At 39.9% G+C, this 113,170-nt stretch overlaps 2 protein-coding genes and 1 long non-coding RNA gene across 4 annotated transcripts; 2 read left to right on the forward strand and 1 right to left on the reverse strand.

The window, feature by feature from the left end:
- The first annotated feature begins 1,781 nt into the window (after positions 1-1,781).
- LOC149089016 (general transcription factor II-I repeat domain-containing protein 2-like) lies at positions 1,782-6,537 on the forward strand. The gene is made up of 2 exons (XM_089252545.1): positions 1,782-2,731; positions 6,459-6,537. Exons 1-2 carry the CDS (start codon positions 1,782-1,784, stop codon positions 6,535-6,537), a joined length of 1,029 nt encoding a protein of 342 aa, XP_089108671.1.
- A 3,359-nt stretch (positions 6,538-9,896) lies between these two features.
- LOC149089017 (LRP2-binding protein-like) lies at positions 9,897-52,445 on the reverse strand. The gene is made up of 8 exons (XM_089253274.1): positions 52,389-52,445; positions 22,130-22,238; positions 20,862-20,975; positions 17,377-17,525; positions 16,682-16,860; positions 14,713-14,884; positions 10,764-10,929; positions 9,897-10,108 (listed from the first exon to the last, which is right to left on the reverse strand). The coding sequence occupies exons 2-8, from the start codon at positions 22,226-22,228 to the stop codon at positions 10,043-10,045; spliced, it is 945 nt and encodes a 314-aa protein (XP_089109400.1). The 5' UTR covers positions 22,229-22,238; positions 52,389-52,445; the 3' UTR covers positions 9,897-10,042.
- Positions 52,446-52,597: 152 nt separating this feature from the next.
- On the forward strand, positions 52,598-88,510 carry LOC149089018 (uncharacterized). Of its 2 annotated transcripts, XR_016195158.1 has the most exons (5): positions 52,598-53,003; positions 69,274-69,452; positions 76,806-76,889; positions 78,332-78,437; positions 86,279-88,510. It is a non-coding gene; the product is annotated as an uncharacterized LOC149089018 (long non-coding RNA). The 2 variants fall into 2 exon arrangements; XR_016195157.1 differs by lacking the exon at positions 52,598-53,003 and having other exon boundaries at positions 68,869-69,452.
- Positions 88,511-113,170: the final 24,660 nt, after the last annotated feature.

The following is a 113,170-nucleotide window of genomic DNA, read 5'->3' on the forward strand; positions in this document are numbered from 1 at the left end:
GTACAGATCCAGACACCATGAGAAACAGTTCGACATTGAATAACTAGGGGATGCCCTCAAGGTTCTTGTTCCAGACCACTACTTTCGAACTTATTCCTTAATGGTCTTCTTCTTAAGAGGTGACCGCAGAATGTCGGAGTCCAGACGTCTTGATTCTATCGAACGTGGTTGCTACAATAAGCAACCACGAACCTCAAAGCTTACTCGACGTCATCAACAAACGCCCTTTCTTTTCTTTCAAACCGAGCACAACTCGGGCCCATCGCCATCTATGGGCGATTTACTACCTAGTGAGTTGTGCCGGAAGTGTAACTGTGTGTGTGTACTTAGTCTGAGTTCGTATGTATTGTGTTTGATTTTTCAGTGCTGCTATCTATATTTCAGAAGTGAAGTGAGTGATGTATTATGATTGAATTACATTTGTAGTGTTTGTAGGTCTGTTGCTCTCTGTGGCCACTTTTCAAGAAGATATCGGCTCACATTCGCGCCTTGAAGTTGGGAACCACAGAAAACCAACTCTTCAGCCGACCACCACAGTCAGTCGACGGTGGGGTTCGAGCCCGAGACCTCGCAACGCGAGTTCATCACTATATGACCACTCGACCACCACAGTGGCCTTAAGACTCTTCCCTAAGTCATGGGTAAAGAACATCTTATCTGAGGAAATGATGCATAAGTGGCAAAATCGATGGCAGACAGAACGCGAAGTTTACAAGAAAATATATGCCCTCCTCTTCACAGCTAGATACAAATATAGAAAATGGACCAGGGAAATGATTATATTCTTTTCCGAACATGGTCCTTTCCCAGCATATCTGGCGAGAATTCATCGACAGACTGAGAAATGCAAATGTGGCGGTGAGGGCACGGTCATTCACTACGCTACAGCCTGCTTGTTGACCAAAGACTTCCACATACCCTGTTGTGGAAGCGCAGTCTTGGAAGTTGAAGGCCCTTCAAAATCCTGGTAGTTATAATAAGATAAAACTTAAATTATACATCTCCCCGAGACCAATGCCATATCAAGACAGAGAATATCCCTTGGACTCTGATTCAGACTCAGACTCTGTACCTTAATTGCGACGTCTTTCCTAACCCCATGTGCTATAAAATATATAGTGATATTTTGATGGAATTCCCCTACCATTCGTCACTGTTAGTGATGACAATATTGTATTCTTCCATGTTCATATATGATATATATTAGGGGTCTTCAACCCGTGGCCCGCCGTCACTATTTTGGTGGCCCGCAAAAACATTTCGATCGATTGACGAAATATCGTAAAAAATAGGGTAAAACGAAGATTTCGACAAAAAAAAAGTCACTCAGCTTCATATAGACTTATAACAAGGACAGGCTGATCAGTGTACAATATTTAGCTTCTTAAGTGTAAAAGTAGTAAAGTAGTTCCATAATAGTACCATAAATAACTTCGAGTACATCCCATCCTCCTTGAGTGGGGAGAAAGCAGAAATGAACGGAATTTCCATGGTATCGTATTTCTCGGTGCATGGTTCCGAAAGGAGCAGATGGATGTATGCATCTTGATTGGTTGGAAGATGGGGATTTGTACAATATTGGTACAGTTAGTTTACTTCTGTTTTTTGTCTTTGAAGCCTTTTAGTCTTTAAATGAGTGCATGATGGCAAACCGTGACAGCAAAAAAAGGAAAGTTGAAGAAAAAGTGAGATTTTTTCAAGAAAAGTGGTCATCCCTTTATTTTTTCGTCGAACACAAGGCTAAAGCAGTTTGTCTAATTTGCAATGAGAGCGTAGCCACGATGAAAGAATATAATATTAAGAGACATTACGATACTAAGCATAGTGCGAAGTATTCTGGATTGGAGGGATATTTTCGAAGTGAAAAAGTCAATGAACTGAAATCGAAGCGGAACTGTCAGCAATCATTATTCTTTGGAAGAAATGAACAGTCTGAAAATTGTGTTCGCGTTAGTTATATAATATCAGAAAAAATTGCGAAACGTGGGAAGCCCTTCGTTGATGGAGAATTCGTTAAAGAATGTCTTCAGTCTGCAGTTGATGTGCTTTGCCCATCACAGTCTCAAGCTGTTTCGAACGTCAGTTTGTCTGGTGTGACAGTAGTAAGACGCGTTGAGGATCTGTCAGCAGATGTATTCAAGACCATGAAATCCAAATGCAAGGAATTTTTGTTTTATTCAGTAGCTATGGATGAATCGACGGATGCAACAGATACCGCACAAGCAGCTATTTTCATTCGTGGTATTGACAAAAACTTCAAAATTGTTGAGGAGTTAGCTAGTATCGTTGCACTTAAGGATACCACACGAAGTTTCGACTTATATTCAAGTTTGACAGAAACATTGGCCAAATGTGAGTTGGACTTAAGCAACATATCTGCCATAACTACAGATGGTGCTCCCTCTATGACCGGTCAGAAGACAGGGGTAATCACATTGATAAAATCAGATGCCGAAAAATGTGGGAATACGAAGATGATACGAGACTTTGAGCACGTAATGTCTGTTGTAGTGAAAGCGGTTAACTTCATTCGATCCAAAGGACTTAACCATAGACAGTTTCAAAAATTCTTAGAGGATTTGGAAGCTGAGCATGGCGACGTTATTTATTATACAGAAGTACGCTGGTTGAGCCGGGGAAAGATGCTTCAGCGCATGTTTTCCTTGAAGGAGGAAGTTGATGAATTCATGAAATCCAAAGGAAAACTTATTGGGGAGTTTCAAGATAAAAAGTGGGTGAGAGATTTCGCATTTCTTGTCGATATCACTAGCCATCTGAATGATCTAAACTACCGCTTATTGGGAAAAGATCTACTTGTCCATAATCTTTATGATAATGTGAAAGCGTTCGAAACTAAATTAGTCCTTTGGGAATGTCAATTGCAAAACAAAAATTGCATACATTTTCCAAAATTGTTGGAGCTGGTAAATAAATCTAAAACTTGGAAACCGGACGATTATGTACAGTGCATTTCAAATCTGAGAATGGAATTCAGAAGCAGATTTTCCGACTTCCGCGAGAACGAAATTTCTATGAAAATGTTTTCCTCACCATTCTCGGTCGATATCGAAAGTGTTTGTCCAGAGCTACAATTTGAATTTGCAGATTTGCAACGTGACTCTGCAGTTAAATGCAAGTTTTTTGAAATTCCTTCATTAATTGATTTTTATTCTAAGTATGTGTCCGAAGAAAAGTATCCAGGAATACGCAAACATGCATTGTTCATGTCTTCTATATTTGGCAGCACTTACATATGTGAACAGTTGTTTAGTCGAATGAAGAATACAAAATCAAAAACTAGAACACGTCTCACTGATCGGCATTTGGAGGATACTTTACGAATAGCAACAACACAAATTTTACCTAACATTGAAGCTTTAGTCAAGCAAAAACAATGTCAAGTTTCGCATTAATTTAGGAATTATATCCACTCGCATTCGTAATGTAAGTAACACAAACGACATTTTTTCTCATTTGATATGTAATTAATTCAACATATACATGTATAAACAAAAATCATCAATTTTCATTCTGTTTCATAAAATATAAAAAATACCTAAAATAATTGTCTTACCCCAATTCAATTTAATTTTTTAAAACAAAAATGCTACACAATGGAATCATAAAATACGTAGTACGCGTCGCATTTTAATTTGTCGTATCTGAGCGTAAGTAGGATCAACCTTTGGAAAGGGGGGGGGGAGAGTACACTGAGATTGATTGGAGGCACAAGAAATCTCTGAGAAAAATTTAGATTTACCAACTACCAAAAGCATTTTCAAGTAACACAAATGTATTAATATAGCAAAAAAGGCATTTTTGACACTATAATTTGAAATGTTTTTTTAAATCATTCAAAATTAATATTTGTTTAAATAAATTAAATTGAATGTTACAATTTGTGGGGGGGGGCACCCCCCCTCCCCCAAGCCGTTAATGAGTGGCCCGCGGAACGCAACAAATACTTTATGTGGCCCTCAAGTGTAAAACGTTGAAGACCCCTAATATATATGATATATTATTTATCCAAAGCATATACTTTAGATTCAATGTTTAATAATATCTTGTTTTAATTTCGCTTCTCTGCTTTGATGGGCTGAGCACAACTATTGATTGAATTTTTATTATTGATTGAATTGTTGATTTAATTTTTATTATTGATTGAATTGTTGATTTAATTTTTATTATTGATTGAATTGTTGATTTAATTTTTATTATTGATTGAATTGTTGATTTAATTTTTATTATTGATTGAATTGTTGATTGAATTTTTATTATTGATTGAATTGTTGATTGAATTTTTATTATTGATTGAATTGTTGATTGAATTTTTATTATTGATTGAATTGTTGATTGAATTTTTATTATTGAATCATGCATAGTTTGTGGATGTTGTCCTATACGCATAATTATATTTTATCTCATTTCATGTATACTACCATATGTTATATACACTCATGTCCATAAATTAAAGATAATTCAGAATCACACGGAAATCGAAATCTAAAGTAAAAATTTCACCTGTAGAATTATCACACACATCTGCAAGAATGATATGCAAATTTCAGGAAGCCACCAGATGATGGCGATAGTACGTCACAATGACGAGAGTGTAAGAGGGGGTATATAAGGAATGGTGGCAAAGAAGTAAAATTGTTCACAAGGGTTCTGAAAGGCACTCAGTGGCATAAGCGAATAGTTATGACACAGAGGACACATGTGGATGATTTTTTACGTGGTAGAATTATCGGCCGCCTGTGGGCGTACTCAGATGGAAGTATCCGAGGAACTTGGAATCGCCCAAAGTGTCATCTCCAGGCTTTGGCAACGATTCCAAGATAACGGATATGTCAGTAGACGTTACAGTACAGGTCGCCCCCGCGTTACAACGCCGAATAAAGACCGGTATTTGGCAGTAACTGGCAAAAGAAGCAGACGGAGCACAGCATACGACCTGTCTCGTCAGCTATCTGCAGCCACGGGTACCACAGTTTCAAGGCATACCGTGTACAGACGTTTGGGAGATATTGGTCTATATGCTCGCAGGCCTGTCAGATGTGTTCCGCTCACGGCAACTCACTGTCGGCAGCGATTAGCCTGGAGTAGAGAACATGCAATGTGGACATCGTCACAGTGGGCTTGTGTGATGTTTTCCGACGAGTCCAGTTTAAGTTTGCAGTCTGATTCACGTCGGACTTTCACATGGAAAACGCCAGGTACCCGTTACCACCAAGACAGCATCATTGAACGACACCGTTACGGTGGTGCAGCATTGCACGTTTGGGGTGGAATTATACTGGGTTCCAGAACAGATCTGCATGTTCAAACCGGAACCATGAAAGCCCAAATTTATCGGAACATCATTCTGAAACAACATGTACGTTTGTTTAGGGGTGCCATGGGAGCAGAATTTGTGTTTATGGATGACAACGCCCGTCCTCACCGAGCAAACATCGTAAACGAATGCCTTGAATCTGAGGATATAACCCGTATGGAATGGAAAGCATTCTCACCGGACTTGAATCCGATAGATCATGTGTGAAACATGCTTGGCCGACGAGTTGCAGCCCGTCAACCACTTCCTACATGTGTTCCGGAACTTCGGAGAGCATTCCTTGCTGAGTGGAGTGATCTTCCCCAAGATCAGATCGATAATTTGATACTCAGCATGCCTAGGCGTTGTACGGACTGTATTTCATCGCATGGGAGACATACAATGTATTAACCATCATACCAACCATGTAATAGTAAGTTTTTGTAAAGGAGATATTTTTTACAATTGCTCCAGGGAGCAAAAATCGTAGTTTTTATGAATGGTATCATACATACACCATTGTTTTTGTTCTTTATCTTTTGTTTAATAAATGGACTTCATCAATAAGTAACATTTGTTTTGTTTCTGAACCTTTATTTGCCGGAGCTGGCATTATCCTCAATTTATGGTCATGAGTGTACTTTAAAATGTTTACATCGTATTATCATGTATGTACTCCTTATATCTTAGGTCTCGTGGCATCGCTTTATATCTAGATCATTCCATAGCCCGTTTGTTACAAAAACTCTGACGTTGTACCCGGACATCTGCTTTTAATCAATTTATATATCATACTTCCTCAACTGCTATACGAAACGCCATGATTGTTGTTATTCATCGATATATTCATGTGTTTGAATGTATACCGCCGGTGAATACACTATTGTACAACTGAACTTTATATATTCAAGTGAACGTTGAAATTTCTCCGGACTTGAGCATCATTAGGACTATAATATCCAAATCTAAATATGTCTCTAACTGGCAATGAAAAGTACCCCCCCCCCTCCCAGCTACTTCAGTCTTGTGATATTATTGATACCATTAATTGGTCAGTATCGATAATTCGAAGTTACACCTCTATAGTTCGTTGGACCTGAATTTATACACGTATCCTGTTTTTCTTTTCATGTTATATTTTCAGATTCGGGTCTATGAAAAAAACCCTTCCAACAAAGGACAAGATGAGAGGAGTTGGTGTTGCAGATCAGTCATCCAGCTGATTGTTGGGGACAGAGCTCCTTGGCGGCCGGCGGGGGGTTCCGAGGGCTTTGGGGGTGTGATAACAACGAGTCGGAGGCGATGGGGGCCTCGGCGGGGTTGGGTCCTGTGGCGTACGGGCTGGGCATGCCTGCCGGCCCCGGACATCACGAGAATTTTTTCAGCATGTTTCAACCACTAGGTGATCTGCTTCAGAGCGAGGGTCACGTTTGGTGTTAGTGTTTGCAGTCCTTTCCGTGGGTCGGAGGCCCGTGGTCTTGGTGGAGGGGCTTTTTATTTTTTTCTAGCATGGCCCAGCCACAAGGTAGCCTGCTTATATCCCACAAGGGACACAGTGGGGGCCATGTTTGGTGTTTGCATAACTCAAGACCCATGTGCCAATAAGGGCACGCGTAGCTCTTCTCTGCACCCCCTTCAACCAAGTCTATGTACCTCCGTTGGTATGGTCTTCGAAACCTTACAGCGTATTGCAGTCCGGGACGAACTAAGCCTCGGAAAAGCCGAAGAATGACTTAAGCAGAACGCAAAGAGACCTTTTAAGAATGAAACCGAGCATTCAGTTCGCTTTTTTGACCACCGCTGATCAATGTTCGGAAAATCCACGCTGCTCGTCGTTGAAAATCCCCAAATCAGTGACCCCAGTTGCATTAGTGATAGTAATACCATTCAACTCGTAAGTTAAACGTGGGTTGTTTGAACCAAAATGAGTGACCATGCACTTATCAACACTAAAGGTCAAACTCCATTCGTTAGCCCATGCCGCAATCATATTCAAATTCTTCTATAGCCTCTCCTTATCTCTTGGATACCTGACTTCCCCCCGTTAGTTTCACGTCATCTGTGAGTTTGCTAACAATCCCGTCGATACCGCTGATTGAGTTCATCGGAGAAATTTAGAAAAGTGTTATCGACGTTATTATCGAAGAAATTTAAAAAGTTAGAATATCGAATTTTAGAAATGTGAAAATGGTATGGGCCACAAGGACACTTCCTTGAGGGACTCCACTCGTGTTCAATCGGAAAATTCCCCGTTGTGACCTATCTTTTAACTACGATTCTATGCAACGCCACAAGTTGCACCCAATCCCAATGTAAACGCTTCAAGAGTTCACCATGTTGGACGCGAACGAATGCCTTCTGGAAAGCAAGATCCACGTTTTTGCCATTTCCCTTGTCACGTGACCATAGAAGCGAAGAACTATGCTCCGAATTATTTTTGCGTTATGCCTCTCTGTTATATGAGAATTGAACATAGCTGAAACGATTCGGTGAACTGGTACATGGAAGAACGGGTTGTGGGTGTGTATGCGTGACCGTAACATATTCACAAATAGTTAGAGTTATGCGTGTTTCGTGTTATAGTGGTGCTGCCATTTGCCTTCAATATTTTCAAGCGAAAATGAAGAGGGTCCAAATTTTCATATTATGTAAGAATTATATTGCATTCAAAGTATGATAGCAAATATGCTTCGCTCCCTTTCTACACAGGCCATAGGCGAAACAGAGTGAAGACAATAACGGCGATCGTTCCTCCCTCTCCCGTTACCTAAAATGTTTGTTTTGTATTATTAACATAGGCGGAAGGGTAGAGGTGGAAAAAAATCCTCCTCCTTCATTATACACAACCTCGGCGATCCACACTACCCACCCCCCTCCGTCATGTTCGAAGAGCCTGCCTGTGTGTCCGTTTATACTACAACCATTACCCACTCCACCAATCATCATGCTCTCGCAAATATTTCTGGCCATAATATTGGTTGGTCATCTGCAAAATCACCAAATGTGTTCTGCGAGTTATTTTTTTTTCAATCTAGTATTTTTTATTTGAAATTTAAATGTATAGGGTGTGTCATAAATTTGTAAATAGTTTAAGAAATAAACATAAAAATTAAGGAATTGAGTTATATTTGAATGCGGTTTGCGAAAAAGTTATTTTCACGAAGGGGGATTTTTCGGACCGGAAAAAAAAAAGTTCAAATTTTGTCGATGGAAGGTGCTGCATGAATATTGGACCTGAACATTTTTTCAATCTCTTCTGTGTCCGAAACGTTCGTAAAGCTTCAGCCGGCGATTCGTAGCTGAGGTAAAACAATTTCACCAATAGTGCAATGTCAGCACAATGAAAACGTTATGTCAGCACCACAATGAAAACCTCACGCCAGCACAACAATGAAAACCTTATGTAAGCGCCAGTAACAGTAATATTCAGAAATAAGCTGTTAATCGTACACCCTGCATTTTATAGGACTCTGATTTGCATATTTCCAGTGATTTGCTTTCGTGCAGCAGCCTTTAACAAAAGCTTGAACTATTTTCTTTTTCTTCTACCAAAAAAATCCTCCTTCGTCAGAATAATATTGCCCCCAAACTGCATTAAATTAATCAATTGCTTCAATTTTTATGAAATTTTAAACTATTTACGAATTTATGGAACATCTTTCATAACAACACAAATACTATTCAATTCACGCAAAGAGAAGGAGGTCAGAAATTTTTTAAAGACTTCTTTACTTTTCAGAGGCTTTTAATTTTTATTTAATTTAATTAGTAAATGAACAGAAACTGATTGGAAAAAAGATGTAGAGAGAGAAGGGAACACTTCCTATACGTTAAAATATGCGAGTAAGTACGTTCTGAGAATCGGACGAAGAAAGGCCATTTGGTGAAATAAAAATCTTTTTGTTGGTTTTCGGTATCACTCATTTAAATTTCGGATAAGGTATTGAAAGGCATTTACATGTGTATGTGCACAAGATTGATGACTTTTTAATAACTGCTGGTTTCAAAGGTGCCGGTTGAATTATTCATACATACTCCACAAGTAGATACAGGCTGAAACGGGCGGTCGTTTTTGTCGCCTCTCACGTGACACCCATACAAAGTGAATTTTTTTTTGAAAAGCCGAATGTCGTTTAGTATACCTCCAAAGGGCGTGGAAATTTTCAGAACAGCACTACAAGGTAGTTTCTGGTTAATAAAAAGAAATACGCTCATATGTGCATATTTTCGAATAGATCAAAAAAAAGAAATAATGCTTTTTCGAGTTCACAAGGATTCGATCTACTGCAATGAATGGCAATAAAAAGTGCATTGAATAAAAAATTTAATTTCCCCCCCCCCTCCCCCGGTAGTTATTTGGTAGTAATTTGATATGAGTACTTGAAATCTGAGTATCTAATATATAACCAACTGAAAACTTGAAAAGTGAGAGTAACGGCACATCACAGAAATTGGTCGCACATTAAATGCCAATTTCTCGGGAGGTATACAGTGTAGGGTCTATGGCTTCATGGTTTCTATATTATTATTCATAAATAAATTATTCAGACTGCTATTGAAAATGATTCATTCGAGAGAAAGTGAGAAAATAGAGACATTTTGTTTTATTCTTCTCCGAACTAAATCAGACGTTATAATGACTTCAAATGTTAACATTCAAAAGAAGGAAGTATTCAATTCTTCGTATGTGTGTGTGAGAGAAAACACACCTCCGAGAAAAGTAAAATTTCAATCTAATCCATGGATGCTCTTTATGTGGAAAGTCACTGCCAACGAAGGACATAGTTTGAGAGCCTGTAAAAGTTATTACTTATGAGAGAAAAAAAACGTGTTTCACATACAGCCTGACACTACGCTCATGGTATTGCACCATCGCCTTCAATTGGAGGTAGTGTTCATTTCAATACATATTACGAAGTTACATGATTCATAATTTATGATAGCCTTTCAAGAAAAATTGCCAGAACAACAAAAAAGATGCCAAGATAACCTCATAGTGCAGTGGTTCTCAATGCTACGCGCGTCTCCCTTGCCTAGTTCATGGTTCATCTGTGGCTCCCCAAAATAGTCTAGCGGATATTTTCACTTATAAAAAAACATTTCAAAACATAAATAGGCATACAAATGACTATCTCTAACTTGCCACGACTTCCCTGACAAAAGTTGACGACGCCCCAAGGAGCAGCGACGCACACGTTGAGAAACACTCAAAATTATATCAATGCTGAACGCTGTCATAATCAAGAAAATGTTTGGCCGCATTATCGTTTCTCTTCAAGAGCTTGGGCTATTCGACATTCGCAACGGACATCGCATGATCAAAGGATCATCTTAGACCCAACAACATAAAAAAAATCGTTGATTCAAATTGAATACATTAAAACTATTTTTATAAAGTTAAAGGAAAAATAGTAGCAGGTGTGTATCTTTATAATTATGGCCAACTTACTTTTTGTATGAGGAGCTTTGCTCTGTGTATGTCTTTCCTCGTGAACTGTCCGTATTGGTGGCACAGAGCTAAGAAATAACATCCGACGGCAACTCCTTTCTCGACGTTTTCAATATCCGTGTGGGTACAACGAGCAATACCTTCTAGATCATCCAGGCTGTCCAACCTGAACGAAAAAAAATTCAATCTAAGCATCACAATCGAATCAGAGAACGGTATCGAAAGCCATCAATGATCTAGCACACATATTTTATCATTGCCAAATCAAGATTATAAGTTTTAAACGCATCACAGCATTACCATTTCGAAGACCCAACCCCTTTGTATAGACTTGATAAAAATGACAAAGTATCTTAGAAGAGACTTTATTTAAAAAAAACCGCAGAGAAATATTACAGGCCTCGCTCACACCAGAACGTCCTAATTATGAACTTAAAAAGCTATGAACAAAACGTTTATTTTAACGACCTTGAAGAATTTTTGATTTTGATTTTTTTTTTCCTTAGCGATATTTGGAAAAAAGGGTTCAAATTTGCTGATGGGATGTAGTGATGATGAAATTGCTGCTTTCGAATTTGTTAGCAATATGAAGATGAAATTATGATGAGAATCTTACAAAATAGTGTCAGAAAATGTATACTTATACCACACATCACCACTAACCCGTTACTTACAACGACCCCTAATTTGGGCCCGTTCAAGTATTACGTCATCATCGATGGGAGAGAGGGGGTTTCCGATTAGCTGATTTTTGATGGCAAGGGGGGAGGATTTGGGTAATGCTTACGTCATCAACCACCCTATATGAAAATATGAAATATTTTTAATAGATTTTACTCGGTGCGCCAAAAAAAAAAACCAGAAAAATCTTCGATAGCATGTGGGCACTTGAAGTAATATCCCCTCACTATTGGTAAATGTCCTATACAGAGCCACTTTAGTGATTTCTAAATTTTTCGAGGATCCAAGTGATCTAGAAATGTGTCCGGGCCGCTTAAGTGCTCTGGAACTGTGCCACGCATCACACAAGTGATCCGTAATTATAAGCCGCGGATCACTTAAATTATCTGAGAATGTGCCGCGGGTAACTTGAGTGATGTAGAACCGCACTGGGGCCCACTTAAGTGCTCTAAAACTACGTTACATGTCACTCAAGGGTTCTCTAAACGTGTCACGGATCGCTTAAGTGTTCTGGAACTGTGTCCCCGGTCATTTAAATGTTCTGGAATTGTTCTGGAACACTTGAACGATCTGTACATATATATAAATTAGAGATATTATGAGAAGACGAAAAATTAGAAGAAATTGAAAAATTGGAAAAATTATGGATCAATGAGGAGGTCGTTCTCAAGGGGGAACCCCGCACATTGCTCCAAACTGAAAAATGTTTCTAATGATGGCAAGCCTAATAGGCATAAAATTACCATCAGTTCTCCCGACATTTTTGCTATAAACAAGCTCTGGAAGTCAAGAGGCAAATATGAGAGAAAACATAATAATAACCAAAAACATGAAAATCGCATGAGTAACACAGTATAGAAAGATATTTACACAAAGTGTGTTTAAAAATTTAAAATTAAAAAAATGAAAATATAAAATTGAAGAATGAAGAAAATATACCAAGAACTTGACATTTTAAGACATGCCGCCTGAGCTAACAAATTGGAAAACGTGGGTGAAGTTTGAAACCCATAAAAGAAGACGGATAACCGTTGCCCCTCAAGATATTTAAAAATTCAGAATATTCTTCTAAAAAATCCTTATTTTTTAGGATTTTTTAGAAGCATATTCTGAACTTTTAGATATCTTGTCTTAATGTCAAATTCTTGGTATGTTTTCTTCATTCTTCAATTTTTTGATTTCATTTTTTTAATTTTCAATTTTTAAACACACTTTGTGTAAATATCTTTCTATACTGTGTTACTCATGCGATTTTCATGTGTTTGGTTATTATTATGTTTTCTCTCATATTTACCTCTTGACTTCCAAAGCTTTTTTATCGGAAAAATGTCGGGAGGACTGATGGTAATTTTATGCCTATTAGGCTTATCATCATTAGAAACATTTTTTCAGTTTGGAGGTTCCCCCTTGAGAACGACCTCCTCATTGATCCATAATTTTTCTAATTTTTCGTCTTCTCATAATATCTCTAATTTATAATTTTGAGTTATGTGTATAAAGCAGCCTTTTTTGGCACTATACTCTGACTTTTGAAATTTTTCATTGAAATCAGGTTTCTGTCAGTTACTCTTTTAATGCATACTATATATATATATATATATATATATATATATATATAGATATAGATATGCCGCTTAGTTCTTTTTTTTTACAGAATTAGGTATTTGAAGGGCAGGCTGCATCAGATAACCCCCCCGGAGCCATATTTGCTCCGCGGGCCAAGGGCCTTTATGCGATTTATCATTTTTGTCGCACCACGAGGGCTAATTAGACCGGGACCTACAATTTATTGCCGATTCCGAACGGCAGGCTTATTTCTTATACTCATCGAGAGGTTGGTGCGCTAACCCCTCGATGGGGGACTCCGTGCGGTAGCAATATTTTGCTAGTTTTGCGGTCCAGTCACCGTTTTTTGTTGTACCCCTGTTTCACAGGAAAGTTTTCTGACAATGACGAACCGGGTATCGAACTCGCGACACCTCTAAACATCCTTTGGTATTTAGGCGAGCATCTTATCGACAGAGCTACCGCGCCCCTGCGATTTACCATTGTATGGCTTAGAGGGTAGGTAGCAATGAATTTATTAAAGATAAATTTTGCATTCATAACCTTCAAATAACATTGAAATTAACAGAAATTGATTATAATAACATATAACGGTATTTTCTTCCGAAATTTCAATTAAATATTTTTTTTGCACTAAAAATTAAATTTTTGATCGTGGGAGGGGGAACGAGCCCCCTTCCCCCCCCCCCGTGTTCGTCTCTGATCCCACCAATATGCGTTAGGATTCAGAGGGGCAGAGCTGATGACGAAATTTTGCTGACGGGGGGGGGGGGGGGGGTGGAGATCAAAAATGGCTAAAAATTTGCTTACGTAAACTTTCACTGAGCAATGAAAATACTCCTTCAAATTTTAGGAAGTTTTCTTTTAATAGGTACATGTATTTTTCACTGATAAAAAAATACCTTTGAAATTTTGGTGAAGAATGAAATTACTCTTCAAAATTATGTTTTCGGATAACTACTCAGTAGATTTCACTTACTTCTAGACAAGTAATAATTATAAATGTCACGTTCAACCCTGGGAATAAGATTATAATTTTAAATACCTCAGGGAACCTCTATCCCATAGTCTCCCAAACTTTTTGTTCCATCGCCTCCCAACTCAAGTAAACCCATAGGATCCTATGTTAAATCAGTAGGTTCTATCGCCCCCTTGGACCATTCCATCGCCCACCAGGGGGTGATATTGCCCACTTTGGGAAACACTGCTCTATCCGATCTCAAGATAGTTCATGCAACTCGCTCTACACAGCCCTTCTCTTCTCACACTAACACACACAATTGCTACTTCCTATATAATTTTATCCTTAAAAAAACGCACAACAAACTACCCGATCTGTAGACACCCTAAAATGCCACCGTACGCCGTTTAACTGTGCCAGTTATTTGTTTGTAATAATCGCCTGGATTTCATCGGCTTTGTTTCAATCAAATTTGTCTATTGTAATTTTACATTTTCAGCTGGTGATAAATTTCACCTACTGACAGGAGATCAGATAGGAACGTGTTCGAAACTGGGATGGGCTGTGTGTATATATATATACGTTGCTTTGTTTTCAAACCAACTCCTGAACAATAATCATTATAGAAACAATTAATTTCATCATTGAAACTATGCATTACATCAATACTTTTTTTTTTGTCAAATAAAAATATTCGTTGAGTGAATTGTCTCTTTGTTTTGGCTCTTATTTGTTACTTACATCTCGCTGTTTTCAATTACCCGTTCATACATCATCCTGACGTAATAATACGCCGATAAGAAACCCATGGCATACACGATACCTCGTAGAGATGCGTCCAGCAGGTATCTATAGGCTAATGCTTGATCTTCTTTGGCTCCTACTCCATACATATGCATAACACCCAGCACTCCTTTTGAACCGAGAGTGGAGCAAAAAAAAATTAAACTTATTAGTACTAATCATAAATAACACTGTGGTATATCAGGGTTCCTACGTGTGATATAATTTATGCTGTTGTTGTCATCCTTTCTACATTGACACTGTTAATACCATCAGAAAATAGGCTTTTATGCGTTGATTTGCAGCACAAAATTGTATTTGATTAATTTGTTATAAAATTCACTAAGATGCATTGCCCTTGTAAACAAGTTTACCGCATCGCGCACTCGTGTCTTACACAGAAAGTATCAACAGCAATAACTTCCTTTAGCATTCAATGATTTTTTTAGTGCACGATGTTGATTAGATGCCTTTAGAAGAAGGAAAACAAGTGACGAGACGAAGATAAAATTAAATTTAAAACGATTTTGAGCAAAATATAAAAAAATATCGATTTCAAAAACCTCCTAAAAATACCGTTATAGAAGGATTTATCGTAGTAAAGGATATCGTTATATCGAGCATCGTTGTAGCGAGATTGCACAGTATTTAAAATAAAAATTGAGAAATTGCATACCTTTTTAAAACAAACAGTGGCAATGAGATCAACGACATTGAGAAAGATTCGACATTTCTGTAACATTTTTATGTTCAACTGCAATATACGCGTTTCTTGCTGCTGGTGGCCATCTCTACAATGAATGAAAATAAAACCAAAACACGGTATCGCCAAATTGTGAGCAGCAATTCAGTCTTCTGCACGTAGGCCTACTATTCTCCCGAAATTATCTAACTTTTTCCAAAAAGTAGGGGTGTTTTTTAGCAAAGCCAAGTCACAATAGCAAAAGTCACTATTTTCATCATAAATGAAATAAAGCTAAACAAGCCCTTACTAAATTTTGAATAGTAAATCTGCTTTCTCTCAAGCCCGACTCCTAGAACCAGTTCAGATAGAAGCATTCATCGTTTTTCCAAGAAATGAAAGAGTTCGCCTAACAAAAGGGGGATCAGAACGACTTAACTTTCCTTCCATCCAAAGGACAAAAACTTGCACTTGGGCAAAAATTCTTTCTCGTTTAGCAGGTTTTGTATCGGCGAATAAACCAAATATGCCTTCCGTTTCCGCGTTAGACAGTTTCCGTCTTGAAGAGGTTTCCTATTATTGAAAAAGCATTAATTATTCACTAGTCTATAAGTTCAATCGTATTATTCAGTCGTACTAGTCTATACATTTGATACGCTTAAGACAGGTTTCCGTCTCATACAATGTCCGTCTTGGACAAGTTTCGCTGTAATAATAATATTAATTTGTTTAAAACTCTCTTATTTTATGTTAATTGATATTAATATATTTAATGTATTCGGCTATTTCCGCAATAAACCTTTCTTTTTTTTTCAAAACAGGCTTCAACATTTAAAAATCTGGTGTCCAAATTTTATGAAAGAAAGTAAACAAGAATAAAGATGAAAAAACAGCTATATATAAAAATATATAACAGTAAGAATAGAGAAAGAAAAAGAAAGTGAGGATATCACTCAGTAATAAGGGACGTGACACTGTACTGTAATTATGGAAAGGAAACTATTGAGTTTAACTAAAGAAAAGGAAATCGTATAATTTTTTTTTCAATCATGGTTTTTACAATCGCTTTAAAGAAATATTCCAGTGTTTAGAAATTTCCCTGACTTTCAATGATTTTCTTGTCTGGTCCGACTTTCCCCGACTGCAAATTAATTTCCTAACATTCCAGGTTGTTCCAACCACGTATATATATACAGTGCAATAAAAAATTCATGCAGTTGGGAAAAATATCGCATAAAACCAAACCTTCGGATTCGGCGCTGCCGTTCTTGAACGCTCTCATGTGCCAATAATACGTTTTCTTGAGGTCATAATGATCCCGATGCGAGTAGAACATGCCGAGAGAAGTTTGCGATTCTACGCATGCAGAATGGTACATCCCGGTATTCGGGTTCGATCCCATTTCAGCGGCGATTTTCCATAGTCTGCAAATCAGAAAGGAAATAATCGAAATTCTGTGATTGTGTATTTCTTTCTTATCTCTTGATAAAAGGAATCCAAAGGACCCTTTACGTTACATTCTGGAGCTCGTTTCTGAGCCTAGAATTTTTGGGCAGCTTAACGGCTGGACATTCCACAGGCCTCTTTACAGGAATTTATAGCGTAAAAAACAGAAATTAAGACTCCGTTCAGACCTCCCAAATTGAAGTCCTGTCAGCCTTCAGTGTTGTTATTCATGGTTTAACCTCATAGTCCTTAAAGAGCGCTTGGTCCAAAGTTGAGACTGGCTCGTAAGGCAATAAATTCTATAACTTGAACATTTCCCTCCCCAGTTTTAGCTACCTGGTTTGGTAAATCACCTGTTGTGGCCTTTCGCTTTTTTTTTTCTTAGTTTAAAAAAGTATTTATGAAACGTTGATTAACATGAGTTTCATTGACTATTGTAACAATTGTCAGAAAGATATATTTTATATATTTGCTCAAAGAATCAACATACACACCTGACGGCTTCATCCTCCTCCTTGGGTAAGCCAACGGCTCGATAATAGAGGAGCGCGATGTTGTAATATGCCTGACACTTCAGTGCTTCCTCCTCAGGTTCCAAACCTTCCATTGCCATTATCTTTCGCATGCATTCGATTCCACGCGCCTATAAAAGTAAAACAAGACACATCTAAATGCATAGCTTATAAGTGGCAATGTTTGGCGATGATTTTTAAAATGTGAGGTCTGAAAAAGTGTTAGTATGAGCGGGTATTGATAACGGGGAAAAAATCGAACGGAAAAAAGAAAAATTTGTAACTAAAATATTTGAGCTTGATATTGACATCTAGATACTGCATTTCTCTATGAATAATTACACAAAGTTACTGCACTATTACCTGAAAGTAGGAATCCCCATAACTGAAGCCGGGTGACTGGCCCAGAATAATTCACAGGTTCTCTGTAGGGATTTTATAATAATGAACAAACAATTATTCTTGGCTTCAAGCTTGAACTGCATCGATTTCCCCCTTCCCAACAGAGAAGAACCCCATGCTTTAAAATAGCGATGGACGAACTACCACCCGCTTAGTTTTTTTTTTTTAGTTTTTTTGTCCCCACTTCAATTCTGAACAAAAAAAATTCCAATAATGAATCAATAGCCGGCCAGTCAAAACTTTTTCTATTTTTTCCCCACTTCTAAAGGGCCAGTATACACTATAAGTTTTTCAATCATTGATTATGTAATTTGTGTCTGGGGTGGAGCATATTATGGCAATATCTGGAAATTAGATAGCGTGTATAATAGAATAAGATCTCAAATAATGACAGACAGTATGAAAATACAGTGCCACACTATATTTCTAAGACAAAACTACTTATATAGAAGTGATAAAACTTTCACAAGTAAATGAAAAATATTTAACAAAAAATCAAAATAAAACCACAGGTAGATACAATAGAGTATACCAGGTACCAAAGCCTAATAAAACACTGTATAAAAAGAGCATTTCCTACATAGCCCCTTAAGTTTTAAACTTATTTTATACTGAAAATCAAATTGACAGTAGAAAAAACATAAATCATGAAGTATTTGAATTTGTTAAAAATATTGATTATGAAATCATATTAAAAAATAGGCCTACGTTGTAATCAGATATAAAAATAATTTTACACTATGTACAAAAGACAGAAAGAAATTGTAAAATGATGAATGGATATATATGGTTGTTGTGATTGTCCATATAAGAATAGATAGGTACATGTATATGTATGATGTGTAATGTACTAACTGAGATATTCACAATAAGTAATTTAATTATACAATCGTGATTAGGACTCTCAACATGAGTATATAATAAAATATATAAATAGAAATAATTTTTAACATGTCTAATCTTTATGAAAGCTGTTGTCTGAACCATGTGATTACAACTCCCTTTAGACCTACTGGAAGTCCCTTGGGGTCACAAAATGTTTGTATTTATGTGTTTTTTTGTTTAGGAAAGCACGTTAATTTCGAGTATATGTTACTAATAAGCAAATGATTAGCACGTCCTTTCGAAATAAGAAAGCTCATTAAAAAACACGCTACTTAGTCACACGACGCTTTATTTTTCCGTGCTTGTAAGCATGTGGTTAACCCTTTCAATGGCAATCCTCAGATATATCGTCAAACTCAATCTGCTTTATTTCTGTCACCTCGAGATATTTCGTCTTCTAAAAACGCAATGAAGCTGTTTTACAATAAAGCATGTTTTCCATCCCCTCCAACCAATCAACTGCAGCGGGAGAAGTCAACTCTTGTTCAACGTTAGATAAGAAGAATCAAGAAAAATAGAAAAAGAAATATACGCTCTCAATATAAATGATACAAAAAGTATTTTCTCTTCCTAGAAAGCCAAAACACATGCCAGGTGTTTTTGTATCATAGTCAGTGAAATAAAAGCGATGGGCGTAGTAAATTTTCTTGTTGGGAGCAAAAGCAGTTATTTGCTTGCAATCGCAAAAAATCCTTTAAATACGGGGCAATTTGGGAAGTCTTGCCAATTTCAAATGTGGCAGTTATAATGCGGATCAAGAAAATTTTAAAAACCGCTTAAAGAGTTAAAGGGAAAGAAGTTGATAAACAAGTCTGAACAAGCGCGTGGGTTGTATTACGAACTAGTTTTGTTATTGCTTTGTAGCAATGGGGGGGGGGGGGGGGTTCAATGGGGAATTAAAAACTTTTAAATTTATTATTTTTTATAGGAACACTAAGTGCTATGGAGTGTCGACTGTATAATAAAAACTTCTCAACGATTTTGTTCCTTTTTATGGAGGAATAATTGATAAGATCCAAAAATACCGTATACATATTTTTTGTGACCATTTTAAGACCCAAAGAATACCTCCCCCCCCCCCAAAGAAAAAAAAATTATTCCGTGTTAATCAACACAGAAACGTAAATTTCGTGAATAAAAAAAATCCAAATTTTACAAAAAATAAGATTTAATAATCGGAAATTTCTCATTTATTGGCAAAAAAAAAATTTTGTATCAAAAATTTCGCGATTGTTGACAAAAATATTTTCCAAATCAAATGTTATGGATTTATTCGCAAAAGCGAACTAAACTAACGACCTATTTTTTTTTTTTCAGGTTTAACGACGATGATAATTATTATAAAGTGATGTACTTACTAAAAAATCAAGACTTGAAGTGCTCAGCAAAATTATAACGTATTTTGGCTTCATCAAGTTTAAATTATCGAGATTCGCGGAAAAGTGATGAAAACCAAATTTTCGTATTCGTCTATAAAAACTGACATATGCCGCATTCATCACATCTATTTCTTATAAATACGAAAAATTACGTATCCTTTATTCATTAAGCATATTGAGTGTGGCGTACACACTAGACAAAGCATACATAAAACTATGCCTATAACAAGCAAGCCTCTGGGTGTGCTAGGTCCTAGAAATGTATATGCTCGGTGAGCATGTTATAAACGAGCACACTATCTGGTAGCGAATAAGCACGATTTTTTGACAGCATGTGTATCACAAAAAAAATCTCGAAAGAAATAAATCGCAATGACTAACCACAAAAATTGGGGGGGGGAGGGGGGAAACTGGAGGTGTAGGACCATTGGCGTACGCAAAGGGTGATTTTGGGGTTCTAACCCCCCCAAGCCGAAATTATAGTGTTATTTTGCAAGAAAAAATTTAACCCCCCCCCCCCCCCCGAGAACATTCTGCGTACGCCCGAGTAGGACTGATGACACTGCACAGGATCGAATGTCATCAAGAGTTTAGTAAATGGCACAATGCAAAAAATTCCAAGAACTTTCTTCACAGACGATGTACGTGTAGGCCTACATGATATGTATTCAAAATTGATGTCTTCACCGAATGTTGTCAAACAATTCTTGTTAATATGTCATACGCAAGAAATACAAAATGAAGTGCATGCGTATTGTGTTAAATAAGTTGAATGATTAATAACCAAAAATTTTTCGTTACCATATCTATTTCAACACCAAGTCCATCGAAGTATATGACTCCAATCAAAAAGATGGCTTCCAGATCAGTGTCTGCGATTTGTTCCAATAGCTCGAGAGCTTCCAAGAATTCCCTCTGGAAATGATATATGTACATAAAACGGATCACTACACAGTATTCATTCATTCACGTTTATATCAAATTGGTTCATATAAAATCAGGTCGTTTTTATATTTTAATCGATATTATTTCACACTAATGCTATACTATATGGAGTGGCGCTTTTTGTATCCATCAATGTGAATAACTAATCCTGTCAAAATGGGTCAGCGCATGCGTGGTATTCCTAAATAATTTGAGAATCGGGAGTCATACAATTAATGTAGCATACGTTGGCTGGTGCAGTACGTATTGTGAAAATTAAATTTCTCTACTTTTAACTACTACTTTTTCCTACTTAGGTAAGAAGCATCGGACAAGGATTTATTTTTTGAGGATGATTGAGAATAATGCTGAACGTACCGTTACTGCGAGTCCGTGTTTAGTATAGCCTACTATTGATGCTTTTCTGGCGCTATATTTGAAAAAAATATTAAACGATAATCCAAATGCACTCAAATTGTTCAACCTTTTCGCCTCGTAAGACTTTATTCATGTGAAAGTAGAGGATTTTCACAATATCCGCATCAGTAAACGATTTATGGTATACTGATAACTCAACTCATACCTCTGAAAGTATGTTGGTAAGTTGGATATCTGGCTCGCGATCACGCATTCTGACAGGGTCGCCTTTTCAAATTAATAGATACAATACGTGCCATCCATTAATTGAAAAAAAAAAATGTGCTCAAGTGGTAGGGAAGGTTCAGAGCTGTTGATACAACGACGTACAGATAGACAATCCACCCAAATCAAAGAATGGCAAGGCATAAACACCACTACTAGACACACGTAATAACAGGGATGCAACCTGTTCTTATGTGTCGCACTACGCATCTTGCTCTACAATGACCTATTTTAGACCAGGCCGTAGTAATTCGAAGTCTATTCTCGAAATAGCCGGACGACCTTCTCCGGTACGGAATCGAACCCAGACGTGCAGAGGCAGATACATGCTATCCACTCAACTGCTGAGCAGAAAGGCACAATAGTTCATGTCCAATTTGTGAAGCTCAGTTATGTTAACATTAATTGTTTCCTTATAGTAATTGGCACGAATTTTCCAGTTTACTGAATAATAAAATTTACACACACATAGTAAGGAACACTGTAATGGAGTAATTCGTTACCTTCTCCATTTTTTCTTTGGCCGCTTTTAAAACACCATCAACGAATTTGGCTCTTTGCCGCTTCTCCCTCCGGATCAACACCGATTCCGTTTCAGACATCAAAAAAACTCTGAATATTGATTGGAAATAAGAAAAAAAAAACCCCAGAAAATCACAATATATTTAAAGTATAATATTCAATTTACAGTTCAAATTATTCAGTCCAAAATATATTTTTAATTAGTGTAATAATAATAATAAATCCTTAGGAATTGAGTTTATACCTTAGCAAGCACCTATGTGGAGTTTCAAACGTTAATGCTTTTAGCTAGGTATCCGTACTTTGTGAAATGAAATCTAGTAAACCCCCTTGTGTGTGTGTGTGTGTGTGTGTGTGTTATTGTTGCTTACTACGTGAAATGCCCAATGAAATCTTGACTGAATAGAACTGTAGAGTGTGTTTGGAGATCACGTCCTCTTCCTTTGACCCGTCGAGAAAAGTTTTGTTGTCAGTTATCATCAATAATTTTAAAATAATAATAATTTCTGCTCCGTGATTTTCAAGCACAGGTGATTCATTGTAACATCGGGGGAGTGGGGAGTCACAACTCATAATCCTCAAGACCAAATTTGCCTGGATGCTTCTCGTGTTGCTGTAGGCCACTGAAGCAACCACTGGTAATTCCGTAACCGGGGTAAATTACCAAGTTGGTCATTGATTGTCATTGCCAAAATCCGATTCGATGCTGAATGTGGAAAAATGTTCTAAACTTTCAACGAATGAAGTTGTGTTCAGTGTCTCAACATGTTCTTCACCATAAATTTGAGTCATTTGAAGGCGATGACGAGTTTATTCAATCACTGACTGTGATAAAGAAGATCACCAATGATGTATCAGCACACTGCCATTCAGTTAGTTCTATGATGCACCACACCCTAGACCAGTGGTTCCTGAAAATGCTCTCCCGCACCACCGGTTGAGAACCACTGCCCAAAACCGAGAAGTAAATACGTCTGGTTCGCTCAAATGGTTCCGTAATCTATATCTAGCAGCGAGTTGTCAAAGGACAGCTTTGAGGACACAGCCTCTTCTCAGCTAGTCAATCGACTCTGGGCATTACAGTTCTTCTCAGCTTGCCCGTTACGTATGGACAGGGTTGCAGTGTTTAACAAAGTAAAAAAATCAACATGTGTGGTGCTGGATTTTCTGGTTTTCATTATGCCAAGCTGGAAAGGAGTTAATTTGAGTTAATCAAGTCATTATTACGACATCGTGTGTTTCATTAAAAGTTACAGTATTTTATTTGATTTAGGTGTGAATTCAGAGAAAATCGGGAGAATTTACCCCTTTACCATCACGGGTGAAATATTTCATCCAAATGCCAGTGTAATAAATTCAATTCAGTTCTCTCTGTGCTTTCTTCCCTCTCTCCTCACCATCGCGAAGTTTTATTGTAACCCTATGAATCGAAATTGCTTTTTCCTGCCCGTTTCTTTTTTCTTCCATTAATGACCCCCCCCCCCACACACACATAATGTATATTTCTACTGTATGCATGTGAGAGCGAAAATAACACGAAGGGTGAGTGTGAAAAAGAAATCTACTGTGTACTATTTTATCCATTCGACTGTTTTTCTTTATTTCTCCCTTCTATTCTACTATTTTTTCTTCTCCCTTTTTTTAAAGTGCGGTTAGGTTAGGACATTACTAGACTTAGGGCCGATTCGCCATTCAAATTTGTTGCCTAAAGCTTCTACGTGAAGGGGTTAACGATTACGCATAATGATATGCACATGACTTATTATATGCACATGATATCTGCATCATCAGCATGCTACGGTGGTCAATTAGAAGAAAAAAAATACAATTTAAAAACTATTAATACTACTACCTAGTTATAGTACTTATTACTTACTATACAGCTCGACTTACTGGTTTTCCCCACGTTCAGTGAAAGTATATAAAGTCGACGTATAAAAATATCTACAAGGTTCGAGTCGATCAAAATTATGAGTGAGAATTCGAATGACGATCCGAGAAAAAGTAAATAATCAATAATAAAATTTACTTTGTATCCGCTGATGTATGTATATCCCGCATCGACGATTTTTTTGCGTTATATTGATGAAAAAATGTGCGCATTATCCAAAATTAATTTGGCGATGATCTAAAACAGTGCTTCCCAGTTGGAGGTGTCTGGACCCCTTAGGGGTCCACGGTCCTATTGTAGAATTTAAAGTAAAAATCAATGTAAGTATAGCTGAAAACCGAAAACCGTAATTGGTGGAACTCAGACTTGTGGCATTCCATGCCAAAATACGCAGCGGTTTGCCGCTGGCAAGTCTTGGCGTGCTAATTGTTGGAGTGTGAGATTATAGTTATCAAAAATTGCAGTATGAATTCAATTTTGTCCCTGGATAGACCCAGTTCCCTCAAGAACGGTTCTAAAAGGTTCAAGAATTGTTCAATATTTTGAGCAGGGGAATGAGTTGCTGCTGTTGGATGGACTAAAACTTTATTTTGTGAGTTGTCATTATTTGGTAAGTCTCTGTCTATATTATCTTCTATACTTTCGACTATGATGTAGGTTTGATCACATTATAGTTCCGGAAAAGTGAAGGCCGTAGAAGCGAGAAGTTTGTTGAAGACACACCCTTATCCTGATTGGTCACTTCCAACTCCAGTTCAAGTTTGTCCTGTACAGCATGATGGGTCATGAAATCTTCTAAGACTTCTTTATACTCATTCCTGTTTCGCTGGCTTTGAATTTAATTAGTTTTTCACGCTCTGCCTCTAAAAATTTGTTTTGCAGCTCCGCTGATAATTCTTCTATGGAAAGCTGTGGCTTGCCTTGCCCCAAAATGTGTAATCCTTTCCTCGTTATTTCCACAGGGGGTTCTTGGTCTTGAATCAAAAGGCAATCTCTGGTGCTGTGTCCAAGACCACAAAAAGCACAGTTTGGTGAATTAAAACAGTAGTATGATGAATGTCCGAATAATAAACAATTTCTATATTGTAGAGGGAATTTATTACTTCTGTAACGGTCTATTTCAATTGGTACGTCTTGAATATCAACTAAGTTGGCAATTTCTTTGCTGCTGATAGGTACTTCTATCAAGAACAGTGGTAGAATACGTCCAGAGGAATAATTTCTCATATTGGAGATTTTTTTTATCTCAAAACCCTTGTTGATCAAGTCTGATTTAATGTCCTCAAAGCTGGTGTTCGCCGGATGGCCTGTGATGACGAATTTTAGAGATCTCTCACTGTCTAGTTGGTATGTGTGGTATTCCAGTCTGACTGACTGACTGAGGTAGATACGTTTTCTCAGGGCGTACCGAGTCTTTAAGACTCCCATAAGCTTTCCTGTTTGATGCTGCTCCGTCCGAGCTGGATGAAGAAGTTAAGAAACTATTTGTATGTGATAGTTGAGTGTGCGAGTGTAAGTGTATAAGAGGCGTGTCAATAAAAGATAATAAAATTTACAGCCCATGCTGTACTCAGAGAGTCAGTATACGTCAAATTAATTCAGATCATATTAGAAAAAATGAATTCGGTAAGTTGTGGCTTACTTATCACAGAAATTTGAAATTTGTAGAGCTATGTCCGAAGGAGTTGAAGTATCGAAATTCAAGAACGCATTTTATATACAATTACAAAATCAGTCAATTATCTCAGCAAATAACTGACAAAAAAAAAGTGGAATACTGCACCTAATGGTTACAAAAGAGTATATATATGTTCACTCTAATGAATTGCGTGAATTCATTAAAGTCATTCCGTCGTAAGCGGAAAATTTTTTTCCGCTTACGACGTTTCTGCATAACGATTTTTTGAAAAACGTTATAAGCGGGATCCACTGTATATACGCGATTGAGAGAAGGGCATACAAATAGGGAGGGAACACACACACAGGAGACTTCAAAGATTTCGATTTTTTAACATTTCATAAGAACAATTTTAAATCAATAGAGTAGAATGGAAGAAAACTTTTAAAGAACTGTTCTGACGGTTATATTGTCTTCAAAACAACAGCAAACAAAATTTATATCTATATATAAATACTATTTCTCTTTCTATCTCTCGCGGAGAATCAACTTTTATTTACGATAGATGGCGCCACGAATCACACAATTTTTCATTCATTTCCATGGAGGGGAAACCCGCATTCTTTTATTTCAGTAGCCACCGCTCATTAAAATCACGGATTATGTTATCATTCAGGTAATGTTATTACTTTTGCAAAGAATGGAACGGACAAATATCATAAGAAAACTTTTTTTTGCAGCTCTCTCTATCTATCAGGACTTCGGATATTATTTCTTTTTCCGTCGAAAGTTTTTTTTCCCGCATTGCGAAGCTTTGTTTCAGGAAACTTCCTTAAGTTATCGTTATCAGGCTGCAAGAAACAACAAGGCTACAAAACAACACCCCATATAGACAATTTTTTTATCTATACGAGGTGTTCTCGGTCTCCTTCCTTGCTGACAAACATTTCCGTACCTAACCCTTTAAGCGGCTTTGACGAGATAACTCGTGTCCTTGAGAGCCTCTTATTTTAGTATTGACAAGCTCAGACATTTTGCAAAAATTTATTTCTCAATGGAACAATTTTCCCTATAACACTTAGTTTTCACCCGTTGAAAATCGGAAGAAAGCCTATTTCAAAAACTTTCGCCCGCTTAATCGAATATTATGTGCTGGAATAGTCGATATCAATTTCAGCGGGGCCGACTGTTTTTACAGCGTGGCCCACTTGAAAAAATTAGGAAAGAGCAAACCCCTCTACATGCACTCATTCTCCCCATAAAAATGAAAGTGGTGGAGAAAAAAATGATTAACTGAGCATGTTTTTCGTTATCCAGAAGCTATGTGTATGACTAAGATGACCAAATGAAAAAAAAAAACAGAAAAAAACGGGCATTTTCATTAATACATAGCTCATATTAAAATAACGAATTTATGATTTAAAAATTTCAAAATGGGTTCTTTTAGCAAATTTGACAAAAACGTCTTTATTAAAACGCTGAAATAGCCGAGTATCATGAAAAAAAAATTTGTCCCATAAATTTTGGGTCATATGGTCACACTATGTGTAACTCACAAATATTTTTCGACACTTTTTATCTCCTATAAGTGGATTCTTTTCCGCCGAGTGAATGCAGACTTTTGGAACACCCTGTATTTTGAAGAAATTTTCAAAATTTGTTAAGGGTTCCGTGGAATAGCCTAAAATCATCAAGTGTTCCGCACGAGCTTTCACGTTAGAAAACCCTGATCTAGGGTAATACAAAATACCAAGATCACGCGATGACTTTTATACCTCGAAAGATCGCCAAAACTGAGTAAACACATTTAAAAAAATTGCATGTTTCGAGGTTTGTTAAAATTCAATTTCTTAAAAATCAGCAGATGGCGCTAAAAATATATGTAAGGCCGGTATAACGCTATAAAAGTTTTCTAAAAGTCCTTTTATAAAACTTAAGAAATGTAGCCAATAAGATTATCGGTCGCATTCGCTCGAATGTAGCCTATGCGTAGCCTATGAGCTTTATTGGTTGGATTTTTTAAGTTTTATAAAAGGGATTTTATCAACCTTTTATAATGTAATACCGGCCTAAAAAACAATCAGATTCATACAGTTTTGTTGAAATCGATGAATATCAAGAATTTCATATCGATTGTGTTGATTAATCATTTTCCCACTCCGCGAAATAGATGGCGGTAAAAAAGCCAGAACCATTTGAAATCTGATCACAACGTTAGATGGCGCTTTATAAGAAGTAACAAACTGCACTCTTGGGATGAAAAACCGCGCAGATGGTACTGTATGTTTGAAATAGCAAAATTTTGCGATTTGAGGACAAAAGTGAATAGATGGCGCTAAAAGCCTATGCCCGAGCATTAATATTATTTTTTTCCGCATGTAGAAGTCATTCGAAGCATTAGATGGTGCTCAAAACATTATCGCAAACAATAGATGGCAAAAAAACACTTTGAATTCCCCCACTCCGCGTCCCATTTAAACTCAGGCCGCTAGATGGCGGGCCTATCTGATTCGCTCAACTGCACTCGAATCAAGTTTTACCTCGTTTATAATTAATTATGAGTTATTAATTATGTGATAACCAAAATAGTATCATATTCTTGTAAAAAAGATGCAAAAAAATACATTTAATTTTCACAAAAAATGATAATTTACGAAGGTCCATGTATTATAGACAGCTTGCACCGGTCGCACTGCCCGGGGGGGGGGGGAAAGAAACGATTTATTTCTCTGTTGTTGTGCAGGAGGAATCGCCCTCGATTCCCCCCGATGTTCAGAAATTTAGTTTTTAAAAAGCCTTGACCCGCAGAACAAATGTGGCCCTGGAGGTTATCTGATGTGGTTTGTCCCTCAAACCTAATTTTATAAAAATGAATTAAGCGGCACATTTACAAATCGCTTAAATGACCCAGAGCCTTTAAGTGGCCCGTGGCACATTTTCAGATCACTGATGTAGGCCTCAAAGATCACTTTCACATTCAAAAATCACTTAAGTAACCCGCGACATAGTTACAGAACACTTAAACGAACCGTGGCACATTTAGAGATCTTTTGAGTGACATGTGGCACAGTTTTAGAGCACTTAAGGGACCCCCCCCCCCCAGTGTGGCTCTACATAACTCAAGTTGCCCGCGGAACATTCCCAGATTACTTAAGTGATCCGTGGCGTAATTACGGATCACTTGAGTGATACGTAGCACAGTTCCAGAGCACTTGAGCAGTCCGGACACATTTCCAGAGCACTTGAAGGATCCGTGAAACATTTAGAGATCACTAAAATGGCTCTGTAGGGGACTTATCAATAGGGAGAATGTTAGTCCAGGTGCCCAATAACTATCGAAAGGTTTTTCCGTTTTTGGCGCACCGAATAAGATGCCATTAAGAATATTTGATATTTTTATAAAGGGTGGTTGATGACGTAAGCATTATCCAAATCATTTTTAGAACTATTTAAGAATAGAAACTGATAATTAATAAAAGAAATCATTTCAGAATTAATAAAACCTTCAATTATTGTCTTTGTATAACTCGGGGTCCAGTTGTCCCCGTCTGTTATGATGTCACTAAATAGCGTGAGTTGGTGGCCCGCGGATTTCGTGAGAAGTTTTAATTTGGCATATCCGAAAGGTTGTAAATTCTGAAAGGTTGAATACCCCAGCTTTAACCACTCCTTCAACATTACATGGGAGTGCCAAAATAAGTGCTTCCTCCGGTCATGGTTCTCCACAACGGTGAAGCTGGCAGGGTGTTCTAGTCCAGGAGAACGGGACGATTTTTGTCTTTTTTTTTTCTACACTATAAATTCACAACAGTGAGGCAAGTAAAAACTTGGGGGGATGGGACCACCAAAGATCGCTGCTGAAGGGGATCTGCTGCCATACGCGGGAATAGAGGGGATTGATCGCTCTCCGCCCCCCTAAAATATTTGTTGATGCTGAATGTGGGGGTGGGGTGTCATGGATTCAGTATAAGCTAAGTATCTACTAGAGCTTACAGAAGCGGAGTAAATGCAATGTTTTTTTCCCCGTTATTTTGCGTTTATTCGAGCACTGTCTGTTTTGGCCAATATCAGGACTAATCAGCCACAAAAGACTTTCCATCGAGTGTGAGACAGTCCTAAATGGAAATTCATTCCAGTCTCACCCTAAAGCCTAAGAAAAATTACAGATTGTGTGCAGAGCCTTTCTAAGGGGTGTGTGACAGGTGCGGCAGCACCAAGCTTCGCGCTTGAAAAAAGCCCCGCTCTCTCGATATTAGAATTAAAAAAATTTAAATACTGTATACCCATCCCATATTGCTTACAATAATAAAACAAGATGGCTCTGCTTCAACAATAAAAATATTTACGGAAAGGTAATTGACATACTAAATTATAGTTTGAGTGATTTAGAGATCACTTAAGTGACCTGGGGCGCTGTATCAGGTCACTGAAGTGGTCGCGGAAGATTTCCTGATGACTTACGTGGCCCGCGAAACGTTTTCAAACCAATGAAGTGAAAGGAAACGCTAGTTGCTTGCTCCGGTGACAGAGTATATGGGGGGGCTGTCATATCGGGGAAGGAACGTTTCGCTGTGCAAAAAAAAAAAAACAGGTGTCAAAAACTGAAGCCTAAAGAAAAGCCACACAAGAGAATATAGAGATTTCTGGAATTCCACGCACGAAAGATGAAAATGTGAAGACTACCGCGTATCCACGATCGGACAGAAAGCTGGACTTGAGGTATCGGAGATGGACATTGATGTCGCGCACCGGATCAGAAACTACGGTGACCAACAACCTGACAAAATCGTTGCACAATTCCGTTCACGGGACATACGAGATGCCTACATTACCGCATCACGAAAAATGCGTTTGACGGCGAAAGACATCCATGGCGCCTTCTCAGAGCAACAGCGAGTGTTCATCAACGAGTACCTCACGCAGCAGAATAAACTACTTCTCAAGGAGGCCAAGGAAATTGCGAAACAGAAGGGTTATACTTTCGTGTGGGTCAAAGATGGTAAGATTCTAATGAGAAAGCAATCAGGTGATCGATCATTTCGCGTAGTGAATTCAGATGTATTGAAAAATTTGTAACTCAGGTATGTGATTGATTTTGCTTGTTTTTTTTTAAATGGATCACAATTTGACATTTTCTACGGTTGATGATTTCAACATATTTTCTTATGACAATATAAATAATCTTACCATGGCCCATTTAAATATACGTAGTTTACGTGCAAATTTTGACATCTTTGTAGCATATTTAGATCAGCTTGATATAAAACCCTCAATAATAATACTCAGTGAAATCTGGATCTCTGAATGCGAAACTTCGTTTTACAAGATACATGGGTACAGAAGTTTATTGAAATGTGGAAACATAAATCGCTCTAGTGGTATAGCACTATTTTTTTCTGAAAGTATAATTTTTAATAAGTTGCATTTAAAGGAGATGACGTGTTGATTCGCTGTTGGTTGATTGCACTTACGAAAAATACAAATTTATTTTATTAAGCATTTATAGGTATCACATGTATTCTATTGACACATTCATAAACGAAATTAATTATTTGCTTGATTATAAACGAGATAAAGATATGTATTTGATCGGTGACTTAAACATTGATATTTTAAGATCTGAAGACTTAAATATTTTTTCTTATGTGAATTTGATGTCAAGATCTCGATTTGAATCGTTAATTAATTCTCCAACTAGAGAAACCGATGAAACGCCAACTTGCATAGATCATATTTTTTGTAGATCCAGAAATTTAAATTCAAAAAAAGCTGTACTTCTCGATTTGTGCATAACTGATCATAAAATGGCTTTATTTTATTTAGAAGCAGATCATGACAGCAATGACTCAAATTGTGAAACAAGGTGCTTTACCTATCTTGATAAAAATCAATTGATTGATCTGGTAAAAATGGTTACGTGGGATACTGTTTACAGTTGTGAATCTGCAAACTCGGCAATGAATACTTTCTTGGATTTAATTAAGAATTGTGTTGATGCTTCTACTAGAGTAAAGTATAATAAAAGAATAAGAAAACCCTGGATTACGAAAAAAATTTATGAAAAAATTAAAATTAAACATAGATTATTGAAAGAAATTAAAAAGAAACCGTTTGATATTGAGCTGCGATATAATTTCAAGACATTTAGAAATATGTTAAACAATGAGATAAAACAAAATAAGAATGACTATTATACTGCAACATTTATTCAAGCAAACGGTGATTCAAAATCTCAATGGAATTTAATTAACAAATTAATTGGTGAGGATAAATATAGCAGCATTGACACGGGTTTTTACTGAAACAACTGGTGAAATAACGAATCCAATTGATATTGCTGAATGTTTTAGTGACTTTTTTCTAATTTTTGTAACAATAATCTACCTAATAATTGTAATTCATTAAATTGTTCAAATTTAAATTTTTTTGAGAAATCATTTTTTGATTACCCTACGGATAGTCATGAAGTATTGAGTATAATAAATTCTTTACACTCCAAAAAATCGTCATGATTTGACAAAATTAATTCCATAACATTGAAGTGCATTGCACCATGTGTAAGTGATGTCGTTTATTTTTAATTTAAGTTTTATCACTGGCGAATTTCCAGAGTGCCTGAAACTTGCAATCGTTTCTCCAATACACAAGAAAGGGGACAAATAAAATGTTAATAATTACAGACCGATTTCTTTACTATCTGTCTTCTCAAAGGTCATAGAAAAAATAATTAAATCAAGAATAATTAAATTTCTTGACAGCATTAATTTTTTTAGTGAGAACCAATTTGGATTCAGAAAGGCAAAAAGTACCGAGGACGCTCTTGTTAATTTTCTTTCTAATGTGTATATAGCAGATAACAATAATTGTAAAGTTGCGTCATTATTTTTAGACATCAGCAAAGCTTTTGATACCGTGAATCACAGTATTCTTCTAACCAAACTAGAATATGCAGGAATTCGGGGTTTGCCACTTAAATTTTTCAAAACACATCTTACTAACAGAGTTCAAAGTAAATTCAGTTTTGAATTCTAAAAGACAAATTACATCTGGTGTACCTCAAGGATCAGTACTGGACCTATTTTATTCCTAATATATATAAATGACCTGTGTAACTTTAATTTGAAAGGAAAAATCACTGCTTTTGCTGATGATTTAGCTCTTTGTTACTCTGAAAGCTCTTCAATCAATTTGAGGAATAACATGCAAAATGATCTTAACTCAATAAATATCTGGTTTAGAAATAATAATTTAAAATTAAATACAGATAAAACTAAATATATGTTATTTGGTTCTGGTACTTTCGATGATTTTGGTGTCCTAAAATATCATAGTGTGACAGATGGCTGTATCTAGGATTGTATGTGCACAGTTGTAAATAGAGTAGACACCTTTAAGTATTTAGGGATTTTTTTAGATTCAAAACTATCCTGGAAAACACATATTAATTATTTTAGTGTAGAATTAAATCGGAACATTAGGAAATTTTATTTTATCAGAAATAAATGTTTCCAATCCCTTTTAAAACTTCTTTATTTTTCGTTAGTAGAATCTAGATTGAGTCACGGTATTACATGTTGGGGTGGGGCATACTTCAGCAATCTTTCTTCACTTTTAGTCACACAGAAGTCCTTCATCCGTATCATTCTGAGTAAAAATAGACTCACGCATACATTTCCACTTTTCAATCAATTAAAGCTACTCCCTCTGCAACATCTGTACGTTTATAAAAGTTTAAAAATGTTTTATAAAAGAAGTGGCCATCTCAATCTGAAATTACATAAGTCTGGAATGCAATTTAGACGTCATACTATACAGGTGCCAAGGCCAAATAAAACTCGTTTCCAAAAATTTTTCCTTTATTTAGCTCCCAAAATATTTAATTTACTTCCTCAGTTAATAAAAGAACAATCTTCATGTACATCTTTTTTTATCAATTTAAAATCTCGTGGTTGTTAACTCAAGAAGATTTAAATTATCTGTTTGATATTGTAATGTAATCTTCTTTTATCTTGCATACGCTGCTAAATGCCAAAATTTTTTGTTTATCAATTCCATTCCTGTTGCCACTTATTTCTTGGTGTTATATGCATGTGTGTTTTTTTCTTTCTTTTTTTCTCTCGTTATTATTTATGCCGACAGATATGTATCAGATATTGTATTGTGGGCTCACAAGCTTGCTTAGTCCCTAAATGTTTTGTAACTGTGTTTAAAAATCTTAAATAAAGGAAATTTGAAATTTGAAGCTTGAGTGCATTGCACACCCCCCCCCCCCTTTTCTTAAGCTTCCCCTAGGTTCAGCAATCATTATGCCTATGAGCTCATCCAGACCAGATCGGGATGGTCAGTTAACTTTAACGACTAGTCTGGTAACACGATTTGCAGGTAAATTGCGCCACAACCTTCTGTTAGTCGTTTTAACAGATGAAGAAGACAGTGAAATAAGCTGTGAAGAACGTCTCTTTTCTTTTTTATTTATTTTTTTTTATTTCTATTTCCGCCGTACAATGCGACAAGTTTTGTGGTAACGTGGGGGTGGAGAGAAGGTGAGGGGGATAGCAGAAGTATGTTAGTATTTGTTAGAGGGCGGGAGAAGGTGACAGAGAAGAGGAGGGGAATGAGCTCATCATCTTCAGTCACTGGTGTCCACTTTTTGAAACACCGATACATCCACACGGGACCTTAGAGCCAATCACCATGTGACGAAAACGCGCATACGCACTACATCGTGGGACGAAGTTCGACTTCTCCCGCCGGAAGTCACGTTGCTTTCCTAGCTTCATGGCCTGCCTGCTATACATCCACTTCCCCCAACTGATGTTCGTACCATCGAGCTTATTATTACTTATAGCTTTATAGCTATTTATAGTAATATAAGCTCGATGGTTTGTACCCATGGAAAACAACAAAAAATTCCCTTGGAGGGCAAATACCCTTTCGGGGTTGCCATGTTCGGCTAGTAATCGCCCTTCAACAACTCTGCACTCAGATACACACACACACTCAGCAGGGGCCCCATATCACATAACAGCAGAGCCTCCAGGCGAAATTTCCACGGAACCTTTTCTAGAAAATTTATTAAATGAAAAATGCAGTCGAATCCTATTACAACGAACTGCAAGAGACCGGAGAAATCACCTCGTTACAAAGAAATTTCGTTATAAAGGAATTCCAGGTTTTTGCATTGGTCCTATATAAAGTTATCTAGGGGATTAAAAACGCGTTCACTAAAACAAGATTTTCGCTATAACGGTATTCGACTGTACATGGGGTAGAGTTCTGTTAACCTAAATTGCGTGGAGCCTATGACACAAACGTTTTTTTCAACACTGCATGGAAAACTAAAATAGGGATCCGCTCGGGGTCCTAAAAGAATTTAAGCAACATACGTTTGATGAAAAGCCTTCAATACTCATTATAGCGTGCACTATGTACGCACAAATACGATGCTTTGCCCAAAGCCTCCTCCTCAAATTTAGCTCTCGTGTACTGAGAGCGAGCTCTCAGTTTCATTGAGGTTAATGCTGGGTCCTGCACACATTCTTCACACTGGTGTGTACCGGCAGTGTGGATGCACCGGAGTCGCAGAGTCGCATTCGCTCCTCGAAGCTGGAGAACCACAGAAAACCAACTTCAGCTAACCACCATCGTACCGTCAACGGGGTTCGAAACTGAATCCTCACGATGCGAGTACAGTGCGATGCTCACGCGACCTCATAGCGGCAGCCGGTGCCACATGTGGGGATGGAACCGGAGAACTCACGATGGTTATTCATTAGGGATCGCGTGCTTGCTGCGACTAAAAAGACATAGTCAGTTAATACAAATACAAAATTAGAAACCACAACAGCCAAATTGCCCAAGGAGCTTGGAAAAATGAGAAAATAAAATATAAAAAATTAGAAAAACGCCCATAAAAATTGTGATTGTTATAGGCCTAAAAACAGCTACTAAACTAGAAAAAGCAACTAAACAACCTGCCCATAGAAATATGGTGCTCATTCTTCATACATGCTTAGCTTCTCGATTACTCCCACTCATTTTATCCTCTTTTTCTCTTGAAGGTTTCTTATCGTGTGGGGGGAGGGGGGATTCACGACATCAGAAGATAAGCTATTCCATGCATTTACTATAGGAAGAAAAACATCCTGCGACACAACACAACCTGGAATTATCCCTAACTAATTGAAACTAGTATCCCTGAGTCGAGACATTAGAAAGATGGCGTGACGATATTTCATGGCCAATCATACGATCCCCCTTGAAAATATAAAATACTTCAATCATATTTCCAAGACACTTACGTTGTTCCAAAGAAAACATATTCAAAAATCAAGTCTTTCTTTATACACTTCTCACAAGCATGCGTTTTGGTAAACCCCTATTCCGTAATGTTAAACGAGCAGTCAAAGGGTAATTTCAACAACACGCAAAATCTTTTATTACAGTTGTTTTCAAAGCAGGGCCGTAACTAGAGGGGATCCGGAAATTTTCGCCCCTGGAACGTTTCATCCCTGTCACATTTCATCCCCGGAAATTTCGCCCCTGACATTTTGCCCCGGTACATTTGGCCCCTGGGACATTTCGCCCCCGAAATTTTCGCACCTGATATTTTTTACCTGCTCTGAACGCATGAGTGACTGACTATGTGAGTGACCATATAAGTGGATGAGTGACCATGTGAGTGACCAAGCGTGTGTGAATGTGAAATCGGCCTTAGGAGTGAGTTAGTGACCGTACAAATGACTAGGTGAGTGACAGAATGACTGACAACGTGAGCGACAGTATCTATGTGCGTGGGATTGACTGTATGAGTGAGTGACAGTATGCGTGTCCAAGTGAGTGACCGAGTGATTGGCCATATGAACGATTGTATGAGTGACCAAGAGAATTACTAAGTGATTGATCGTATGAGTGACCAAGAGAATTACTAAGTGATTGATCGTATGAGTGACCAAGAGAATTACCAAGTGATTGATCGTATGAGTGGCCAAGTGATTGACCACATGAGTGACCGAGTGATTGCTTGTACGAGTTTGAAAGTGAGTGATTGAGTGATTGCTTGTATACGAGTTCCAAAGTGAGTGATTGAGTGATTGCTTGTATACGAGTTCCAAAGTGAGTGATTGAGTGATTGACCGTATCAGTGACAAAGTTATTAACCACATGAGTGACCAAGTGATTCACTGCATGATTGACCGTGTAAGTGTCAAAGTGAGTGAGCGAGTGATTCGCCAGATGAATAATTGTATGATTGACCAAGTGAGTGTTTGTAGGAGTGACCAAGTGATTGAGCATATGAATGATTGTATGAGTAACCAGGTGAGTGACGGTATGAGAGTCCAAGGAAATTACTGAGTGATTTACCATATGGGTGACCGAATGAGTGACCGAGTGAGTGTTTCTTTGAGTTTCCAAGTGCGTGACTGTGTGGTTCACTGTATGAGTGATATAGTGAGTGACAATATGAGTAACCGTAATAATGACCAAGTGAGTGACCAAGCAAGTGACCGTATGAGTCACCGTAATAATGAACAAGTGAGTGACCAAGCGAATGATCGTATGGGTGACCAAGCAAGTTCACGTATGAGTAACCGTAATAATGACCATATGATTTACCAAGTGAGTGACAGAATGTATTGACTGGGTGAGTCTGCAAAGATTATCGCCCCCCACCTTCATTATGGGTGGTTATGTAGTACTTTAATGGGGAAAATTTTTCAACATAAGCTGGAGTACATATAAACTAGCCCCCCCTCCCGTCACGCTTAATACGTACGCCAATGGCATTAGCCCAGTGCATTTGTGACAGCAATAGACATATTATGCTTTGTGCAAATTTCTGCCGCAAACTCACCTAACATTTACCAAAGGGGCGAAATGAAATATCCGGTCCAACTCACGTAGTCGCTCGCTTGGTCACTCATACTGTTACTCACTTTATCATTCATACGGTCACTCACTCGATGATTCATACGGTCACTCACTCGATGATTCATACGATCACTTACTTTGTTACTCCTGTGGTCATTTCTACGGTCACTCATACGGTCAGGACAGGTGAAATGCCAATTGGTAAATGTAAAATAACTTAATTGATCATTCATGCGGTCACTCATATAATCATTCATATGTTCAGTACACGGTCACTCATACCGTTGCTCATGCGGTAGGGCAGGTGAAATGTCAGGAAGTGCTTGTTCAACTTACTTGATCACTCACAGTGTCACTCACTCGGCCAGTCAGGGCAGGCAAAGTGTCATAAGTAGATGTCCAACTCACTTTATCACTCATACGGTCACTTATATGGTCATTCTCACCATCAACTTGTACCATCATTCACCTTTGACTCTGGGCTCCCCCCCCCCCTCAGAGTCAAAGGTGGAGTCGACTGATCTAATGTATATGTGCATATATGAATCGACATCATCATCATCGTGGCCCCCCTCCCAGACCTCCAAGTCTATCTCCGCCTGTGACTCAATTGGTCACCCACCTTGTCGCTCATATGGTCAGGGCAGGCGAAATGTCCTGGGGGAAATATACGGGGCTAAATTTCCGGAGGCCCAATGTAACGGGGACGAAACGTGCTAGGGGCGAGATGTCGGGGGCAAAGATTCCCTGAACCAACTAGAGAGGACAACTGCCCCGGGCAGTAATTTTAGGTGGGATCAAAGAACACCGTGTTATAAAATTATCGAATTTTAAAGTTGTGGGGGGAGGGAAAAATAATGTTTGCCCCGAGTGACAAAAATCATTGTTACGGCCCAAGGGACGATTTTCAGGGACGAAGGAGTCGAGGGTAAAAGATTTCTGCGGCGAAAGATTCATAGGTAAATTTTTTTCTTTGGTGAAGTAGTCACAAATGAGCGATTTCTGTGGCTGAGAAATCTTGGGTGAACGATTCCTGGGGAGCAGGAGTCAAGGGTAAATATTTTCTGTCGCGAAGGAATCACGGATAAATGATTTCTGTTGCGAAAGGAGGCACAAGTGTACAATTTCAGGGATGAAGGAGTCACAGATCTCTGTGCAAAGGAGTCTCACCGGTAAATCGTTTTGGGGGTGAAGGAGTCACGAGCGAACGATTTCTGGGGAGGAGTCACGGATAAATATATTTTGAGGTGAAGTTAAATGGGTAAATAATTTCTGGGCGAAGGTGTAACGGGCAAATAATTTCTGGAACGAGGATGTCACGGGTAAATATGATCTCCAGAATAAGGAAAGGCCCGCAATTAAATGATTTCTAGGAAGGCACAGGACCAGAGAGAGGTGATAGGCAAAAAATGTTCCTAATATTTTTGTTTTTAATGCGCAGCTCTGTTGTTAGACAACGCGTAAGATTTTCATTACTCATGCTTGATATGAGAAAATTAATTGCTACCATAGGAAATTTCTTGTAAGCAAATTTCTGGTAGTGCTCTCGAGCAGCCATGGTCACCGAACGACTTTGACTTCCACATCACCTCTATCTTGAGGGTTCAAACATAGTGGCGGCTGGTTTCAAATTCTGAAAGTCGGCGCCGTTACGGATTGTTCAGGTTTCCTTGCAGAATCGGAAACCTGAAGCCATTATTTTTGTACCTTAACACCTTTATTTGTGTTTGAACATAGCCCACTAAACAATTATGAATGTCTAATCTACTAAATTGTTTCAAATACCAGGACACCAAAAAAACTTCCACTTTATTGTATCGGGCCGATGCACGTGTGGACTGACACACGTTCTACATTCGAAATCAGACTTCACCCGCTGACCACATGAGATGGTCGTTTTCAATGTTGAAAGGGTGTTCAAAACTGTTTTGAAAAATATGTATTCAAATACCATAGCTGCCAACTTTTGAAAATGAAAATTCGGGAGATTTTCGCGCAAACCCGTATTTTATGCTAAAACCACTCCCTAATAAATATAATAGGGATTTTTCCAAATAAAATAGGGATTTTCCAAATATAAAAGTTCGAGCGTAGGGAATAAAATACCTACTCAAAAACTGAAGTCAAATTAAAATAGGGATTTTACACACATGGAAGTTAAACCCTTGGGAATAAAATTCCTACGCAAAAAAACAAGTGAAATTGGAGGCCAAAACTTCAATGATGTAAAAATAAATAGTGTTCAATCAGAAACGCTGTGAACAAACATTCTGAGCGAATGACCCCAAAATCATCGGAAGATGAAGGAAAACACCGTCAATTTTTGAAGAACACTGACTTTTTGTGACACTTGCTTGATGTTTTTTTTTCACTTCACGACTGATGATGGCAGTCTTTCCATGACCGATGTTTATGTCCGTAACACAACTTGTACAAAAAGGAAAAGTCGGCCCTCTTCTGGAACGTTTGATGAAAGGAAATTCATCGGAATAAGTATCTTTAAAATTGATTAAATATGTTTTTGCTTATCAGTATTCGTGTTTTGTTATATGGCACGTTATAACAAAAGAAATTTTGACCACATGCGCGTGACTATAATCTTCAATTATTATCCAGGACTATTGGCTGCTAAGCCATTTCCCTGCACGATAAGACAAACAACTTACAACTTTCTTGTTACCATCAGAGGGTTTGTAAAACTTCCTTAAAAAGGGAATTTCCCCATTTACGACGCGTAGCCGGTCAATTTGTCGCAATCAACTTGTCGCGCTCAACTCGTCGCGCATCAATTTGTCGCAGTGCCAATTCGTCGCGGTACAAATTCGTCGCAGAGCCAATTCGTCGCGATACAAATTCGTCGCGGTACAAATTCGTCGCGATACAAATTCGTCGCGGTACAAATTCGTCGCAGAGCCAATTCGTCGCGGTACAAATTCGTCGCAGAGCCAATTCGTCGCGGTACAAATTCGTCGCAGTGACAATTTGTCGTGTAACCAATTCGTCGGGACGTCAATTTATCGCAGAGTCAACTCGTCACGCGATCTGTATGTAGGTTTTTTTGTCTCATACGTGAAAAAATAAACATGAAGAAAAGTTTTTTTCCATCAAGAAATGCACACAGTTTACTAAATTTTTTTTTTTGTCATTTCGAAAAAAATCATCGAAATTACATCGAAATTAAAATTACAATTGATATTAATGTTTTATTATTTAATTATTGTAAATGTTAAAAAAATCATTTTTTCTATGATAAAATTTTAAAATTCTGTAAAAAAATGTCGGTGTTTATGATATTCCCCAAATTACAGTACAGCGGAGGCTGTCTTTAAGTGTAAACTTGTATCTGTCCCATGTGGAATCGAGACTCCCACCAACATTAACCACTACAGTATCTCCACAAGAACCTGAAATAATTAATAATTTAATTTAATTAATATTTCATTTTCACCGGATAAGCCACACTTGTCGCTTTCTCTCGAGATTTGCATTACTCGTAGCGAGGGGAGTTGGGGCGCACACCGAGATGATAAATTGCGATCACATACATTTTCAAAATTTAATTTGCACCGGATAAGTTGCTCAAGTTAAAAACTCAAAAAATCCAACCAATAAAGTTCATAGGTTACATTCGAGCAAATGCAACCGATAATCTTATTGGTTGAATTTTTTAAGTTTTATAAAAGGACTTTTAGAACACTTTCATAGTGTAATGCTAGCCTTAGATATATTGTCGGTAAAAAATTCCTCAAAGATGTATTCCCTACATGGCAGATACATATTCAATAGTGAATTAGGGCCATTCAAGTATTACGTGAGCAGATTTTCAGCCATTTTTGACCCCCTCCCCCTTGTCAGCAAAAATCAGCAAAACACTGACCCCCATCCCCTCCCCCGTCAGCAAAATTTCACCAGAAGCTTAGAATATTTCATATCTTCAAAAAGGGGTGGTTGATGACGTAAGCGACCTTCAACCCCCCCCCCCGCCATCAAAAGTCAACAAATCCGAAACTCCCTCCCCGATCCTGACGTAATACTTGAATGACCCCTTAGGCAAATTGTGCTTTGGGATGGGCATTGATCCTAATTTATCATCTTGGTGTGTTCCCGCAACACCCCTCGCTGCGAGAAATGGAGATCCCGCCAGAAAGCGGGAGTGCGGCTTATACGGTGAAAATTTAATTTTGAAAATTTATTTTATCGTAATTTATCATCTTGGTGTGTTCGCCCAACGCCACTCGCTGTGAGAAATGGAGATCCCGCCAGAAAGCGGGAGTGCGGCTTATACGGTGAAAATTTAATTTTGAAAATTTATTTTATCGTAATTTATCATCTTGGTGTGTTCGCCCAACGCCCCTCGCTGCGAGAAATGGAGATCCCGCCAGAAAGCGGGAGTGCGGCTTATACGGTGAAAATTTAATTTTGAAAATTTATTTGATCGGCGTACTGACTCTGCGACAAATTTGTACCGCGACGAACTGATTCTGCGACAAATTCGTACCGCGACGAACTGATTCTGCGACAAATTTGTACCGCGACGAACTGACTCTGCGACAAATTTGTACCGCGACGAAATGAGTCTGCGACAAATTTTCACCGCGACGAACTGACTCTGCGACAAATTTGTACCGCGACGAACTGACTCTGCGACAAATTTGTACCGCGACGAGTTTGTAGCACGACGAATTGACGCTGCGACAAATTGATTGCGACGAATTGTCGTGCGACAAGTTGATCGCGACGAATTGACCTAGACCCTTTACGACGTGTGACGTCATTTCGAAAGGGAAAAAAAGATGCCCCACAAGAAATTCCTTAGGGATTGTTTTCATAAGCGGGGATTTTTTTTAATGAAGTAGGGAATTTTAAGGGACAACTAGGGATTTTTGTGATTTTCGTAAAAATTCGGGAGATTTAAGAACTTTTCGGGATGTCGAGCGATGAAGCTAAAATTCGGGAGATTCCCGAAAAAATCGGGAGACTTGGCAGCTATGAAATACAAAGGCCACAACAGGCAAAATGTCCAAGGAGGTGACTCATAAAAAGATGCCCATATAACCCATAGTTTCCCAACCTTTTTTGTCCCGTCACTCCCTTCTTCAGAAATTTTTTCTCCCATCGCCCCCAACGCAATCTAACCCATAGGATCCTATGGATACCCGTAGCTTCTACCGCCCCCTGAAATTTTCCATCCTTCCCGGGGGGGGGGTGGGTTAACGCATACGTTGGGAATCACTGCCATAACCATAGGCGTTTGCAGAAATTTCTCAAGGGGGGTTTACGTTTTTTCCTGCAAAATAGCGCTATAATCTTGGCTTGAGGGGGATTAGAACCCCCTCCCCCTTTGCGTACGCCAATGCCCATAAAAAATATGGATGTCACAATATTTCTAAAATACAGCACCCAACTCCCAATTAAAAATACAATTATCAAAACTAAAAACTATGTGTACATTTAGCTGTTTTTTCAGCATTCAGTGCCGTTTTTTTAAAGGCTACTCTCAACGGGTCATAAAATCACAACGCCAGATGTGGATTTTTTTTTGTTTGTCAGAATATGTAAAGAACTAGCGCTCAAAGTTCATCGCCAACAACTTGCGGAACGTATTCTTGTAACCCTATGGAATGTCCTCAACGAAGATAAGAACGGCACGTGTAACGCCTCGCACATGCTTCATCACCTCTTCTCTATCAATACAGTATAGACGACCGTTAGAAACATCCAGCAAGATGCTGAAAATGGCCAAAACATCGACATTTTTTTTTTCTTTTTTTGTGTGGAATATTACAACACAGTTTAACGAATCCACCAAAGGCAATACCGAAGTTATCGGCAACCGTATATTTTTTTTCTTTTCGGGAGCCATGGGGGGTCATGGATCTCACCTTATTGCCATACTGTCATTTTCATTTTTTTATCGAGCAAAACCCATCTACTACATGATAACTCCCTCCTCTGTAACGATATTTTGTGAAAAGGCTGAAAGTGAAACGTCTACAACGTGGGGGGGGGGGGGGGTCTTCATCCTTTCTTGCATTGCAAACAAAAAAACATTTCCACGAAGCTGGAAGGCCAACATGTCATACTGCGTTATCTAGATTCACACAGTGGCGTCTTAACGGAGGGGCAAAGAGCTTCGAGTCAAACAGGAGGCTCCATATTATTTGAGAATCTCTTTCATTTTGAGATTATTTTTTTCGTACGGAATTTTCATTAATTTTGAATTTTTTTTTCATTTAATATCAATTTCAATTAACCCTGATACATTAATTTACCTGATGTATTATTAACCCTGATATTTTTATTAAATATGAATATAGAAAATATTTCAAATAAGGTAAAAAATAATTCTGGATTCTCACTAATTCTGAATTTTTAGTTTTATTTCTAAATTATTAGCAAAAAAAAAGTAATTTTGAAATTATTTCTATCACAAATTCTGGAATACATTTTATCATTGAGATATATGTTTATGGGGTTGCGATTGTCTTTTTCGCAACCCCATAAAGCCTCTTCGTGGACGGCCACTGTTAAAAGTTTTGAGGGCCAAATGTGGCTTGCGGAACATGCGTTAAAGACCTCTGCTGGTCTGCAATGATATTTTGTTATATCTCACACAAATGTGACCAGGCGTGGATCCACAGCGATGTGTCGGGACGGGAGTAACTAATTTATACCAGGCCGAGATCCATTTTCCCCATATTTTCAATTTAAATGGGGTCATCGCAATCCCCCCCCCCCCCCAAAACAATCTGCATCCGCGGCTGAATGTGACAGTACATGAAGTTTCGACTCGAAAACTGCCATGAAATATCATTATGAACGAAATCCAATAGCCAACTTTTGACCCAACGCCACATGACTCAGATGTTTGCTAATCATATCTTGTATATTATTATCTATAGTCTGTGGGCTAGGCAGTTTTCGATGTGATGCTTTTCCCTTGAAGATGCTCCGTAGCGAGCGGGCGGGGGTAGAACTTGGGTTCAGGTCCCCCCCCCCCCCGAAATTTGAGGAAAATGAGAAAAAGAGACATAACACACACATTATCACATAGTGTGCGGAAATGTTGAAAAATATTTATACAATAGTATGAACAAGATAAAAATAAATTAATAAAAATTCAGAATCCGTTAAATTTAAATTTTTGAATTTTTCTAGAACTTACAGAAATTCAGAATATTAATGAAAATAGTATTTTCGTAAATAGTCAATTTATCAAAATTAATTAAAGAACTCTATCTGATAAAATTCAGATTAATAAAAATTTAAAATTAATAAAAACTTCGAAATGAATAAAATCTTCGAAATTAATGAAAAATTTATCCTAGTAAAAATTCAGAATGAACAATAAAATTTACAAAAATTTAGAACTAACAAAAGAAAATATCCCATAACTAAGGAAATTTCAGAATTAATAAAAATTCAGAACTAATGAAAAAAAAAATTCAGAACTATTGAAAATTCAAAATGAATGGAAGAGAAAATTCCAGAATTAATAAAAGTTCAGAACTACTGGAGGAAAAAATTTCAGAAATAATAAAAAATCACAGCTAATGGAAGAAAACATTCCAGAATAAATAGATATTTTCATACAATGGAAAAAACTTCTAGAATAATGGAAGACAAAATTTCGGGTCCAATAAAATCTGAGAACTAATGGAAAAAAATCAGAACTAATAAAAATTCAAAACTAATAGAACAAAAATTCCAGAACTAATTTAAATTAAAAATTGGTAGTCAAAAAAAATCCAGAACTAATAAATGTTCACATATAATGGAAAACAGGGAAAAATTCCAATACCAATATAAATCTCAGAACTAATGAAAGAAAACATTTCAGAACTAATAAATATTCACATATATAATGGAATACTAAATAAAATTCCAGAATCTATATAAATCTGAGAACCAATGGAAGAAAACATCCCAGAACTAGTAGAAGAAAAATTTTCCAGAATACAAAATATAATGGAATAGAAAAATCTAATGGGGAAAAAATTCAAAACTTCTCTTATGAAAGAAAAAATTACAGAACAAATAAAAATTCACATATTATGGAAGGAAACATTCCAGAATTTCATAGCTGCCAAGTCTCCCGAATTTTCCAGGAGTCTCCCGATTTTTAGCTTCATCTCTCGACCGCCCGAAAAGTTCTTAAATCTCCTGAATTTTTACGAAAATAAAAAAAAAATCCCTAATTGCCCCTAAAAATTCCCTACTTCATTTAAAAAGAATCCCCGCTTCTGAAAACAATCCTTTAATTAATTAAGGAATTTCTTGTGGAGACTTACGACGTACGTACGAGCGATAACAAAACATGAATACTGATAAGCAAAAAAATATTTAATCAATTTTAAAGATACTTATTCCGATGAATTTCCTTTCATCAAACGTTCCGGAAAAAGACCCGACTTTTTCTTTTTGTACAAGTTGTGTTAAGGACATAAACATCGGTCATGGTGTGAAGACTGACATCATCTACAAAAAAAAGTTTGTAGGTGAGGGCGAAAAAAGCAAGGCACTGTACTATTATTCTATTATCCAATACAGTCGAATCCCGTTTTAACGAACACTTTCCAATCCCCTCCAGACGAGTTTTTATAGGAACAATGCAAAAACCTGGAATTCCTTTGTAACAAAATTTCGTTATAACGAAGTGTTTTCCCGGTATCTTGGAGTTCGTTATAACAGAATTCGACTGTATATCTCTATACTGTTCCTCTGCACCCTTATTTCTTTTCTTTCTTTCTCACCCTGTATTTCTTTTTTTAACGTGAAACAAGGATTCTATATTTATCGCCTATACGACTAAAGGCACGTATACATTAGCGCGCGAATCATACAAAAAAAGCATTCGCAATTGTCTGTTTAGTAATTTGAACGATTCTAGAGCTGTTTTGACTGGACCCACCTGGAATCGATTTTTTTCAACTAACACAAAGGAAAAAAAAGCACGTAAAGGAAGTTTGTGTGCCGACGTGCGAATTAGAATCGTTGCAGGGGGTCGTACGCTACAAATTCAGAGTGCTAATGTATACCTGCTTTAATGCAGATTATTCAAATTCATCGCCAACAGCTTGTACTCAAAGAGGTTAATATATTGAATGCATTCAGTGATCCCCAACAAACCTCCCTTTTCCCCAACAAGTTTCCACATATCTAGGGATTAAATTCAAGTTTATATTTACCCCAAAAAAGATTGTCTATACTTCTTTTAATCACGAACTTCACCACATATCAGCATGCATGCATACCATACCACTTTACTTTACTCCAATATCCTTGAAGTTACGTAAAGAAAAAACAAAATTTAAGTTTTGTGATTTAAAAATCAATGATTTTTAAAAAAAAAATCAATGATTTTTAAAAAAAAAATCAATGATTTTTAAAAAAAAAATCAAGTGATTTAAACCGCGACTTAAATCGGCGTATCCTGGTTGTTAAATGTGTATTAAATTTGCAATTTTAGAAGTAAATCGTAACGCTTTACTTAAATCGTAAAGCTTAATAAAGCTTTTTTATATCGTCGAATTCGTATTCACCACACTGAATAACATGAGAAGTGAAATAGAAAGACTATAAAAGCAGAAAAAAAAGAGTAACCGAAACTAAAACACTTGGGTGGCCTCTTCCTGGAATGTCGTCGTCGGAGAGAGGCCCTTGCGGGTGGTTTATCGTTCTGTTTACATATTAAGGCACTGGGCTCTCCTCTATTGGAGTTGTATTCGTTTTTGGGGTTGCCTGTACTTGCAGCAATATGGTTTTTAAGAGAACAAAATATAGGAACCCTGATTCTTTCTGTCAAATAAAAAAAGAATGTGTCTCGATTTTAGAAGGGTCTAAACTGATCGAAGGGGTGAGTTGCATATTATGATGTTGCGGAATGCAACAGTCCGGATAATTGAAGCAAGACGAGTATCAGATAAAACGCGGCCCATCGAGAAAAATCATTCCCACAGTAAATAAATAACGCTGGTATAAAATAATAATATTAACGAAAGATGAAGTTTTTCGTATATGGTAAATAGTCGTGTTAGTGAGGAGCACCTAACAGGATTCACATCTACAGGATACTGCCATTTTGTACAGGACATAACAAAATATCATCCCTTATTATTGTTTCATGTAGCGTGTCTCAAACTATGGCTCACGGCAATGGCACAGGTCCACAGGTAGATTTGATAATTTAATTCTAAATGAATGAAAAATTATAGTATATTATATATGTTATTTCACAATATAATTTATAAGTTATGAAAACTTCACGGTTTTAGAAATCTTTCACGTTCGAATAGGCTGCGTTGAAAAAACGGGATTATTGCAAAAAGAAAATTGAAGATCCAAAAATACACGAAAACACTAGTTCTTGATGAGAATATTCTCCTGTTATTTATAATATAAAGTTACATACAATATTATCCTAGAGAATATTCTCCGCATGGAAATACTAACATGGAATTGTATTCTGCTGCGGAGGGGGGGGGGAAGCAATGCAGAGCCTGTCTTGGGGGGGGGGGGAAGGAATTTTTTCTTAATTGATTAAAATAGAGATGTAAAATTCTCGAGAATAATCTTTCGGAGAATATTCTCTGGTAGTACTACTATTATAAATAACTTGAGAATATTCTTATAAGTTCTTGATGAGAATATTCTCCTGTTATTTATAATATACTTACATATAATATCCTTGAGAATATTCTCTGGAAGGACTACTTTCATAAATTACTGGAGAATATTCTTATAGAAAATAATATGAATTATTCTGAAATTATTAATAGCCTTCCTTATTATAGTTCCTTCCAGAGAATATTCTTCAGGTACCGAAATCTTTCCAGACAGTATTACCAAGAATATGTGTAATAACATGTATTATAATAAATAATCTCAATAAATAACTTGAGAATAATAATTATTTTTGATAAGAATATTCTCTAGTAATTTATAATAGTAGTCCTTTGAGAGAATATTCTCTGTGTCCATCTCTCTTCCCGTCAAGAAGATCGGAATATTGGAGTTTGTAGACCACAATATTAAAGTTTGAAAGCAAGAAAATTAAACCAACATGGGGCTGAATTGCACAACTTTTAAAGGAATATGAGTGATGCAGAATTTAAGTGCATGTGCATTGAAGGAAACAACAGTTCTGTATCTTAGAATGAAGGTGATTGTATAAGAATAGCTTTCTTTATCAATCAACTTTAGTTTAATTAATTTTGTTTTGAACTTATTTCTGAAAATTTATCTAATTTTAAAATAACTTTTTAAGGTTTTAATCTAAAGGTTTCTAAAATCTTTATAACCAAACTTTTAAAACCTCTCATCATGACCTGGAAAATATTCTGAGAATATTCTCAAACTAAAAGTTGTCATTGGGGGCGATTATACCAAAAATTGTTTTGTTGTAAATGTTTCAGGCGAAGAAAACTGATTTATATTTCACAATATTAACAAAATTAGTAAAAAAAATTTAAATTATTTAAAAGAAAAATGAATATTCTCGATTATTCTCCAATTTTCACATCCAGGAGAATATTCTCAGAATATTCTGACCTCACATCACTAAAAATTTGGCACCACACAGTTTCTTCTCTTTTTTTTTTTTTTTTTTTTTTACATTTTGAACAAACAGCACAATGGACAAAACAGACAAAAAAAAAAAAAAAATTAAACAAACACTTTTCGACCCAAAGGGATGTAGAAAACCTTCCATGTATCGTATTGATACATTACATAAAGAATTTCTGGCAACATACATAGATATATTTTACTACAATTGCTGCATTCAAGTCACACCAACTATATTACTTTAAAATGTTAAACTATAGTCTGATATGTCGAAATACAGATATATTTTCTTACACAACAAAGATATAAACAAATTTTACTCCTTATATCATTTGCAATTTCATTAACTATCGAACGAAACGAACCGCTCCATATCTGCTATTTCCAGTATACGATCTTTTATAGCCTTTTTAAACATATAAAATGATTGCTGTTGTCTAATAATATCATCAAATTCTCTACATATTCTTGGAGCAAGAAAACATATTGATTTTTTGAAAATTGTTTTTTTAGGTAATGGTATTTGATATAAATATTGTGATCTCATAATGCTTCTTTGTATATTCACCCTGGGATACCAATCAGGATTCTTATAGATGAATACTAAAACTTTATACAGATAAAGTTGCCGTATATTAAATTGGATTAATGATACTTTATTTTGTGAAGAACTGTTAGTTTGTATAATGTCACGTCGCAAACAGTTATAAAGATTATCTATAGTATGGATTGAATTTTTATATGTTCCCCCCCAAACTTGTAGTCCATATAAAATATGTGGGAACATCCATGCAAAAAACACTTCTTTCAAACTTTGGTGTGAGATGATAGCCTTTAATTTATACGTCATTGCTGTAATTGCTCGTAATTTATTAACAACTTGATCAGCATGATCTTTCCATTTTGTTTCCACTTGTTTAAACATTAAAAAAACTTTCAATATACTTTTAAGGAAACTCCCCTTCCCCCCTTCCGAGCTTAGCACGGCACTCACTGTGCAATTATCATTTTAAATAACATATTTTCAGAAGCGAATTTCAATAACATTACAGTACTAAGAAATATTATTTAAGATATAAATCCCAGACAAGCGGAAAGAATCTGAAGATAAATTACACACACATAAATTAATAAAATGTACGCAAAACACAGACATACACTATAAATAAATAAATGAAACACAAAGATATTTAAAAAAGATCGAAGCATTATATGTGGAAAAAATATCAAAAGCAAGAAAAGAAACGAACGATTTCTGATGCTATACTTAGGTAGAAAGGTGGTTTCACTTAAAGATGAACTGCAAACGATAGCATCATTATACAAAATTTTATAGAAAAATTCAAGTGAAAAATTTCTTCTAGATTGTAGGGTGGAAACATTGTAAGTGAAACTACATGAAAAATGGGTGAAAAAAAAATGCGCGTCAAAATTATGTTCTAAAAAAAAGTATTTTGAAAAATTATTTAGTATTTTTTCTGTTTTATCGATATTACTTATTTGTTGGGTTCCTATGCAAAGATCCATACTCTAGAATAGATCTGACAAACATTACACGTACTGCTATAATTAATGATTGTCATTCTACGTATTCAACCAAGTTTTTTTATATGCACTGAAAGCTTTTCGTGTATAATCACGGTTACCCTTACTAGACGCCGAGTCTAGTTCGAAAATAATAGTGGGGCCAGGTATGTGCCACAATTTTGGAGCCCCAAACATTTATGGAACCCTTTACCCCAATCACATGTATTTTGAGGAGCGAATCAGCATCCGAAAAAAAAATCATATATGATATATTCAAACATAACATACAGAAAATGCTGAAAAATATTCACAAAAACACTTACACACCATAATGTTAGACTAACTAAAAAACTATTGTAATTTCGAATCGATGAAAATTCGAACCTGAAAAAAATTGAACTAATGCAGGAAGTCATTCCAAAACTAATGAAAATTCCGAAATTAATTTTAAAAAATTGAATTGATGAAAATTTGAAATTAGTGAAAGAAATTAGGAATAAAAAAATTTAAAATTCAGGAATTAATTAAGAATAGAATTAATTAATTGAAGTTACAGAACTGATGAAAATTAAGAATTTATGAAAAAAATAATTTTTCAGAATTGGTGAACGCCTTCAACAAGTTTGCCCTCCCTCCCCCCCCCCCCCCCCCCCGTTTGATATCGGGCTCTTGATTCAGTTTATAATGGAGTGTTTAATATCAATAAATAATATATATTGCTAAAAGGAACAAGTTGCTGTTTGGACCCGATATTATACTGAGCGAGTATTAAATACGTATAAACGATAGATTCAAAACTGGAAATATATTATGGGAAATAATTTCAGGATTAAAATTATTTTAAATTAATTAAAATTTATTTATGTTTTCATCAAATGTAAATTTTCATTAATCTGAAAATTATCTTCTCATCAAATATGAATTTTCATTAATCCCGAAATATTTTTTGTTTAATATGAATTTTCATTAATCCCGAAATATTTTTTGTTTAATATGAATTCCATCACAAAATTCTGAAATTATTTCTTCATTGAATATGGATCTCGATTCATTCCGAAAATTTTTTTCCATATAACACTGAATAATAACATAATTTCATATTCCTATGAAATTATATCTCTCATTAATTCTGACGTCATTTCTTTCAATAGTTCTAGAGAATTACTATTTTTTAAATAATTCTGCATATATTTCTCATTATTTCTGAAACCATTTCCTTATTAGTTGCCTGAAATGTATACTAAAAGCAAATTTGAAGAAAAATTCAAATTCTGGAATTTTTATATTTTTTCATTGAGGTTTTTTTTCTTGCATTTCCATAAATTAACTTTGCTTTTCGAGGGCCCCATGTTGCCCTTGGGCTATGCGTTGAAGCATGGGCGGAGATACGGGTGGGGGGGCTCAAACGTGGAGTCTACTGATCTAATGTATATATGTATAGATGAATTGACATCATCATCATCGTGCCCCCCCCCCCCAGCAATAATGACCTGAATTAGAAAGTAGATTAATACCTCCACGAAATCAAACAGTCTTTCGTGCTTCAGAGAGCCCCAGCAATAAGTTGAAGGCGCTCGAAATGTGTTGATAGTAAATTTTTAATAGCTCGCGAAAAATATAAAAAATAAACAGATTGACGTTGACTACATATGGTCGAATCTCAAGCCCCTGACATGTGAGACCAATATTAGATGACATTACCGGAATGAAAAAAGATCAAGACAAAACAAGGAGCAATAAAATCAACAATAATTATTGTATAACTCACCATAAATCTGTTGTTTTATTCACCGAGCACGTCAGCATCGCTGGGAGTCGCCATTTTCCCATTTTTGAGGTTCGGCAATTTTTTTTCCCCTCCAAAGAAAGGGGGGTGTCGGAATGTGGCGTGTTCAAGCTTCGCCAATAGCATTTGGGGAAGCACCTTGGTTCGACTTTTGGAACCCCGTTGAACCCCGTTTTCGCGGGCAATTTGCCATTCAGTAGGTGATTGCTGTCGTGTGTGGTTGTGCTTGTCATACGATGCTTCAGTTTAGCCATTTTCTTCAGAAAAAAGTTTGAGCTTCGATTCCATATAGAATGGAAATATTTCGAGATAACACACGTTTATTTACTGAACCTCCACTATTGTAGACAACGTTGATTCCAACTTTTTTCGCGATAATGTTCATTCCGGACCGCTATGCAGAACTGATAATCATTGTGCTAGAACAGTTGTCCAGTGCTACAGTTGCTGCTATCAATATTTATTACTTTCCGTCGTAGCTCTTGGTGACGAATTCATTCGATGTCCGTCAAATGTCCTTCTCGTTTGCTTCACCATTATAAAGAAGTTCGGGTGATGTCGTTGATGGGAAACCGATTCTGGTCGCTTTGGAAATGGGTAAGTCCCAATTTTTAAGTGTCTATTCAGTGAAGTACAGTCAAATCTCAATAAGTCTGAATGTGCGGTGTCCGACAAAAAACTTCGATTTATCGGAAATTCCGATTTCAGAGTAAGAGAAAAATGAAAATTTCGTGTTAAGGGAAAATTTTAACACTAAAATACGGGAAAAGTTTTGGGGCTGAGAGAAAATTTCGACTTAAACAAATGTTCAAGTTATCGCGTATTGACAGGAATTCAGACCTATATTGCGTATATCCCATGACGATTGCCAGAAATTTCTTTAAGAAGGGGGCGATTAGTAGATCGAGGGAGGGTGTAGGCATAACAATAATTATTTAAAATATAAAAATGATAAAATTTTTTGCTGCTATTATATATTGAGTAAAGGTTTGGGCTGCTGGACCCTCGTGCATTGGATTTAAAACTCGGAAGTTCCCGTAGCTCCAGTGGTTGGCATCAACGTTCCTATGATTTTCATTTCCAGGCGCAAGGAATGCAAGGCCATAGCGAGGGAAGGGCCCCCCCCCCCCCGAATGAAATTTCTGACAGCGGGCCTGAAGGACTGGCAATATGTTATTTCTATCTCTGGTGTATTTTGTGACTTCGCGTGCGAAAAAAAAGTTTCACAGCGCGCGTTCTCGCTCCTGAGCTGCTAGCAGCACAGTGGTGCTGGGAACAGTGGCAAGGAGGAGAATTCAAGGAGGAGAACGGTAACCTCTGGAGTTGCAGAAGTGCTGAGTGCAAATTGAGTTGTCCAGTCGCAAAGACGTGCTGTGATTTGTTAAAAACTAGGTGATAAAATTTTTCTTCTAAATTATAGACCTATCTGAATTTTTCTCATTTTTTCAAAAATTGTTGAAACAAGATAATTTTAATTTTTGTGTATTCGAGAATGTTTCTCTTTATACTTAAAAAGTCAAAATACAGGGTAGTCTATGTATTTATGTCCAAATATACAGGGAAGGTTCAGAAGTGTATCGAGTTGAGAACCGATATATTGATAACGAATTACGGAAAAAACTGCATTCTATTTGTATATCCATGCATACAAAGCGGTGTTTTTCTATGAGTAGGTTTTTAGTGCAGCGTGAGGGCGAGAATTGGTTAAAAGAAACCCAGGGCTCCCACTCGTCCTACTTTTCTTACTTTTTGGTGAAATGTCCTACTTTTGTCCTACTTTCTCGGTTTTGTCCTACTTTTCCTACTCTTTTACCACAAATCCTATCGACAAAATTTGTGTAATTGATCCTAATTGAGCAGGAAATTATTGATATATCGCCAAATATTACAAATGCTGAAGAATGCAATTAATGATTCTGCCAAAGCAGAAATTTTATCATTTTTAAGGTTATTTGTGGGGGGGGGGCTGTATGTGGACCATTTGGTTGATTAATTTTTCATTTGCTTAGTTTGAAGGTTCAACAAAGTAGAGTAGTCATTAAAAACTTCTGTCTGGATGGAAAAATAATTTTGCATTTATTACTTCATGCTCTTGGACTAACATTCGTCATTCAAAATTATGGTGCAAATAAGTGAAATAACAGTTTGCATTTCAAAGCAGTTGGATACATAGGCCTATTCTAGGTTTGGTGATTCTGATACTACCCAATAGCATTCAGTTGTCTTCTGAATTTTTAAGGCATGAAGAGGCATAAACAATATTTACAATGCTCAGCAAAGAGCTAGAAACGGAAGTGCTTCATTTGTCAAAAATGATTACACTGGCATTGAACAGTAAAATATGAACAAATCCCTTTAAAAAATAATGGACAATGCAGTAAAACTATCTGGTTCACCTTGCCTTATTTACATCGGATCTTGTAATCTACACATTTTGCACTGTGCTTTTGGAAGTGATCTCGAAGGAGCGTTATTCTTAAAAAACATACGTCTTCATAATTTGCTGTGCATTGTCGAAGAAACTTGACAAGCTCTGCACTTCGGAAGACTCCAAAAAGAATGTAATATATGTAGGCCTATATGAGGAGAGACAGCAAAGAATTATCTGTGGTTGCTAGTGCACTGTTTTGGCCAAAAATTTGTTTTGTAAACAAGTCATTTGTCATTTTGCTTTGGCTTGAGTCAATCTTATAAGAAACTGAAATAGTGCTACGAAAAAAAAAAGTTAATTCAAAATTAATTTATTTTTTTTTAATTATTTGAATTTCGCAAAATTTTTTTTTTTTTTTTTTGGGGATTTTTTTTTTCATTATGCTATGAATATGTTGTTTAAGGGAGTTACCCTCCCCCATCCTACTTTTTAGTCCTGCGTTTTCCTACTTTTTCTCATTTTTTGAGTGGGAGCCCTGGAAACCTAAAAAAATTCGTTTCTTAACTATTCGATTTCTCACGCTGCCTCCGAGCAAAAATTCTATGATGTCTTTTAAAAAATCCCCATCTGTTGTATTCTTAAAAGCCTGTATAAATTCTATAAAGCATAAATTCGAATATTTTCAATTATTTTTTATCTATGTAAATTCTATTTAAGCTCATCTTGAATTAATATTCTCATATAATTTTAGTTGACAGCTCAGTTTGTGTCTTGGCAGTTACAGTATGATATTTGACTTAGGGAATGGTTATTAATTTTTAATTCTATATTGTCAAAATCATTTACGTTCCTTGTTTATCTTTGTTTCTTTGTTATGTTTCTTGTTCATTTATGAGAAGCAAATGTACTGTATTTGGTTTTCGAATAGTTAATCCGGGGTACGCTGATTGATTAGAGTTACGATTTAAATCACAAAATTTTAATTTTGCTTTTCCTTTACATAACTTCCGTAATATTGATGTAAAAGTAACTTAGTATGGTATGCTGGTATGCATTCTAGTTTTTTTACTAAAACTCATTGTACAAATGCAAAATTAGAAACCACAACAAACAAATTGCCCAAGGTCGCTGGAAAAAGGAGAAAATAAAAATACTAAAGTACTAGAAAAAACACAAAGGTATAATAGTGTTGTTATAGACCTAATTAAATCTGTGGAGGAATGAAAATTTGTAAATTATTAAGCGAGATCATGCAAGTCGGAAACACATGCATCGACTGCGCAAGACACAATCTTGTCAATAAAATTTGTTTTTATGGTCCTTTGTTTGTACATAGGATGAATCCAGAAACCTGTACCATATATGTGATACTGAGTAAGATGGGACGGATATTCGGCTGCTATTCGGTATTCAGCCCTTTTGCCGAATATTCGGATCGGACGAATATTTGTGTAAATCTAAGCACAACAAACTCATTAAAAGAATTATATTAATTGGAATTTTTCGCTTACATTAAAAATTTACTGATTATATTTTATTGTGTTGAGTGTATCTCTTTCTGTGCAAGAGGTTATGTCAGGGTGGATTTCTAGGATAAGCAAAACACTATACTGAAAATAGAATCCTACTGCAATAATGTAGGAGTGAGCTTAAATTGCGCAAGTTCACTAACTGAAGGATGTAGAGTGCATGAATATACTTGAATACATAGTAAATAATGGGTGACATTTTGTTAATTTGATGTAAAATTATAACAAGTGTTGATGCAAGTACAATGATACCTCCGCTAACAAACGCCTCAGTTTATAATTTTTTATTTTTTTTTTAACGGTGAGAGATATCAATTTATTATTAATTAATATAAGGTTATAATAAAAGTATTAAATTTGATTAATGAAAACCACCAAGGAGACACCTAGGTCCCATACTCATAGCTGCCAAGTCTCCCGAATTTTCCAGGAATCTCCCGAATTTTAGGTTCATCCCTCGACCTCCCGAAAAGTTCCTAAATCTCCCGAATTTTTACGAAAATCGCAAAAAAAATCCCTAATTGTCCCTAAAAGTTCTGTACTTCATTTAAAGAAGTCCCCGCTTATGAATACAATCCCTAAGGAATTTCTTGTGGGGCATGAAGCCTCTTTTTTTCTCCTTTCGAAATGACGTCAAACGTCGTAAATGGGGAAATTCCCTATTTTACAAACCCTCTGATTTTTGAATTTTCTTTCATCAAACGTTCCAGAAAAGAGCCGACTATTCCTTTTTGTACAAGTTGTGTTACGGACATAAACATCAGTCATGGAAAGACTGCCATCATCACTCATGTGAAATGAAAAAAAAAAAAAAAAACATCAAGCAAGTGTCACAAAAAGGTCAGTGTTCTTCAAAAATTGACGCTTTTTTTTCCCCCTTCATCTTCCGATGATTTTGGGGTCATTCGTGCAGAATGTTTGTTCACAGCGTTTCTAATTGAACACAATATTTATTTTTTTAGATCACCATTTTGATGTTTGGTCTTCAATTTCACTTGTTTCTGCGTAGGGATTTTATTCCCTATTCTTTAACTTTTATGTGCTGGAAATCCCTATTTTATTTGGAAAAATCTCTTGTATATATGAGGGAGGGGTTTTAGCATAAAATACGGGTTCGCGCGAAAATCTCCCGAATTTTCATTTTCAAAAGTTGGCAGCAATGCATGCATACTGATTGTTACAATGAAGTTAATTTATAAACACTAATAATTGACAATATAAAATATAATTAGTGTTTAGTAATTTTGAGGAGAAAAAAAAGATAAAATGAAAAAATCAAAATATACTCACACACATATAATACATAAGTTACATATAAAATACAATATGATGATGCAACGGGCAGGGGGTGCATTATTACTTATATAAAAAAAAATCGATAAATAAATCAACATGAGTTTATATAATATGATTTCAAATAGTACAGCAGAGCTGACAACAAAAAGGAATTTTAAATGAGAAATTAACCAGTTGGAGCGGGAAGTCAATCTGTATGGGGGAATGTGAATTTGACGACAAAATCAAAAAAAGTAGTTTTCAATATTGACTATTTGAAATATGTATTATCATTTTCGATGATATGAATTCATGCACTAACATAAAATTCATAAAATAGCCGCGTCGTGATCTTAATTTTTTCATCAACTATCTTAAAAATTACTGTCACTAGATAAATTAGAACAAGAATCCGATTAACGCAGAGATTACACTATAAAAGTTTGATAAAGGTTCTTTTATAAAACTTGAAAAATGGCTCCAATAAGTGTATTGGTTACATTGGAGCGAATGTATATAATTGCAGACCTGCCAACTCTCCGGATTTTTCATCCTTCCTCCCGCTCTCCTGATTTGTTAAAATTTCTCCGGATTTTCGCTGAAAATTAGATTTTACGCGAGCTTTCACGTTGTCGTGACGTCAATGACTGCCGTCGTCGTTAGGGAAAACACCCATAGAGGACAGCCGTGGTCATTCCCATCGAGCAGCCGTAAAAAAAAGTCTTGGTGACCGCATTTAAGCAACTGGCAAAGACGTGACTTTGTTTACGTAGCGTTTATCGGCAATCATTTATCAGGGGCATCACCTTGGTTGCCGAAATTCCTGTATAATCGTTATTGTATTCCATGAACAGCCGTGCGGTAAACACAAGCTTTTTCGTCAACAGCTTTGTATTTTGAAGTTTTTTAATTGTTTCCTCCGATTAAATATGTCTTCAGAAAGAAAATATAAAACTTTGAGAGCTATATGAAGCTTTTAAGAGTTATCAATCACTGATAGCATCCGCGAAAGGGAACTTATGTTTTATGAACAGTATATGTAGATGTGATTTCTCTATTCTGCATGGAAATACTAACATGGAATTGTATTCTGCTGCTGCTGGGGGGGGGGGGGAAGCAATGCAGAACCTGTCTTGGGGGGGGGAAAGGAATTTTTTCTTAATTGATTAAAATAGAGTTGTAAAATTCTCGAGAATAATCTTTCGGAGAATATTCTCTGGTAGTACTACTATTATAAATAACTTGAGAATATTCTTATAAGTTCTTGATGAGAATATTCTCCTGTTATTTATAATATACTTACATATAATATACTTACATATAATATTCTCTGGAAGGACTACTTTCATAAATTACTGGGGAATATTCTTATAGAAAATAAGAATTATTTTGAAGTTATTAATAATAGTCCTTCCAGAGAATATTCTCTTCGATGAGAATATTCTTCAGTTACCGAAATCTTTCCAGAGAGTATTATCAAGAATATATGTAATAACATGTATTATAATGAATAATCTCCATAAATAACTTGGAAATAATAATTATTATTTTTGATAAGAATATTCTCTACTAATTTATAATATTAGTCCTTTGAGAGAATATTCTCTGTCCCTATCTCTCTTCCTGTCAAGAAGATGGGTATATTGAAGTTTGTAGACCACAATATTAAAGTTTGAAAGCAAGAAAATTAAACCAACAGGTCTGAATTACACAACTTTTTAAAAAAAGGGAGTGATACAGAATTAAAGTGTATTGTGCATTGAAAAAACAACAGTTCTGTATCTTCTTGGAATGAAGGTGATTGTATAATTGCTTCCTTTATCAATCAACTTTGATTTAATTTCTTTTGTGTTGTGAACTTCTGAAAATTTATCTAATTTTAAAATAAATTTTAAAGGTTTCTCTCTCTCTCTAAAATCTTTATAACCAAACTTTTAAAACCTCTCATCCTGACCTGGAGAATATTTTGAGAATATTCTCAAACTAAAAGTTGTCATTGAGGGTGATTATACCAAAAATTGTTTTGTTGTAAATGGTTCAGGCAATGAGAACTGATTTATATTTCACAATATAAACAAAATTAGTAAAAAAAAGTAAATTATTTAAAAGAAAAATGAATATTCTCGATTCTCCAATTTTTACATCCAGGAGAATATTCTCACCTCGCATCTCTAGATTAAAAAAAAAAAATAATTTTGATCTAGTCTATGAGAGTGCCGGGGACGGGATATTCCCCCTCCCCTCCTTCGTGAGAATCTCCGGATTTCGGTATTGGGGCCGTTCAAGTTTTGCGTCATCATCGATGGGGTGGGGGGTTCCGATTTGATGACAGGGGGGGGGGGAAGGGGGGGGTTTAGATAATGCTTACGTCTTCAACCACCTTTTATGAAAATATGAAATATTTTTAATGGCATCTTACTCGGTTCGCCAAAAACGAGAAAAACCTTTCGATAGTTTGTGGGCAATTGAAGTAACATCCCCCTATTGATAAGTGCCCTACGGAGCCACTTTAGTGATCTCAATGTTTCGCGGACCCAAGTGATCTGGAAATGTGCCACGTATCACTTAAATAATATGAGAATGTGCCAATCTCTACATGTGTCACGGTTCGCTTAAGTGTTCTGGAACTGTGTCCCAGGTCATTTAAATGATCTGAAAATGTGCCACGGGCCGCTTAAATGTTCTGGAATTGTACCACGGAACACTTGAACGATCTGTATATATATATATATATAAATTAAAGATATTATGAAAAGACGAAAAATGAGAAGAAATTTAAAAATTAGAAAAATTATTTATCAATGAGGAGGTCGTTCTCAAGGGAGATCCACGCACATTGCTCCAAACTGAAAAATGTTTCTAATGATGGTAAGCCTAATTAAGTTACCCCCAGGGCCATATTTGGTCCCCGAACCAAGGGCCTTTATGTGACTTATTATATGGCTGAGAGGGTGGGTCGCAATGAATTTATTAAAGATAAATTATGAGTTCATAGCCTTCAAATGACATTGAAATTAACAGAAATTGATTATAATAATATTTTACGGTATTTTCTTCCGAAATTTCAATTAAAAAAATTTTTTTGCATTAAAAAAATAAATTTTTGATCGTGGGAAGGAGGCACGAGAGAGCCCCCTTATGCTCCCCCCCTCCTCCCCGTGTACGTCTCTGATCCCCGGTTTCAGAGGGGCAGAGCTGATGACGAAATTTTGCTGACAAGGGGGGAAGGGGGTCAAGAATGGCTAAAACTTTGCTTACGTAATACTTGAATGGCCCCATTCCAAAAGTTGGCACGTTTGTAATTGATACGATTGTTGATTATTTTTCCTAAGTTTTATAAAAGGACTTTTATCGAACTTTTATAGTGTAATTCCGGCCTAACTCATGCCCATCTCAGAATCTTTTTTTCAGATGTACCTACACTTCGCTTTCTGAAATTCCTTGAACCATTCCAAGTAAAACGAAAGATTCAGCTAATAGAAAATACATAGAAAAAAATAAAGGTGAGCTTACGTTTTCAGAGAACTCGTTCTTTCAGTGCAAGACAAGGCTCTTAGCCAGGGTATTAAAAAATCATTAAAAAAATCGGTGTTTTTTAAATTTCAATCCGTTTTTTTAAATTCAAATCTGATTTTTTTTTTATTAAAATTAACTGACTGCTTATTAATTGAAGCATCTTGTAAATAATGAAGAATGCATATTTTCATATCACCTAACTGCTCTTTTTCTTCCTAATTGCTCAAATTTAATTCAGCATTAATGATTAAACTACAAACGAAGTAAAGCAAAAGATAAGAATGCCAAAAATCTGCGTTTATGTAACAAGAAAGGCAGGGTTGGGTTTTGACGGTTAGGCCATGACAAGCGTCAAAAACCAGCAGAAACCTAAATGAATGCCCTTTGATAATGTTTTGAACACGATAGCAGACTTGCCAACTCTCCGGATTTACGCGGGAGACAACGGATTTTTCATCCTTCCTCCCGCTCTCCGGATTTGGCAAAGACGAGACTTTGTTTACGTACCGTTTATCGGCAATCATTTATCAGAGGCATCACCTTGGTTGCCGAAATTCCTATATAATCGTTATTGTATTCCATGAACAGCCGTGCGGTAAACACAAGCTTTTTCGTCAACAGCTTTGTATTTTGAAGTTTTTTAATTGTTTCCTCCGATTAAATATGTCTTCAGAAAGAAAATATAAAACTTTGAGAGCTATATGAAGCTTTTAAGAGTTATCAATCACTGATAGCATCCGCGAAAGGGAACTTATGTTTTATGAACAGTATATGTAGATGTGATTTCTCTATTCTGCATGGAAATACTAACATGGAATTGTATTCTGCTGCTGCTGGGGGGGGGGGGGGAAGCAATGCAGAACCTGTCTTGGGGGGGGGGGGAAAGGAATTTTTTCTTAATTGATTAAAATAGAGTTGTAAAATTCTCGAGAATAATCTTACTATTATAAATAACTTGAGAATATTCTTATAAGTTCTTGATGAGAATATTCTCCTGTTATTTATAATATACTTACATATAATATTCTCTGGAAGGACTACTTTCATAAATTACTGGGGAATATTCTTATAGAAAATAAGAATTATTTTGAAGTTATTAATAATAGTCCTTCCAGAGAATATTCTCTTCGATGAGAATATTCTTCAGTTACCGAAATCTTTCCAGAGAGTATTATCAAGAATATATGTAATAACATGTATTATAATGAATAATCTCCATAAATAACTTGGAAATAATAATTATTATTTTTGATAAGAATATTCTCTACTAATTTATAATATTAGTCCTTTGAGAGAATATTCTCTGTCTCTATCTCTCTTCCTGTCAAGAAGATGGGTATATTGAAGTTTGTAGACCACAATATTAAAGTTTGAAAGCAAGAAAATTAAACCAACAGGTCTGAATTACACAACTTTTTAAAAAAAGGGAGTGATACAGAATTAAAGTGTATTGTGCATTGAAAAAACAACAGTTCTGTATCTTCTTGGAATGAAGGTGATTGTATAATTGCTTCCTTTATCAATCAACTTTGATTTAATTTCTTTTGTGTTGTGAACTTCTGAAAATTTATCTAATTTTAAAATAAATTTTAAAGGTTTCTCTCTCTCTCTAAAATCTTTATAACCAAACTTTTAAAACCTCTCATCCTGACCTGGAGAATATTTTGAGAATATTCTCAAACTAAAAGTTGTCATTGAGGGTGATTATACCAAAAATTGTTTTGTTGTAAATGGTTCAGGCAATGAGAACTGATTTATATTTCACAATATAAACAAAATTAGTAAAAAAAAGTAAATTATTTAAAAGAAAAATGAATATTCTCGATTCTCCAATTTTTACATCCAGGAGAATATTCTCACCTCGCATCTCTAGATTAAAAAAAAAAAATAATTTTGATCTAGTCTATGAGAGTGCCGGGGACGGGATATTCCCCCTCCCCTCCTTCGTGAGAATCTCCGGATTTCGGTATTGGGGCCGTTCAAGTTTTGCGTCATCATCGATGGGGTGGGGGGTTCCGATTTGATGACAGGGGGGGGGGGAAGGGGGGGGTTTAGATAATGCTTACGTCTTCAACCACCTTTTATGAAAATATGAAATATTTTTAATGGCATCTTACTCGGTTCGCCAAAAACGAGAAAAACCTTTCGATAGTTTGTGGGCAATTGAAGTAACATCCCCCTATTGATAAGTGCCCTACGGAGCCACTTTAGTGATCTCAATGTTTCGCGGACCCAAGTGATCTGGAAATGTGCCACGTATCACTTAAATAATATGAGAATGTGCCAATCTCTACATGTGTCACGGTTCGCTTAAGTGTTCTGGAACTGTGTCCCAGGTCATTTAAATGATCTGAAAATGTGCCACGGGCCGCTTAAATGTTCTGGAATTGTACCACGGAACACTTGAACGATCTGTATATATATATAAATTAAAGATATTATGAAAAGACGAAAAATGAGAAGAAATTGAAAAATTAGAAAAATTATTTATCAATGAGGAGGTCGTTCTCAAGGGGGATCCACGCACGAATTCCTGTATAATCGTTATTGTATTCCATTAACAGCCGTGCGGTAAACACAAGTTTTTTCGTCAACAGCTTTGTATTTTGAAGTTTTTTTAATTCATTCCTCAGATTAAATATGTCTTCAGAAAGAAAATATAAAACTTTTAGCTATTATAAAGCTGAATTTAAAGCTTTTAAGAGTTCATATATACCCAAGGTTATCAATCACTGATAGCATCCACGAAAGGAAAACTTATGTTTTATGAACAGTATGTAGATGTGATTTCTCTATTCTGCATGGAAAGACTGACATGACATGGAATTATATTCTGCTCGGGGAGGGGGGGGGGTGGATGGAACTTTTTCTTAATTGATTAAAAAAAATTTGTGAATTATTTTTTTGATCGAGTCTATGTGTGCCGGGGGGGGGGGTACCCCTCTTCGGGAGAATCTCCGGATTTCTGGATTCCAAACGTTGGCACGTCTGCAATAGATATATAACATGAGAAAAAACTTACTTTTTTGCATATCACACACAATGTTTTAATTTCAAACATTTATTTATTACAATAATTAAAACAATATTAATTATAATTTGCAATTTTGAATTTTTCAACATAAGAGTAGAGCAGCAGTTCTCAACCTTTTTTCGCTCGTGAAGCCCTTTCTAGTGCATAATGTCTATGAAGGATCCTCTAGGCATATTTTTTTATTTCTCCTTGAAAGTTACTGATTTACTTTTATAACTCAAAAACATTAATAATTATTTTTTATTTTCACATTTATATATATTTAGTTTTTTTTCCTCGAGCGGCAGTGGAGTCTCTGGAAGGTTCACGCGGAGCACCTGTTGAGAACCGCTGGTCTAGAGCATATGAATTTTCTGGTTTATTTATCTAAGGCCCCTTTCACACGAGTTTGAAATTCGTGCATAAAACTATTTTTTCGCAATTTTTGTAATTATTTTTCTCGTTCATCCCTAACATAGGCAGCCTAGAGCCATTCTTTGGTGGTTTAATCTAGAGCCCCATAGAATATGGGTATGGAGATGCCTTCAGTTCGATCCTCACAAGTAGTCGATGGGGGAAAATGTCGTAAATTATTTTTAAAAGATTTTGAGAGAAAAAAAAATCTTGTCTTTTCGGAAAAATATGAAAGAAAAATTCCAAAAACATCCAATGATGTTCCAAAAAAAAAATATTCAGGAGAGATATCAAAGACTTTGCAAGTAGAAAAAAAAGGGTGGGTTGGAAAAATTAAAAACAAGATTTAAAACTATGATTTGAATCAATGATTTTTTTTTTTAAATCCAAGTGATTTAAATCGGAATACCCTGTTCTCTTAGCATCAAGTTGAAACAGTCTGGACATTCTAGGAGTTTTATCTTTTAGTCTATCATCTTCCTGTTAATTCTTATTTATAAAATTTTGAAGCTGTTCATTTTAGCCTTCAATCAGCTTTTGTCTTTTTTATAGTATTCCTTGGTGTTTTAAAAAACTTATCTTTAAATTCTGGGCTGGAACGGGTCAAACGATTTTCCATAGGAACCTATGGGAAATATGTTTCAGCTAACAAAGATTTTGGCTTACAAACGTGATTTCGGAATGAATTCATCTTCGTTAGCCGAGGTATCACTAATATTAAATACAATGTGTCATCGTTAAATTTAGTCAGTATCATGGCAATAAAAATCTTTCAGTTACCAGTTTTTTAGTTTTTATTAAAATAATAAATTGCATAATTTGAATTCAATGTCATTTGAAATTGCAAATAATTTTATTTTCGATTAAAAACACCAATTTTTGTTTATAAGTATGATGAATTTTAAGAAAATTGATATTCGGCCAAATCGCTATTAGGCCCTCCTCACACGGGGAAACTAAAATCGAGCTCTAGTTGCTTCAACTTGAGAGTTGAGTTGACTAGAACGAGTCGAGTTGCCCGTTCTCCCTCACACGGTGCTACTAAAAAAATATTCAAAGCCCGGGAAACTGAGTAAAGACAGCACAGTCTATTAGTTTTCCTTCTTATCTTCTGGTACTATCTTGTTAACCGGGTTAGGAAAAATCGAAGCAAATAAATAAGAAAAATAATTTCTATTATATGTGAAATTGCTACAGAATTTCAGCTCACAGGTAAATACAAAATTTCATTATTTAAATTGATATCATTTTGAAATGACAATAAAATGGTAAAAATTAGATAATTTTTTAGTATAATTTCATTTCATTTGGAAAAAAAATCGTCTGTTTTTCCCCTCTATAAATGTGCCTTTCAGTACCTATATATGTTGGATTTAATATATTTTTATTGTTTATTAGTTAAAATATTGTCACGCAGAATTTTAAGTAGTTTCATGAGATGAAACGACGAAAGCTGGTTCCCAGAGGCAAAAAATAAACTATAGGCAAAACTAGAGACAAACAACACATGAATTGTTTATGTTTCGGGGAATGATTTTCCCCGAATACTCCCACACACAGATGTGTGTGTACGTGACCTAGATTACAGACATTCCAAGCAAGGGGGAAAATCAGGGATCATCCCTGTGGAACACGTGCTTGTTTAGGTGCATGTAAAAGTAGACAGTATTTTCTGCAGGTTCTTATCCAGGGCCGTCTTAAGAGCAACATGGGGGCTCCCAGCCATGTATTTGTTTTTTCTGAGATCCTACTTGGCAAATTCATTTGGTTATTCCTGAAATTTTTTACAAGATATAATTTTTGTGATGCTCCATCTTCTTTTGAAATCGCCCCCGCGGGGGAGTAACTGGGTGGGCCCATGTGTTTACCACGGACCCGTCATCTAGGGGGATCATGACGAAAATATGAAGGAATGCCAAAGGCAGTTTCTCTAGTTTCTTCAACAAAAGTTGGCAGCGACTAGCATGTCAGTCACCAAGTGACCGAGTCGCGTTCGATATTTTGTCGCCAAGACGCTAATTTCCTCGTGTGAGGGCGTCTAGAGCGATATACGTACTGGTCTGGAGACGGTTTCTCTTATCAGTTGCCGAACTTTAGTTTCCCCGTGTGAGGAGGGCCTTAGTCTCATTCCTACTGCAAATGAACTAAAACAAACCCCTGTGAGAATTGTCGCTGCAAGTAGAATTTTTGTCACCTTATTACAGTATTACTTGTGCAGTCTACCAATGTTGTAGCTGTGATTTTGCTCGTAAATTTAATTAAAAACTTTTTTAACAATTTATCTTTAATTTATCGTATTGAATTTATTAATTTATTGTATAATTGGGCTGTGGGGGACCTGTATTGGGTGTGTGTGTGTGTTTTTCAGGCTTATTTTGGGGCATGAAGAAAGCAAGTTATATATTCTGTAGCCTACATAAATATAATAGACCTAGCAATATATGGAAATTGTAATTATGCAATTATTTGGTGTTTTTCCCTCGCGCGCGAACCCTCATAACCTAAATGACATTAAATACATAGATTCATCAATGTATGTACACTCGTGTGTAAAATTAGGAGAATTTGCACATTGTGTATCTATTTTGACAAAAAGTACTTTCGTTTGGGGAGATCCTGGGATGTGATACCATCCCGTCCACATCAGGGAAATGGACCACTATGGTGGTGGAGGTGTCATCTGGGCAGGCATCATGTTGGACAGCCGCACACCCCTCCATGTGTTTGACAGAAGGTTCCTGACAGAGGAGATCTTAAAGCCCTATGTTTGACTACTCAGGGGCGTAGTTGGCCCTTGGTTCCTGTTCATAGACAACAACGCTCGTCCGAATATGGCTTACATGATCAACGATTATCAGGAAAGTTGGAATATTCGGCCTATGGACTGGCCAGTCAGATCTCCTGACCTAAACCCTAAAGAACATGTGTGGAACGCTCATGGCCCCCACATCCTCAAGCAGGCCCTTAGGCTGGGATCTGGCGAACCCCTGACCAGATTTTCGCGGCCCCCCCTTATGATGAATTTATAGCGTGAAAAAAAAAATGATGAAAATCATCCTGTGCCCCAAGACTAGAGCCTTGTGAGCCCCCTGTCGGGGTGGGGGGGAGGGTAACATCTCGCCATCCCCGAGAGGGGACCATACTCCATATTAGACTCATTTTCCGTTCAAATACAAATACAACGCCACAACAGACAAAATACCCAACGAGGTGGCTGATAAGATGCCCATAAAAATATGGTTGTCATATATTTAAAAAATACAGCAACCCAATTAAATATGCAATTAACACAAATTATAAACAATATATACACACACGATAAAATATTATACAATGCCCATAAAGAATACTTATGGTTGTCTTATGGATAGCTTCTCGATTTACCCCAACATGTTTATCGTACTTCTTTTTAAACGTGTCAATTGTGTTACAATTTACTACCTCCGAGGGTAAGCTATTCCATTTATTAACAACCCTATTCGAGAAAAATTCCCTGTGACACCATAACCTTGCATTGTCCCTCACCAATCGATATTGGTGTCCCCTTGTAAAAGCAGTCGATTCGCGGTGTACTAAAAGTTCATGGTCCATCCTATCATTCTATTCGATTTTTTCACCACCGCTGAACAATGTTCAGAAAACTTAACCCGCTTTCTTCAACAGTCTTCTTTTATCAGTAAACAATGATAGGTCACCTCGTCCACTTTTATACTCTCTGAATGCTCTTTTCTTTTCAAGATAAAGGTTCCGCACGCTATCCGTGAACCATAGAGGGTGCGTTGTACAAATACGTTTTTTTTCGAACAAAGGGTATGACGTCATGCTAAACAGGACAGCTTCGTACTAAATTCTTCCCATTGACTTACCACCCCTACTGACTCCAACCGGTCTTTGAAAATTTCCGCTAACCTTCTTCTCAAAACATCAAAGTTAGTTCTCCGAAAACAAGGAACCAGTCTTTTGTTATCAACCTTACCCGAGGAAAAGTTACAGTGAAATCTGACGATACGATGATCACTGGAAGAAAACTCTCCCCCCCACCGAAACATGTTCAACTAGATCCTCAGAACTAGTAAGAACTAAATCCAAAATAGCCGTACCCCTAGTGGCTTCTGATACATGCTGATACAAAAAATTTTCGAGCACCAACTTAAAGTCTCTTTCATACTGATACGCGTTCGATCTCGCAACGCGGATTTTGAACATCCTGCAATGATGAGACTGACATTCGCATGTGCGTATGTGGCGTCATCTCTCGCCCCCGTACGCGCACCTCCTGACGCGTGAGTTTCAGAGGCGAAAAATGGGGACAAGTCGAACTGTTTATCTTGCGTCACCTACTTCTTGCTCAGTGTGTTGCTCTCGCAGAGAAGTACTATAGTTTTCTCCTTTTTCATTATGTGGAATTAATCTTGTTAACCAGTGTAAATAGTTTTATAGAATTAAACGATCTTAAATTATCAACCGTTTCTTCAATTGGAGTCGGAACTTACAGTGATGACCCGGAAGAGAAATGGACCGAAAAATTACCAGCGGTCATGCACGGCATTCGAACTGCACTCTAGGAAGACTTGAATACTTTACCAGCTGAACTAGTATATGGTACTAATCTCCGCTTGCCTGGAGAGCTTTCTTTCTTTTTCAGGTCCGCCAAAGCATCGCAGGTTTTCGTCCGCCAGGATATGGTCCGGTGCTCACTGCAACAGCCATACGCTAGTCCATTCGCAGTTCTTGAGAAAATTTTTCCAGTTTCAGATGGGGTCAAGCAAGAAGTGGATCTCTATTGATCGATGGAAACCGGTCCATATGCTTCAAGAATCGTCTGCAACTCCAGTCAAGTCTGAACCACGTGAAGACGCTCCGATCTGCCATTAAATCGTTCACAACTACAAGATCCGGTAGATGCGTATGTATTTCGCTTACACGCGGTAAGTGATTAAGTTGGTAACTAAATTTTAAACTGCCAAGTACGTTACAATGTATGTAGACGATAAGGGCCGTTTACACGGGTTTAGTTGGTAAGTGGCAAGTGCACAAGTGATTTAGTAATTTAGTGAAACAAAAACGGTTCTATTTTTTGTGGTTAAGCAGACTTATGCGCATGCGCCAGTTTGCGTGGCCTGCCGCTCTTGGAGGGGTCTTTTTGCTCTCTCAAGGAGGGGTTTACTTTGATCTTAAGCGTGAACCTGTTTATGCTCCGTCGTCTCCTACCGTAGAATTCCGCGGAAATATAGGATGGTGAAGTGGCCAGAGGACACAATTTTCGAGTTTGTTGAAGAATATCTTCGCCATGGAAGTTTGTTGAACTATAGAAATTAAAAATACCTCAACAAACAAGCTAAAAATTAATCGATGTTGGAAATAGTGGAAGCTGTGGAATACTCGGTCGACGTGCTGCCAGGAGTTGAAAAAAAAATTGAAGATAACTAACTAACTCTAAAAATCATGTAATGTGGCTCTGATCACAGTATTCGTAAGTTCTACCGGATCATCTTCATCCATTGTTGCGGAAGCTATGATCTTTAAAAAAAACACCTCTCTGGAATGCCAGATATATATATAAAAAATTATTACTATACTACTCCCGCGCGCGTTGCGTCTCTCTCTCTCTCTCCGTTGATTCGAGTCGAATGTTGCGCTAATTGCGCTCGCCTCCTCAAAAATTATCCAATAAGCATCTACTAAATCACTTATCGTGTGGACACTTTTTGAACAATCGGTTAACTTAAAATTTATTTATTTATTTATTTATTTATACAATATTGTTGGCCCTTGGGCCTATACAAGAGGATGCGATTGAGAATGACAAAGATATCGTTTGATGTTGGATAAAAAACTAGTGATAGAGGGAGATTCAACAATAGAGCTTGGGAGTTTGTTCCATTCACCAATGGTATGAGGAAAGAAGCTGTATTTAAAGCAGTCAGTGGAAGCAAAAATAGGTTTTATTTTAAGGGAATGGTCGAGTCTTCTAGAGATGTAGGATGGTTTGGCTAAGATACCAGAAGTATCCATGTTGAACTGACCATGGAAAATTTTATAAAGCAATGTTAATCGAGAGATGAGACGAAGAGTAGAGAGAGGGATTAGATGAAGTTCATTTTTAAGTCTGGACACAGAAATGAAAGATGACCAGCAGTCGTGAACAAATCGGGCGGATTTATTTTGAATAGATTCAAGTTTGTCTATATTACAGGAGGTGTAAGGGTCCCAGATTTCAGCGGCGTAGGAGAGGACGGGGGATATATAAGTTTGGTAACAGAGAAGTCTGATATCCCGAGTAGAGTGTTTAAGATTGCGGAGGAGGAAGAAAAGTTAAGACACTTCTGGTAAATGTAGTCGATGTGTTTGTTCCAACGTAGGTCGGCTGAAATAATGACACCAAGGTATTTGATATGTGAAACCCGGGATAACGGTAAATGATTGATGGAGTAGGAGTATTCAAGAGGAAGAAGTTTACGGGTAACTTTCATGTGAACCGTTTTTGAGATATTCATTGGCATTTGCCATAGGGAACACCAGTCGGCGATGGAAGCCAGGTTATGTTGGAGAAGTTCTTGATCAGATTGATGGTGAATGATACGGTAAATTACACAGTCATCAGCGAAAAGTCTAGTGGTGCAGTTGAGGGATTGAGGAAGGTCATTGATATAAATTAGGAAAAGTAACGGGGAGAGGACCGATCCTTGAGGGGTCCCAGACTTTACGGAGGCGGATGACGAGTTATGATCATTAAAATGAACAAACTGTTTACGGTGTTTTAGGAAAGCCTCCACCCAATTAAGTAATTGAACGTTAAGGCCAAGGCGGGAGAGTTTGAGAAGAAGTTTATCGTGGGGAACTTTATCAAAGGCTTTAGAGAAATCTAGGAATACGATATCAGTTTGTAGGTTTTTATCAATGGCTTCAGAGAGGTCGTGGATGAAGAGGGCCAGTTGAGAGGTAGTAGAGAGAGATTGTCTAAAGCCGTGTTGGTTGGGGAAAAAGAAGCTGATGGAGTCTAAGTGGATACGGATTTCTTTTGCTACAATATGCTCGAAGATTTTACAGCAGGAGGAAGTGATTGCTATTGGCCTGAAGTTAAGGGGATTGGAAAGTGAACCCGTTTTGTGGATAGGAATAATTTTATTGATTTTCCAGTCGTTCGGGAGGGTAGCAGAATTTAGTGAAACATTGAACAGGATTAAAAGATAGTCGGCGACTTCATCAGCACAGAATTTAAGAATAGAATTTGGGATGTCGTCAGGGCCAACAGAATGGGGTTTCAGTTTTTTCAAAAGTTTTAGGATACCTTGTTTGGAGAAGGATATAGGGGGTGAGTTGTGGATAGAATCAAAAAAAGAGTATTGGGGAGGAGAGGGGTCTATTGAGAAAACCGAGCAGAAAGCTAAATTGAATTCGGTAGCCATCTCTGAAGGAGAAAATGTATATTTATTTGAACTTCTCAGGGAAGTGGGACCAACAGATTTAGGTCTAAGGTAACTCCAGAATTTTATTGGATTGGTTTTTAAGTAATGGGGTAGAGAATGAGAGAGGTATCTGGACTTTTGGACGGAAATGAGGTTTCTGAGGTCTCGGGTGGAGGCTGAAATTATGGATTTGAGTGAATTGGATTTGTTAGTTTTATATTTGAAGGCGATTCGGCGGATTTTCCTCTTTAAATGAATAATATCTCTGGTGATCCATGGATTAAAAAAAGACTTAGGAGAAACATTTTTAATTGGAACTGTAGTCAAGCATTTGTCTATAATACATTTAAAAGAGGTCCAGAGGGTGTGGATATTGTTAGAAGAGGATATGGATAAGAAATCATTGGAGTGAGAGCGAAAGATATTTTGCATAAGTGGATAATTTGCCTTGTTGAAATTACGTTTAGGGGCGAGTTTGTAGGATGGGATAGAGTGGCGGAGGGAAAAGTTAATGACTGGGATATTATGGTCGGAGCAACCCTCAAAGATGGAGGTGGAAAGGACTGAAATTCGATTGGAGGTAGCAATGAGATCTAAGGTAGAGCTGGAGTAGAGGGTGGTTCTTGTGGGCTCAAAAATGGATTGGACCAAGTTAAATTTAAGGAAGATATCTAGGACTTTGTTATTAATTCCGTGATTGCCGGACAGGGATTCCATATTTTTCCAGTCAATGCCGGGAAGATTCCAGTCTCCGGAGATAAGAATAGAATGTGTGTTATAATATTTTTCAAGAATAATTTCCAGTTGTTCAAAAAGGTGGAAATCAGGAGAGGGAGGGAAATAGACAGAAAAGATGGCAAGTGGGGGACAGTTGGGTTGAAGCCATTCGGCTCCAACAATTTCGAGTTCGGATTCTAATAGAATTTCAGTTAAAGGGATAAATTTTTTGAAAATAAGTAAGACCCCGCCCCCCCGAGAGTTTCTATCCTTTCGAAAAGCATTGTAATCGGGTGGCAAAATTTCGGAATTAGAGATTGTATTATTTAGCCATGACTCTGTAACACCAAGAAAATGGGGATTATGGATGAGTAAGAATGATTCTAGAAAATCAGTTTTGTTTTTCAGGCTGCGAGTGTTAATAGTTCCCAACTGGTAGGTATTTTTTAATTTGGAGGTTGTGTAGACGGAAGGGTTGCTCGGGGGGAGTAGCCTAAAGGGGGTACCGAGGAAATATGGGAGGAGAGGGAGGGCATAGAAAGGTTCGAAGCAGTATGAGCGGGGAAGATGGGGCGGATATCATTAATATCGGGATCCCAGACATATTTGGTATTATTTATGAGTGCAAAATTGTGGATAAGTTTTACTTTAATGCCTTCGTCACGGTATTTTTGACTGGCTCTCCAAATTTGACCACGAAGCTTGCGTGTATCGAGAGAGAAATCTTCTGAGATAGATATGTTGCTGTTTTTAAGTTTCGAGGCATTTTTTAGAATCTCACTTTTGATTTTAAATTTGTTGAATTTTATTATGGTAAGTCTGGATCCGTGGGTCTTTTTGGAACCTAATCTGTGACAGCGGTCTATCTCACTAGGTGTAATATTTACGTCAAGGTGATCAGAACAGCATTGGATGATTTTGGATTCGAGGGTGGAGGAGGACTCGAAGTCAGATTCTTCAGGAATGTTTCGGAAAATCAAGTTATCCCGTCGAGAACGATCCTCAAGATCGATGACTTTATTGGTAATTTACTTATCAACTTAATCACTTACCGCGTGTAAACGGGCCTTAACATGAAATTGTGGTCTGTCCTTGTGGGGAGTCCTGTGACGTCATCTCTCGCCCCTTAAGCTGGGTTTTCCTAGGATTAGGTTTTTTTTTGCGCCGCATAAACCGAATTGGACCATTTTGCGCTGGCAGAAACGTGTTGCATAATCACTCTACGCGTTTGTGTTTTCCGACATGGCGCATCAGATCAGGGCGGCTGTATTATAGTATATCGCCTTGCAACAGCTACTCGGTCGTCTGCATGCTCCGATTTGAAGGAAAGGGAAAGAAAACACACAAGAGTGAAGAGAACATCAGCAAAACGCGCGGCGCACGACGCATTTGACTCCTCCAGAACCAGTCCACCAATCACGCCCGACGTAAAGCACTGTCGTTAGCCATATTACGCTCTGTAGGAAAACAGTTTTCTTCTTGGTGAGTGGACGGCGTGTCACGCTGGGCGATTCACGTTGCACGCTTCACAGAAAACCTGCTTCTAGGAAAACCCGGCTTTACGCGCACCTCCTGACGCGTGGGTAGCAGAAACGAAAAATGGGGACAAGTCGAACTGTCACTTGCGTGACCTACTTCTTGCTCAGTGTGTTGCTCGCGCACAAGTACTATAGTTTTCTCCTTTTTCATTGTGGAATTAATCTTGTTAGCCATTGTTATGAGTGTCATTTACCTTACATGTACTATGATCTTTGTATGAGATATATCTCTTTGTTAAAACTGTGTATTCGTACCAAATTTCATTAAAATCTGTCCATTAGTTTTCAGCAATTCGACATAATGTGCTAATTTTGCACATGTATTTCTCTTTGGATAGAGTATAACAATTCAATAACACCATTAAAAAACAAAATGTTTGCGAGTAAGTGCAGTTATGAGGTGTAATGTTTGATGGGTTTTTCCATGTGTTTTTTCGAGCTTTTTTCTCTAAACACTGTAATATAAATAGCATTGAATACATAGATTTGTTAATGTACTTCTCTTTAGAGTATCACAATGCAATAACGTCATTAGAAAGCGTACTGTTTGTGAATAAGTACAGTTTTAAAGTGTAATTTTTGGTGGGTTTTTCAGGTTGTGTAAAATCAAACCAACTCTGCCTTGCGGAACAGAATGGTGACAATGTTCTTGTCTGGTGGTAGAATAGAAATCGGTCTGTAACGTAGGTGCCGAAACTTGGAAGCAGAAGCTATTCGAGCCCCCTTCCAATAAATTTTTGAAAGGGGGCTGAGACCCTCCTTGACTTGACTATACAGGGTTTTCAGCTATAATGGCTGAACCCGTGGAAAAAAGTCATGAATATAGAATGCAAAGCACCATTCTGCCTTCTGCGTATATACGTGACAAATGGCGATTATCAGTCCCCTCCCTTCAATGTTTTCTTCATGTCAGCGCATGGAATTGATTAACGGCGTATCGTGAACATGAAATGAGTTTTTATGTGTTATTGTTGTGCAGTAAAAATTTTCAGTGTGTGCCTTTATCCTCCAAATTTCTATCTGAAGCCTTTTCTAATTTCCGTAATATGCCAGTATATGCTTTACACTCTTGCTTAAAACGGTTTCATTGCTGCTTTTCCACTGCAGTCTTTTGTTTTGCTACAAGTGTTGAAAGTTCCACTGTTTTGTTTCAGGTTCTTTAATTTTATACCAAAGTCATCCATACGTTTTGAACTGGATTTGATTGCTTTTATCTCATTTTCAGTTGTTTTTGTTTCTCAATAATTTCGTTTGTTGTTTGCTGGATGATACTTTTCACTTCTTGTTTCAGTTCTCACATAATTTGTTTAGAATTTTTTGAAGTTGACTTTCCACTCACATTCTAGGCTAGTTCTTTCCTTGATTCGCTGACACATTTTTATTTTTTTTTAATTTCAACTGCACACACAATCAGACATGAATACAAAAAACGGGGTGAACATCAAAACACAGTACAATATAAACAAAAAAGAGAAAAATGAACACACACACACTTTGTGACCTATAGGGATTTTGCAATCCTTCCATCTGGTCTAGATGAGGCACATACTTGTAGTTGTTACAATGCAACATCGTTGGTTACTGTGGTGTTGTAGAGTTGGTTTTGGGATTTTTAAAATTAATTTCGAATTTCCATGAATTCTGGGATTTTTTCATCAATTCCTGACCTCAGAAACTTGCGACACATAACTCGAAAAGGGAATTTGTTCAATCGCTTGGGGACCGTGTGATTTTTGTGTCTCAGTCCCCATAATTTTTAATACAATACAATAAATACAAATACAACGCCACAATAGGTAAAATGCCCAACGAGGTGGCTGAGAAAAAGATTCCCATAAAAATATGGATGTCATATATTTCAAAAATACAGCAACCCAATTAAAAATGCAATTAACAAAAATTATACTGCACAAAGTTTTAAACCAGTGGTTCTCAACCGGGGACCATATGCCCCCCCCCCCTACTGGGATACTTCAAGGGGGGTCACGGGAGAAAATGGAGAAAGGGATCATGACAGGTGGTTTGGTGGGCTGCAAAGAGCTGAGAAAAAAATTAAGGTGTGAAAAAATAAAGCTTGTATATCAATGACTATACACTTACAGAATCTAACAAAAGCACCCATAAAACGAGAAAGCCATGCCCAGTTCACCAGACTCTCTGAACTGCCTTAGTTGCGACCATGGGTGTGACAGCATCTTCTCTCAAGTCCACCATTTGTGTGCACATGTTTGCAATAAAAATACAATCTATCTCTGCCAAACATTGCATACACAGAATCCAATCCGAGCCCACAATACATGCGCAAAATAAATGTAATACGCAACAGATCCTCAATTAGATACCTGGTCAACTTGTTGCCCAGAATATATTATATTCTGGCAGACTCTTGCAATGTTGATTCAGTAGCCAAAAAATGAATTCAGATCCCAACTGGTCCAACACATCCACCTGGAGCATTAAGGGACATTTTACTTGAAAGCGGGAGACATGCATATGGTGAAAATTATTATATATATATATATATATATTCGAATAAACTTCTTATCATTATTTTGCAAAGCAAGCGCACTTCAAGCAACACTATTCATTTTTGACTTCCTGATTTGTCTATTTATAGATGTATACATGAATGAGGAAATGGAATCTGTCATGAGTAGGAATGGTCTTAAATTGGGGAGACACATCCTATTTCCTTTCTAATGTAAGTCTGAACTACTGTAATTGCTAAGTCTCTTTTTTTTTTTTTAATAATTCAGTTTTAACCATGATTAATTGTCTTTTTTTTTATCTTGTGTCTGAAATACGATTGAATGAAATAAACAGATTCAGGGCTCCTACTTTTCCTATTTTTTGATAAAATGTCCTTTTTTTCCCTTATTTTTACTAAATCCCATCAATAAAATTTGTGTAATTGATTTTAATTGAAGAGGGAATCATCGATATATTGCTAAATATTATAAATGTTGATTACAATTAATGATTCTGTCCAAGCAAAAATTGTATTGTTTTAAAGTTATTTGGGGGGGGGGCTGTATGTGGACCATTTGGTTTATTAATTTTTCATTTGCTTAGTTTGAGGGTTTAACAAAATGAGTTAATGAGTAGTCATTAAAAACTTCTGTCTGGATGGAAAAAATAATTTTGTATTTACGACTTCGTGGTCTCGGACAGTAACTAACATTTATTATTTAAAATTATGGTCCACATTTTGTGTATAGGTGAAACAATAGTTTGCATTACAAAGCAGTTGGATACATAGGCCTATTCTAGATTTTTAGCATTCAGTTGTCTTCTGTATTTCTAGAGCATGCAGAGGCATAAATAACGTTTACAATGCGTCCCCAAGCCATTCCCCTTGCTACCAGCAAAGAGCTAAAAATGAAAGTTCTTCATTTGTCAAAAATGATTACACTGGCATTGAACAGCAAAATATAAACGAATCCCTTTAAAAAAAAAAGATAGACAATGCAGTTATTAACCACTCACATCAGACCTTGTAACTTACACATTTTGCACTGTGCTTTTGCAAGTAGTCTTGAAAGAGCGTCATTCTTGAAATACTTGCATGTCTTCATAATTTGCTGTGCATTGTCGAAGAGAGTTGACAGACTGGACTGTGGAAGATTCCAAAAAAGAATGTAATTTATATTGTGAGGAGATACAAAAAAAAATTATTTGTGGTTACTTGTACACAGTTTTGGCCAAAAATTGTTTTTGTAACCAAGTCATTTCTGTTATTTTGCTTTGGCTCGAATCCATCCTATAGGATAGTAGAATAGTGCTAAAAAAAATTATTAAAATTTCTTTTCTAAAGTTTAAAATAATTTTTTTTTTAGAGATTCCTTTTCTTATGATGTGGTTATGTTGTCTTGGGGGTGAGGTACCTCCCCCCCCCCCCCCCTACTTTTTATAGTTAGACTTTTTCCTACTTTTTCAAATTTTGTGAGTGGGAGCCCTGCAGACTACTAAATTAAGTGAAGTGCGTAGACACACTATTGAACTGTAACTACAAAGTTGTGTGTTGCTTGATTTTTTCCTTTGGTCCCAAACAATATGGCATCTCTTATACATGAATTTTGATTTTATGTATATAAGAGATGGCTAATTGTTAAAACTTAACAATGATCTAATTTGTGTTTTCAGTAATTGAAATGGAGTAGCTGGGTCGAGGACGCTGTTTCTAGTCTTCCATGTCATCGATTGTGGTGCCTAATTCTGATGCTCATGCCTATTGTTTCCAGAGGAAAAGGTGTGATCATAACTTTTAATATTATTTTAATTTAAGAATTGTGTTTCGGCGGGGATCACAGAGGTGTATAGTGAATGGTAGAGGGTGTTATTCACCTCTGTTCTGCTATTATGTGGGTAATAAAAGTTTTTTATTTTCAATTTAAATGTTTTGAACGGAATTTGATACCAAAAAAAATTATTGTTCTATTTTAAAAATATCAATTCAATTTTCCAAAGGAAATTTATAGAACAAATACAGTAAAACCCTTCTTTTGCAGACGAAAAAAAAATCGATCGCAAAAGAGGGGTGACCACATCAGGGGGGGGGGGGGTTTCTGTTGAAACCATAATATACGGTATTGACAATAACTGAAATTGTCCTTTATTTGCAAATAAACAAAATTCTGATAACATGTATAAAAATGCGTTTAAACAATGAAAGTATATAATTATTACAAAGAGCAAATCCGCAGATGATGTGAAGCTAATGGGGTAGTCGGGAGCAGGGCCGTAACTAGATACTTTTTCAGCCGGGGCAAGAACGCATTTTGGCGCCCACATGTAATGTAAAAGAAGCATTTAAAGGGTGCATTCGGCGCCCCCTTCCGTCCAGCGCCCGGGACACAAGACCCGCCTGCTCCCCCTAGTTGCGGCCCTGATCGGGAGTCAAAGCTATAGGGAGTTGCTCCAGACCAACCTAAACAAAACTGCAGCGTGGGCAAATGAATGGGGCATGACGTTTAGCATTGACAAGTGCATGGTCACTCATTTTGGTTCTAACAACCCACATTTTTCTTACGAGTTCAATGGTGTCACTATCCTGGATGCAACTAGGGTGACCTATTTGGGAATTCTCATTTACGAGTGGCTTAGGTTTTCTGAACATTGTTCAGCTGTGGTCAAAAAGTCGAATAGAATGCTTGGTTTCATTTTCAAAAAGGTCTTTTCGCGTTCTCCTAAAGTCATTCTTCCGCTTTTCCGAGGTTTAGTTCGTCCTGGACTGGAGTATGCTGTAAGGTTTTGGAGACCATACCCACAGAAGGACATCGGCTTGTTTGAAGGGATGAAGAAAAGAGGGTGTCGCAGGGAATTCGATAAACATGTTGGGGTAAATCGAGAAGCTATCCATACTTAGAATAAATACAAATACAACGCCACAAAAGGCAAAATGCCCAACGAGGTGGCTGAGAAAAAGATGCCCATAAAAATATGGATGTCATATATTTCAAAAATATAGCAACCCAATTAAAAATGCAAATAACAAAAATTGTAAACAATATATACACATGATGAAATATTATACAATGCCCATAAAGAATACTTATGGTTGTCTTATTCTAAGTATGGATTGCTTCTCGATTTACCCCAACATGTTTATCGTATTTCTTTTTAAACGTGTCAATTGTGTTGCAATTTACTACCTCCGGGGATAAGCTATTCTATTTATTAACAACCTATTAGAGAAAAATTCCCTGCGACACCATAACCTTGTATAGTTCCTCACCAATCGATACTGGTGTCCCTTTGTAAAAGCAGTCGATTGGTGGTGTACTAAAAGTTCATGGTCCATCCCATTGAAAATTTTGAACACTTCGATCATATCTCCTGGACACCTGCGTTCATCCAATGTAAACATATTCCATAGCTGCCAAGTCTCCCGAATTTTAGGTTCATCCCTCGACCTCCCGAAAAGTTCCTAAATCTCCCGAATTTTTACGAAAATCACAAAAAAAATCCCTAATTGTCCGTAAAAGTTCTGTACTTCATTTAAAGAAGTCCCCGCTTATGAATACAATCCCTAAGGAATTTCTTGTGGGGCATGAAGCCTCTTTTTTTCTCCTTTCGAAATGACGTCAAACGTCGTAAATGGGGAAATTCCCTATTTTACAAACCCTCTGATTTTTGAATTTTCTTTCATCAAACGTTCCAGAAAAGAGCCGACTATTCCTTTTTGTACAAGTTGTGTTACGGACATAAACATCGGTCATGGAAAGACTGCCATCATCACTCATGTGAAATGAAAAAAAAAAAAAAAAACATCAAGCAAGTGTCACAAAACGTCAGTGTTCTTCAAAAATTGACGCTTTTTTTCCCCCCTTCATCTTCCAATGATTTTGGGGTCATTCGTGCAGAATGTTTGTTCACAGCGTTTCTAATTGAACACAATATTTATTTTTTTAGATCACCATTTTGAAGTTTGGTCTTCAATTTCACTTGTTTCTGCGTAGGGATTTTATTCCCTATTCTTTAACTTTTATGTGCTGGAAATCCCTATTTTATTTGGAAAAATCTCTTTTGTATATATGAGGGAGTGGTTTTAGCATAAAATACGGGTTCGCGCGAAAATCTCCCGAATTTTCATTTTCAATAGTTGGCAGCTATGATATTCAAAAAATGAAGTCTCTCTTCATAACTCAAGCCCTGTGTGCCAATAAGGACACGCGTAGCTCTTCTCTGCACCCCTTCAACCAAGTCTATGTCCCTCTGTAGGTATGGTCTCCAAAACCTTACAGCATAATCCAGTCCAGGAGGAACTAAGCCTCGAAAAAGCGGAAGAATGATTTTAGGAGAACGCGAAGAGATCTTTTTGAAAATGAGACCACGCATTCTATTCGTTTTTTTGACCACCGCTGAACAATGTTCAGAAAACCTAAGCCGCTCGTCAATGAGAATTCCCAAATCGGTGACCCCAGTTGCATCCGGGATAGCGACACCATTCAACTCGTAAGAGAACCGTGGGTCGTTCGAACCAAAATGAGCGACCATGCACTTATCAACAATATCTTGTTTAAGTTGGTCTGAAGCAACTCCTTATCGCTTTGATTCCCGATTACCCCCATTAGCTTCACATCATCTGCGAATTTGCTAGTAATCCCATCGATACCCTGATCGAGTTTATCGATAAAGAGTGAAAAAAGTATGGGGTCAAGGACACTTCCTTGAGGAACTCCACTTGTGACGCCTGTCCAACCAGAGAATTCCCCGTTCACCATAACTCGTTGCGACCTATCTCTTAACCACGATTCTATCCAATTCAGCAAGTTGCCCCCTATTCCAATCTCGTGTAAACGCTTCAATAGTTTGCCATGTTGGACCCGATCGAATGCCTTCTGGAAATCAAGGTAAAGAACATCTACATTTTTCTTTCGTCACGTGATCATAGAAGCAAAGGGGGTTAGTTACACATGACTTCCCCTTCCTGAACCCACGCTGATTATCCAACAATACATTGTTCTCGTCTATCCACTTCACAAACTGCCTTTTGATGATAATTTTCGAGAGGGAGCTCGTCAAATTCACTGGGCGATAATTGGACACAGCTTCTCTACTACCCTTCTTAAATATCAGAACAACATTAGCAAGTTCCCAGTTCCTTGGGACGATACCCTCAGCAACACTAATCCTGTATATCTGTGCGACTGGCCCCACCAATTCATTAGCACATTCCCTGAGGACCCCGGGGGTAGATATCATCTGGTCTGGTGTTTGCTTGCACATGCATTTCTTAGAAGATTTAGGACCTCCACGTCTTCTACTTGAATATCGTTGAGGGGTTTATTACCCCATGCAACACCCGTATATCGAATATCATTATCCCCATTAAAAACCGACGTGAAAAAGTCATTGAAAGCACTACATATGCCTACATTGCTCTCCACCCTAGGGCCTCCTATCGAGGGGGGGGGGCAACTGTCCCCTTACATCCATTATTGACGTATCGAAAAAATGATTTTGGGTCAGATCCAACACATACTTCAACACTCTTCTTTTATCAGTAAACAATGATAGGTCACCTCGTCCACTTTTATACTTTCTGAATGCTCTTTTCTTTTCAAGATAAAGGTTACGCAGGCTATCCGTGAACCATAGAGGGTGCGATGTACAAACACGCTTTTTTCGAACAAAAGGTATGACATCGTTCAAAACAGAGGAAACTTCGAACCAAGTTCTTCCCATTGACTTACCACCCCTACTGATTCCAACCGGTCTTTGAAAACTTCCGCTAACCTTCCTCTCAAAACATCAAATTTAGTTCTTCGGAAACAAGGAACCAGTCTTTTGTTATCAACCTTACCCGAAGAAAAGTTACAGTGAAATCTGAGTATACGATGATCACTGGAAGAAAACTCTTCCCCCACAGAAACATGTTCAACAAGATCCTCAGAACTAGTAAGAACTAAATCCAAAATAGCAGTGCCCCTAGTGGCTTCTGGTACATGCTGATACAAAAAGTATGAGATCCCCTAGTATGAGAACCCTGTTACGCTTACATATATAGGAAATTTCATCATGCAATTTGGCGATGTAGTTTGGATCCCTATTCGGTGGATTGTAACAAACCCCAACAATAAGTTTATGACGTCTTTTGTTCTCAAGTTCAACCCATATGGTTTCAATATCACTTCTCTGCACATTACACTCTCTAGCCTTCAAACATGATTTCACGTATATCAACACTCCACCCCCTTTCCTATCAGATCTATTTCTCAAAAAAGTATCGTATCATGAGGTGTGTAAGAAAGATTCATCCCCATAGTTTGCCCAAGATTCTGTAATGGTTATAAGATCCAGGCCCTCCACAACTATCATAGTTTCTAAAAAATCTTTCTTATTACCCAAGCTCCTGGCATTTATTAGCACACATTTTAATTTGCCCGGTGATTTAGTGTCAATCGAGAAGCCATCCAAGTCAGAGGTGGGTAATTCCCCGTCAGTACTGTTGTGATTATCATTAACTAACATGCATTCCCGACTACGTGGTCTGGGAGTAAAAAACCTGACCGAAGACTATCGTAAACCTCCCAGACCCTCCTCTTATTTAGATTGATCCCATCCGAACGAAGCCACCTATCGGTAAATGCGGGAAGCCCCAAGAACGTGACCCCAAGTGAGGAGCAAATGTCCTTCAGGCCTGTATTGAATTAGTGGATCCTACTCCCCTACTACCCCTTGGCAGCACTGGAATCACTGCCACATCTGAACTCCCCTCCCTAGCGGATAATAGTAAATCCCGGTACTCTGACAGAGACTCGCTAATATTCGCTCCTACCTGATTTGTTCCCACCCACAGAATCACCCGCAAGGGCAACTTTCGGCGGTGAAAAACGTCTCGAACGTTGCCAATCTTTCCCGCAGGAATACAACAGCGCTCGAAACCCCGAAAATCCCTACATAATCGGTTCCCAAGTTCCCTAACCACACAATCGCCGATGATTAAACCCCTATCACTATCCCTCATCCACGACCACCCATTCGCCCTCTAAACTGTCGTTGTTCGTGGAGATTGCTTCTTCATCAACAGGTGGCTCGACGACCAGAGGCTCCGTTATAAGTGGGCCTTCTAGCACCCTGACTTTTGCCCGAAAAGCTTCGACCTCGAGTTCCAGCCTTTTCCTATCCAAGCACCCTTTACAATTGAAACTATCAGCTACTATACCCCTAGACCAGGGAAACCTCCCGTCGCAAGCTCTACGCAACACTAGTTGAGGTTGAGGCATACTAACACTATTGCTAAAGATAGATAATAATAATACTTAAAAATAGGAAAATGAGAAACGTTAACTGGAAATTAAAATAATGTAAAATACATTACTATGCAAATTACGTAAGAGATTATACGAAAAAATTACGTAAAATAGAATGCTCAACACTAAATCACGAAAAAGAAAATATATGTATATAAAGAATACCACACCCTCTAAAAAAAGTATTAAGCTACAAAGTACAATTTATACTCATTAGAATTAGCTAACTATTTCAAATCACTAACACTACAACAATAGGCCCAAGTGGAAGGAAAAACAAAGTTCTTGAGAGTACCCGGGTAAAAGTATACACTGTTTGCTAACACTAACGTCCAAAAACCTACGATTTTATATCAAAGAAGCGAGAAAACACAAACCTGGCGAAAAAACAATGAAAATGAAATGCGAACGAGAAGAATAAATTTAAGTCGATCGAAAATGCACAACGAAAGTTTAAAGAAATTGAGAGCAATATAATAAAAAAAAAAAACCACTTATCTCGCAATCCAAAAACACCACAGACCCAAAAATAAACAACACGCTAAGTAAAACCCATAAGAACGAAGAAAAACACAAAGAAAGACACAAAAAGAATTAGACAACCATAAATATTTTTTGTGGTATTGTATAATATTTTATCATATATGTATAGTTTTTATGATTGCATTTTAAATTGGGTTTCTGTTTTTTAGAAATATATATTTGTTGTGATCATCTTTTTCTCAGTCACCTCGTTGGGCATTTTGCCTGTTGTGGCCTTGTGTTTATTTGTATTTTTACTTAGCAGGGTGGAGAGGGTGATTTCCCCTCCTCTCTGTATGTGCCTATAATTGCGCATATTTGCATTTTATGTTCTCAGGGCTCCACTTGACCTGCTTTTACTACTTTTTTGGCAAAGTGGCCTACTTACTAGTTTTTGTCCTACTTCTCTTACTTTTTTTTACCAAATCCTATCAACAAAATGTGTGTAATTTATTCTAATTCAAAGGAAGGAATCACGATATATTGCCGAATTTTACAAATGTCGTAGATTGTTAATGATTTTGCCAATACAGAAATTGTATCGTTCTTACGATTATTTGTGGAGGAGGGGGGGGGGGTATATGTAGACCATTTGGTTTATTAATTTTAGTGTTAGTATTAAAGTTTTAAATTTAGTAGTTTTATAATTTTATTAAGTTTTAATTTGAGTAGGCATTAAAAACTTCCATCTGGATGGGAAAAATAATTTTGTATTTACTACTTCACATGGTCTTGGACAGTAACTACATTCATCATACAAAATAATGGTGTACATTTTGTGTATAGGTGGAACATTGCATTATAAAGTAGTTTAATACATAACATAGGCTTATTCTGGGTTTCTAGCATGCAATAGTCTTCTGCATTTTCAGGGCATGCAGAAACACAAATAATATATATACTTTGCTCAGTAAAGAGCTGGAAATTAAAGTGCTTCATTTGTCAAAAACTATTACACTGGCATTGACCCATAAAATGTGAACACATTTCTTTAGAAAAAGTATGGACAATGCCATGGTTCACCTTGACTTATTTTCATTGGTCCTTATAATTTTGCACCATGCTTTTGTAAGTGGTCTTCAAAGATCGACTTGTTATCTGTGGTTGCTACTGAAATAGACAGAGTACCCTCTTTTGGCAAAAAAATGCTTTTACAACCAAGTTATTTCTGTGATTTTGCTTTGGCTGCAGTCAGTCTTGCTGGATACTGAAATAGTGCTGTGATTATTTAGTGCTAGATTATTTATTCCGGAATCACTTCATTAGCCGAACGTGATTTCCCATAGGTTTCTATAAAAAATCGTTTGATTCTATCCAGCTGCTGCCAAAAATTTAAACATAAGTTTTTAAAACACCAAGGGATGCTATATTTTTCTATTTTGCTCCATGCTTTTGGAAGTGGTCTTGAAAAAGCGTCATTCTTAAAAAGTTGAGTCTTCATAATTAGCTGTGTGCATTGTCAAAGAGAGATGACAGACTGGACTGTGGAAGACTCCAAAAAGAATATAATTAATATTATGATCAGAGACAGAAAAGAATTATCTGTGGTTGCTAGTACCCTGTTTTGGCCAAAAATTGTTTTTGTAACCAAGTGCTTTCTGTCATTTTGTTTTAGCTTGAGCCAGTATTACAGGGTACTAAAATAGTCATATAAGAAATATTTAAATTTTTTTAAATTATGGTATGATTATGTTGTGTAAGGGGGTACCCTCCCTCGTCCTACTCTTTTCCTACTTTTTAATTTTTTGAGCAGAAGCCCAGTGTTTTGCAGTTTTTCAAAATTTTCAGATGAACAAATTTCCTTTCTTCTCAGGAAGAAGAGTGAACACATCTTTTGGTTTTGCTGTCTTCCACAGTTTTCTCCCTGCTACTTGAAACAGAACTGCCACTGGGACAGCGGATGAAGGTTGAAAACTCGGCTGGCTGCAAAGTGTGTTGCTCATGTAAATTGGCTACAATGTGTGAGTTCTTGATCTAAGTTTTCTGCAATTTGTGCGTTGCTCATCTTAGCTGGCTGCAATTACTCGAGTTGCTCATCTCAGTTGGCTGCAGTGTGTGTGTTACTCTATGATTTGTTTTCTGGTTTATATTTCTGTGAAGTTACGAGACTTTATGAAGTGAATACTAATTCAATTAAAGTGTGCATATGCAGCAAATATATAGCTAATATGGGAATGCAGGTAAGTTTTGTTTAATATTTTGTTGGCTGAAAACCGTTATTTCATTCCCAAATAATTTTTTAAGCTTTAATTTTATACTTTTTGATGTGAATACAACCTGTAAACCAGCTGTCTGACCCAATTTGATGCGTATGAGTTTGGTATGCTCATGAACATAATTGGTTATTTTTCTTTTAAATCATTTTTTACCTAATTTCCAAAACAGAGTTGTCAACCTACATGATAAATGTATTTTGCACTCCTTTTTCAGTTCCAGTGATAAATAACAAGTACTTGGATATAATAACATTTAACAAAAGATAATCATAAAGCAATTATTCATAACTGCATTATATTCACTCTTTTTCAAAAAAAATATATCTATTACAAAACTTTTCAAAAATGGCAGTACATTGTTTTATACTTGGCCATGAGTGTTTGCAGCTATTCAGAATTTTTTTTTTGCTATTTGTTCCATGCAGTTGTGGAGGGTCCATTATATTTGGAAGTTGTCTAGCTTCTTTTTTTTTCATGAGTTTCTGTCTAATATTGCTTTGAGTTTTTTAAATGTAAAGTTAGTTTGTGGTGCTTTTCACAGGATTAGTGTCATTTTGTTTCGTCTTTCTTTTTTTCATCATGAAAATTGTAGTTTTTTGGCTTATTTTGTGTCTCATCTTATCTACATTCGTTGGTTTTTTGAGGTTCTTTTCATATTCTATCTGAGGTTGGAAAAAAAAAAACTCTGAATGGCTTTCAAACAATTATGACAAAATTAACCATATCATATACAGGGTTCCCACTTGTCCTACTTTTTTTTTTACGAAATTTGTGTAATTGATTTTAATTGAGGAGGGAATCATTGATATATATTGCCAAATAAAAAAAATATGGTAGATTGAGATTAATAATTCTGTTAAACTAGAAATTATATAGTTTTTAAGGTTATTTTGGTGGAGGGGGGGGCGGTGTATGCGTGTGTGGATTATTTGGTTTATAAATTTTTCTTTTACTTAGTTTGAGGGTTCAACAAGTAAAGTAATGATTAAAAACTTGAGTAGTGAGAATAAGAATATAAACAGCATGTTGCAAGACAGAAAGGCAAAGGATAATACAAATAATGATAGAAAAAATATGTACATATATGCAAAGAAGAAGAAAAAAAAAACTATAGAGCAAACGAAAAAGAGAAAAATTTTATGGTGGGTTAGTTTAGTATTTTGAATTGAAACAATTTCTTGAATTTATCATGTTTATAATTATGTAATTTTCGAGACTGAAATTATTTACATACACACTTAATTTTAAAAGTTTTGAAATAAGCAAAATGTTAATGATCAATTTGATTGTAATGGTTGGATAAAAACTATGAACATGGACGTTTTAATTTCAAAAGTATAAATGTTTTATGTTGGTTATTGAACATTAAAATTATTTGGACTGGCACATATTAATTTTAAATGTTTAAAATTATTTGAACATAAATGGTTTGATTTTGAAAGTTGAAATTAATTATTACTATTATTATTTAGAATTATGAAATGCTTCATTTATTTATTTCAACATTTAATTTCGCAAGTTTAACATATTAATTTGATGCGTTTGAAATAATTTAAATATGAATGTTAAAACTATTTAACCACAGATGTTTAATATATGAATTTTTAAAGTTAGTTAAAAAAAAACTTGGCCATTAGTTTTCTATGTCGCTAAACATTACAAATGAAATGTTCACTTTTTTTTCTTCCTTGATTCTTATTTCGATTGATTTTTTATACCATTATTATCATCTGTTCACAATTTTTATTAGCAGTTTGTTAAATTCTACATCCTTAATGAAACATGATTTTTAGTTAATTTTTATTTCTTAATAAATATGAATTTTTTTTAAACAAGCATCATGACTAATAAGTATTTTTCTAATCATATTATTTGCTGTGTATTTGATAAATTTGTTTGTGTATTTGATTATGTAATGGTTCGTGTGCATCTGACTTTTCTCTTTATGTTGAGTTTCATCTTGCTGCTGCAGCAGTGAAATAAAACACAATAGGATGGAAAGGTAAACCATCACATGTAAACACTCATCTTTGTTAGCGTATTGTATCAAGACATCATTTATAGCAATCATTTAATTTGATTAGCGTTCATTAATTTTTTTTTAAATTGCTTCATATTCAGAAGAGTCGTACGGTCTTGATACATCACGCTGGCGGTGAAATGTCCTAATTTTTATCTTAAGGTTCCGACGAAAGGTTGTCCGGGAAGCCCTTTATTTTTCCCATATGCTCCCGACCCCCGCAGAGTTGTTTATCCCTTTACAACCGACCCGGGGTACACGAACCGCAGACCCCGGGCTCCCGCCTTGTGAAAATCAGTTGAAGGCTGTGAGTCCGACGTCCGTGGTTCGCGTGCCCCGGGCCGGGGACCCTGGACTTTTTTTTAACCTTTTTTTTAACCTTTTTTTTTAACCTTTTTTTTAACCTTTTTTTTTAACCTTTTTTTTAACCTTTTTTTTTAACCTTTTTTTTAACCTTTTTTTTTAACCTTTTTTTTAACCTTTTTTTTAACCTTTTTTTTAACCTTTTTTTTAACCTTTTTTTTAACCTTTTTTTTAACCTTTTTTTTAACCTTTTTTTTAACCTTTTTTTTAACCTTTTTTTTAACCTTTTTTTTAACCTTTTTTTTAACCTTTTTTTTAACCTTTTTTTTAACCTTTTTTTTAACCTTTTTTTTAACCTTTTTTTTAACCTTTTTTTTAACCTTTTTTTTAACCTTTTTTTTAACCTTTTTTTTAACCTTTTTTTTAACCTTTTTTTTAACCTTTTTTTTAACCTTTTTTTTAACCTTTTTTTTAACCTTTTTTTTAACCTTTTTTTTAACCTTTGCGCCAATGATTTTTATTCATTTTTTCCGATTTTATCACCTTTCCTCCTGCGTAAATTCATATCGATTATTTCTTCTAACTCATCGATATCTCTACTTTCCATCGTTTCCGCCCATACGCTCAATCGATTACCTTCTGCGTTTTTATCGATTTCCCACTTTGCGCTGAAGTTTCCTGAGTTTCTCGTCTTCCGCACCGTAAATTCATATCGATTATTTGTGAAAGCTCATCGATATCTCCAATTTGAATCGGTTCCGCAACATCAACCTATTACCTTCTACCGCATTGTATCGATTATTCGGGGGTTTCACAGATTTTTTTTCTTCTCCACTAGAAATCTATTAATCTGCTCACGTATAAACCACAGCGCCATCTATCTGTAACACCGGTATCTTGTATATAATGACGTACTCAGAGCACTCTCTAGCACCGACGCCCTCTACCGGAACCACCATAATCCACCACAATCCCGATGGGCGGATGGAGCAACTGGTCTGGTTCTATGGCGTCAGAAAGCAAACAGAAACCACCACACACCCGTAACGAACGCATTCCCCATCGCCTAACGTCGTCTCCAAGCCATTTCCCCGTACTAGCAGCGCCCTCTGCCGGGACTAGGAGGTGTCCCGTTAGCGTTCGCAGCGCCACCTATCGGCGGGAAGGCGAACTACTACCGATGCATCGGTCGGAATCGATTAAACGGCGTCCTGAAGCCGTTTTCTCTATACCATCGCCCTCTAGCGGGACTTTGAGCTGTCCGAGACAACTGCCGTTGCCACGGTAGATCGGGCTATCGCGCATGCGCTGTCTGAAACGAAGAATTCGTGGAAAATACCAAAAATTTAGCGGGAAATTCCAATATTTCCCAGGAAATTTTTGGAATCGGGTCTCCGGAAGGTATAAATAGGAGCGTCCTCGACCGTCATTCGGGTTTGTAAGCACCTCCTGATGATAGGAGGCTTAACCCAGGCTGAGGGGAGCTGCTCTCGCCAACCCTATAAAGACTGGGTCTTAGTTGCTCCGCGCACTAATGGCGGATCATATGGAGCAACTGACCTTGGTCTCCAACGAAAAAACAGCCTATAAAGACTGGACCTTAGTTCCCCTGGACAATGGAGCAACTGGTCTGGTTCTATGGCGTCAGAAAGCAAACAGAAACCACCACACACCCGTAACGAACGCATTCCCCATCGCCTAACGTCGTCTCCAAGCCATTTCCCCGTACTAGCAGCGCCCTCTGCCGGGACTAGGAGGTGTCCCGTTAGCGTTCGCAGCGCCACCTATCGGCGGGAAGGCGAACTACTACCGATGCATCGGTCGGAATCGATTAAACGGCGTCCTGAAGCCGTTTTCTCTATACCATCGCCCTCTAGCGGGACTTTGAGCTGTCCGAGACAACTGCCGTTGCCACGGTAGATCGGGCTATCGCGCATGCGCTGTCTGAAACGAAGAATTCGTGGAAAATACCAAAAATTTAGCGGGAAATTCCAATATTTCCCAGGAAATTTTTGGAATCGGGTCTCCGGAAGGTATAAATAGGAGCGTCCTCGACCGTCATTCGGGTTTGTAAGCACCTCCTGATGATAGGAGGCTTAACCCAGGCTGAGGGGAGCTGCTCTCGCCAACCCTATAAAGACTGGGTCTTAGTTGCTCCGCGCACTAATGGCGGATCATATGGAGCAACTGACCTTGGTCTCCAACGAAAAAACAGCCTATAAAGACTGGACCTTAGTTCCCCTGGACAATGGAGCAACTGGTCTGGTTCTATGGCGTCAGAAAGCAAACAGAAACCACCACACACCCGTAACGAACGCATTCCCCATCGCCTAACGTCGTCTCCAAGCCATTTCCCCGTACTAGCAGCGCCCTCTGCCGGGACTAGGAGGTGTCCCGTTAGCGTTCGCAGCGCCACCTATCGGCGGGAAGGCGAACTACTACCGATGCATCGGTCGGAATCGATTAAACGGCGTCCTGAAGCCGTTTTCTCTATACCATCGCCCTCTAGCGGGACTTTGAGCTGTCCGAGACAACTGCCGTTGCCACGGTAGATCGGGCTATCGCGCATGCGCTGTCTGAAACGAAGAATTCGTGGAAAATACCAAAAATTTAGCGGGAAATTCCAATATTTCCCAGGAAATTTTTGGAATCGGGTCTCCGGAAGGTATAAATAGGAGCGTCCTCGACCGTCATTCGGGTTTGTAAGCACCTCCTGATGATAGGAGGCTTAACCCAGGCTGAGGGGAGCTGCTCTCGCCAACCCTATAAAGACTGGGTCTTAGTTGCTCCGCGCACTAATGGCGGATCATATGGAGCAACTGACCTTGGTCTCCAACGAAAAAACAGCCTATAAAGACTGGACCTTAGTTCCCCTGGACAATGGAGCAACTGGTCTGGTTCTATGGCGTCAGAAAGCAAACAGAAACCACCACACACCCGTAACGAACGCATTCCCCATCGCCTAACGTCGTCTCCAAGCCATTTCCCCGTACTAGCAGCGCCCTCTGCCGGGACTAGGAGGTGTCCCGTTAGCGTTCGCAGCGCCACCTATCGGCGGGAAGGCGAACTACTACCGATGCATCGGTCGGAATCGATTAAACGGCGTCCTGAAGCCGTTTTCTCTATACCATCGCCCTCTAGCGGGACTTTGAGCTGTCCGAGACAACTGCCGTTGCCACGGTAGATCGGGCTATCGCGCATGCGCTGTCTGAAACGAAGAATTCGTGGAAAATACCAAAAATTTAGCGGGAAATTCCAATATTTCCCAGGAAATTTTTGGAATCGGGTCTCCGGAAGGTATAAATAGGAGCGTCCTCGACCGTCATTCGGGTTTGTAAGCACCTCCTGATGATAGGAGGCTTAACCCAGGCTGAGGGGAGCTGCTCTCGCCAACCCTATAAAGACTGGGTCTTAGTTGCTCCGCGCACTAATGGCGGATCATATGGAGCAACTGACCTTGGTCTCCAACGAAAAAACAGCCTATAAAGACTGGACCTTAGTTCCCCTGGACAATGGAGCAACTGGTCTGGTTCTATGGCGTCAGAAAGCAAACAGAAACCACCACACACCCGTAACGAACGCATTCCCCATCGCCTAACGTCGTCTCCAAGCCATTTCCCCGTACTAGCAGCGCCCTCTGCCGGGACTAGGAGGTGTCCCGTTAGCGTTCGCAGCGCCACCTATCGGCGGGAAGGCGAACTACTACCGATGCATCGGTCGGAATCGATTAAACGGCGTCCTGAAGCCGTTTTCTCTATACCATCGCCCTCTAGCGGGACTTTGAGCTGTCCGAGACAACTGCCGTTGCCACGGTAGATCGGGCTATCGCGCATGCGCTGTCTGAAACGAAGAATTCGTGGAAAATACCAAAAATTTAGCGGGAAATTCCAATATTTCCCAGGAAATTTTTGGAATCGGGTCTCCGGAAGGTATAAATAGGAGCGTCCTCGACCGTCATTCGGGTTTGTAAGCACCTCCTGATGATAGGAGGCTTAACCCAGGCTGAGGGGAGCTGCTCTCGCCAACCCTATAAAGACTGGGTCTTAGTTGCTCCGCGCACTAATGGCGGATCATATGGAGCAACTGACCTTGGTCTCCAACGAAAAAACAGCCTATAAAGACTGGACCTTAGTTCCCCTGGACAATGGAGCAACTGGTCTGGTTCTATGGCGTCAGAAAGCAAACAGAAACCACCACACACCCGTAACGAACGCATTCCCCATCGCCTAACGTCGTCTCCAAGCCATTTCCCCGTACTAGCAGCGCCCTCTGCCGGGACTAGGAGGTGTCCCGTTAGCGTTCGCAGCGCCACCTATCGGCGGGAAGGCGAACTACTACCGATGCATCGGTCGGAATCGATTAAACGGCGTCCTGAAGCCGTTTTCTCTATACCATCGCCCTCTAGCGGGACTTTGAGCTGTCCGAGACAACTGCCGTTGCCACGGTAGATCGGGCTATCGCGCATGCGCTGTCTGAAACGAAGAATTCGTGGAAAATACCAAAAATTTAGCGGGAAATTCCAATATTTCCCAGGAAATTTTTGGAATCGGGTCTCCGGAAGGTATAAATAGGAGCGTCCTCGACCGTCATTCGGGTTTGTAAGCACCTCCTGATGATAGGAGGCTTAACCCAGGCTGAGGGGAGCTGCTCTCGCCAACCCTATAAAGACTGGGTCTTAGTTGCTCCGCGCACTAATGGCGGATCATATGGAGCAACTGACCTTGGTCTCCAACGAAAAAACAGCCTATAAAGACTGGACCTTAGTTCCCCTGGACAATGGAGCAACTGGTCTGGTTCTATGGCGTCAGAAAGCAAACAGAAACCACCACACACCCGTAACGAACGCATTCCCCATCGCCTAACGTCGTCTCCAAGCCATTTCCCCGTACTAGCAGCGCCCTCTGCCGGGACTAGGAGGTGTCCCGTTAGCGTTCGCAGCGCCACCTATCGGCGGGAAGGCGAACTACTACCGATGCATCGGTCGGAATCGATTAAACGGCGTCCTGAAGCCGTTTTCTCTATACCATCGCCCTCTAGCGGGACTTTGAGCTGTCCGAGACAACTGCCGTTGCCACGGTAGATCGGGCTATCGCGCATGCGCTGTCTGAAACGAAGAATTCGTGGAAAATACCAAAAATTTAGCGGGAAATTCCAATATTTCCCAGGAAATTTTTGGAATCGGGTCTCCGGAAGGTATAAATAGGAGCGTCCTCGACCGTCATTCGGGTTTGTAAGCACCTCCTGATGATAGGAGGCTTAACCCAGGCTGAGGGGAGCTGCTCTCGCCAACCCTATAAAGACTGGGTCTTAGTTGCTCCGCGCACTAATGGCGGATCATATGGAGCAACTGACCTTGGTCTCCAACGAAAAAACAGCCTATAAAGACTGGACCTTAGTTCCCCTGGACAATGGAGCAACTGGTCTGGTTCTATGGCGTCAGAAAGCAAACAGAAACCACCACACACCCGTAACGAACGCATTCCCCATCGCCTAACGTCGTCTCCAAGCCATTTCCCCGTACTAGCAGCGCCCTCTGCCGGGACTAGGAGGTGTCCCGTTAGCGTTCGCAGCGCCACCTATCGGCGGGAAGGCGAACTACTACCGATGCATCGGTCGGAATCGATTAAACGGCGTCCTGAAGCCGTTTTCTCTATACCATCGCCCTCTAGCGGGACTTTGAGCTGTCCGAGACAACTGCCGTTGCCACGGTAGATCGGGCTATCGCGCATGCGCTGTCTGAAACGAAGAATTCGTGGAAAATACCAAAAATTTAGCGGGAAATTCCAATATTTCCCAGGAAATTTTTGGAATCGGGTCTCCGGAAGGTATAAATAGGAGCGTCCTCGACCGTCATTCGGGTTTGTAAGCACCTCCTGATGATAGGAGGCTTAACCCAGGCTGAGGGGAGCTGCTCTCGCCAACCCTATAAAGACTGGGTCTTAGTTGCTCCGCGCACTAATGGCGGATCATATGGAGCAACTGACCTTGGTCTCCAACGAAAAAACAGCCTATAAAGACTGGACCTTAGTTCCCCTGGACAATGGAGCAACTGGTCTGGTTCTATGGCGTCAGAAAGCAAACAGAAACCACCACACACCCGTAACGAACGCATTCCCCATCGCCTAACGTCGTCTCCAAGCCATTTCCCCGTACTAGCAGCGCCCTCTGCCGGGACTAGGAGGTGTCCCGTTAGCGTTCGCAGCGCCACCTATCGGCGGGAAGGCGAACTACTACCGATGCATCGGTCGGAATCGATTAAACGGCGTCCTGAAGCCGTTTTCTCTATACCATCGCCCTCTAGCGGGACTTTGAGCTGTCCGAGACAACTGCCGTTGCCACGGTAGATCGGGCTATCGCGCATGCGCTGTCTGAAACGAAGAATTCGTGGAAAATACCAAAAATTTAGCGGGAAATTCCAATATTTCCCAGGAAATTTTTGGAATCGGGTCTCCGGAAGGTATAAATAGGAGCGTCCTCGACCGTCATTCGGGTTTGTAAGCACCTCCTGATGATAGGAGGCTTAACCCAGGCTGAGGGGAGCTGCTCTCGCCAACCCTATAAAGACTGGGTCTTAGTTGCTCCGCGCACTAATGGCGGATCATATGGAGCAACTGACCTTGGTCTCCAACGAAAAAACAGCCTATAAAGACTGGACCTTAGTTCCCCTGGACAATGGAGCAACTGGTCTGGTTCTATGGCGTCAGAAAGCAAACAGAAACCACCACACACCCGTAACGAACGCATTCCCCATCGCCTAACGTCGTCTCCAAGCCATTTCCCCGTACTAGCAGCGCCCTCTGCCGGGACTAGGAGGTGTCCCGTTAGCGTTCGCAGCGCCACCTATCGGCGGGAAGGCGAACTACTACCGATGCATCGGTCGGAATCGATTAAACGGCGTCCTGAAGCCGTTTTCTCTATACCATCGCCCTCTAGCGGGACTTTGAGCTGTCCGAGACAACTGCCGTTGCCACGGTAGATCGGGCTATCGCGCATGCGCTGTCTGAAACGAAGAATTCGTGGAAAATACCAAAAATTTAGCGGGAAATTCCAATATTTCCCAGGAAATTTTTGGAATCGGGTCTCCGGAAGGTATAAATAGGAGCGTCCTCGACCGTCATTCGGGTTTGTAAGCACCTCCTGATGATAGGAGGCTTAACCCAGGCTGAGGGGAGCTGCTCTCGCCAACCCTATAAAGACTGGGTCTTAGTTGCTCCGCGCACTAATGGCGGATCATATGGAGCAACTGACCTTGGTCTCCAACGAAAAAACAGCCTATAAAGACTGGACCTTAGTTCCCCTGGACAATGGAGCAACTGGTCTGGTTCTATGGCGTCAGAAAGCAAACAGAAACCACCACACACCCGTAACGAACGCATTCCCCATCGCCTAACGTCGTCTCCAAGCCATTTCCCCGTACTAGCAGCGCCCTCTGCCGGGACTAGGAGGTGTCCCGTTAGCGTTCGCAGCGCCACCTATCGGCGGGAAGGCGAACTACTACCGATGCATCGGTCGGAATCGATTAAACGGCGTCCTGAAGCCGTTTTCTCTATACCATCGCCCTCTAGCGGGACTTTGAGCTGTCCGAGACAACTGCCGTTGCCACGGTAGATCGGGCTATCGCGCATGCGCTGTCTGAAACGAAGAATTCGTGGAAAATACCAAAAATTTAGCGGGAAATTCCAATATTTCCCAGGAAATTTTTGGAATCGGGTCTCCGGAAGGTATAAATAGGAGCGTCCTCGACCGTCATTCGGGTTTGTAAGCACCTCCTGATGATAGGAGGCTTAACCCAGGCTGAGGGGAGCTGCTCTCGCCAACCCTATAAAGACTGGGTCTTAGTTGCTCCGCGCACTAATGGCGGATCATATGGAGCAACTGACCTTGGTCTCCAACGAAAAAACAGCCTATAAAGACTGGACCTTAGTTCCCCTGGACAATGGAGCAACTGGTCTGGTTCTATGGCGTCAGAAAGCAAACAGAAACCACCACACACCCGTAACGAACGCATTCCCCATCGCCTAACGTCGTCTCCAAGCCATTTCCCCGTACTAGCAGCGCCCTCTGCCGGGACTAGGAGGTGTCCCGTTAGCGTTCGCAGCGCCACCTATCGGCGGGAAGGCGAACTACTACCGATGCATCGGTCGGAATCGATTAAACGGCGTCCTGAAGCCGTTTTCTCTATACCATCGCCCTCTAGCGGGACTTTGAGCTGTCCGAGACAACTGCCGTTGCCACGGTAGATCGGGCTATCGCGCATGCGCTGTCTGAAACGAAGAATTCGTGGAAAATACCAAAAATTTAGCGGGAAATTCCAATATTTCCCAGGAAATTTTTGGAATCGGGTCTCCGGAAGGTATAAATAGGAGCGTCCTCGACCGTCATTCGGGTTTGTAAGCACCTCCTGATGATAGGAGGCTTAACCCAGGCTGAGGGGAGCTGCTCTCGCCAACCCTATAAAGACTGGGTCTTAGTTGCTCCGCGCACTAATGGCGGATCATATGGAGCAACTGACCTTGGTCTCCAACGAAAAAACAGCCTATAAAGACTGGACCTTAGTTCCCCTGGACAATGGAGCAACTGGTCTGGTTCTATGGCGTCAGAAAGCAAACAGAAACCACCACACACCCGTAACGAACGCATTCCCCATCGCCTAACGTCGTCTCCAAGCCATTTCCCCGTACTAGCAGCGCCCTCTGCCGGGACTAGGAGGTGTCCCGTTAGCGTTCGCAGCGCCACCTATCGGCGGGAAGGCGAACTACTACCGATGCATCGGTCGGAATCGATTAAACGGCGTCCTGAAGCCGTTTTCTCTATACCATCGCCCTCTAGCGGGACTTTGAGCTGTCCGAGACAACTGCCGTTGCCACGGTAGATCGGGCTATCGCGCATGCGCTGTCTGAAACGAAGAATTCGTGGAAAATACCAAAAATTTAGCGGGAAATTCCAATATTTCCCAGGAAATTTTTGGAATCGGGTCTCCGGAAGGTATAAATAGGAGCGTCCTCGACCGTCATTCGGGTTTGTAAGCACCTCCTGATGATAGGAGGCTTAACCCAGGCTGAGGGGAGCTGCTCTCGCCAACCCTATAAAGACTGGGTCTTAGTTGCTCCGCGCACTAATGGCGGATCATATGGAGCAACTGACCTTGGTCTCCAACGAAAAAACAGCCTATAAAGACTGGACCTTAGTTCCCCTGGACAATGGAGCAACTGGTCTGGTTCTATGGCGTCAGAAAGCAAACAGAAACCACCACACACCCGTAACGAACGCATTCCCCATCGCCTAACGTCGTCTCCAAGCCATTTCCCCGTACTAGCAGCGCCCTCTGCCGGGACTAGGAGGTGTCCCGTTAGCGTTCGCAGCGCCACCTATCGGCGGGAAGGCGAACTACTACCGATGCATCGGTCGGAATCGATTAAACGGCGTCCTGAAGCCGTTTTCTCTATACCATCGCCCTCTAGCGGGACTTTGAGCTGTCCGAGACAACTGCCGTTGCCACGGTAGATCGGGCTATCGCGCATGCGCTGTCTGAAACGAAGAATTCGTGGAAAATACCAAAAATTTAGCGGGAAATTCCAATATTTCCCAGGAAATTTTTGGAATCGGGTCTCCGGAAGGTATAAATAGGAGCGTCCTCGACCGTCATTCGGGTTTGTAAGCACCTCCTGATGATAGGAGGCTTAACCCAGGCTGAGGGGAGCTGCTCTCGCCAACCCTATAAAGACTGGGTCTTAGTTGCTCCGCGCACTAATGGCGGATCATATGGAGCAACTGACCTTGGTCTCCAACGAAAAAACAGCCTATAAAGACTGGACCTTAGTTCCCCTGGACAATGGAGCAACTGGTCTGGTTCTATGGCGTCAGAAAGCAAACAGAAACCACCACACACCCGTAACGAACGCATTCCCCATCGCCTAACGTCGTCTCCAAGCCATTTCCCCGTACTAGCAGCGCCCTCTGCCGGGACTAGGAGGTGTCCCGTTAGCGTTCGCAGCGCCACCTATCGGCGGGAAGGCGAACTACTACCGATGCATCGGTCGGAATCGATTAAACGGCGTCCTGAAGCCGTTTTCTCTATACCATCGCCCTCTAGCGGGACTTTGAGCTGTCCGAGACAACTGCCGTTGCCACGGTAGATCGGGCTATCGCGCATGCGCTGTCTGAAACGAAGAATTCGTGGAAAATACCAAAAATTTAGCGGGAAATTCCAATATTTCCCAGGAAATTTTTGGAATCGGGTCTCCGGAAGGTATAAATAGGAGCGTCCTCGACCGTCATTCGGGTTTGTAAGCACCTCCTGATGATAGGAGGCTTAACCCAGGCTGAGGGGAGCTGCTCTCGCCAACCCTATAAAGACTGGGTCTTAGTTGCTCCGCGCACTAATGGCGGATCATATGGAGCAACTGACCTTGGTCTCCAACGAAAAAACAGCCTATAAAGACTGGACCTTAGTTCCCCTGGACAATGGAGCAACTGGTCTGGTTCTATGGCGTCAGAAAGCAAACAGAAACCACCACACACCCGTAACGAACGCATTCCCCATCGCCTAACGTCGTCTCCAAGCCATTTCCCCGTACTAGCAGCGCCCTCTGCCGGGACTAGGAGGTGTCCCGTTAGCGTTCGCAGCGCCACCTATCGGCGGGAAGGCGAACTACTACCGATGCATCGGTCGGAATCGATTAAACGGCGTCCTGAAGCCGTTTTCTCTATACCATCGCCCTCTAGCGGGACTTTGAGCTGTCCGAGACAACTGCCGTTGCCACGGTAGATCGGGCTATCGCGCATGCGCTGTCTGAAACGAAGAATTCGTGGAAAATACCAAAAATTTAGCGGGAAATTCCAATATTTCCCAGGAAATTTTTGGAATCGGGTCTCCGGAAGGTATAAATAGGAGCGTCCTCGACCGTCATTCGGGTTTGTAAGCACCTCCTGATGATAGGAGGCTTAACCCAGGCTGAGGGGAGCTGCTCTCGCCAACCCTATAAAGACTGGGTCTTAGTTGCTCCGCGCACTAATGGCGGATCATATGGAGCAACTGACCTTGGTCTCCAACGAAAAAACAGCCTATAAAGACTGGACCTTAGTTCCCCTGGACAATGGAGCAACTGGTCTGGTTCTATGGCGTCAGAAAGCAAACAGAAACCACCACACACCCGTAACGAACGCATTCCCCATCGCCTAACGTCGTCTCCAAGCCATTTCCCCGTACTAGCAGCGCCCTCTGCCGGGACTAGGAGGTGTCCCGTTAGCGTTCGCAGCGCCACCTATCGGCGGGAAGGCGAACTACTACCGATGCATCGGTCGGAATCGATTAAACGGCGTCCTGAAGCCGTTTTCTCTATACCATCGCCCTCTAGCGGGACTTTGAGCTGTCCGAGACAACTGCCGTTGCCACGGTAGATCGGGCTATCGCGCATGCGCTGTCTGAAACGAAGAATTCGTGGAAAATACCAAAAATTTAGCGGGAAATTCCAATATTTCCCAGGAAATTTTTGGAATCGGGTCTCCGGAAGGTATAAATAGGAGCGTCCTCGACCGTCATTCGGGTTTGTAAGCACCTCCTGATGATAGGAGGCTTAACCCAGGCTGAGGGGAGCTGCTCTCGCCAACCCTATAAAGACTGGGTCTTAGTTGCTCCGCGCACTAATGGCGGATCATATGGAGCAACTGACCTTGGTCTCCAACGAAAAAACAGCCTATAAAGACTGGACCTTAGTTCCCCTGGACAATGGAGCAACTGGTCTGGTTCTATGGCGTCAGAAAGCAAACAGAAACCACCACACACCCGTAACGAACGCATTCCCCATCGCCTAACGTCGTCTCCAAGCCATTTCCCCGTACTAGCAGCGCCCTCTGCCGGGACTAGGAGGTGTCCCGTTAGCGTTCGCAGCGCCACCTATCGGCGGGAAGGCGAACTACTACCGATGCATCGGTCGGAATCGATTAAACGGCGTCCTGAAGCCGTTTTCTCTATACCATCGCCCTCTAGCGGGACTTTGAGCTGTCCGAGACAACTGCCGTTGCCACGGTAGATCGGGCTATCGCGCATGCGCTGTCTGAAACGAAGAATTCGTGGAAAATACCAAAAATTTAGCGGGAAATTCCAATATTTCCCAGGAAATTTTTGGAATCGGGTCTCCGGAAGGTATAAATAGGAGCGTCCTCGACCGTCATTCGGGTTTGTAAGCACCTCCTGATGATAGGAGGCTTAACCCAGGCTGAGGGGAGCTGCTCTCGCCAACCCTATAAAGACTGGGTCTTAGTTGCTCCGCGCACTAATGGCGGATCATATGGAGCAACTGACCTTGGTCTCCAACGAAAAAACAGCCTATAAAGACTGGACCTTAGTTCCCCTGGACAATGGAGCAACTGGTCTGGTTCTATGGCGTCAGAAAGCAAACAGAAACCACCACACACCCGTAACGAACGCATTCCCCATCGCCTAACGTCGTCTCCAAGCCATTTCCCCGTACTAGCAGCGCCCTCTGCCGGGACTAGGAGGTGTCCCGTTAGCGTTCGCAGCGCCACCTATCGGCGGGAAGGCGAACTACTACCGATGCATCGGTCGGAATCGATTAAACGGCGTCCTGAAGCCGTTTTCTCTATACCATCGCCCTCTAGCGGGACTTTGAGCTGTCCGAGACAACTGCCGTTGCCACGGTAGATCGGGCTATCGCGCATGCGCTGTCTGAAACGAAGAATTCGTGGAAAATACCAAAAATTTAGCGGGAAATTCCAATATTTCCCAGGAAATTTTTGGAATCGGGTCTCCGGAAGGTATAAATAGGAGCGTCCTCGACCGTCATTCGGGTTTGTAAGCACCTCCTGATGATAGGAGGCTTAACCCAGGCTGAGGGGAGCTGCTCTCGCCAACCCTATAAAGACTGGGTCTTAGTTGCTCCGCGCACTAATGGCGGATCATATGGAGCAACTGACCTTGGTCTCCAACGAAAAAACAGCCTATAAAGACTGGACCTTAGTTCCCCTGGACAATGGAGCAACTGGTCTGGTTCTATGGCGTCAGAAAGCAAACAGAAACCACCACACACCCGTAACGAACGCATTCCCCATCGCCTAACGTCGTCTCCAAGCCATTTCCCCGTACTAGCAGCGCCCTCTGCCGGGACTAGGAGGTGTCCCGTTAGCGTTCGCAGCGCCACCTATCGGCGGGAAGGCGAACTACTACCGATGCATCGGTCGGAATCGATTAAACGGCGTCCTGAAGCCGTTTTCTCTATACCATCGCCCTCTAGCGGGACTTTGAGCTGTCCGAGACAACTGCCGTTGCCACGGTAGATCGGGCTATCGCGCATGCGCTGTCTGAAACGAAGAATTCGTGGAAAATACCAAAAATTTAGCGGGAAATTCCAATATTTCCCAGGAAATTTTTGGAATCGGGTCTCCGGAAGGTATAAATAGGAGCGTCCTCGACCGTCATTCGGGTTTGTAAGCACCTCCTGATGATAGGAGGCTTAACCCAGGCTGAGGGGAGCTGCTCTCGCCAACCCTATAAAGACTGGGTCTTAGTTGCTCCGCGCACTAATGGCGGATCATATGGAGCAACTGACCTTGGTCTCCAACGAAAAAACAGCCTATAAAGACTGGACCTTAGTTCCCCTGGACAATGGAGCAACTGGTCTGGTTCTATGGCGTCAGAAAGCAAACAGAAACCACCACACACCCGTAACGAACGCATTCCCCATCGCCTAACGTCGTCTCCAAGCCATTTCCCCGTACTAGCAGCGCCCTCTGCCGGGACTAGGAGGTGTCCCGTTAGCGTTCGCAGCGCCACCTATCGGCGGGAAGGCGAACTACTACCGATGCATCGGTCGGAATCGATTAAACGGCGTCCTGAAGCCGTTTTCTCTATACCATCGCCCTCTAGCGGGACTTTGAGCTGTCCGAGACAACTGCCGTTGCCACGGTAGATCGGGCTATCGCGCATGCGCTGTCTGAAACGAAGAATTCGTGGAAAATACCAAAAATTTAGCGGGAAATTCCAATATTTCCCAGGAAATTTTTGGAATCGGGTCTCCGGAAGGTATAAATAGGAGCGTCCTCGACCGTCATTCGGGTTTGTAAGCACCTCCTGATGATAGGAGGCTTAACCCAGGCTGAGGGGAGCTGCTCTCGCCAACCCTATAAAGACTGGGTCTTAGTTGCTCCGCGCACTAATGGCGGATCATATGGAGCAACTGACCTTGGTCTCCAACGAAAAAACAGCCTATAAAGACTGGACCTTAGTTCCCCTGGACAATGGAGCAACTGGTCTGGTTCTATGGCGTCAGAAAGCAAACAGAAACCACCACACACCCGTAACGAACGCATTCCCCATCGCCTAACGTCGTCTCCAAGCCATTTCCCCGTACTAGCAGCGCCCTCTGCCGGGACTAGGAGGTGTCCCGTTAGCGTTCGCAGCGCCACCTATCGGCGGGAAGGCGAACTACTACCGATGCATCGGTCGGAATCGATTAAACGGCGTCCTGAAGCCGTTTTCTCTATACCATCGCCCTCTAGCGGGACTTTGAGCTGTCCGAGACAACTGCCGTTGCCACGGTAGATCGGGCTATCGCGCATGCGCTGTCTGAAACGAAGAATTCGTGGAAAATACCAAAAATTTAGCGGGAAATTCCAATATTTCCCAGGAAATTTTTGGAATCGGGTCTCCGGAAGGTATAAATAGGAGCGTCCTCGACCGTCATTCGGGTTTGTAAGCACCTCCTGATGATAGGAGGCTTAACCCAGGCTGAGGGGAGCTGCTCTCGCCAACCCTATAAAGACTGGGTCTTAGTTGCTCCGCGCACTAATGGCGGATCATATGGAGCAACTGACCTTGGTCTCCAACGAAAAAACAGCCTATAAAGACTGGACCTTAGTTCCCCTGGACAATGGAGCAACTGGTCTGGTTCTATGGCGTCAGAAAGCAAACAGAAACCACCACACACCCGTAACGAACGCATTCCCCATCGCCTAACGTCGTCTCCAAGCCATTTCCCCGTACTAGCAGCGCCCTCTGCCGGGACTAGGAGGTGTCCCGTTAGCGTTCGCAGCGCCACCTATCGGCGGGAAGGCGAACTACTACCGATGCATCGGTCGGAATCGATTAAACGGCGTCCTGAAGCCGTTTTCTCTATACCATCGCCCTCTAGCGGGACTTTGAGCTGTCCGAGACAACTGCCGTTGCCACGGTAGATCGGGCTATCGCGCATGCGCTGTCTGAAACGAAGAATTCGTGGAAAATACCAAAAATTTAGCGGGAAATTCCAATATTTCCCAGGAAATTTTTGGAATCGGGTCTCCGGAAGGTATAAATAGGAGCGTCCTCGACCGTCATTCGGGTTTGTAAGCACCTCCTGATGATAGGAGGCTTAACCCAGGCTGAGGGGAGCTGCTCTCGCCAACCCTATAAAGACTGGGTCTTAGTTGCTCCGCGCACTAATGGCGGATCATATGGAGCAACTGACCTTGGTCTCCAACGAAAAAACAGCCTATAAAGACTGGACCTTAGTTCCCCTGGACAATGGAGCAACTGGTCTGGTTCTATGGCGTCAGAAAGCAAACAGAAACCACCACACACCCGTAACGAACGCATTCCCCATCGCCTAACGTCGTCTCCAAGCCATTTCCCCGTACTAGCAGCGCCCTCTGCCGGGACTAGGAGGTGTCCCGTTAGCGTTCGCAGCGCCACCTATCGGCGGGAAGGCGAACTACTACCGATGCATCGGTCGGAATCGATTAAACGGCGTCCTGAAGCCGTTTTCTCTATACCATCGCCCTCTAGCGGGACTTTGAGCTGTCCGAGACAACTGCCGTTGCCACGGTAGATCGGGCTATCGCGCATGCGCTGTCTGAAACGAAGAATTCGTGGAAAATACCAAAAATTTAGCGGGAAATTCCAATATTTCCCAGGAAATTTTTGGAATCGGGTCTCCGGAAGGTATAAATAGGAGCGTCCTCGACCGTCATTCGGGTTTGTAAGCACCTCCTGATGATAGGAGGCTTAACCCAGGCTGAGGGGAGCTGCTCTCGCCAACCCTATAAAGACTGGGTCTTAGTTGCTCCGCGCACTAATGGCGGATCATATGGAGCAACTGACCTTGGTCTCCAACGAAAAAACAGCCTATAAAGACTGGACCTTAGTTCCCCTGGACAATGGAGCAACTGGTCTGGTTCTATGGCGTCAGAAAGCAAACAGAAACCACCACACACCCGTAACGAACGCATTCCCCATCGCCTAACGTCGTCTCCAAGCCATTTCCCCGTACTAGCAGCGCCCTCTGCCGGGACTAGGAGGTGTCCCGTTAGCGTTCGCAGCGCCACCTATCGGCGGGAAGGCGAACTACTACCGATGCATCGGTCGGAATCGATTAAACGGCGTCCTGAAGCCGTTTTCTCTATACCATCGCCCTCTAGCGGGACTTTGAGCTGTCCGAGACAACTGCCGTTGCCACGGTAGATCGGGCTATCGCGCATGCGCTGTCTGAAACGAAGAATTCGTGGAAAATACCAAAAATTTAGCGGGAAATTCCAATATTTCCCAGGAAATTTTTGGAATCGGGTCTCCGGAAGGTATAAATAGGAGCGTCCTCGACCGTCATTCGGGTTTGTAAGCACCTCCTGATGATAGGAGGCTTAACCCAGGCTGAGGGGAGCTGCTCTCGCCAACCCTATAAAGACTGGGTCTTAGTTGCTCCGCGCACTAATGGCGGATCATATGGAGCAACTGACCTTGGTCTCCAACGAAAAAACAGCCTATAAAGACTGGACCTTAGTTCCCCTGGACAATGGAGCAACTGGTCTGGTTCTATGGCGTCAGAAAGCAAACAGAAACCACCACACACCCGTAACGAACGCATTCCCCATCGCCTAACGTCGTCTCCAAGCCATTTCCCCGTACTAGCAGCGCCCTCTGCCGGGACTAGGAGGTGTCCCGTTAGCGTTCGCAGCGCCACCTATCGGCGGGAAGGCGAACTACTACCGATGCATCGGTCGGAATCGATTAAACGGCGTCCTGAAGCCGTTTTCTCTATACCATCGCCCTCTAGCGGGACTTTGAGCTGTCCGAGACAACTGCCGTTGCCACGGTAGATCGGGCTATCGCGCATGCGCTGTCTGAAACGAAGAATTCGTGGAAAATACCAAAAATTTAGCGGGAAATTCCAATATTTCCCAGGAAATTTTTGGAATCGGGTCTCCGGAAGGTATAAATAGGAGCGTCCTCGACCGTCATTCGGGTTTGTAAGCACCTCCTGATGATAGGAGGCTTAACCCAGGCTGAGGGGAGCTGCTCTCGCCAACCCTATAAAGACTGGGTCTTAGTTGCTCCGCGCACTAATGGCGGATCATATGGAGCAACTGACCTTGGTCTCCAACGAAAAAACAGCCTATAAAGACTGGACCTTAGTTCCCCTGGACAATGGAGCAACTGGTCTGGTTCTATGGCGTCAGAAAGCAAACAGAAACCACCACACACCCGTAACGAACGCATTCCCCATCGCCTAACGTCGTCTCCAAGCCATTTCCCCGTACTAGCAGCGCCCTCTGCCGGGACTAGGAGGTGTCCCGTTAGCGTTCGCAGCGCCACCTATCGGCGGGAAGGCGAACTACTACCGATGCATCGGTCGGAATCGATTAAACGGCGTCCTGAAGCCGTTTTCTCTATACCATCGCCCTCTAGCGGGACTTTGAGCTGTCCGAGACAACTGCCGTTGCCACGGTAGATCGGGCTATCGCGCATGCGCTGTCTGAAACGAAGAATTCGTGGAAAATACCAAAAATTTAGCGGGAAATTCCAATATTTCCCAGGAAATTTTTGGAATCGGGTCTCCGGAAGGTATAAATAGGAGCGTCCTCGACCGTCATTCGGGTTTGTAAGCACCTCCTGATGATAGGAGGCTTAACCCAGGCTGAGGGGAGCTGCTCTCGCCAACCCTATAAAGACTGGGTCTTAGTTGCTCCGCGCACTAATGGCGGATCATATGGAGCAACTGACCTTGGTCTCCAACGAAAAAACAGCCTATAAAGACTGGACCTTAGTTCCCCTGGACAATGGAGCAACTGGTCTGGTTCTATGGCGTCAGAAAGCAAACAGAAACCACCACACACCCGTAACGAACGCATTCCCCATCGCCTAACGTCGTCTCCAAGCCATTTCCCCGTACTAGCAGCGCCCTCTGCCGGGACTAGGAGGTGTCCCGTTAGCGTTCGCAGCGCCACCTATCGGCGGGAAGGCGAACTACTACCGATGCATCGGTCGGAATCGATTAAACGGCGTCCTGAAGCCGTTTTCTCTATACCATCGCCCTCTAGCGGGACTTTGAGCTGTCCGAGACAACTGCCGTTGCCACGGTAGATCGGGCTATCGCGCATGCGCTGTCTGAAACGAAGAATTCGTGGAAAATACCAAAAATTTAGCGGGAAATTCCAATATTTCCCAGGAAATTTTTGGAATCGGGTCTCCGGAAGGTATAAATAGGAGCGTCCTCGACCGTCATTCGGGTTTGTAAGCACCTCCTGATGATAGGAGGCTTAACCCAGGCTGAGGGGAGCTGCTCTCGCCAACCCTATAAAGACTGGGTCTTAGTTGCTCCGCGCACTAATGGCGGATCATATGGAGCAACTGACCTTGGTCTCCAACGAAAAAACAGCCTATAAAGACTGGACCTTAGTTCCCCTGGACAATGGAGCAACTGGTCTGGTTCTATGGCGTCAGAAAGCAAACAGAAACCACCACACACCCGTAACGAACGCATTCCCCATCGCCTAACGTCGTCTCCAAGCCATTTCCCCGTACTAGCAGCGCCCTCTGCCGGGACTAGGAGGTGTCCCGTTAGCGTTCGCAGCGCCACCTATCGGCGGGAAGGCGAACTACTACCGATGCATCGGTCGGAATCGATTAAACGGCGTCCTGAAGCCGTTTTCTCTATACCATCGCCCTCTAGCGGGACTTTGAGCTGTCCGAGACAACTGCCGTTGCCACGGTAGATCGGGCTATCGCGCATGCGCTGTCTGAAACGAAGAATTCGTGGAAAATACCAAAAATTTAGCGGGAAATTCCAATATTTCCCAGGAAATTTTTGGAATCGGGTCTCCGGAAGGTATAAATAGGAGCGTCCTCGACCGTCATTCGGGTTTGTAAGCACCTCCTGATGATAGGAGGCTTAACCCAGGCTGAGGGGAGCTGCTCTCGCCAACCCTATAAAGACTGGGTCTTAGTTGCTCCGCGCACTAATGGCGGATCATATGGAGCAACTGACCTTGGTCTCCAACGAAAAAACAGCCTATAAAGACTGGACCTTAGTTCCCCTGGACAATGGAGCAACTGGTCTGGTTCTATGGCGTCAGAAAGCAAACAGAAACCACCACACACCCGTAACGAACGCATTCCCCATCGCCTAACGTCGTCTCCAAGCCATTTCCCCGTACTAGCAGCGCCCTCTGCCGGGGACTAGGAGGTGTCCCGTTAGCGTTCGCAGCGCCACCTATCGGCGGGAAGGCGAACTACTACCGATGCATCGGTCGGAATCGATTAACGGCGTCCTGAAGCCGTTTTCTCTATACCATCGCCCTCTAGCGGGACTTTGAGCTGTCCGAGACAACTGCCGTTGCCACGGTAGATCGGGCTATCGCGCATGCGCTGTCTGAAACGAAGAATTCGTGGAAAATACCAAAAATTTAGCGGGAAATTCCAATATTTCCCAGGAAATTTTTGGAATCGGGTCTCCGGAAGGTATAAATAGGAGCGTCCTCGACCGTCATTCGGGTTTGTAAGCACCTCCTGATGATAGGAGGCTTAACCCAGGCTGAGGGGAGCTGCTCTCGCCAACCCTATAAAGACTGGGTCTTAGTTGCTCCGCGCACTAATGGCGGATCATATGGAGCAACTGACCTTGGTCTCCAACGAAAAAACAGCCTATAAAGACTGGACCTTAGTTCCCCTGGACAATGGAGCAACTGGTCTGGTTCTATGGCGTCAGAAAGCAAACAGAAACCACCACACACCCGTAACGAACGCATTCCCCATCGCCTAACGTCGTCTCCAAGCCATTTCCCCGTACTAGCAGCGCCCTCTGCCGGGACTAGGAGGTGTCCCGTTAGCGTTCGCAGCGCCACCTATCGGCGGGAAGGCGAACTACTACCGATGCATCGGTCGGAATCGATTAAACGGCGTCCTGAAGCCGTTTTCTCTATACCATCGCCCTCTAGCGGGACTTTGAGCTGTCCGAGACAACTGCCGTTGCCACGGTAGATCGGGCTATCGCGCATGCGCTGTCTGAAACGAAGAATTCGTGGAAAATACCAAAAATTTAGCGGGAAATTCCAATATTTCCCAGGAAATTTTTGGAATCGGGGTCTCCGGAAGGTATAAATAGGAGCGTCCTCGACCGTCATTCGGGTTTGTAAGCACCTCCTGATGATAGGAGGCTTAACCCAGGCTGAGGGGAGCTGCTCTCGCCAACCCTATAAAGACTGGGTCTTAGTTGCTCCGCGCACTAATGGCGGATCATATGGAGCAACTGACCTTGGTCTCCAACGAAAAACAGCCTATAAAGACTGGACCTTAGTTCCCCTGGACAATGGAGCAACTGGTCTGGTTCTATGGCGTCAGAAAGCAAACAGAAACCACCACACACCCGTAACGAACGCATTCCCCATCGCCTAACGTCCGTCTCCAAGCCATTTCCCCGTACTAGCAGCGCCCTCTGCCGGGACTAGGAGGTGTCCCGTTAGCGTTCGCAGCGCCACCTATCGGCGGGAAGGCGAACTACTACCGATGCATCGGTCGGAATCGATTAAACGGCGTCCTGAAGCCGTTTTCTCTATACCATCGCCCTCTAGCGGGACTTTGAGCTGTCCGAGACAACTGCCGTTGCCACGGTAGATCGGGCTATCGCGCATGCGCTGTCTGAAACGAAGAATTCGTGGAAAATACCAAAAATTTAGCGGGAAATTCCAATATTTCCCAGGAAATTTTTGGAATCGGGTCTCCGGAAGGTATAAATAGGAGCGTCCTCGACCGTCATTCGGGTTTGTAAGCACCTCCTGATGATAGGAGGCTTAACCCAGGCTGAGGGGAGCTGCTCTCGCCAACCCTATAAAGACTGGGTCTTAGTTGCTCCGCGCACTAATGGCGGATCATATGGAGCAACTGACCTTGGTCTCCAACGAAAAAACAGCCTATAAAGACTGGACCTTAGTTCCCCTGGACAATGGAGCAACTGGTCTGGTTCTATGGCGTCAGAAAGCAAACAGAAACCACCACACACCCGTAACGAACGCATTCCCCATCGCCTAACGTCGTCTCCAAGCCATTTCCCCGTACTAGCAGCGCCCTCTGCCGGGACTAGGAGGTGTCCCGTTAGCGTTCGCAGCGCCACCTATCGGCGGGAAGGCGAACTACTACCGATGCATCGGTCGGAATCGATTAAACGGCGTCCTGAAGCCGTTTTCTCTATACCATCGCCCTCTAGCGGGACTTTGAGCTGTCCGAGACAACTGCCGTTGCCACGGTAGATCGGGGCTATCGCGCATGCGCTGTCTGAAACGAAGAATTCGTGGAAAATACCAAAAATTTAGCGGGAAATTCCAATATTTCCCAGGAAATTTTTGGAATCGGGTCTCCGGAAGGTATAAATAGGAGCGTCCTCGACCGTCATTCGGGTTTGTAAGCACCTCCTGATGATAGGAGGCTTAACCCAGGCTGAGGGGAGCTGCTCTCGCCAACCCTATAAAAGACTGGGTCTTAGTTGCTCCGCGCACTAATGGCGGATCATATGGAGCAACTGACCTTGGTCTCCAACGAAAAAACAGCCTATAAAGACTGGACCTTAGTTCCCCTGGACAATGGAGCAACTGGTCTGGTTCTATGGCGTCAGAAAGCAAACAGAAACCACCACACACCCGTAACGAACGCATTCCCCATCGCCTAACGTCGTCTCCAAGCCATTTCCCCGTACTAGCAGCGCCCTCTGCCGGGACTAGGAGGTGTCCCGTTAGCGTTCGCAGCGCCACCTATCGGCGGGAAGGCGAACTACTACCGATGCATCGGTCGGAATCGATTAAACGGCGTCCTGAAGCCGTTTTCTCTATACCATCGCCCTCTAGCGGGACTTTGAGCTGTCCGAGACAACTGCCGTTGCCACGGTAGATCGGGCTATCGCGCATGCGCTGTCTGAAACGAAGAATTCGTGGAAAATACCAAAAATTTAGCGGGAAATTCCAATATTTCCCAGGAAATTTTTGGAATCGGGTCTCCGGAAGGTATAAATAGGAGCGTCCTCGACCGTCATTCGGGTTTGTAAGCACCTCCTGATGATAGGAGGCTTAACCCAGGCTGAGGGGAGCTGCTCTCGCCAACCCTATAAAGACTGGGTCTTAGTTGCTCCGCGCACTAATGGCGGATCATATGGAGCAACTGACCTTGGTCTCCAACGAAAAAACAGCCTATAAAGACTGGACCTTAGTTCCCCTGGACAATGGAGCAACTGGTCTGGTTCTATGGCGTCAGAAAGCAAACAGAAACCACCACACACCCGTAACGAACGCATTCCCCATCGCCTAACGTCGTCTCCAAGCCATTTCCCCGTACTAGCAGCGCCCTCTGCCGGGACTAGGAGGTGTCCCGTTAGCGTTCGCAGCGCCACCTATCGGCGGGAAGGCGAACTACTACCGATGCATCGGTCGGAATCGATTAAACGGCGTCCTGAAGCCGTTTTCTCTATACCATCGCCCTCTAGCGGGACTTTGAGCTGTCCGAGACAACTGCCGTTGCCACGGTAGATCGGGCTATCGCGCATGCGCTGTCTGAAACGAAGAATTCGTGGAAAATACCAAAAATTTAGCGGGAAATTCCAATATTTCCCAGGAAATTTTTGGAATCGGGTCTCCGGAAGGTATAAATAGGAGCGTCCTCGACCGTCATTCGGGTTTGTAAGCACCTCCTGATGATAGGAGGCTTAACCCAGGCTGAGGGGAGCTGCTCTCGCCAACCCTATAAAGACTGGGTCTTAGTTGCTCCGCGCACTAATGGCGGATCATATGGAGCAACTGACCTTGGTCTCCAACGAAAAAACAGCCTATAAAGACTGGACCTTAGTTCCCCTGGACAATGGAGCAACTGGTCTGGTTCTATGGCGTCAGAAAGCAAACAGAAACCACCACACACCCGTAACGAACGCATTCCCCATCGCCTAACGTCGTCTCCAAGCCATTTCCCCGTACTAGCAGCGCCCTCTGCCGGGACTAGGAGGTGTCCCGTTAGCGTTCGCAGCGCCACCTATCGGCGGGAAGGCGAACTACTACCGATGCATCGGTCGGAATCGATTAAACGGCGTCCTGAAGCCGTTTTCTCTATACCATCGCCCTCTAGCGGGACTTTGAGCTGTCCGAGACAACTGCCGTTGCCACGGTAGATCGGGCTATCGCGCATGCGCTGTCTGAAACGAAGAATTCGTGGAAAATACCAAAAATTTAGCGGGAAATTCCAATATTTCCCAGGAAATTTTTGGAATCGGGTCTCCGGAAGGTATAAATAGGAGCGTCCTCGACCGTCATTCGGGTTTGTAAGCACCTCCTGATGATAGGAGGCTTAACCCAGGCTGAGGGGAGCTGCTCTCGCCAACCCTATAAAGACTGGGTCTTAGTTGCTCCGCGCACTAATGGCGGATCATATGGAGCAACTGACCTTGGTCTCCAACGAAAAAACAGCCTATAAAGACTGGACCTTAGTTCCCCTGGACAATGGAGCAACTGGTCTGGTTCTATGGCGTCAGAAAGCAAACAGAAACCACCACACACCCGTAACGAACGCATTCCCCATCGCCTAACGTCGTCTCCAAGCCATTTCCCCGTACTAGCAGCGCCCTCTGCCGGGACTAGGAGGTGTCCCGTTAGCGTTCGCAGCGCCACCTATCGGCGGGAAGGCGAACTACTACCGATGCATCGGTCGGAATCGATTAAACGGCGTCCTGAAGCCGTTTTCTCTATACCATCGCCCTCTAGCGGGACTTTGAGCTGTCCGAGACAACTGCCGTTGCCACGGTAGATCGGGCTATCGCGCATGCGCTGTCTGAAACGAAGAATTCGTGGAAAATACCAAAAATTTAGCGGGAAATTCCAATATTTCCCAGGAAATTTTTGGAATCGGGTCTCCGGAAGGTATAAATAG

This window comes from Pholcus phalangioides, unplaced genomic scaffold (genome assembly GCF_987345545.1).
Source record: "Pholcus phalangioides strain wild (caught in Gottingen) unplaced genomic scaffold, Ppha-v1.0 ptg000003l_1, whole genome shotgun sequence".
In the NCBI taxonomy this organism is placed as follows: domain Eukaryota; kingdom Metazoa; phylum Arthropoda; class Arachnida; order Araneae; family Pholcidae; genus Pholcus; species Pholcus phalangioides.

Bases quoted from the DNA above. Each gene is read 5' to 3' on its own strand.
- LOC149089016 (XM_089252545.1), top strand. From the start codon at position 1,782: ATGAAAGAATATAATATTAAGAGACATTACGATACTAAGCATAGTGCG. The intron at 2,732-6,458 runs GTGGGTGAGAGA...TTATATTTTCAG, and splicing joins GGGGAGTTTCAAGATAAAAA to ATTCGGGTCTATGAAAAAAA.
- LOC149089017 (XM_089253274.1), bottom strand. From the start codon at position 22,228: ATGTCTGAAACGGAATCGGTGTTGATCCGGAGGGAGAAGCGGCAAAGA. The intron at 20,976-22,129 runs GTAACGAATTAC...TATCATTTCCAG, and splicing joins CCAAAGAAAAAATGGAGAAG to AGGGAATTCTTGGAAGCTCT. The intron at 10,930-14,712 runs GTAAGTAACAAA...TTTTTCGTTCAG, and splicing joins GTAATTGAAAACAGCGAGAT to GTTGGACAGCCTGGATGATC.